Source organism: Lygodium microphyllum, chromosome 3 (assembly GCF_053477565.2).
Source record: "Lygodium microphyllum isolate KBCC chromosome 3, Lygodium_microphyllum_v1.1.10, whole genome shotgun sequence".
Classification (NCBI taxonomy): Eukaryota; Viridiplantae; Streptophyta; class Polypodiopsida; order Schizaeales; family Lygodiaceae; genus Lygodium; species Lygodium microphyllum.
Window position 1 is genome coordinate 139,173,897 of NC_141137.1, and position 144,179 is coordinate 139,318,075.

The 144,179-nt window shown below is 43.0% G+C and overlaps 1 protein-coding gene across 1 annotated transcript; it reads left to right on the forward strand.

The window, feature by feature from the left end:
- The first annotated feature begins 15,686 nt into the window (after window positions 1-15,686).
- On the forward strand, window positions 15,687-66,556 carry EYE (conserved oligomeric Golgi complex component-related / COG complex component-like protein). The gene is made up of 10 exons (XM_087674820.1): window positions 15,687-16,222; window positions 44,909-44,998; window positions 45,103-45,222; window positions 45,372-45,473; window positions 62,720-63,012; window positions 63,199-63,329; window positions 63,426-63,606; window positions 64,120-64,795; window positions 64,976-65,311; window positions 65,800-66,556. The coding sequence occupies exons 1-10, from the start codon at window positions 15,935-15,937 to the stop codon at window positions 66,076-66,078; spliced, it is 2,496 nt and encodes an 831-aa protein (XP_087530946.1). The 5' UTR covers window positions 15,687-15,934; the 3' UTR covers window positions 66,079-66,556.
- The last annotated feature ends 77,623 nt before the right edge of the window (window positions 66,557-144,179 follow it).

Consider the following 144,179-nt stretch of genomic DNA (forward strand, 5'->3'; position numbering starts at 1 on the left):
AAAAGGAGTATTTTAGATCAAACATTTTTCCCTATTTAGTACACATTTTTAATCTCAAAGCCAATATTTATTTCGATATGCATTGTGTATCTCTAGTCTTCATAGCCATTTTTTATGTTCAAACAAGGTATTATTTATTGTTTATTGAACTAAGTCCTGCTAATATTTCTCAAACACACAAGGATTTATTGCAAGCCACACTTTTTGATAAAGAAAAATGGTGTTATGGAAGCACTAGACTATGCTTGAGAGACTGAATTGGATGCAAGATTTGTTACGGGAATTCTAATTACAAGATAATCCCACGTAGGGGCACAAGGTACAATCATTAGTTAATGAGATACGAAAAATTTGTTAACCCGGGACCATAAGTATAGACAACAGGACTCGATAGGATATGAAGGGTCCCACAACTTGGGACCGTAGGTATGGATACAAGATATCAGAATTACAAGATCTCCCTCAAGACAAGGATGATGAACAAGATACAAGACACTACTAGAAAAGATCTCGTACTATGATACAAGGTGACGAGACAACATGAGTATAATGGAAGACAAGACGAGACAACATGAGTATAATGGAAGACAAGACAAGACAAGATACCATGGCTAGACAAGAACTAGAACTAGAAGTCAAAGTTACTTACTTAGAGATCTCAACTCCTTGAGCTTCCAAGACTGTCATTGGAAAGATTGAGGAGCTCTATGGTGAGCCCCTCCTTTCATAGGTGTTGGAGGGCAGCTGAAAATGTTCTAGAATATTCCATGATGACATCATCAATTATGCACGTGATGACATGGCATATCTTCTGTAAGGTTCTATGATGACATAGCAAGGGTGGCTTCACATGGTTGGCTTGAGGATGTCTTGTTAAGGGTGCATTCGCATGGGGTGTGGATTCATATGGCATGAGCAATAATTAATCAGTACACTTGATCATGGCATGTCTATGACATCACCCCCCTCTAACGACTAGTTCCACAAGGAGTAGCTCAGCGGTTTGGTCCAAGTTTCGTTGGATTACTCTAATGAAATTCTTTAACTTTGAGTGGTGCTCTTTGGAGATATTCTACAGGTTTCCAAGTGTGATCATTGATGTCATATCCTTTCCTGTGAATAATGTATTCCAATCGACCCTCAAGAGATCCTCGAGTCTAAGACATGCTCGACCTAAAATTATTCATGATCTTCAATTTGGACAGATGATGGAGAATTAGATTTCTCCCCCCTTAATGGTGAGCTATGGTATGGCTTGAGCAAGGAAACATGGAGAATTGGGTGGATCCTCATGGTGTTGGGGAGTTGGAGTTGGTAAGCAACTAGGTTAATCTAGGCTAGGATAGTGAAGGGTCCAAATCTTTGGTGGTCTAGCTTGATGGAGGGCCTTGTTGACTACAGGTTATGCCTGAGTAACCATACTTTATCACCGATTTTGTATGCTGAATGTTGGAGACGATACTGGTCCGCATCGTACTTGTACTGATTCTAAGCCATTTGGATTTGTTGCTTGAGTTTTTGGTATACTAGGTGTTGAGCTTTATCTTAGGCGGTAGGGTTCTTTACTTGATTGGAGAGATGTACATCCATCCTTGGATGCTGGGCATAGTTTGCAAAGAAAGGAGTTTTCTTGGTAGATGCATGGATTCTATTATTATATGCAAACTCTTCAAAGACCAAGAGCTCAAACCAATCATTCTGATGGTAGTTGATGGTGCAATGGAGATTTTGTTTTAAGACTTGATTTACTTGTTCTATTTGACTATCATTCTATGGATGATTGGCTATGGATAACTTAACTTGGACTCCAAGAAGGTTACAAAGGCTCTTCCAAAAACTAGATATGATTTGGGGACCCTGATCGCTAATGACGTTGTTTGGGAGTCCATGTAATCTGAAAATGTATGTGAGGAAGAGTCTAGTGGTAGTGCCTGTGATGGTCTTGGTGGTAGGAATGAAATGTGCCATTTCTGTGAACCTATCTATCAGAACAAGAATAGAGTCATATTTGTGTGATTTGGGAAGATCTGTTATAAAATATAGAGAAGACTAAGGTCACACTGGAATGGGCAAGGGTTGCAAGAGGCCATATGGTTTATGAAAAGGTACTTTGATCCTATTATATGTTGAAATGCATGGATTTGAGCAAGGCTATGGTGGCTCGAAGGTATAGAGTGAACTCATGAAGACATGGAGTTGAAGGTAGAATGTCACACAAGTGAATTAGGTTCCAAGATTGAGACTTGGACTCATAAACACAGTCTTGTGTCATTGTTGGACAATGACTCATCAAGCACTTAACTAAAAGGACAAAAGTACCATCATATTACTTGTAAATGAGAGGCAAGTACAATGCTTTATAGCTTGACGATAGGTGCATATGGGATTCTGGATGGCCTACACATCCTTTACCTAGACTGCTTCTCAAAGAGGCTATACTAGGTGTGATTGCCTAAATCTCAATATCAATCACAACCAGAAAGGCAAAAAGTGTGTAGAGGCTTTAGTGACTCACCACGTGTAAAGTTTGGGCACACCACAAACATGGTAAACACTAGAGGCTGTCGGTAGAAAAAGCTAAGTGTGGGTATCAAACACATGGTGGACATCCAGAGGCTATAACACGGGCCTCACAAAGTGTATAGAGGCTGTAATGTCAGATTACATGAGGAGTTTACAAATCTTATGACAAAAGCATTAGGGTAAGGTTATACATGGCTTTTAAAAAAGTCTATCAGAAAATTGGGAATAGAAGGACAGGTGAGGCTTGTCCTTCTGCTCATGATGGTCTTATTCTTCCTCTTCTTCTTCCTTTGCTCCATGATCTTCTTCTTCTTTTACATTTGCAAGGTAGTCCTTTTGAGACCTCTTTTGGCATGGCAAAACTTATGAGTGTGTCCGGTCCTTTTGCAAAAGTCACAAAATAGCTGGTCCTTTCTTTCTTTGTTCCTATTGATGCTGGCATACAACATTTGTTCATCTTTAGAAGGACTTGATTCTTCTTTATTTTTTATCTTCTTTTATTCCTCCAATAGAGAGGCCTTAGTGTCAATCAATTTAGGATTTGGCATGTTGATTAAGGTGGTTGAAACATTATCATAATCAAAAGGTAAACTTTTAAGCAAAACTCCAATACAAATATCTGTTAGATATGATCAATGCACCACCCTCATTAGGTGCTACCAATGATCCATGGTGCTCAAAGTTGTAAGGCCCCCATTATGAGGAGAAGCCAAATGTGAGATCGGACATTGGTTGAGTCCTGACTTGAGGTCTATGTGACCAGATGGCAAAAAGGTGACCATTGTGGGTCTAATCTTTGGGTTAGACAAAGTGGTTAAGCTGGTAGCAACTCGACGCGCATTGCATCGAGTTGCGGGGTAAGGGAGTTAAAAGGGGTAAAGGGAATATTCCCTGGAATATTCCCTGGCCGACTAGTGGAGGCTTATATGGTAGGTCGGTCAGGCCAACCTCACGGCCTTCGCAGGCTATAAAAGCTAAACCCCTTCACAGCCATCGATCACTCATCTTTCACCCAGTCAGAGTTGTTGTTCTAGCTTGCCTTAAGCTCTTCACCTATCTTCTGTCTAGATCGCCATCTAAGCTTCACACAGTGGAAGCGCACGAGTGGACAAAGCCATCTTTGTATCAGTTGTTTGGAGTTAAAGAATTTGCTGATTCTCCTCTTTTCTGTTGTGTACTCTCTATCTCTTTCTTAGATTCTGTTCGCTGCGCCGTGTAATATTTTACATGGTATCAGAGCCCAAGGGGCTCTAGAGATCGAAGAGTGTGCAAGAGGCAAAGGCTTCAACATCAAAGAGAAACTATGTCGACTTCTTGAAGCGGTTCTGGCGCATCAGGAAGCGATGCAGGAGGTGGTGTTGCTGTACCAGCTATTCAAACACTGAGGATTCATCCACCAACCTTCAGCGAAGCAAGTTAGATGGTACAAACTACACCTTGTGGAAGTTCAAAATTACAACTATCCTTGATTCTTATGAGCTTCTGGAGATTGTGCTGGGGACTGACGCAGAACCACAGCCTACCCCCGATCCATCAAATCCTAGTGTGATGATTCCTCCGAATGCAGATCTTCTACAAGCTTGGAAACGAAGGAATGAAGATGCATTGTGTGCCTTAGTTACAAGCTGTTCTGACAGTGTTTTGACTTTGATTCAGCACCATACAACCAAAGCATCAGAGGCTTGGAATGTACTAAGGAGTCAGTATGAAACACGAAACCAAACAAGGATTCAAAACTTGGAGAATCAACTAGCAGCGGAGAAGTTTGCTGAAGGAGAGACGGTTGAAGCATTCATTACTTGGATTAAGAATCTGCGCTACCAGATGGCTGGCGCTGGGATACAAAAGACTAGCGAAGAGCTAGTTCAGAGGTGTCTTCGGATTTGTCCACAAAATTTTTATGGACTAGTAACTGCCCTTAATACTCAGCTGAGACCTCAAGCTTTGACTTTTGTGGAGGGAGGGGGATAAAATGAGAGAACGAGAGAGAGAGTGTGTGTATTCTCTCTCTTATTTATTTAATTTTTGTATAATTTCTATACAATGTGAGAGGGAGAAGAAATGAGGGAAAGGGAGAGGGAGAAAGAGAGTGAAATTAAAGAGAGGGAGAGGGAGGAAATGGGAGAGGGAGGGGGAGGAAATGAGAGAGAAAGAGAGGAAGAGAGAGAGGGAGAGTGCATTCTCTCTCTTTTTTATTTATTTTTTGTATAATTTGTATGTAATGAGAAAGGGAGAAGAAATGAGGGAGAGGAAGAGGCAAAAAGAGAGGGAAATTAAAGAGAGGGAGAGGGAGGGGGAGGAAGAGAGAGAAAATGAGAGAGGGAGAGGGAGAGGGAGAGGGAGAGGGGGGAGAGACGAAAACATAATAGGGAAATGAGAGAGGGAGACGGAGGGAGAAGAAATGAGAGAAGGAGAGGAAGAGAGCAAAAGGAAATGAGAGAGGGAGAGGAGAGAGAAAAAAGAGAGAATGAGAGGAGAGAGAAAAAGAGATAATATGTTAAACATAATAGGCAAATAGAGCAAGAGAGGGTATGGGTGAGGGTGAGGGCAAGGGAGGGAGAGGACATGAGAGAGGGAGAGGAAGAGAGAAAAAAATGAGAGAGGGAGAGGAGAGAGAAAAAGAGAAAAAAATATTAAAAATAATAGAGAAAGAGAAAAAGAGAGGGTCAGGGTGAAGAAGGGACATGAAATGAGAGAGGGAGAGAAAGAGAGAAAGGTAAATGAGAGAGGGAGAGGAGAGAGAAGAAAAAATGAGAGAGAGAGAGAGGAGAGAGAAAAAGAGAGAGGAAGGGAGAGGAATGAGAGGGAGAGGAGAGAGAAAAGGAAATGAGAGAGGGAGAGGAAAAGGAATGACAGAGAGAGGAGAGAAAAAAAGAGAGAGGGAGGGAGAGGAATGAGAGGGAGAGGAGAGAGAAAAGGAAATGAGGGAGGGAGAGAAAAGGAATGAGAGAGAGAGAGGAGAGAGAAAAAGGAATGAGAGAGGGCAAGGGAGGGAGAGGAATGAGAGAGAGAGGAGAGAGAAAAAGAGAGAGGGAGGGAGAGGAATGAGAGGGAGAGGAGAGAGAAAAAGAAATGAGAGAGAGAGAGGAGAGAGAAAAAGAGAAATATCATTAAACCTAATAGGGAAAGAGAGAAAGAGAGGGTGAGGGCAAGGGAGGGAGAGGAAATGAGAGAGGGAGAGGAGAGAGAAAAAGGAAATGAGAGAGAGAGAGAGGAGAGATAAAAAGAGAAATATCATTAAACCTAATAGGGAAAGAGAGAAAGAGAGGGTGAGGACGAGGGAGGGAGAGGAAGAGAGAAAACGAAATATTATGTGCTAGAGAGAAAACGAAATATTATGTGCTAGATACTGAGTAGTAGGTACTAAATACTAGTGTTCTATGATACTATATGCTAGGTCATAGAAAAAGAGAGAGATGGAAGGAGAGGATAATAATCTAAGAAAAGAAAAGAATGATAACAAAAACAAATTGTTTGTTGTAACGTAGACAAAATGGAAAATGAAGAAGGTCCTGTTGTTCAAGATCGCGAGGCGTATCTTAATCAGCATGTCCCATGTCCTTGATCTCAATGCAAGTTGGCAATTAGACAAAAACGCCGATTGTCTATAGAACACATACGACGATTTGGCGAGTTTCAATCTGAGATCATTGATCAGGCGATTGCGGATTTTTAGCAAATGGTAATTTGAAGTTAATATCAATCATGCATTGTAGTCGCAAGCTAATTGAATACCATATACAATAAGATTGGGTCTTGCTGGCAAATTTTCTATCTACGGAGGTGATGTCTCGTCCCAAGGGGGACCCTTTGCAGCCAATTAGAAGAGTACGTGGGCATGCAATGGATGGAGTGCAAGAGCCAATCCACCACTCGCAAGGCCAATCTATACCGTCAATTCCAGAGGAGACAGGCAACCTTCCAGACCTACCTACAATCTTAGAGCCTGAGATAGAGGCAATGATCGATGCATTGATTTCCATGGATGTCGAGACTTCTAATCCGCTTAGAGAGGAAGCATCCATACTATTATATGATGGGTGCCGAGTATCTCGGCTGAAGACACTACTTGCACTCTTAAGTGTGCAAGCAAAATACGGGTGGAGCGATACGAGTGTGACCGAGTTATTCAGGTACCTTGTACATACGCTTCATTGATTTTTTATTTCGGCACTATTATTACAAACATTTGTGCTTTTTCAAGGTGTTTTATGATTTTTTTTCAGGTTATTGAAATATCATATATTACCACCTGTAAATACCATGCCTGATTCTCGTGATGATGCACGACATGTTTTACAGAAGCTTGGCATGGACTATAATAACATCCATGCATGTATCAACGATTGCATACTGTTTCGAGGAGAATACGAGACTATGGAGACATGTCCAAAGTGTGGTGCTCACAGGTATCGACAGGACTTGCAAGGGCAAACCATCCCTCTAAAGTTCTCAGACACTTTCCGCTCATCCCCTGCATAAACCACATGTTTCGTACGTCCGGCGTGGCAAGGTTGACAACGTTGCATGCACAAAATAGGTCCACGGATGGAGTTCAACGAATATCAACGGATTCGTGCACATGGAGCCACATTGACTCAACCTTCCCAGGCTTTGCCCGAGAGCCAAGGAATCTTCGGCTCGGTCTTGCAATGGATGGCGTGAACCCATTCGGTCTACACTCAACTTCTTATAGTGTGTGGCCTATAGTCCTTGTCAACTACAATATCCCTCCATGGCTTTCTACGAAGAAAGGATATCTCATCCTTAGCTTGCTCGTCCCAAGCCGCTACAAAGTAAAAAATATGGACGTGTATCTTCGTCTATTAGTCAATGAGCTTAAGATTTTGTGGGAGGAGGGGGTCACCGTGCAAGATATGAGCAGGCGCGATGGTCGGCGGTCAGCCAATATTCGAGCCATTCTCATGTGGACGATGCATGACTTTCCGAGATTGGGAGAGTGCTCAGGTGAGCAGGCCTCCGTTCTCGCTGGTAATATCTATATTTTATCTCGTTTAACCAAGTATTCACTAGGTCATGGTGTTGGAACAAGTCCGGTTACCTTAGGTTATCATGCATGTCCATTGTGCGGGCCATAGTTAGACTCCCGAATGTCACGAACCATGAAGAAGATGGTATATCAAGGACACACTGATGCATGGAGGCATATTTCACGGTGGATTCCGTGCCACGGTGGATTCCATGAGGTTTTACGGTGGATTCCGTAAACTTTGATGACTGGGGCTCATAACACAAAGTGGATTCTTTGTGCGAGAAGTTGATGGGGACGCCTGTCCTTTTCGGGCGTTTCATTAATTTAGTGTGTACATGCGTGATTCCATAGCGGGTGATTCCGCAAAATGCATATTAAATTAATAAACGTTTATGAGTTTAGAGTGCGCACTCGTAATAAATTAAGGTTAGGATTTATTTCTAACCAGTTGATTTATTTATGTAGCTGAAGACTGCTAGGTATTCACTTTTGTCGGTTTAATTGTATTATTTTACTAACGATTGTGAATGCTTCAGTTGATGTGTAGAGATAGCAGCAGTGGTGGCGGAGGAAAGCATTGGAGGATAGCGAGTATTCGATTTATGGATTATATTTTGATAGGCGCCACGCCTATATTTTGTCACGCCTATTTATTGAGGCGTCGGATATTTATTATTATTTTGTATGCGCATGGGCGCACGATTATGTTATTTCTATTTGGACATTGTATTGGGCGTGCCAGACTCTTTGGGCACCGTCCATTAGCTTTATTCCTATTTTTATGTTAAAGCAAACTCAAAAGCTAAAATCTTGCTATTTTGTAATTTGGGCTATTATTTGAGCTTGAAGATGAATAATACATAAAATACATGCTTTGTGGAGCACTCCACAAGGCATGGGGGGAGATTGCACCCAATTGGTCTCTTGCTCTTGTCGTTCATGCTTTTTACCTTGTAATTTGTGCAAAAAGTAGAGTTTTATTGTTCTTGGGGACCTTCGGGCATTCACTACGCGAGCGTACAACATCCGATCTGCGCACCAGAAAAGGACAGGCGTCCCCATTAACTTCTCGCACAAAGAATCCACTTTGTGTATGAGCCCCAGTCATCAAAGTTTACGGAATCCACCGTAAAACCTCACGGAATCCACCGTGGCACGGAATCCACCGTGAAATATGCCTCCAGGCATCACACACTGCTTTCTTGCTGGAATATCATGAACTCAGGGAAGGTTTCCTTGGACGACCTCCAACACGTATGAACGCTGCAAGCTGGTATGAGCTGAAAATGGTCCATGCGGAATCACATCCAAATGGAATGCATCGGTTCTCAGTTTTCTACGAGTTGCCTTATTGGACCCACTTAGGTCAACCACTTGTTGGATCCCATACATATTTTCAAGAATGTGAACAGCTTGTTATGGGACCACATCACAGGAAAGAGAGACACTATAGGGGCACGAATGGATTTGAATGAGGTAGGTAAGATGGAGGCGCTTTGGCCGTAATCGAGTGCTGATGGTCGTGTGCAGCTTCCTCGCGCTCCTTGGGTTTTGTCCACTAAAGAAGAGCGCATTGTGAAGCAAGTAATCAAGTATATCCGCACTCCGATGGGTATGATGCGTTCTCTCAGGTCCGCATTTTTTAAAGACGACCAATTATCAGGGCTAAAATCCCATGACTGGCAAAAGATATGTCAGGTTTGTACTACGAATGGATTGTAATTAACGTGGGCATTTTGCTATTTGGAATCTAGCCATTATTCATAATGCTTTCTCATTTGTGGCAGTTTGTACTACTGATCACAATCATAGGATATCTTACTCCAGAAATACGCGGGGCCATTTACAGGCTGTCGTCTTTGGTACAATGGATCTCACAGAAGGAGATTAAGATGTCCTCTGTTGAATCCGCGAGGTGGGGAGCAGTGGAGACGGTCTGTCTCTTTGAGAAATACCTGCCCACCAGCATGCTCACGATACAAATCCACCTTCTTGTGCATCTTGTGGATGAAGTGGAGATTGCTGGATCTGTCCATACGCGATGGATGTTCTTCTTGGAGCACTTCATGAAAATCTTGAAAGGCTTTGTGCAACAACGAGCTCGGCCAGAAGGTAGCATGGCCGAAGGTTGGTTGGTGTCTGAGGCGCTAATGCATATTTTACAATGGCTACCAACGATGGAACTAGATAATGAGATGCTATGGTCGCTGAAGGACGATGATAGACTGACTGGAGATGTGGTGGCTAGAAATGGGGTAGAAAAAAGAGTGGATGCCTCAATGGAAGAGAAGGTGAATCGCTTTTGTATGTTGCATCATGCCTCTATGGAGACGTGGCTCGCCAAGTACCAGATCGAGAGGAAGCGCGAGCTGAATTCCGACGTAGTACGCATCATCGACCAATTCGATATCCCGAAGGGATGGAGGAGATGCCGCGGTTTATGTTAATGCAATGGTTGCATGGAGCCTTGACCGCAGCGTCTCGCGAAGGGACAGAGGTCTCAATGGAGGAGTGGGAATTCTCAAGGGGATGTAGTCCAAAGGTGATGAGGGGTTTAGAATCTGTCGTATCTAAATTTTATATAAGACATCTAATTTGAGTGTTTCAATGTACAGTACAAAATATATAGTGCAGCGTGGTCGTGCGGATGGCATTTTCGCGCGGAGCGTATTGACAAAATGCGTTCCACAATGGACTGTGGTGTCATGGCAAGGTTCGAGCAAGAGAGCCGGTGACGAGCAATGGATCCAAACACGGTTGTGGATGAGATGGAGTATTTTGGAAACTTGCAAAGTATTGTTACGGTGGATTACGGTAGCTTCTCCATGATATTATTCAATGTGCAGTGGTTCAAAGTGGTACTTGGAGAAGCTGGAGTAATAGTTCGACGAGGTCCATCTGGATTTCTCGAAATAGATTCCGAAAAAAATGGACGGATTTGTGCGACACCTTTGTATTGCCGGCCCATTGTGAACAGGTGCATGGACTCATTTGCTTACTAATTGTATTACGACATGGTTTATGTCACAATGGTTTGAACTCTCTTATATGTGTTTGTGAACAGGTAATCTTCTATCCAAACCCCGACAACCTCGATGGTGGTATGTTATACCTTCAACTCCCCGACGTGCGAGAGTATATGATCAAAGTGATGTTCCGAGCATAGATGAAGATAATATGCAAATAGACGGGTCGATATTGCAAGGGGTACTGGCCGTTGAAAGCTTGGAGCTAGCATTGGCTAACAATGATGGAAATACAGGAGTCCAAGAATTCTTTGCGAATGAGGCAGACTCATTCTTTTGTGGTGAGATGTCTATCAACCTTCCAGTGTATGCGGAGTCGTGTCAGGAGATTAACATGGGACCATAGGATACTTCATACTTGGAGCATCCACTTACTCAATTCGTTGACCAATCGCTTATAAGGGTACATAAGATATGCATTTTAAGTGTGATTTTTTTAATGATTTATATTATTGTGCTTTGTATGATTTAAATTAATTATTCTAACATCATTTTTTGTCTGTGCAGGTGACATTTTCAGGATGAGTCGAGGGATGAGCGATGAGGAGTTACAGGACATCTTCGCACGCATGTCTCCAGACTAGATCGCCAGATTTAGAGAGATGGCAGACCAGGAGCTGTCTCGGTCTTTGTCAGGGCGCTCTGCTAGATCTGCTTCAATGCGATCGGATGCTTCGGCTTTGAGCAGACGAGCTCGACGCTCACGATTTGGGCCAGAGGGAGGGAGTGCATTGGGATCAGGGGGATGCTGCAGAAATACAGAGGCAGTGAGCCCGCGGTCGACTCCTCGCTCTCGTGGCTCTTCCAGGGAGCATCCTTTAGGCTCAGGTGGATACTGTGGAGACATGGACGCAGTGTCTTCGTCTCGTCATTCAGCTGGAGCTACATCACCTCTAGGATTTGTCACACCTGTGGGAACGTCTACTCCAGTTACTCTGGCTTTTGTGCAGCCGTCAGCAAGTGGCACCCCCTGTGGGTGCCACTCCGAGAGATATTACCCCCGTCGGTACACCGGATGCATAGGGGTCTCCTGGATATGCCGAGGAGTGTGGACGCAGATGGGAGAGGACCCATCTTAGGCAGACTCCAGGGGGTTATGGATATCTAGTCGATAGTAGGTCAAGAGCCATAATCATGAATGATGAGGGGAGGAGGGTGATTGCTCGCATGAGAGAGTTGTGCCAACAAGTTTTTCGACATAATATCTTGGATCATTGGAAGAACATATCGGAGGGGAGCAAGGACTACATAGTAGCATCCTTGCACGAGGAGTTTCCGGTGCCAACCACAGTAGATAGATTCTCTACGGGCTAGATGAGGGATTGCATGCATGCATACATGTCACATAGATGATCCGACGCACGCAAGGCAATCAAGAGTGGGGCTGCAAAGCCCGAGTGGTTAGATGCAGATGAGTGGCACCGACTGAGGGAGGAGACTACAGATTCTCCAGGACATTGGAGTCAGCAGCGCGAGGCGGCGAGGGCATGACTCGACGCCAGAGTGATCCATCATCTTGGGAGTGGCGGCCACAGGACATATTTGGAGGACTTTGTAAGTTTTTCTTTTGTTTTGCTTGTTTATTTTTTTTAAATATTCTTTGTACTGACAATCATGTTTCTAACAGTTAGCATTTTGTTTTCTTTGCAGCACTCCATTACAAATCGCGATCTGACTGGCCTTGAGACTCGATATGCAGAGAGGCACGGTCTCACTACATTGATCGATCGATTGTATAGACGCGGTGGCCCTGTAAGTCACTCATCTTTCTTGTCCATAGTTACCATGAGATATTTGAATGCATTATTGTATGGTGGACTGATGTGTTGTTTCTTTTTCTACAGAGTTCGTTCGATGCTCCTTTGCGGCGGGACGAGCTTTCGGGGGACGAGGATTTGTAGCTCGCCCTTAGATCCCTGGAGCTCACACACCTTTATTTTTGAGTCACCTGATCTATGTAGACATTTTCTATGTATTAGTGATATCCTGTCATGATTGTACCAATCGCTTTTTATGCGATCATGTATTTATTTCATGTATCAGTTTTATGATTTCAGTATACATTGTTTTTGTTTGCAAGCGCATTGTACACAGTAGTGCAGAAACTATTTTGTATGGCTCTCATAAAGCACACAGTGGTAGACAAATTTTTTTTTTCCTGTTATCGTCGCTATTAGCGTCGTAAATTTTACTGCTTGCGTCGTTATTGGCGTCGCAAACCATCGCCTATCAGCGTCGGTATTGGTATCAGCGACGCCGATACCGACGCTGATAGCAATGGTAATACCGACTATTCTATGGCGTCGCCAATAACGACACTTTTTGCGATGACGGGAGAAAATTTTGTTATTTGCATTTTTGTCGCTTTAAACGTCGGTATAAGGCCTATATCTTGTAGTGATCCTCATGCAGTGTGAGGGTCTTACTGGATGAGGATGAAAGCATTGTGAATGTCACGACGAACATTGTGTACAAGGATGTACTTTAGAAGATGTAATAAGGTACATTGCTTTTTTATAGAGATGCATATAGAGATGTATTTTTTGGAGGGTGGAATGATATGATTGTATTTGTACAGAGATATATTTGTTGAATTTTGATGGCTTTGTAGTCCCTGCTTGGCATATATGTGAAATGGCCTTTGTGCTATATTCGGTTGGCATATACTCAGTGGTAATTGAGTATATATTTCCTACGCTATATATAAGTGTTTGCTTGACTTTTGCAGATGCCTACTCCAAGCTGGGGCTATTATCTAGCTTTTGAGTATCAGAAGGAATTGCAGTGTATATTGCGTGCAGTGACAACGCATGATATTATAAGAAGAACGCATTTGCAAGGGTCATTGAGCGTTTATATGATGATGTCAATATAGAGACTTTACTTTCAGTTTTTATTGAGATGGTGCGTTGTGGGTATACTCAGTGTTTTCGAGTGCATATGGGTGAAGCTGAGCGGGAAAAGAGGTTTCGACGATCTCACATTGATAGAATACCGAGGGGGTGACCGACGTATGAATTTAAGGACCTTGGTTGTTTTGTGACGCTACATCAAGCTGTGACAATGCCTACCGAGTAGTTTGCAAATGTTAAGCCAAGTATTGTTATTCTAATGTTAAGTAATCTTTGTCGATTGTTAGATGTGTTCAAGTTTACGTTGTGGGCTTTTAAAAATTTAGGTGAAAGAAAGAGAGAAAAGTCTATCATGTTCCCTGTACTATCACCAGGACGAACATATGTGGATTGTTAATATTGCTGAGAGTCTATATTTGATGCTTGGATATGCTTAGACTTTGTGGTTCATTTCAGCGTAGCAATGTTATTTTTGATCGTAACATCCACATCCAAGGATCATGTAGAGCTACTTCTAACTGTTGCGCAGAGCAAGTATGGATACATCTACAATATTGGTGCATGGTCATTGCATGTATATATAAGTTTATGTACTCATAGATGCATGTTTGGCCTTTTGTACATGCGTGTAAGAGAGAGAGAGAGAGAGAGAGAGAGAGAGAGAGAGAGAGAGAGAGAGAGAGAGAGAGAGAGAGTGAGTGTGTGTGAATAGAGAGGGGAGAGGTGTAAAAGGGGTGAGAGATAGAGTAGAGGAGAGGGATAAAAGAGGGGAGGGAGGAAGTGATAGAGGCTGTGGAGGGAGAAGAAAGATAACAAGGGAGGAGGGAGGGAATGAGGATTATAGATGTGAGAAAGAGAGATGGGTAACAAATATACGAGAGAAGAGTCGCAAATGAAGGGGGTGGGGGTGAAGACGGGTAGAGAGAGGGAGGAAGAGGCAAAAAATAGAGAGAGAGATTCGGGATAGAGAGAATATAGTAAGTAAGCATATGGTTTCTTGTACTCAAGGATACAAAATATGCATTTTGCATATCTTTTGTTTATGGTTTGGTGCAATGTTATTTCCAATTGCAACATCCAAGGATCATATAGAGCTACTTCTAGATATCATGCAAAGTACACATGGGTAAAGTTTACAAGTTTGGTGCATAAAAGGCATTGCATACATATGCAAGTCTCTATACACCTAGATGCAAATGCATATCTATCCTTTTATGCATGTGTACACGAGAGAGAGAGAGAGAGAGAGAGAGAGAGAGAGAGAGAGAGAGAGAGAGAGAGAGAGAGAGTGTGTGTGTGTGTGAAGCTGAATAGGATAAGAGGTTTTGATGATTTCACACACTGATAGAGTACCAAGAGGGTGGGTGATGTATGAATCTAAAGACCTCGATTGTTTTGTTACGCTGCATCAAGCTATGACAATGCTTGCTGAGTGGTTTGTGGATGTTAGGCTAGGTATTGTTGTTTTAGTGTTAAGTAGTCTTTGTTGGTTGTTAGATGTGCTTACATTTACGTTGTGGGCTTCTAAATTTTTAGGTGCAAGAAAGAGAGGAAAGACTATCATATCCCCTGTACCATCAACAAGACGAAGAGTGGCGATGAGGCTTGCTTCACCTAGCCATGCTATATTGGAGAGTGGAAAATTTCTCAGTTATTTCTCAAAGAAAAGAAAGCTTCATTTTGGTTAGACCCTATGGGAAGCTTAAAAAAAATTGTAACATTTGGATGTAGATGCATAGGCACAATCAAGGAGTGACACTTTGTGGTTTGTTAATACTTGAATTTGTGGTGCAAGGTTATTGGCGCAGTCTCTAGAACAAACTTTGATTTCAGGCTTTGCTTCACCTATGTGGGTTATTAATATTGAGAGTTTGCATATAATGCTTGGATAAACTTAAACTTTGTGCTGTGGTTCATAAATCTTTCATTTGTGGTTCGTTTCACCGTAGTAATGTTATTTCTCATTGTAGCATCCAAAGATCATCTAGAGCTACTTCTAATTGTTGTGCAGAGCAAGTATGGATACAAGTTTACAAGTTTGGTGCATGGTCATTGCATGTATATATGAGTCTATGTACTCCTGGATGCAAATGCATGTCTGGCCTTTTATACATGTATGTAAGAGAGAGAGAGAGAGAGAGAGAGAGAGAGAGAGAGAGAGAGAGAGAGCGATTGAGTGAGTCACTGTGGATACAGAGGGGGAAGGTGTAAAAGAGGTGAGAGATAGAGGGGTTGTGAGTAGAGGAGAGTAAAGCATGTGATGCTTTTGTGATAACATTACCCACTGTGTGATAGGGAAGTGAAAGGCAACACTGCCCTTGCTCCCTGTCGCGAAGCGGGATAGCGTTCCTTGCGTGGGAATGCTAGTTTTACATTAAAGCTGGGTTATTTCATGAATTCTCCTCTTTCATTTTGTTATTGCGATGACATCACCCTATTCACCTTCTGTTGCCATTGCTTAGTTCAGGATTAAGGCCTCTCTCTCTCTCTCTTTGTGCCTGTCTGTGTCTGCGCCTGTTTACCTGAGGAAGAGAGATAGGATGATGGTGGTGGATCTTGCCTCATTTGCGGGGGAGCAATTCGATCCCAAGGCATGGGTAAACGAAGCTGGCAGATCTCGCCACCCGGACGACCCAGTCGACAAGCACTTGAATGACCTTGAGATGAAGCTCCAGCTTCTCTCAGAGAACATCACCTCCGCATTGGAAGAGCAGAGCTCCGCTTCGCTCCTCAAAGTGCCCAGAGCTTCTCGGGAGGTCATCCGATTGCGAGACGATGCATCTTCCTTGCGATCCACCGTCTCGACCATCTTACATAGACTGAAAAAGGTCTTTTTCTCCACTTACCTCTGCATGTTTTCTCTACGACGGTTCTTGGTTAATTTCCATTTGTTTGCTAGTATCTGTCAGTTATTGCGGACTGATATGAAAAATCGCTCATAATCTGGAGTTCGCTAGCTAGAGAGCCAAATCTAGTGCACTACATTGCCAATAGATGAGACTGGTTGAGTGACATCGGCTGGGGATGGAATTGCATGTGTTTATGGATTGAACAAAGCTTCAGCTGGAGAAATGGTAGAATTTTCCAGCAGTGTTAAAGGAATGGCTTTGAATTCTGAAAATGAAAGTCGTGCCAATGTTTTCCATATGCTGCAGCTATATCTCATGCTGTGATTCTTGGTTATATCCCATTTTTGCGAGTGTCTGCTTACATCAAAGACTATGGTCGATGGAGATGAAAATTGCCCAGTCACGAGTGTGCTTGTTAGAGAGCCATATCTGGATGTATCATGCAACTGTTTGTGAGCCAGAAATAACTCCTGTCCCTTCATTTCTTTACTGTCTCCTGATGTGATCAACATGTACTATGTATAGAGCAAATCCCATTGATCATCCTGCAAACTTTTGAAAAGCACTCTGGTCAGGCCAATTACAAACTTCACTGCCTCCTATTTGAGTACCATTGCAACTGGCAATTATTCGTGTATATAGAAGACCTGCCACTCTGTATCTCTAGATGATATATGTGCGCAACATTCTACTGGTCAACATTATCCATGCAGTGGTCAAATAATCCATTGGAGGGATGGGCATAAATGTTAAGCTACCTCAGATTTTAGTGTAAAGTCAATCTAAAATTATGTTCTAGTTTCTTTGGCTCTTGTACAGCCCTAGAACAAAACTGTAGATAAATCATTAGAAAGACAAAACTCCAATGTTTTGGATATGGGTTGGCTGGCCTTTGAATCTCCTTGGGATTCTTTAATTTCAGCCGCCAGAATTCAAGTACTAGGCCCTCAATTCTGAGCACACATCCTAAGGTGGTTGTCAAACCCTATAGAGATTCATGTGTAATAATTGGTGACGAAGTAGAGGACGGCTTAGATGTTTTAGCTACATGCTTCACTCCGAATGAAGTTGAGGGTATTTCTTTCAACATTTTTTCTCAAGGTGAGGGCCCTTCCCACAATATGGGCATTTAGGCTTCTTTGAAACTGTGCTAGAGCCCGATGAAGACTTTGAATGTTGAACTTGCTTCTTTTTCTTGTTCTTGGTTTTCTTGTCATTCTTGTTGCCCGCTACTATAAGACTGGATCCACTAGTACCAATCTCCTTGAGTTGTTCTTTGTGCTCTAAAACAAGTGGAGCTAGCTTTTTCGATAGAAGAGTCTCCCGAACCTTGGAGATAAGCAAGGTGGTGTAGAAGACATCATACTTGGGAGATTGTAACTGAGTGATGAGAGTCATCGTCATGTTCTTCGATGAAATTGTCCTACCAAGGGATGCAAGCTCATCTTGCATCCCTCTATCTTGTTGATGTGATCTTGTATAGAAGGGGAATCATCAACAGAAAGTATATGGTGTTTCTTCCCTATGGTGATACGATGGGCAAAGGTCTTTTGATGGTAGAGCTTTCTCCACAACTCCACTGTGATTTGAAGTCTGTGCACATGCACAAGGACAAAATCCTGTAGACTCATAAAGAGAAGATCACAATCTAGATCTAGAATTGAGCCGATCCCAAAGGGTTGCTTGTATGGGAGTGTGCAATGGAAGAAGGAACATGAACATAGTGAGAAGGGAAGAGAGAGACAGCAAGAAGAAAAAGGAAGAAATTTGCATTAATTGAAAATGAATGCTGGATACAAAGGGAGGATTGATTAGTCCCTATACGTAGCCCACAGTGTCAGTGAGGGCACTAGATCAAGCTGACGAAGATGGCAACACCAAAGATGGAGAGTGTCGGAGCTAGTGAGTGTACAACTTGCAAAAGAGAATGAATGCTACCCCAACCAAAGTCTACTATAAATAGCAAATTTTTTTGCTAAAATGGTCGACTCGTCCACATGGCCAAACCAACTGCATTTAATGCAGTCTTACTGTGTTTAATGCAGTCGCAGGCATATTGACATGGCAAAAAATCCCATAAAAATGCCGGATGTTTAGACAATATCTGGTAGATAGTGATAGTCTAGGAAATGCAAAAAATGCACCAGAATTGCACACTAAATTGTGCACAAGGTGAAGAAATGTGGAGAAATACATACTAAAACTGCTAGAGCTTCCATGTCTCCATCAAACTTTGATAGGAGCTCACAACCAAGAGATGATAGACCGACATGACTAAAATAGGCAAACTAACATCCCCTCTCAGATCGTGGGAGTGTTTGTAGACCCAACCACCTCATGTGATGAAGCATAGAAGCCTTGGGCAAAGGCTTCGTGGTGAAAAGATCCATTGCATTGTCCTCTGTGGGATAGTAGGCCATGGTCAACTTGGAATCCATGATCCGCTCTCAAACATAGTGGTACTGAACCTCGATGTGCTTCGTGCGAGCACGAAACATTGGGTTCTTTGCCAAAGTGAGAGTAACTTGGTTATCCACACGTAGCTCTATAGGTTCTGTCTGTGGAAAGACAATCTCTGCCAACATATGATGGACCGAAGCTGACTCCATAGTCGTAGAACAAAGCACACGATATGCAACTTTTGTATAAGAAAGGGCCATAGTAGGCTACTTCTTATTGCTTCAAGAGATAGCTCCTGATCCAAGGGAGAAGGCATAATCTATAGTGGAATGTCTCGAATCCACATCACCTGCCCAATTAGAGTCTCCATCTAGAAAGAGTGTCTTGTTAGAGCTGGATAGCTGGACATTCCTTGGACAGGTAGGAGCAGATGACACGTGGTAGGCGTAGCAAAAGCAGGTGACACGTGGCAAGCGACAACAGTTTTATCAGGTTGGATAGGCTAGTCAGACAATAGTGCTGTTGGTAGGCTGCATTTCATGTAGTTGGCCTGGTATTCTCCATATTTTCTTGTTGGCCTATTTATTGGCTCTAATTCTAGCAGTCCTCTATAGTTGTGCTCCTAGATTTCAGCCTGCAGACCATGGAGACTGCCCTCGGGGCTGATGGAGACTGAGATCTTCGAGGTGGAGACACAGACATTCTCTTTGCACCTGTGTATATTTTTGCATCCTTACATATCATTCTTCACTGCAGATTTTTTGCGTTTCATTGTCTCTCTCTCTCTCTCTCTCTCTCTTTCTCTCTCTCCTCTCTCTGTTCACTCTGTCTTGGTCATTCGTTTTTACATTGCTTCACTTTGACATGGTATCAGATTATTGAAGGATTGATCTAGGGTAGACTCATCTGAAGAGGAGATTTCAGCACGACACAAGATTGTGTTTTCAGCGTTCAAGTGTGAGGAGGAGGGCTGCCCATCAGGACAAGATTGAGGCGAGCATGGGCGTGCGAGAAAGGAGAAGATTTGCTGAAGCTATTGTTGGTTTTTGCTATTAGAGAAGGAAGAAGGCTGCGTTTTGGGCCTTCAAGTGCAGATTTTACCTTTTTATCGCCTACGGCGAGTGGAGGAGCGGTCAAGAGCCCTAGAGGTTGTATTCTCACAGTTAGAGGGGATTGCTTTTTGTGTTTTGTGCAGGCATTGTAGGTGAAGATGTTTTCTGAGGTTGAGACAGAGTTTTAGGTGATCATGGACTGGAACGTGCCCGTCTTATCAGCTCTTTCATCAGATCAAAAGCTCGATGGCGAGAATTGCCGCATCTGGCAGGTTATGATGCTTGCCATTTTGGAGTCCTATGATTTGGCAGAGCTTCTTACAGAGGCTATTCATTGTCCTTCGCGAGACGAATCCGGACTCTCTTCTAGTGATAAGGTAGAGTTGGCAAAGGCTCAGGCACATTGGGATAAACTCAATGCTCACATTCACTTGTTTTTATTTCTCTCATGTACCAGCTGTTATCTCTCATATTGAGCATTTGACGGTGGCTTGGGAGGTATGGTTGGAGCTTGATCAGATGTACAATTGGATGACTCTCATGAAGCGAGTTTCTTTGGAATTGCAGATGTGGACTATGAGTGTCAACAAGTTTTCTATGTGGGAGCATATTAACAAGTTGAGGCAGCTTCAGATGTAGGTCCAAAACGCAGGGAAGGTGATCACTTTTGAAGACATGGTGATAACTCTTCTTTCACAGTTATCACCCCATTTCAGTGGTTTTTATTCCACCTTGATTGCTTCAGGGTGGTTTGAGACTCTTTGGTGGGAAGAGTTGGTTCCTATGGTCTTGGACCGAGAGGAGCAATTGAAAGGGACCAATGCTTCTAAATTTGAGGCCTTGGTTGGTCAGTCCAATCAGAAAAAGAGGAAGGACTAAAAGAAGGAGGACAAATCCAAGAAGGACAAATGAAAAGGAGTCTACTTGTCACATCTGTGGCAAAATAGGTCATTGGAAGAAGGATTGCTCCAACAAGGAGAAGAAGGAGAAGGAGAAGAAGGAGAAATCTTCAAAGGATTCCGGAGCGGTAGTTGCTCCCTCATCAGTTGCTTTCCTTCCCTTGGAGGTGGTTGAGGATTCGACCCTGACAGCTTCAAATGTTGCGTTGCCGGCCCCATGTACTTGGGAATGGATTGCTGACAGTGGTGCCTCATGGCACATGACTCCTTCTTTAGCAGGTGTTGCTCATTGGCGGCCTTCGCATGGCCATATTCTTATTGGTAAGAGTTCGTCTATTCCTATACAAGGACGGGAAGACATGCATCTTATTTCAGATGGACGAGGTGATGCTCATTCATCCAAGGTGCTTTATGTATTGGCCTTGGGGTACCATCTCCTTTCAGTGCACAAGATTTCTGCCCTCGGTCTTTTGGCCGAATTTGATGTGGATTCTTTTTGGATTCTTGATTGTGGATCGAGATAGCTTCTTTCGTTAGGTTTTGAGGAGAATGGAGTCTTCAAGTTGCGGTCTTTTTCTGCCTTGACTTCTCTTTTTCTTATCTCTCACAAACTTAGTTCGAGCTTTGGCATGCTCGGTTTGGCCACCTCAATTATGATTACCTTCGGATAGTGTCCAAGGGATAGTTCTTGTCGGATATTATGGTAAGCCAGCAGCCTTGTGTATCCTGCATCCGTGGGAAGCAAACTCGTGATGTTGTTCCCAGCAAGGCTCTGAGGAGGTCTTCAACACCCTTGGAGCTTGTTTCTACTGATCTTTGTGGACCGATGAGGAGAGAGTCCCTTAGAGGGAGCTTGTATTTCATGCTAATTGTGGCTGATTACAGTAGGATGACATGGGCTTATTTCTTGAAACTAAAGTTGGAGCTTTCTCCAACTTTAAGGATTGGTTGCTCTTTGAGGAGAATCGATCAGGTCGGAAGCTAAAGACCTCACGATCAGATAAGGGCGGAGAATTTGTTTTAATGAGCTTGCTGGTTTTTGTGCAGATGGTAGTATTCACCAAGAGTTTGCTAATACAAACACCCCTCAGGAGAATGCCATCTTGGAGCGGAAGAATCATAATGTGATCGAGATGGCCCATACCATGATGGAGCACCGTCAGACATCTTAGTGTCTATGGGTTGAAGCTGTGGCTACCGCAATTCACATCCTTAATCGTTTCCCTACTTTTGCTGTTGTTGGTATGGTTTCATATGAGGCGTAATTTGGGTCTAAGCTAGATGTTTCTTATTTCAAGGTTTTTGGGTGTGATGCCTATGTTCACATCCCGAAGACACAGCGTGACAAATTTGAAGCGTCTTCCAAAAGATAGATGTTTGTGGGCTATAACTTGCAATCTCAAGGCTCGATTATATGACCTTGTTTAGTGGGATGTCTACACGAGCCGAGATGTTCGATTCGTGGAAGTTCTAGCCTCAGAGAGGGGTGAGCAACACCCTGTTCTTGGAGGTCTTGGTGATAATTGGGCCGCCAATGATTGTTCCTCTGGAGCTTGTGCCTCTTGAGGATTCCTCTTCGGATGAGGAGCTTAGTTCTTAGCCACTAGATTCGCCGATTGCTCCCTCACCGTTGGTGGACCTTTCAGAAACTTCAGTAGATGGAGAGCGACGAGGTGAGATCCGGCCTCCTCCTCGTTGGGCTCGTGATACTCTTTGTGATGCAAGGATTGAGGGGGTCCTTGAGGAGTGAGCTCGCAGGATGGCCCGTGGCGTTCTCGGAGGAACCAAGCACACCACACCGAGCTTGTTTACACTAATTATTGTTTGATGACTCGTGTCATGTAGGATCGGGATTCCACCTCCATGAAGGAGGCTTTATAGCATGATTATTGGCGGAAAGCGACGGAGCAAGAGCTGGAGTCGATTGAGAGAAATGACACTTGGTATCTTGTGCCGAAGCCTCCTCATAAGAAGATCATTGGAGTCAAGTGGGTCTTCAAGACCAAGTACTGCAGCGATGGCATGTTGGATAAGCACAAGTTGCTAGAGGTTTTGCATAGCGCCTATGCATTGCTTTTCATGATACTTTTGCCCCTATAGCTCGGACGGCTACTATTTCTATAGCTCTTGCCTTGACTAGCCATAGGAGATGGCCAATCTATCAGCTAGATGTGAAGTTTGCCTTCTTGAATGGGGAGTTGAAGAAGGAGATCTATATTGAGCAGCCTCCAGGCTTCGGTTCTTCTGATGGTAAGGTGTACATGTTGAGGAAGGTTGTCTATGGCCTTAAGCAGGCTCCCCATGCTTGGAATGAGAAGATTGACTCGTTCCTCCAAGAGAAATTGGGGTATCGGCATTCCAAAGCCGACCCCTAGGTGTATGTGCACACCTCAGGTGGAGGTCGTGTGTTGTTTGTCCTTTATGTGGATGACTTGATTGTGATAGTGTATTATACTTAGATGATCGGCAGATGAAGGCAGCACTTCATGAGATGTTTTAGATGACGGATATGGGACTTCTTCACTTCTCTCTAGGTCATGAGATCTATCAGACCCCAGAGGGGGATCTTTCTTTCCCAACAGCAGTATGTACAGGAGCTCTTGACTGTGTGAGATGGAGGGCTACAAGTCTCTTACGACTCCTATGGATCTGAATCGGAAGGCTACAACTCATTCCGATTCTCCTTTGGCAGATGCTATCTGTTCTAGGCAGTTGGTTGGCTCCTTGATCTGGCTTCTTAATACTCGTGTTGACTTATGGTATGCTGTAGATGTGTTGCTCGGGTTTATGAGTGAACCCAAGATGGTGGATTGGCAAGCTGCTCAACAGCTTTTGCGGTTCCTACGGGCGACTCCTGGTCTTGGGATCTATTATTCCTCTGGTATAGGTGCTACGGACTTGGTACTTATAGGATGAAGTGATTCAGATTGGGCTGGTGATGTGGATTATGGAAGGTCCACGACAGGTTATTGCTTTACCTTGGGTGCTGGTGCTGTTTCATGGATCAACAAGAAGCAACCCACGGTTGTCTTATCTTCGATTGAGGCGGAGTATCGGGTGGCGTCTTCTACTACATGTGAGATAGTGTGGCTTCGCAGGCTCTTGGAGAAGCTTGGCTGCTCGCAAATAGGTCCTACTGTTCTTTAGTGCGACAATGAGAGTTGCATTGCCTTGGCTAGGAATCTTGTGTTTCATGCTCGGACGAAGCATATTGAGATCCAGTACTATTTCATTCGGGATAAGATCTTGGACGAGACCATTTCCCTGGTCTATTGCGAGAGAGAGGACAATCTTGCAGACTTGTTTACCAAGGCGCTTCCCTAGGCTCTACTTTGACAACACTCCAGATCCCTTAGCCTTCTGCCATGTCGAGGAATCGAGAGGGGGAGTTAGAACTGGACAGTTGGACATTCCGTTGACAGGCTGGAGCGATTGGAGCAGATGACATGTGGCAGGCGCAGCAAGAGTAGGTGACATGTGGCAAGTGGCAGCAGTTGTACCAGGTCGGATAGGCTGGTCGGACAGCACCACTGTCAGTAGGCTGCATTTAATGCAAACGACCTGGTAGTTTCCATCATTTCTTGCTGGCCTATTTATTGGCCTTGATTTCAGCAATCCTCTACAGTTTTGCTCCCAGATTTCAGGCTGTAGATGTGAGAGTGTGCAGCGAAAGAAGAACACGAACACAGAGGAGAGGAGAGAGGAAGCAGAGAATGAAGGAAGAAAGTCTGCACTGACTGAGATGAATGCTGAATACACTGGAATGGACAGAACAGTCCCTGCACGCAGCCCGGAGCGTCAGTGAGGGAACCAGGACAGACTGGAAGCAGAGGCAGCACCAATGCCGGAGACGGAGACGGAGGAAGCAGTGCTGTACCTGCAGAGAGTGAATGCTGGACTGACTGGGGGGGCTGCTATAAATAGCCCCCAGCCAGCAAACTGGCCGACCAGCCAAACTGGCCGACCTGGCCAGATTTGGCCGACCAGCCAGATCTGGCCGACTATGGCCAGATCTGGTCCGACTGACCAGAACTGGTCCGACTGCCCAGAACAATGGGCAGTCAGGGCAAAAAACAGCCCAGTTTGGGCTGGAACAAACCCAGGACTGCATGCTGCCTAGAGCAGCCACAAAACTGTCCTGACAGAGCTCCTCTGTCTCCTGTCAGACTCTGACAGGAGCTCACAACCAGGAGATGACAGACTGAGACTGAAGAAGAGCAGGCTAACACCCCCTCTCAACTCCTGGGAGAGTCTGAAGACCCAAGAACCGCATGTGATGAAGCAAAGAAGCCTGAGGCAACGGCTTCGTAAAGAGATCAGCTGCATTGGCCGCCGTAGGACAATATACCACTACCAGCTCCGAATCCACGATCCGCTCTCGAACATAGTGATACTGAACCTCAATGTGCTTCGTACGAGCATGAAACACCGGGTTCTTGGCCAGAGCAAGAGCACTCTGGTTATCCACGCGCAGCTCCGTAGGTCCGGTTTGGGAAAAGCCAATCTCTGCGAGTAAGCGACGGAGCCAAACTGCCTCCATAGCGGTCGAACATAGAGCCCGATACTCAGCCTCTGTAGAAGAAAGTGCCACAGTAGGCTGCTTCTTGCTGCTCCAAGAGACAGCACCAGATCCAAGGGTGAAAGCATAACCTGTAGTGGATTGTCGCGAATCCACATCACCTGCCCAATCAGAATCACTCCAACCAGAAAGGGTAATTCCATCTCCATACATGATCCCAAAGGATCGAGTCCCCTGCAAATAGCGAAGAACCCGCAAGGCTGCCTGCCAGTGTTCCTGGGTAGGAGTCTGCATAAAGGAAGACAATAAAGCCACCACAAAAGAGATATCCGGCCGAGTGTGAAGCAGCCAGATAAGAGAGCCGACAAGGCACCTGTAACGGGTGGGATCGGTAAGAGGAACTCCAGCTGTCAAAAGCTTGGACTCAGGGTCCATAGGGCATGAGATAGGCCGACACTCAGCCATATCAAACTTCGAAAGAAGCTCGGAGATGTACCGGTGCTGCGAGATAAAAATGCCCTGTGCCATCTGATAGATCTCCAGACCTAGAAAGAAGTGAAGGATCCCTAGATCCGTCATGTCAAACTCCTGCTGTAGAATAGACCGTGTATGCTCCACCTGCTGAGTGTCGCTCCCTGTAATGATAAGATCATCCACATACAAGATGAGGAACACCGAAAGAGAATCCTCAACCCGTAAGTAGAGGTTGGGATCATAAGCGGAGCGCGCAAAGCCACTCTGTAGAAAGAAGCGGTCAATCCGCTGGTACCAAGCACGAGGAGCCTGCTTTAGGCCATAAAGAGCCTTCCGCAGCCTGTAGACATGATCCTCCTTCCCCTGCACAAGAAAACCAGGAGGCTGTGAAACATAAATCTCCTCCTCAAGAACGCCATTCAGAAAAGCAGACTTGACGTCCATTTGGTAGACAGGCCAACGGTGGTGAGCAGCAAGAGCCAAAAGCACGCGGATGGTGGACATCCTAGCTGTAGGAGCAAAAGTCTCAAAGTAATCCAACCCTGCCCGCTGGGCAAAACCCTTGGCAACAAGCCTAGCTTTATGCTTGTCCAAGGAGCCATCTGCAAGATATTTGGTCTTAAAGACCCATTTCACACCAATCACCTTCCGTTTCGTGGGACGCGGAACAAGCTCCCACGTATGGTTTCGCTCGATGGAATCGAGCTCGGCCTACATAGCCTGTCTCCAAATATCCTGTGCAAGAGCCTCCTCCACAGTGGAAGGCTCGGAATCCTGAAGAATCTGTGACATAAGAGCATAGTTCACACATAGTGAACTGTCCCGCTGGGCCTGTAAACGGGCTGATCGACGTGGACCTGTAGAAGAAGCAGGAAAGTGAATAACACCTGAATCCTGCATGAGCCGGCGATACCATAAAGGAATCCTGAAAGACTCCTGCTGCTGTGAGGGAGACCGGGGGGTCTCCGGAACCTGTAAAGCACCCAAATCGGAGAGGGACTCCCCCTCACCGAGTGAAGGTAGATCCTCCGTATCTGAAGAAGGCTGTATATCCCGTGAAGATCCCGAAGTGGCGGTAGAAGAGCTCGTAGAAGACGAAGGCACATCCACCAAAGGGGAAAGGGAAGCCGAAGGAGGAGGAATAGGAGGGGTGCTAAGAGGCATCCTGGAAGGAAGTGAAGGGAGAGAAGGTGGGGGGGGGGGGTCCATCGATGATGAAGAAACATCTGAAATAGAACCATCAATCGGATCCTCAGAGGCCGAAGCCTCATCAAAGATCACATCCCTGCTCACCTCAACCTGCCGCGTCGTCGGGTCGTAGAGCCGATATCCCTTCGTGGTCGTACTATAACCAACGAAGATAAGCTTTCTCGACTTAGAGTCGAACTTCGTCTTCCTCTTCTTCTTGTCCACATGGACAAAAGCATCGCACCCAAAGATGCGAAAATGGGACACGGAAGGCTTCTTCCCAAAGAAAGCCTCATACGGAGTCATGTCCTGTAACGCCGAAGTCGGAGAGCGGTTGCGGATATGCACCGCTGTAGCCACCGCCTCACCCCAAAGGAAATGAGGAAGACTCCTATGCTCCAGCATAGATCGGGCCATCTCAATCATGGTCCGATTCGCACGCTCCACCACACCATTCTCTGATGGTGTGTTCGGATGAGAATACTCCACCCGAATACCATGATCCCTGCAAAACTGAGAGAAAAGGTGAGAAGTGAACTCTCCATCGTGATCAGCTCGAACACCACGAACCCTGGAAGTTGTTTGGGTCTCCACAAACACCTGCCACTCACAAAAACGGGAGTACGCCTCGCTCTTGTACTCCAAGAAATAAGGCCACACATAACGACTAAAGTCGTCCACAATCAACATCAAATACTTGGCCTTCCCAAGGGAGGCCGTGCCCATGGGTCCGCAAAGGTCGGTATGAACCAACTCAAGCGGAGAAGTAGCCCGCCTAGAAGCAACCTGCGGGTGAGGCTGCCGGTGCTGCTTGCCCCTCAAGCAGCTAGGGCACAAAGTGTGAAGAGGAGGGAAATCAGGAAGTCCCTCCACCATCTTCCTCCTAGAAGCCCGGCGAAGAGAATCGAGGTTCAAATGACCATACCGAGCATGCCAGAGCAAGCCCACCCTCCTGTGTACCTGTCCAAAGAGCATCACCAGTAGAAGCATCCTCCACGGTGACTACATCCTGTGTAAAAATGACTCGGGTACCTAACTGAGTAAGACCATGCACAGATAAGAGGTTAAACCCAAGTCAGGCACATAGAGAACTTTGGCGGAGGAAGACCGCCTGTCAGAAAACATAGGTAAAGTCCCCACTCCTCGAACAGGAACTGTAGAATTGTCACCAATGGTGACTGTACCCCCTCTGGAACAAAGATCCTGAAGCCAATCCTGACGGAAGGTCATGTGTGAAGATGCTCCACTGTCGACAAGCCAAGGCTTCTCCTGTGTGGTAGAAGCTAGGGCAGTGTCTTCCTCAACAAAGAGATGTACAAACGCAGATTCTGTTGTGGCTGGGGCCGCCTTCGAGTCCTTCTCCTTAGGCTTCAAATGGGGATATTTCTGCCAACACTTCTCCTCGGGATGAGTGCCCTTTCCACAATGGGGACACTTGGGCTTCTTCTCCTTCGCATCCTTCTTGTCCTCCTCCTCCTTGTCCTTGGCCTTCTCCTTCTTTTGTTTCTTCTTCTTGACAACACCTGTGCCAGCCGTAAATGCCTTGGTGGAGCCACTGGCTCCCACCTCTTTGAGTCGCTCGTCATGCTCCAAGACAAGCGGGGAAAGCTCCTCCCATAGGAGAGTCTCAAGGGTCCTCGAAGTGATGAGGCTGGTGTAGAAGACATCATAACGGGGTGATGGCAGCTGAGTCAACAGAATCATCGCCATATCCTCAGACGATATCAGACGACCAAGAGAGGCTAGCTCGCCTCGCATATCCTCCATCTTCGTGATGTGCTCCTTCATGGAAGAAGAACCATCAAGACTGAGCATCCGCAACTTCTTCTCCAGGGAAATCTTGTGGGCAAATATCTTGTGCTGATACAAAGACGCAAGCTTTGTCCATACTTCCGCCGCGGTCTTTAACCTGTGAACATGTACAAGAACAGAATCATGGAGACTCATAAAAAGAAAGGAACGGGCTCGAGAGTTGAGCCTATCCCATAAGGCTGCACGGTCCATAGAGGTGCCATCGGACGAATCCACGGGGGGTCGGTCGATGGGCGAAGAAACAAGCTCCCAAAGATCAAAGGTATCAAGGATGCAAGCCACCTTGCATGACCATAGGGAGTAGTTGGAACCATCCAACTTGTCTTCCTTCGGAAAGGAAGGGAGAATCGGCACCTGGATAGAGGGAATCAAGGAAGGCATCCGCACATCTGATGCAGTCTTCATTGATGAAACCTTCGCAGTAGATGGAACCCTCTGAGATGCATGGACTGAAGAAGGACGAGTGCGAGGAGGGTCTTCCCGATGTCGAACTTCACGATAGTCCCGCCTCCGCTCAGAGGAATGATGAGAAAGAAGCTCATCCTCTGAGTCTTCAAAGCCTGAAAACTGGTAAGACATCTTCCAATCTGCAAAATACCAAAGAAAGTTGTGCCGCTGACGAAATAGGACCAGCAATGTGGTCACCAACCACCAAGACACAGGCAGAGAGTGCCGACAAACACCTGGATCTGCAAAACGCAAAGAGATCTGATGTCGAACACCAGAAAAGAGACCACCAGCACCAGGAAACAGCCCGGACAGAGGTCGCCAGCAGGAAAGGAGCAGCCTGGGGTGGAAGCGACCTGCAGAGCAGCAAAACGCAGCCTGTAGGAAGGTCGCCCAGCAGCAGGAGAGGTCGCCTGGCAGCAAACGCAGGGTTGCTGCGTCACTGGATGACGGAGCAGCCCCTGTGTACAGCAAACGCAGGCTGTACAGCCTCTTGATGCAGTCGCCTGGCTGGGATGGACCTGTTGGCAGCCGCCTGAAGCAATCGCCTGGCTGTTGTGGATCTGTTGGCAGCAGCAGTAAGGTATTTCTCTCCTGAAGGTCGTCCTCCGTGCTCTCAATCAGGCTCTGATACCATGTGAGAGTGCGCAGCGAAAGAAGAACACGAACACAGAGGAGAGGAGAGAGGAAGCAAAGAATGAAGGAAGAAAGTCTGCACTGACTGAGATGAATGCTGAATACACTGGAATGGACAGAACAGTCCCTGCACGCAGCCCGGAGCGTCAGTGAGGGAACCAGGACAGACTGGAAGCAGAGGCAGCACCAATGCCGGAGACGGAGACGGAGGAAGCAGTGCTGTACCTGCAGAGAGTGAATGCTGGACTGACTGGGGGGGCTGCTATAAATAGCCCCCAGCCAGCAAACTGGCCGACCAGCCAAACTGGCCGACCTGGCCAGATTTGGCCGACCAGCCAGATCTGGCCGACTATGGCCAGATCTGGTCCGACTGACCAGAACTGGTCCGACTGACCAGAACTGGTCCGACTGCCCAGAACAATGGGCAGTCAGGGCAAAAAACAGCCCAGTTTGGGCTGGAACAAACCCAGGACTGCATGCTGCCTAGAGCAGCCACAAAACTGTCCTGACAGAGCTCCTTTGTCTCCTGTCAGACTCTGACAGGAGCTCACAACCAGGAGATGACAGACTGAGACTGAAGAAGAGCAGGCTAACAGTAGACCATGTGGAGACTGCCCTCAGGGTTGACGGAGACTGGGATCTTCGAGGTGGAGACATACGCAGACACTCTCTCTCTACCCATGTATATTTTTGCATCCTTATACAGCATTCTTCACTGCAGATTTTCTGCGTTTCACTGTCTCTCTCTCTTTTTTTTCGTAAAAGGTAATTGTATTAATTACGAAAAAAAGGTACAAGATTACATGATTACATGATTACAAGAGACACGAGGGCCCTAGGCCAACGTGTGGGGAATCCCCGTACTAATGCACTAAAAAGGGTTACACCAATCATGGCAACGACCCAGAGGCAATTGCCATATGCCAAGGAACCAAATCCTCCCGAGGGAGCAAGTCGGAGTGCCGGATGAGATCTAGCTGCCAATGCAAGAGCCCTTTAAGCCTGGCAATATGTCTCGGTACATTAGAGGCCGAATCAAAGAGAAAAGCATTGCGTGTGATCCAAATGTGCCAGCATCCCCAGTATCTAAAAAAGTGAAATAAGATCTTCATATGTAACTGTGGCGGTGTGGGGTACTTTGGGCGCACAAAGACCCAATCGAAAGGAGTTAGTGAGGACCCCACCACTGCGCGCCAGATTTGCGACAAGAGTGACCAGATATTCTTGGCGAGCGGGCAAGAAAGAAAACGATGTCGGGCCGATTCTGCAGTAGTGGTACAGAAGAAACAATTGCCATTCGAGATTCTACGCTTGGAAAGGGCCGAGGCAAGAGGAAGACCACCAATCATTACCCGGCAAAGAAAGACCTTGCATTTGAAAGGTGCCTTATTCAGCCAGCCCTCCATCAGCGTTGCCTGCCACCATGACTGCGATTTCCGCAGTCCCCAAACAGTATTAGCTTTCACACCTAGCCATTGGTGATCTTGAATGAGAAGATGATACACCTGATTAGTAGAGGTCTTTTCCAGCCTCAACCGGCCTGCAAGGTCCCAGTCCTGCCAAGGACGATCCACAGCCAGGGCAGGAAAGGGTTGCCTACCCTGAAGCTCCGACAAAAGCTGTTTCCATAAACCACGGTATCCGTGCGGGATCCTGAAAAGTCTCCTAGCAGTCCAAAACGATGCAAGAACATTGCGAGTGGCAAGGGTAGCATCCGCAATCGAGGTCACACCTAAACGGGCCATGCGGCTAAATCTCGGTCTGAGCTGATGTTTGTCTTCCCATGAAAGTAATCTCGATACTGCCAACAATTCCAGCTGAAAGGAGTTAGTCTGCAAGCGGTCCCCCACTGGATGCCAACGGGCCTGTTGGAGCACCACTTTCCAAGAGCCGACGAAGTGCAGTAACAGAGAGGAAGAGGGACTGGAAGATCGAGCGTCAGCATTAAGGACATGCCACTAGGAGGCCCGAAGTCGTGTATTACCATGGCGTAGCCCGCTGTCCTCAAGAAAATAACGGGCTATGATGGTCCATGGGTGATGATCCACACACATGGCACGAAAAAGAGACCAACGAAGAGCCAGCATATGAGTTTCTGCATCCAAAATAGCTCCACCACCCATGCGTTTAGGGGTACATGTATGTGACCATGAAATCCACGAAATACCTGCCTGCAGTGAATCCTTCTTTCATAGCATGAAACGAATGGGATGAGTGAGGGCCTTCAAAGTAGTAGGCGTCCACGGCAACAATGGCAGGAAATACGTCAGCATTGGTAGCATAATTGTCTGAGCCACTTTGAGGCGGACATGGAATGGCCACGCTTGCGACTTCCAATACATAAACTTCGCCGCCAGTTTTTGTGAAATCCACTCCAGTAGGTCTTTTGGCCGTACATCCACCCCCAATGGGTATCCAAGATGCTTGACAATGGAGCCACGGGAAACCACCTGGCCCTGCCAGCCTAATGATTGTAAATCAGGCTCCGTGCAACTGAGTATGGTTGATTTAAAGGCATTGATGCGAAGACCAGAGGCCTGACCAAAGAGCGTCCAAACATCTAATGCCTTGCGAATGTTGTCCCTGTCCGCCCGCAAAATCATAAAGGTGTCATCAGCCAAAGATTGGCTCTCTCTCTCTCTCTCTCTTTCTCTCTCTCTCTCTTCTTTCTCTGTTCACTCTTTTTCTTGGTCATTCGCTTCCACATGGCTTCACTCTGACATGTCTCTCTCTCCATATATGATCTTGTAGGATTGTGTCCCTAGTAGATAGCATAGAATGTGCAAAGGGGCTCTCCAATGAGCTTGAATAGGAGTCTTCATAAAAGAAGACAACAAAGCCACTACAAAAGAGATGTCTGAGGCTAGATTAAAGAGCCAACAAGGCACCTGTAGTGGGTAGTATCAAGAAGGGAATCACTTATTGCCAATTACTTGGACTTGGGGTCCATGGGGCATGAAATAGGCCGGCACTCAGCCATACCAAACTTCGAAAGTAACTTGGAGATGTATTTGTGCTAGGAAATAAAGATGCCTTGTGCCATCTAATAAATCTCCCAACCAAGGAAGAAGTATAGGACCCAAAGATGCGAAAGTGGGAAATTGAAGGCTTCTTCCCAAAGAAATCTTGGTAGGGAGTCATATCTTGCAATGCCGAAGTAGGTGACCTATTGCGGATATGTACCCCAGTAGCCATTGCCTCACCCCATAAGAAATCGGGAAGACTCTTGTGCTTTAACATTGATCAGGCCATCTCAAGCATGGTTTGATTGGCACTATTGTTAGTAGGAATGTTAGCTCATATGTGAGTTTGTGTATGCTTGATGGGTTGGGCACTTTTGTATGTATTTTAGGCATTTTATGCTAGTCGGCCAGCATTGAATGGTGGCCGCTGCTGCTTATGGCCTATTTATTGGGCTCCTCCTCCTCTATCATACAGTCATCATCATTCTTCAGGTGGACTTTTGTTGAGAGAGGAGTTAGTGCGAGTGCCCACACAGCTAGTGACTCATTGTTGTATGCGACTGTCTCGTGTTTGGTATATGGATTCCATTTCCCGAGCACATCTCTGAGTTCTCTTCTTTGCAGTGGTCTTTTGTTTTCTTTCTCATATGTCTTGTGTTTAGTAGTTTATTTCAGCACTTATCTATGCTTCCATTGCTGCATTGGTTTTGACATGGTATCAGATTGCAGGATCTAGGCTCCTACTACGTGTTTCTCTACTGATTATAGGCCGTCTACACCCTTGCTAATCAGGCGTGAGTTTGTTGTTGCAAATTGACTTGTTTCTTGCCAGCTATACTTGCATTTTCTGCATTTATTGCAGCAACAACATCCATACACCCCTCTTGGATTTGCGTTTTTAGGCTGCGCTACAATCAAAAGCGGAATGTCGACTCCTCTGACAAGTCTTTCTCTTTCTCAGACTCCAACTTTGTTCCTTCGGCCAAGGAGAAGTCCAAGGCGTGGAAGGGATCTGCTTCTTTAGATCGAGGGATGTTAGTAGATATGTCAGCTCATGTGTGAGTCTATGCATGTAGGGGTTGGGCACATTATTTAGGATATTTTAGGCATTTTTTATGGTCTTCATATTGGTCGTATTCAACATTTATGGCTGCCCGACCAACATTAACCTGATCATATTGAGGACATATTTTTGTCCTATATATTCAGGTTCCTCCTCCTCACTCAGCAACTCATCTGCCATCACACGTGTGGAGACTCTGTGGAGAGAGGAGCCAGTGCCAGTGCCCCTGCAGCTAGTGACTCACTGTTGTATGCAATTGTCTCATGTTGGATATATGGATTCCATTTCCCGAGCATACATCTGAGTTCTCATTTGTATTGTGTCCTTCAGTGTTCTTTCTTTCCCTTTCTCTTTTGTCTTGTGTTTCAGCAGTTTATTACAGCATATGTTTACGCTTCCATTGTTACTCCACTTCTGACATGGCATCAAATTTTAGGTTCTATGCTCCTGCTGCGTTCTTTCTTTGCTGATTTCATGATTGTTTTGACCATTGCTGATCAAGCGACTGCTCCTCCAACTAGGTGACCTGTTTTTCCTGCGTTTTTTTGCTAACGTCAGCATCCGCATAGCCTGCGTCAGCACCCTCTTGTGCCTATGTGTTTGTTCCAGCCTACGTTTTGGTGTTTCTGCATCTCCTCTTGACTGTGCGATTACATTATCAGGCCGTTTTTGCTGTTTCAGGCAGTTTCTGGCTGATTTTTTGACTTTTCGCAACAAAATTTTTCTTGTTTTGGTCAAAATTTGGTGAATATTGCATGTGAACTCTCATTTTTTGGAGCAGGTGTGCTTGTGGTTTGGTTGTGTTGCCTCTCCCAATACCTTCTTTTCTCTGCTTCTCTTTTAAATCCTCAATGATAAGTTCCATGGAGATTCTAGTGAGGCTCTTGTAGCTTCAGAGAGGGGTTCGAAGCACAAGAAGTCGAAGACCTAGTGTTATCACTGTGGGAAGAAAGGTCATTTACGGAAAGATTGTAAAGAATTAGTGGCTTCCGGAAGAAGAAGGAGAAGAAGACGAAGCGGGATGTGGACTCCTCTGACAAGTCATCATCTGCCTCCGCTCTGACTTTGATTCTCTGGCCAAGCAGAAGTCCAAGGCGTGGAAAGGATCAGCTTCTTCAGCTCGGGGGAAGGGATTGATGGTCCCTTCCTTAGCTGCTTTCTAGTGGTGGTGATGACATCCCTTAGGACTCTCCAGTGCCAGAGAGGGAGTGTGAGAGGGTGGTGAGATGGAGCAGCCACGCCTCATCTATACATCTATATAGATGCACAGGATCCAGAGAGAGCCTTCCTTGACGCATCGATTGAAGTCTGACAGGTTCAAATCCTGGAGCTAGGATTGACATCTAGGTTCATGATGGGTTGTTTCTTTGACAAAGAGCGGGATTGGTTCCTAGTCATGAGCTCACATGAGGGGACACTTTGGCAGTCTAACCAAAGGCAAGGAATCCATGGTCACATATGTTCCAGAGGCATTTTTGACAGGTTGGTCATGTATGCTATTGAGAGACATTGGGACAAACATAGAGATATGCTATGATCTTCTCTATTTTCAAGAGCTAGTATGCTTGACATCGACATCAGGTTCTCTCCAAGGCAGCTTGGTGGTGGCTTGATCACCCACTACTTGGGTATCTGTGGTTCTACTTGGTTCTATGTTGTATGGTTTATGATTCATTCTCATTGTACCATTATATTGTATTAAATCACCCAGGATCTGAGAGAGGGTGTTAGCAGATTGAAGTGAGCGATGTGCAGTGGCGATGCAATGTCCTGCGATGAAAATGCCAGGTAGAGAGCAAAACGCGAGTAAGAGTAGAGAGTGAGAGTCAGAGAGAGAGATGTATGTGTGTACCTCTTTAGGTTTTAGATAGATATATATGAAAGTACAAATGTGCTAAGGGTGTGTTCACACTCGTGCACGTATAAAAGGCATAATGACCTTTTATTCCCAACAACCTCCCACCTAAAGGCAATGTGCCTTAAGAGAAGAAAAGAATCAGCTAAGTCTAGGTATGTACAAAGTTGAAATACATATACCTATTCAACTCCCATCATCTGTCGACAATGAGCAAACCGCTATACTGGAAGACCCTTCGTGAGAAGATTTGCAGGATTATCATCTATATGTACTTTGACAAGCTCAATGCTCTTGCTATCAAGTACATGTCTAATGAAGTGATACTTCACCTGTATGTGCTTCGTCTTTGCATGAAAGACGGGATTCCGTGCTAGCATGATAGGACTCTGACTATCGCAATGGAGAACAAGTAACTCTATAATGCCAAGCTCTCCCACCAGACGTGAAAGCCATAAAGCCTCCTTGCATGCCTCAGTGGCAGCCACATACTTTGCCTCTGTAGTAGACAATGCAATATACTTTTGTAGCTTGGAGATCCAAGAGACTGCTCCTCCTGTGAATGTAAACTCATACCCAAAAGTGGACTTTCTGTAGTCCGCATGACCAGCATTGTTTGCATCCTTAAAGTCAACGATAGATGCCTTCTGCTTTCCAAAGCAGATGCACAAATCCTTTGTGCCTTTGAGGTATCTCATAATACCTTTCACTGCTTCTCAATGCTTTTTACCAGAGTTTGCCATGTATTTGCTAACTGCTCCCGCTGCAAAGGCAATTCAGGACGTGTAGCAACCATAGCATACATCAAACTGCCAATAGCTGAAGTATATGGTATCTTGGCCATTTTATCCTTCTCATCATCAGATGTAGGTCTGTCCTCTGCACTGAGTTTCACATATGGAGGCAATGGAACCCCAATTGTTTTCCCACCCTCCATATTGAAACGCTGCAAAACCTTGGAGATATACTCTTGCTGAGATAGATAGAGTAATCCTTTTGACCTTTCTTTGAGTATTCGCATGCCAAGAATGTGATTTGTGTCACTAAGTTCCTTCATGTCAAAGCTGCCATGAAGAATTTGCTTCAGTGAGTCCAAGGCATGAGTATCCTTGCCAACAATCAGTATGCCATCAACATACAGAACCAAGATAATCAAGCTACCATGTGCTGTCTTCTTGGTGTATAAGCAGTGATCCACTTGACTTCTATGAAAACCTTGAGACTGCATAAATGTATCAAACTTATGATACCATTCTCTTGGTGCTTGTTTCAGCCCCATACAAACTCCTTTTGAGTTTACATACCATCTTCTCTTTCCCTTTTGCTACAAACCCTTTAGGCTGCTACATATATATGTCTTCATGCAGATCACCATGTAAGAATACAGTCTTTACATCCATTTGTATGAGCTTCATAGCTTCAGCTGCAACCAAGCCCAAAATGGTTCTCAATGTAGTCATCTTGACTACAGGAGAGAAGATCTCATCAAAGTCAACTCCATGTTCTTGCTTGTACCCCTTCGCAACCAATCTTGCTTCGTACTTTGGCGAGGAACTAGAAGTGACCTTCATCTTGTAAACCCATTTGCATGGAAGGGTTTTCTGTCCTTTAGGCAACTGCACTAAGTCCCAAGTGCCATTTTTCTCAAGAGATTCCATCTTTGACAACATGGCTTTATACCATTTCTTGCTGTCTTGTCTGTCCATTGCTTCCTTGAAGCAAGACGGTTCACCACAGTTTATCAACATGACATAATTAGCCACATTGTTTGCATCATGAACGAATCTATCAGGTTGTCTAGTAGCTGTAGATGATCTCCTAACCCAATGATCATTGTTTGCTGGCTGTTGAGCCTGCAAATTTTCATTTTCAGCTTGCTGTCCTGGCATTTCAGCTTGCAAATCAGCATTAATAGCTTGTTGTCTTGGCTGTTCGTGCACATCCAGCGGCTCATCATTATGGGCAATGGTTAGCTGATCATTTCCAGCATTATTTTTTGCATTTGCAGGCTCATATACAGCAGGTATTTGCTGCTATATAACGGGCACATTTTGCTGTCAAAACGGTATTGCTTCCTGGAATACAACCCTACGGACCTTCTCAATCTTTTTGGGCTGTTTATACATGTGATCTTCCTAGAAGATAACATCATTGCTGTGTACTATTTTCCTTTTCTTGGAATCCCATAATCTATACCCCATTTCACTCTCGTCACCAAATCCTAGGAAAATGCATTTACAGGACTTTGGCTCAAGTTTGCTGCGTTTTTCTTTACGAATGTGCACAAAAGCCTTGTAGCCAAATACTTTCAGGTGAGCATATGAAGGTGGCTTACCGGACCACACTTCCTGAGGGATTTCCTCCCACAAAGACCTGTTCGGTGACGAATTAATCAAGTGAACAGCTGTCATAACAGCCTCTACCCAAAAGTCAGGGGGTAATGTAGTATGAGACATCATAGTACGGATTTTATCTTGTATGGTCCGATTCGTACGCTCTGCAACTCCATTTTGGGGTGGATTATGAGGGGCAGTGAGCTCCGTCTTTATCCCTTTGGTGTTACAAAATGCCTGAAAGGCCTTGGACACATATTTCCCACCATTGTCAGAGCGAAGACGCTTAAGTGTCTTATCAGTCTGATTTTCAACCGATGCCAAGAATTTTTGAAACTTGTCAAGCACTTCATTCTTGATACGAATAGGGCAAACCCATACCTTCCATGTAGCATCAGCGACAAAGGTGACAAAGTATTTCTTTCCCCCTAAAGATAACCCTGGCATCTGACATACATCGGAATATACTAACTCTAGAGGGGAAGATTTAAACGAAAGAGACTTCTTATGAGACGTTTGTGTATGTTTACCATAAACACAATGATCACAATGCTCAAAATCAGCATAACGAAGACAAGGTAAGTAACCCAAAACGAGAAAGCACTTTCATTTCAGTTTGACTCATGTGTCCCAACTGGCCATGCCACAAAGAAACACTTGGTTGCTCGGTTACGGCAACAACATGGTCACACACACTAGATACATGGAGAGGATACAAGGTATCACTTTTACAACCTCTAGCAATCACTCTAGATCCCTTACATATCTTCCATTTCCCATCACCAAATGTGGTATGAAATCCATCGTCATCTAGCTGCCTTGTGCTAATCAAGCTCTTCTTGAGTTGAGGTACATGCCGTACATGTTGAAGTGTGAAGACAGAACCATGCTGAAACTGCAATTGCACATTGCCAATACCTGCAATGTCACATGCATAGTTGTCCCCAAGATGGACAACACTATGTCGACCCCCTGTATAGTCAAAAAACCACTCACGATGAGGGGTGACATGAAAGGAAGCACTTGAATCTAGAATCCAAGTGTGCATGTCATCATCCGTATCTGCAAGTAAAGTATGTATACTAAAGTGTGAAGAGATAAATAGTACGTCATTCCCACTATCACTGTCATGAATGACTACATTCACCTCTTCAATTTTGACACTGCTCTTCTTAGGCTGACTCTCTTTCTTCTCTTCCTTGCTATCATATGTTGCCCTTTCCTCTTTCTTCCATTTGTAGCAGTCTCGTTTAAAGTGACCCTTCTTGCCACAATGATGGCATTCAACATCCTTACCATGTGATTTACTGCGTTCCTTGCTATCAGATTTACCTTTCTGCTGTGATTTGCTCCTAGTATGCAAAGTACTGGAAGACTTACTGGATGCATTGTTTTGCCGATTCATTTCTTCCATGAGTAAAGCTCTCTCTACATTAGCATACAAAAGCATCGCATTAGAATTGCTCATAGCAGACCTGAATGTATCCCAACTCTCTGGCAGAGTGCAAAGCAAGAACATAGCCTTAAATTATTCTTCAATCTTGAACTTCAAGGCAACCAGCCGGCTGAAAATGGAGTTAAACTCACTCAAGTGAGTAGACATTGCTGTACCCTCTTTTCATACGCAAATCCATAAGCTTTTTCAGCCAATAAGTTTTGCTTGCGACACTCTTATAGGCATATAGTTCTTCCAGCCGAGTCCAAATAGCATAGGCAGAATCCAAACCTTCAATGTTAAACAGCAAGGCATCAGAAATCGATTGCTCGATGGTTGAGCGTGCAAGCTCATTTAACTCATCCCAGTCTTCGTGTTCCATATCTGCGGGCTTTGCCCCTTTGGTTTTAATCGGCCTTGCCTGCCTCTTCTGCAACAAGATATTATAGCAGTGTTTTTGCCAGATTGCGAAGTTATGTGCTCCTTCAAGCTTCTTAATATGCATGAGATGACTGCTATCACTACTGCCAGCCATGATTTTCAGCCCAAATGTGACCAAAAAATTCAGCAAATGTAGGTCCAAACTGTCACACGAGTGATCAAGGTATAAACAAGTACCAACCAGCAATAAATAACCACGTAAAAGCATAAATTTCAAATCTGCAAATAAATTTTCAGAAGCACTAAACCTTGTGTTACAACACTCCACAACTGATTATAGCTGTTCCAAGGACAAATACATCACATTACATGAGAAGTCCCAAATTTTAGCTGCAATTTCTGTTGTACATGCACCCACGGGCACAAAATTTGACACAAACGGTCAAAAGCCCCAAAATTTTTGTGCTCAAAGCATCAACCATACATTTGCACTGTCTCTAACATGCATAGAATAGGTCAATTTTGCCAAAATAGAGCAATTTCAGCAAAACCCCCAAATTTTTTCAAGTGCTAGATGTCCAGATTGCATGGAATTAAACTTGCATGTACATAAAATGACCAAATGGTGCACAAATTTCGCCCAAACAGCAAAAGCCCCAAATTGCACGGGGTCCAATGTGCATCAATGTCGAGAAATTGGGTAAATTTCAGCCCAATTCTTGCCCATATATGAAAAGCCCCAAATGTCAAAGGCAAAATGTCAAATTCCTGCAATTTCTGAGACAAATATCAATGTTGTGTCTTGCTTGCATCAAATTTGGACAGATCCCCAAATTTTTGGCACAAATCTGCCCAAAATTCTGAACTGTGCTTACACGTATGAACGCCCATTAGTGAGCAAAGGGCTTGCAGGGAACCTTTGAAAAAATAAAAAAATTTTACAAAAGAAAAGTGACGAATCTGCCCCGTTTACAGCCGCCAGCCCATCGCTTGCTCGCGTGACCTGCTCGTGACCTGAAAAACGATGATTTGACGTGTGCCTGAAGTGCGTGACCTGCGCGTGATTGCGTGTGACGAGGAAATGACGATTTTGACCCGCATGCAACTTGGAATTGTTGCTTGTCTGTCCAGTGAAAGAACAATGACGAGGTGACTTGAGTGGACTCCGAGAAGTGCGAACACTTTAGCTGCAGCTCTGATACCAGTTTGAAGTGAGCAATGCGCAGTGGTGATGCAATGTCTTGTGATGAAAATGTCAGGTAGAGAGCAAAACGTGAGCAAGAGTAGAGAGCGAGAGTCAGAGAGAGAGATGCACGATGTTCTCGGGTACAATTTTTTGTGTGTACCTCTTTAGGTTTTAGATAGATATATATGAAAGTATAAATGTGCTAAGGGTGTGTTCGCACCCGTGCACATATAAAAGGCACGATGGCCCTTTATTCCCAACACAGATATGTCAGCTCATATGTGAGTCTATGCATGTAGGGGTTGGGCACATTATTTAGGATATTTAGGCATTTTTAATGGTCTTTATATTGGTCATATTCAACATTTATTGCTGCCCGACCAGCATTAAATGCTTGCCAACCTGATCATATTGAGGACATATTTTTGTCCTATATATTCAGGCTCCTCCTCACTCAGCAACTCATCTGCCATCACACATGTGGAGCCTTCGTGGAGAGAGGAGCCAATGCCAGTGCCCACGCAGCCAGTGACTCACTGTTGTATACAACTGTCTCGTGTTGGATATATGAATTCCATTTCTTGAGCATACATGTGAGTTCTCATCTGTATTGTGTTCTTCAGTGTTCTTTCTTTCCCTTTCTCTTTTGTCTTGTGTTTCTACAGTTTATTATAGCATATATTAACGCTTCCATTGCTGCTCCACTTCTGACAAGGAAAGGGCTTGGTAGCTCCTTCCTCTGCTACTTTGTAGTCCATGTGATGCAGTCATCCCTCACAAGTCTCTAGTGCCAGAGAGAGAGTGTGAGGGTGGTGAGATGAGGCAACCACAAGTTCCAGAGAGGGACATGTGAGAGTGTGCAGCGAAAGAAGGAACTCAAACATATAGGAAGAGAGAGAGACAATTTGCAAGAGAAGAATAAAAGAAGCCTGCACAGAACAAGGAACAAATGCTGAATACAAAAGGAGGACTGATCACTTAGTGCATGCAGCCCACAACGTCAATGAGGACACTGGATCAGGTTAATGATGATGATAGCACCAAACACGAAGGAAGAGGACGGAGTTGGAGTGTGCACCTGTCGGAGAGGAAGAAAACTGAATGAGATAACTGACTGCCAAGTGGGAAATGGCTATAAATAGGCACATATCTCAAAAATGGCCGACCTGAAATTTGGGCCTAAAAATATGGCCAACTAGCATTTAATGCTGGTAAAGTGCCAGAAATGCTCAGAAAAATCCGAAAAGGGTGGACAATGTCCAGCAGGTGAGGTAGGTTGAAGAATATAGAAACTGCATTGGGAAATGCACATAAAATCGCGATTGGAGGAGAAAATACACTAAAATGCAATAAACTGAGTGCTCTAGAATGAGCTATCTCCTCTGTCAAAACAAGTGATAGACATGTTAGAGCTCCTAAAGTCCTTGTCTGACTCAGACTTAGGTTTACAGGTAGAAGATGACAAAGCATGACAAACATGATTGCCAACACCCCCTCTCAGATCCTAGATGTGTTGGAAGGCCAAGGAAGAAAAAGATCCTAGGGTGGCAAGAGCAATGACAATGTCGATGAAGTCCGTCGATGAAGATTGCCGATGAAGAAGCTCCTCACGATCCTGGGAAACCCCATCTGAAACACTAGGGTCTAGGAAATCCATAGCCACATCACCGAGATCGTCCTCCTCTGAAAGGGATGGGGGGTATGAGGGAACCATTGAAGGAGAGGGTGGGGGATGGGAAGGAACTTGTGGAAAAGAGGGTGCACAAGTGGGAAACCGGTGTAACAATAGGCAACTGCCTCAGAGGACCTTGCATAAGAGAAGGGGAATGGAGCGTGTAAAGCTCGCTCTCCTTCCAACTTGTTGCGACAACATCCCATGTAGAAGAATCCTCAATACAAATGGCCTGCTCGGTGAAGACAATCCGGGTACCAAGCTTAGTAAGACCATAAACTGAGACTCGAGAGGAGTGGAAAACCCAAATTTGGAACATAAAAGGCCTGTGAAAGGGAGCTCAATACGTGGTTGGGAAATAAAGGCAAAGTGCCAACACCACAAATAGGCACTGATACAATGTCACCAATAGTGATTGAACCCTTAGAAGGATATAGATCCTCCAACAGGATCATGGGCCTTCTGTGAAACATGGAGAGAACAGGGAGAAGAGAGCCATACAAATGGTCTAGGTGACCTCCGGTCGTTGTGTGAACTAGCACAAAAATCTTTCTGTCTCTTAGAGGAAGAAACAGAGACCTCATCCTCTGAGTCAGCAAAGAACAAGTGATAAGACATCTTCGATATCCTACAAGACACCCACAAGAAATGTGTATTGGCAGTAGACAGCCCTGAAACAGGAGGAAACAATTATAGGATCACAAGGAAGTTGATATAGAGGGTTCACTTTGGGGAGATAGGCTGCCGCTTGCACAAGGACTATGTGCGTTTGCTAAGGAGAGTTGTCGCCTGACCAAGGAACACTGCGTTTGCAGCAGAAGATTGTCACCTGCTTGAGGAAGCCTATCGCCTGCAATAGGAGAGGGAGTGGGCAGCAAAATGGGTATGTGGCACAAGAAAAGCAGACACCTCCAAGCAGAAAGCTGCGTTTTCAGCAAAACACTGATGTGGCAAGGCCGCTTGGCAGTCTAGGGTGGTCTCCTTCGCAAGAAGTCAACTTTGTGTCTCTTAGACAATGATACCATGCTCTGATACCATGTGAGAGTATGCAATGAAAGAAGGAACTCTAATGCAGAGGAAGAGAGAGAGAATTTGCAAGAGAAGAAAAGAAACCTGCACTGAACAAGGAACAAATTCTAAATATAGGACTGATCAGTCTGGCAGCACCAAAGACGGAAGAAGATGATGAAGTCGGAGTGTGCATGTGCCGAAGAGGAAGAAAATTGAATGAGATAACTAACTACCAAGTGGGAAATGGCTATAAATAGCCAAATATCCCAAAAAATGGCTGACCTAAAATCTGGGGCTAAAAATATGGCTAACCAGCATTTAATGCTGGTAAAAATGCTAGAAATGCTTAGAAAAATCCCGGAAATGATGGACAATGTCCAACAGGTGAGGTAGGTTGAAGAATGTAGAAACTGCCCTAGGAAATGCACATAAAATCCCGACTGGAGGAGAAAATGCACTAAAATGCAATAAATTCAGTGCTCTAAAATGAGCTACCTCCTCCATCAAAACAAGTGATAGACAAGTCAGAGCTCCTAAAGTCCTTGTCTGACTCAGACTAAGGCTCACAGAGGCGGGAGATGACAAAGCATGACAAACATGACCGCTAACAAGACATCCTTGATGCGTTGACCGAAGTTTGGTTGATTCAAACCCTGGAGTTGGGATTGACATCTAGGTTCATGGTGAGCTAGTTATTTGATAGAGAGCGGGCTTGGCTCCTAATTTGGTGCTTACATGAGGGGACACTTTGGCGGTTTGGCCAAAGGCGGGGAATTCATGGACACAGATATTTAGAGGCATTTTTGATAGGATGGCCTTGTATGCTACTGCCAGACATTGATGATGGACACAGAGATATGCTATGGTTCTTCTCTATTTTCAGGAGCTCTATGATCGACATTGACATCAAGTTCTCTTTGAGGCACCTTGGTGGTGGCTTGATCACCCAGTGCTTGGGTATCCATGGTTCTACTTTGGTGGTTCTATGTTGCATGGACTATGATGAGCCATTATCATTGTATCATTGTATTGTATCAGATCACCCATGATCTGAGAGAGGGTGCTAGCAGGGTGGCTAGGTCATGTTTGAGTTTGTGCATGCTTGGTGGGCTGGGCACTTTTGTATGTATTTTAGGTATTTTACTGGCTTGGCATTTTATGCCAGTCGGCCAGCATTTAATGCCGGCCAACCAGCTGCTGGTTATGGCCTATCTTGTGCCTATTTATTGGGCTCCTCCTCCTCCTCCTCCTCAGTCATACAATTAAATAGCCAAATAACCCAAAAACTGACCGACCTGATCAGTGAGGTGCCATAAATGCTGGTTTTTGTGTTGTCCAGGCAGAAGGATCTTGTAAAGAATCAGTAGCTGCACTGGCTCATGTAGATGCAGTGAAGCAACGAATGGAAGCTGCTTATGGTACTTTGCAGGTCTGGTGATCCTTGACAATAATATTTGCCATGTATTTCCTTTTTAATGTTAACATGTAGGCTCAGGCTAATTCAATACTATCTTGGTGGTCTTTCCAATACAGGATGCTGCTGGTTTGGCTCAGTTGAGTGCAAGTGTTGAGAATGTCTTTGCAAGTGGGGACCTATCACGGGCTGCAGAGACTCTTGCTAATATGAGACGTTGTTTGGCTGTTATTGGGGAGGTGAGGTTGACTCATCTTAAACTTTTTGTAGTGACATAGATAAGATAAGACTCTCTCTGTTTGTTGATTGAAGGCTTTGGAATTTGTATGGTAGGGACTGTGAGCTGTTAATATGCTCCTCAAAATCCAAGAGACTCTTGCATGTTCAGGTTCCAGAATTCGCAAATGTGAGAAGACAGTTGGAAGCTTTAGAGGATCGTCTTGAAGGGATGGTTCAGCCTCAACTTTCTGATGCCTTGACTCAAAGAAAGGTTTGCAACCTCTTGAGAGTTCTCTTTCAGAAAACTGCAGTTGTTAAAATTTCTCATAAATCATCTAATATGAACAAATACAGCAATGGTTATAGTGGCTTTGGCACTTACAATATAGTGATTGTAAGCACTTGAAAGCTTCCTTTTTGTTTAACATCAATATATGTATCTTCTGCAACTTCTAGCCTCTCCCTTAGTTAGGAGCTTGGAGAACCATGTAGAGCTTTTGTAACTATGCTTTACAAGTTTAGCAAGTTCTGAAAATACATACAACATTGCTTGTGTGGATAGTGAGAGAAAAAACAAGAAATAAAAAAAATAAAGCTATGATAATGTCTACTAAAGGCCAAGTGACCTATGAGACCAAATGGTATGGAGTAGAACCTATGGTATGACTTATCATGGATAGACTAAGAAACAAAATAGTAGTAAACAGAGAAGCTATTTGAGGGCATAAAGAGCTCATGGATTTCCTTCTGTCCTAGATATCCGGCATTGGATTATATTAGTAATAATAGCTGTCCTTGGCTCTGGGAACTGTAAAAGTTTTGCTTTGCTTTGTGGGAATCTTCGACAGATACCAACAGATCAGGGTTCCATCAACATAGTGTTTGAAATAAAGAAGCAAATTTGGTCCAGAGAAGGTGATCCTGAGGTAGAGATGAGGATACCTGCTCCACCATATTGTCCTAGTAGATTTAACATGGTATGCTGAAGTGGCAACTCAACTAGCAGAGGTATTAAAGATCGTGACCTTGGTCTTCTCTATGAGAGTGCCCAACGGAATAGAATCCTGAGTTCAAAGTGGACTGATCAGTCCTTGCTTGTGGCCTGAAGTGGCGTTGGATCAGGATGAGGACAGAGAGTGTCGATTAGATGGTGGAGAGTGTGCAGCACCTGCAAACGGGGAGAAAGAAGAACAACCAGCTAAGTGTGGGAGGCTGCCTTAAATAGGCAGTTGGCTCCTAAACTCGCTGACCTGCTGCATGAATATGCAGTCAACCTGTCTGGCTGTGGTCTGCTTGCTACTGGTCGGTGCATTTAATGCAACATAACCTGATCACCAACTTGACAGTGTGAATGCAGGTGGAGGCAGCATAAAGTCATAATACACCTTGTTGGAATTAATGAACAGCCAATGTGAACACACTTCTAGACAGTCTAAAACAGAAATGCACTCAAATACAAGGCTGGAGACAATTAGAGCTCCTCCATCTCTATCAAACTTTGATAGAGCTCACAACTAGGAGATGGCATGAGATAAAATAGGATAATACCCCCTATCAGATCATGGGGAGTGGCTGAAGGCCCAACAACCTATATGATGAAGCATGGAAGCTTGAGACAAGGGCTTTGTGAAGAGATCTGCTGCATTGTCCTCCGTGGGATAGTAGATTGCTAGCTAGGAATCCACGTTCTGCTCCCGTACATAATGATACTGAACTTGTATGTGTTTTGTGTAGCCATTAAACACATGGTTCTTTGCTTGAGCTAGGGCACTATGATATCCATGTGTAGCTCTATGGGTTGTTGGAAAATGGTAGCCAGCTATGGAGAGAGAGAGGAGAGACAATGACAGCAAGAGAGTGAGCTGAAGCAAAAAGAGAAGAGTGTACTTGCTAGAATGAAAGATAGAGTGAAAGTACAACTTATGTTTAGGTCAAGGGTTGACTTAACCAGCCTTCCACCAACTAACTAGAGTTAGGTTTATTTTACTCTAGAGGCTAGTGTCACTACTTTAAGTTTCTAAGACACTAGGTGCACACACCTTACATTGACACTTTAATAAGTGTCCACACCACACAAATTACATTGGGCGCTGTAACCGGTCTGTTCACTGGAAAGGGCGGTAGTGTACAACCAAAATATATAAATGCTTTCACCCAATTCACAGTCGCCCACTTTACCTGAACTTAAAGACACAGAATCAAGAAGAAATACAGGAAGCTAGAATGCTCTTGTTGCAATACAGACACCCTGTTGGCCCCTAAGTCATGCGCCCCTTGCGGTATTTCTTTATGTTTAAAAAAGAAGAGAAAGTACAATGGGCTGTCTTTCACCTATTCTGGGTGAAATTTGGCAGTATAACAGTACAATTACTGACCCAAAACAAGTTGACCAGGAGGGGGAAACTCTACCCAAGTCTGAAACTTTTGGATGGAGTGCAGAATTGACCATTTCAGCCTGCTGTAATTACTGGTTCAGACCTGTTTTGAAACCTGTTTTTAGCTCATATTGTTCCCTGCATTGTTCCCCAACATCTGAGCCAAGTGCCCCTTGATTCTAACATCAATTGGGCTTTGAAATAACCTCTGAACAGTCCAGAAAAAGTACTGATTTAGTGCTGTTTCAGACACTTGCTTGGTGAGGTTACCACCCTCACTTGTTCCTGCTTGTGGGCAGCAAACAACTGCTCGTGTTCCTGGAGAAAGTAGGCTCTTGCCTCATGCAAAAACAACATATTCCCACACAATTGTATACGAATCAGCAGAAAGGCCCTTGATTCTGAAGCATAACCATACTGTCAGGGAGAGAGAGAGAGAGTAGGGAGCAAGCTCAGCCCTTTGTGCATCATAGACAAGATAGGCAAGCTCTCCAATCTTCTCCATTAGCCATTGTCCATCCTCTCCTTCACAAATGAGCCCCTTCAGCCCAAAAACTGCACGCCAGCCCCTCTTTAAAGAGGAAAGTGCACAAATTTGTGCCAAATGGCAGCACTGGAAGGTGTTTCCCGTTCTAGCCTTCCGGTCTAAAATTCTCCATCCTCTGTTCGGAATTTGACCTCGGCACAGACCAGAGGATTAATCCTCGTGCAAAAACGAAGATAATGACGCGAACAGATTCTGAGGTCCAAAAATAGTAACTCCCTAAATTTTAGGAGTTGCTTCCATTTCATCCCACTAGTCTTCTGACCATCTTTGCAGACTATGGCTACATCCAAATTTGTAATGTAGCTCAACCGAAAGTGAATTTCCACTGATGACCCCCACGTGGACTAATCTCTTGGAGATTTGTCCATCTTCACTTTGAACTAGTCTCTTCCAGGCTAGTTCTTCAACACACTTGTCCATATACACTTTCACAAGTCTCTTCCAGGCTTGTCAATCTACAATGCCATTAGTCTCTTCCAGACTTGTACTGGACCTTAACCGTCTAGTCTTGACTCACTGGACATTCCTGTCCGTTTCACATACTGGCCATGCAACTCAGGCGTTTAGATTTCAAGAGGGATCCTTCCAAAAAGAAAAACCAAATAAAGTAGTAATAAAGAAATCAGCAAAAAGATAATAGTTGTCATAGTCTTGTGACAGGCGCTGCCCATAGAATCGGCAAATTCTAACACCCCCTTGCAGTGCCAATGTGATGAAGTACAAGGATGATCAATCACCAAAGGGTAACAAGTTTAAGGACTTTTGAAAAGCCTCAAACTTCTCGCATGGTAGTGCCTTGGTGAAAATGTCTGCAACATTTTTCTGTGTGGGTACATACATCAGGTTGATCTCTCATGCATAGCATCTCTCTCTAATATAATGGTAATGCACCTCTATGTGTTTCGTGCGAGCATGAAACACAGGATTTCGTGCTACTGCAATAGCACTCTGACTATCAGAAAGAATGGGTGTAGGACTCTCCAATGGTAAATGTAGATCAGCCAACAATCTGCGCAACCATACACATTTCACTGTTGCCATGAAGGCTGCCCTGTACTCACCCTCACAAGACGAGGTAACCATTGTAGGTTGTTTCTTGCTTAGCCATGAAATGCATGAACGGCCTAGAAAGAAACAATGTCCACTAGTAGATTGCCTAGTGTCTGCATCACCAGCCCGATTTGAATCACTGTAAGCTTGCAAGTGCAAGTCTCTCCCCTTAGGAAATAATAATGCATGTGATTGAGTACCTTGCAAATGTCTGAAGATCCGCTTAACAGCTTGCCAATGTATGGTTTGTGGGCTATGCATATACCTGCTCACCTGAGATACTGCATACTGAATGTTAGGGCGTGTGTTGCAAAGATAAATAAGATAGCCAACAGCCTGGCTGTAAATTGCAACATCAGACATCTCTTCACCATCATGCATAGACAGCTTTAAGCTTGGCTCCATAGGAGTGCACATAGGTTTGCAATCTTGCACACTAAACCTATGTACTAGCTTATCTACATATTGTGACTGTGACATGATGATACCATGCTGATTTTGGGTGAATTGAATCCCCAAATAACAGTGTAGGAAGCCCATATCTGACATAGCAAATGCATGTTTTAATTCAGCCTTAAAATCTGCAAATTTTTCTTCTGTAGGTCCAGTGAGCAGCATGTCATCTACATAAAGAATGATTGGTTGCATTTACAGCAGCCCTTTCATGCTGTACTGCTTCTTCCATTGCATCTTTATCTTCATAAACTTGGACAGTGGACAACTTGTTGGCCCCAAAACTGGCGCCCCTTTCGGTATTTCTTTAAATTTCAATTGCTGATGGATAAATTACAAGCCGAGATTTCACAATCTCCTTGGCTGATTCAAAAGCCCCTTGCTGTTCCAATAATCAGCAAAGCATTCGGGCAAATTGCCCCTTGATTTTCACCCAGGACTTGCTCTAATGGAATCCCAACTAGTCAAATGCTGCCCCAAATTCACAATAGATGGACTGGCATCTGAAATCCTCACAATTCCACTAATTTCCGGTGCTGATTTCAATGTACAATGCCTTTGACTGATGGCACTGGTCCCAAGGTGGCTGCTAAACCCTAATTACTGCTGTAATTTAGGGTTTACAACAGTAAACTCTCTGGTGTCCACTAAATTTGGTTGTACTCTGCTATCAATGGCTGAGAATTACTGAGAATGCTTAAGCATAGACTGGAGGAGATGAGAGAATGCTGTAGAGAGAGAGAAAATCAGCTGAAATGTATCTTTTGATTCGTAGCTCTGATGACAAATCTGATAGTACCAATAGCTTCAAAAGGGGGGTAAAACACTAGCCTGGCTGGCGAGCCCTCCTCTTCTACCGCCGCCTCTCTTGAGGCGGAAGAGAGAAAACCTGCTGTCCCCTGTCCTGTCGCGGCGCGCGATCAGTCGTCGTCACCTCTCAGAGCCAAATCTGATCACCTCCTCTCCCTCCACCAAGCTCAAAATGGCTGCAATTCAGCTTCCACCACCCTCCAACAGCCTTCTCCCTAGTTGCATGGGAAAGTTTTGCCAAGTGGTAGCCTTCCTAATGCATTTTCAGCCATTAAATTAATTTTTCAGAATTAATTAATTTTGAAAATTAATTTCAGCCCTTTTGACCCTGCCCAAAATTAAACATGCCCATCTGTAATGAAATTGGCTAGGCCATTTGCAACTTGGAGTGGTTCCCAACCTCTGTTGACCCTTAGACTAATTAATTAATGCTAGTCCCTAGTGTCACCACTGACACTTAATGGCCAAACAATTGTCCTAGGGTCCAATTTGGCACCAATTGACCACCAAAACCAAGTTGGCATAACTTAACACAACTTTTGCCTTTAATACCCACTGCATCCTCGGGGAAATAACTGCCATGTGCATCACATGCGCTAAACAACCTTGCACATTTGATTAATAACTTAAATGTTACTAGCAAGATTAAAGCATCTCAAAATTTCACGTCCCCGTGATAGACCTCCCCCTTGAAAACCTTGCAATCGTCCTCGATTGCATTGCATTGGGCCAAACCAAAAGTATATTACACTGGAATTTCAATTTGGCATGACACTCACCACAACATTGGCCACTGTTGTCGAACCGTTGCATATGCGAAAAACTTATTGAAAATTTCCGGGATTTCACGATCTCCTTGGCTGATTCAAAAGCCCCTTGCTGTTCCAATAATCAGCAAAGCATTCGGGCAAATTGCCCCTTGATTTTCACCCAAGACTTGCTCTAATGGAACCCCAACTGGTCAAATGCTGCCCCAAATTCACAATAGATGGGCTGACATCTGAAATCCTCACAATTCCACGAATTTCCGGTGCTGATTTTAGTGTACAATGCCTTTGACTGATGGCACGGGTCCCAAGGTGGCTGTTAAACCCTAATTACTGCTGTAATTTAGGGTTTACAGTAGTAAACTCTCTGGTGTCTACCAAATTTGGCTGTACTCTGCTACCAATGGCTGAGAATTACTGAGAATGCTTGAGCATAGACTGGAGGAGATGAGATAATGCTGTAGAGAGAGAGAAAATCAGCTGAAATGTATCTTTTGATTCGTAGCTCTGATGACAAATCTGATAGCACCAACAGCTTCAAAAGGGGGGTAAAACATCAGCCTGGCTGGTGAGCCCTCCTCTTCTACCGCCGCCTCTCTTGAGGCAGAAGAGAGAAAACCTGCTGTCTCCTATCCTGTTGCGGCGGGTGATCAGTCGTCGTCGCCTCTCAGAGCCAAATCTGATCACCTCATCTCCCTCCACCAAGTTCAAAATGGCTGCAATTCAGCTTCCACCACCCTCCAACAGCCTTCTCCCTAGTTGCATGGGAAAGTTTTGCCAAGTGGCAGCCTTCCTAATGCATTTTCAGCCATTAAATTAATTTTTCAGAATTAATTAATTTTGAAAATTAATTTCAGCCCTTTTGACCCTGCCCAAAATTAAACATGCCCATCTGTAATGAAATTGGCTAGGCCACTTGCAACTTGGAGTGGTTCCCAACCTCTGTTGACCCTTAGACTAGCATTAATTAATTAATTAATGCTAGTCCCTAGTGTCACCATTGATACTTAATGGCCAAACAATTGTCCTAGGGTCCAACTTGGCACCAACTGATCACCAAAACCCTGTTGGCATAACTTAACACAACTTTTCCTTTAACACCCACTGCATCTTCAGGGTCCTTGGCCTGTTCCCATGAAATAACTGCCATTTGCATCACATGTGCTAAACAACCTTGCACATTTGATTAATAACTTAATCAAATGTTACTAGCAAGATTAAAGCATCTCAAAATTTCACATCCCCGTGACAAATACCATTTTGCTAAGGAGTCATTCTAACAGTGACTTCATGCATAATGCCATGATTAAGCAAATATGTCTCAAAAGCACAAGACATGTACTCCCTCCCTCTATCTGTGCGAAGTGTTTGCACTTTTAAGTCAGTTTTAGCTTCAAGCTTTACAACAAGATGTTTGAAATGCATGAACACATCGGATTTTGCCTTTAGCCCATACACCCATGTATACCGAGAGTAGTCATCAATAAATGTAACAATGTACTGATGACCTCTAAGTGCAGTGTCCTCATGGAACCACAAACATCAGAGTGAATAAGCTGCATTTTTTGGACAGCACGCACTGCACCATCCTTTTTGAAGGCAAACCTATGCATCTTGCCCAAAATACATCCCTCACATGCATGAGGAGGTGGAGTCTCCATTGGAGGTAATGCATCTACCATATGACACCTCTGAAGGGTCATGAAACTCCCAAAGCTCATATGTTCATAGCGGGCATGCCATAGCTCTGCATTTTGCATAGCGGGCGAAAGAGTAGTGACTGCTAAAGCATCATGAGGCTATCTGTTATATGTATCCAACAAAAATAGACCCTTATGCAGGGTGCCGGATAGCCTAAGTGCATAATCCATCTCTTTGTCTCTAACAATGCATTTGTCATCCTCAAAGATGACCTGAAAGCCATGCTTATTAAAAGTAGAGATAGACAACAAGTTCTTTGTAATGCCAGGTACAAACAAGACATCTAGAAGCATGAAATCACAACCATCTGTAGCAGTAATAGTGATTGTCCCAATGCCACATGCATCATAATTGCTGCTGTTCGCACATGTAATACGCTTCCCAGCAGGGGCTGAATGCAAAGAGGTAAACAAACACTTCTTAGAAGTGATGTGCTTTGATGCCCCACTGTCAAAATACCATGTTTGCTGCATTTCAGCAGCATTAAATGCTGAATCAGCCATTGAAGAATCATAACTGCATGTGAGAAATGCATAGTCCTCCTCTAAAAGTTGGTTGAAGTATCATCATCAGTAGATTTGCTGGCTGATGTTTCTTGGACAGCCAAACTAGAGTTCTTTTTCTTCTCTTTGGCCAGTCTCTTTCTGCATTCATTGATATAGTGACCGGGCTTCTTGCAATAATGGCATTTCCCCTTCTTTTTAGTCTTTTCTTTGTCTTGGACAATCTTATTTGATGGTTGTTCTGTATCACCCTTTTGCTGATTTTTTACATTTTACTTGACTTTTCCTTTGCCTTTGAACTTGGAAAGCATAGCCACATCACCTCAACATAATGCCAGCAGCAAAAGGCCTTCAATTCCACATATGTAAGGGGTTGTTACCGCCCCCCCCCCCCCCCCCCCCCCCCCCCCCCCCAAAAGACAACATCAAAGAGGTGTGGAAACCAAGATATGAGTTTGGAAGAGAGTTCAGTGTGATGTTTACCAATTCAGCATCTCATCAACATTGAGTAGTTGCTCACGCAAATCCAGTATGTGAGTAAGGAGCTTTGTCATGCTATAGCCTATCACCTTCATCCATGGTCACATTGGCCAACTCTCTGCAGAGATAGGATATCCTGGCCTCATTGCATGTTGCAAACATACGCTCAAGTACATCCCATGCTGATTTTGAGGTCTTACAAGACCAAATGTGTGGAATAATTGCCCTTTTTACTGACAAGGCAATCAAAGAAAGTGCCTGTGCATCTTTTGAGTCCCATTTCCTTTGATCCTCGGTAGGAGGGAGAGGAGGGGCAGCAGCAGTAGCAGCACCAATACCACCACCAACAGCACCAACAACCTGTCCTCGAGCGTTACGTTGAGGTGTCTGAGGTGCAAGACCTCTTGGTCGTTGCAAATTACCTGTAACATAGTCCCACAAGTCCTTCGCCACAAGAAGGTTACTGACCATAAAAGTCCACAGTGGGTAGTTTGAGACATCAAGTTTGTCCTCCTGAGTGAGGACACCAAGGATGTTGCTTTGATCATTATTCCCCTGACATGCCATGTTGTCAATGATAGACAAAAATCTGCAGCCAAATACTTCAGTGCTGAAGTATAGAGTTTACTCCTCAGAGTACCAAAATCCCCCACGGGATTAAGAAACAAGTACCAAACTGTCACACAAATGCCAAAGTGTGCACAAGGCCACCCAAATCAGCACTCAGCCAGTAAATTACAGCACTATACTGCTGTATCACACCCGCCTCGAAATGTATGCCCACAAAAGTAAAAAATATAGTAACTTAATGCTGATTCTTACCAAAATTTACTGAAATTTTCCAAAATTCTTTGCCCAATCTGACTGTAATAGCAATTAAATGTTGTTGTATTACTTGTTGCTTGCCTTGGAGTGCGTGCCAGGCAAAAGACCCAAATATCTTTCTAAAATTTAAAAGAAATTGAAGAAATTTGTACCTTATAGTTGGAATTTCTGCAGAAATGTCACCTTGGGATGCGTGTCAGCAGTGAACAGCAGCTGAAATTTGCCTTTGATGCGTGCTGGATAAAAAAAACTGAAAAGTCCGAAATCGAATTGTTGTCAATTCGAACTCCGGGAGCAAAAATTAGCAAAAGCCCCAAATTTTTGGGCAGCACGAGCTGAGATTCAAGAAGATATGGCTGAAATAGACTGGAAATTCTAGAAATTTTGAGAAAACCCCAAATCTGAAAATTAGGGTTTTTGCACTTTTTAGGGTTTTCAGAAGTTGGCGGGCAGGACTGAGAAAATGGCAGGTAGAGCTGAGAAAATGGCGGGCAGAGTTGAAAACAACAGCAGCTCTTCCAAAATAGCAGCTCCTCAGGCTGTGTGTGGGACTGCACGTTGGACTGCGTGCAGGGCTGCATGCAGGCTGAAAATAGTAGATCTGGAGCAGATGACTGAGCTGGACAGATCTGGAGCAAATGGACAGATATGGAGCTGATGGCTGAACTGGACAGATTTGGAGCAGATGGACAGATCTGGAGTAGATGGATAGATCTGGAGTAAATAAGAGATGGCTCAGCTACAGCTCCTCCTCCACTTCAGCAGCACCTCACAGCAACTTAAAACTCTTCCTCGAGCTAAGAACCAAGCTGACAACAGTAGGACCTTGGGTGGGATGGCACCGTCTGATAGCGGCTGAACAGAATCTGCGCGTACGAGCTGCTCTGATACCAAATGTTGGAAAATGGCAGCCAGCTATGGAGAGAGAGAGGAGAGACAATGACAACAAGAGAGTGAGCTGAAGCAAAAAGAGAAGAGTGTACTTGCTAGAATGAAAGATAGAGTGAAAGTACAACTTATGCTTAGGTCAAGGGTTGACCTAACTAGCCTTCCACCAACTAACTAGAGTTAGGTTTATTTTACTCTAGAGCCTAGTGTCACTACTTTAAGTTTCTAAGACACTAGGTGTACACACCTTACATTGACACTTTAATAAGTGTCCACACCATACAAATTACATTGGGCGCTACCCATAGAATCGGCAAATTCTAACATGGGTTTTGTCTATGAAAGGCCAATCTTTGTCAATGTGGTATGGTCCCCCTTTGAAAGGGATGGGGGAAGTATGAGGGAACCACAAAGGAGATGGTGGGGGATGGGATGGAACTTGTGACATGGGTGGTGTACAACTAGGAAAGGGTGTGGCAATGGAAGACTTGTTGGGGAAAGGACTATGAATAACTGAGAAAGTGCTATTGTACGGGTCTTTTGTCATTTGATCAATAAAACTTGGTGAGTGAGCCCTACACAAAGGAAGGAAAATGGAGCATGTATAGCGGTCACGCAATAGTGGCGAAGTGCCAACACCACTAATAGGCACTAAAGAAACGTTGCTAACAATGACTCTACTCTTTGATGGACAGAAATCCTATAGCAAATTATTGAGCTAAACATTCATTACCCATTGATTAGCTCTTTAAAACAGCCCTGAAATAGTAAATTACCAAAAGTTTCATTCAATGAGGAGCAGTTCTAGAGAGTTTTTGTGTCCCACATGCAAAACCCTAATTTGGGATAATCCTTCCATGTCTATAAATAGATAGGCTGCCCACCATTCAGCCCCATCCTTGTGTGCAGGTTTCTTGTGTCTATGTGCAGATTTCAGCCATCAGCTCTCATCTACTGGCTACCGAGTCCTTGCTGAATGCAGCCCTTCCTCCTCTAGCTCTTGACGACCTGTCTACAACTGCTGTCTTGCCGCTTGGAGCCTTCAGCCTGCTGTGTTTGCTGTCTACCTGCAGCCGCTAGTAGTCCACGTCATTGTTCCAGTTGCTTGTCGTGCGTCTTCAACCCTTGGAGCCAAGCGACAAGTTGCTGTCAAAATTGGAGCAGCAATGGAAGGGTAAACATATGCTATAATAAACTGTTGAAATACAAGACAAAAGAGAAAGGGAAAGAAATAACGCTGAAGAACACAATATGGATGAGAACTCAGATGTATGCTTAGGAAATGGAATCAATATATCCAACATGAGACAATTGCACACAATAGTGAGTCTCTGGTTGCGTGGGCACCGGCACTGGCACCGGGTCCTCTCCCCAGCAAAAGATCCATAAGTGATGATGAGTGTTTGATTGATTGAGGAGGAAGAGCCTGAATAAATAGGACAAAAATATGTCCTCAAAATAATCAGGTTGGCCAGCATTTAATGCCGATCAGCCAGCAATAATTGCCCAATATGACCATAAAATGATAAATAAAAATGCCTAAATATCCTAAATAATGTGCCCAGCCTCTGCATGCAGAGACTCACACATGAGTTGACATATCTGCTAACACCCTCTCTCAAATCATGGGTGATCTGATACCATACAATGGTACAATGAGAATGAATCATAAACCATATAACATAGAACCACCAAGTAGAACCATGGATACCCAAGTAGTGGGTGATCAAGTCACTACCAAGGTGCCTGTAAAAGAGGCAATTCTCACAGCAAACAAAATAATTGAAAAATACAAGAATACACCAAATATGCCAAAGAAACCATAGCTAAGGTGGCTAGGCATGAAAATGTATTGCCATGAATGGCTGAGAATCAAAGATGAATGCTGCAACAAGATACTCACCTCTTGCTATGGTGGACATAGGTACATACCCCTATGATAGGTGGGAGGAAGGATCCCTCAATCTTGTATTCTTGAAATGGCAAAAAGATCCTTCACATGTTACATCTCCACCTTTTATACCAAACCCTAGCATATCCTAGACTAAGGTATTTTATGCTTTATTACAAGCCATCTCGGCCTAGAAGAGCTTTGTCCTCAAAGCTGAATTGGGAACAAATTATAAGGACGATTACAAGGATAGCTTGAAGTATATGGAATCATACGGAAGTAGAGCTTTTATGTTGATGAAGAATCATACTGAAGCAAGTGGCTGAACAATTTATGGAATATATCTTCAAGCTTCATGAAATGCCAATGAAGATTGTGTCGGATCGAGACACTAAGTTTATGGGCAGCTTTTGGAGGAGTTTATTCTCTTTAATGGGGACTCTATTGACTCCTAGTACAACATACCATCCGCAAACTGATGGGCAAACAAAAAGAGTTAACAAATGGTTAGAGGTATACTTGCGACACTTTTGCCATGACACACAAAATGCTTGGGACCATTGGCTTCACCTTGCAGAGTTTTGCTGTAACAATACTTATCATATGAGTATTGGAATGTCTCCTTTTGAAGCTCTATATGGTTACAAAGTACAAGTATCCTCCGTCTTATTCCATGAAGATGTTCATACACAAGCTCGTGAGGAGTTAGAAAAGATGGAGGCTCTTATGAATGCAAGGTCAACATTTGGAAAGCTCAAGAGACCATGAAAGCCTATGCGGATGAGAAAAGAAGACATGTGGAGTTTGAGGAAGATGATTGGGTATTCTTGAAGTTTCCCAAGTCACGATATGCTTCTCTCAAAGGAGGGCACAATAAACTTGCTCATAGATTTTATGGTCCTTACCGCATTTAGGGATCTTGCTTATCAGCTCGATTTACCTTCAAGCACAAGAATTCATAATGTTTTTCATGTGTCTCAGCTTAAAAAGTATGTTGGTCCTCAAATCCAAGTTCTTGAAGAACTCCCTCCCTTGGATGATGATGGTTTGATCATCTATGAGCCTGAAAAGATTATTGGTAAGAGGGAGAAGGTTCTAAGGAACCGAAATCTTGTGGAATACCTTATCAAATGGAAAGGTTTTCCTATCGAAGAATCTTCTTGGCAACAACCATCATACTTGGAGCAATTTCCATGGCTTTTACAAGAGAACAGTTCATGAATAGAACAATAAACAGCTTGCTGTAATAATTTCATGTCGGAAAGTTAATTGCCTTATCTTCATTAAAATTTGATTTTGAAGGCATGGCTGGATACTACATGTTGTCCTCTACATTTCTATATATAGCACATGGAAATCAGACATTTCTAGCTCAAGATATGGCCAATTTTGTATACAGCTTGTTTTGGACAGCTTACAACAGTGTGTTCCGTTTACATGGTCATTTCTTCTTCAACTTATTGATTCTTCATCAACATAAGAGCTCTACTTCAGCATGATTCCATATGCTTCAATCTATTCTTGTAATCGTCCTTATAATTTGTTCCCAATTCAGCTTTGAGGACAAAGCTCTTCTAGGCCGGGATGGCTTGTAATAAAGCATAAAATACCTTAGTCTAGGATATACTAGGGTTTGGTATAAAAGGTGGAGATGTAACATGTGAAGGATCTTTTTGCCATTTCAAGAATACAAGATTGAGGGATCCTTCCTCCCACTATTATAGGGGTGTGTACCTATGTCCACCATAGCAAGAGGTGAGTATCTTGTTGCAGCATTCATCTTTGATTCTCAGCCATTCATGGCAATACATTTTCATGCCTAGCCACCTTGGCTATGGTTTCTTTGGCATGTTTGGTGTATTCTTTTATTTTCCAGAGTAAAAGAGGCAATTTTCACAGCAAACAAAAGGCAATTCTCATAGCAAACAAAATAACTTAAAAATACAAGAATACACTAAATATGCCAGAGAAACCATAGCCAAGGTGGCTAGGCATGAAAATGTATTGCCATGAATGGCTGAGAATCAAAGATGAATGCTGCAACAAGATACTCACCTCTTAGGTACACACCCCTATGATAGGTGGGAGGAAGGATCCCGTAATCTTGTATTCTTGAAATGGCAAAAAGATCCTTCACATGTTACATCTCCACCTTTTATACCAAACCCTAGCATATCCTAGACTAAGGTATTTTATGCTTTATTACAGTGCCTGATGTCGAGGTTGATCATATCAGCTTCAGAAAATAGAGAAGATCATAGCATATCTCTGTGTTTGTCCCAATGTCTCTTAGTAGCATACATGACCATCCTGTCAAAAATGCCTATGGAACATACTTGACCATGGATTCCCCGACCACTAAAGTGTTCCCTCATGTGAGCTCATGACTAGGAACCAAACCCGCTCTGTGTCAAAGAAACAACCCATCATGAACTTGGATGGCAATCCTAGCTCCAGGATTTAAACCTGCCAGACTTCAATCAATGTATCAAGGAAGTCCCTCTTTGGATCTTGTGCATCTGTATAGATGTATAGATGAGGCATGACTGCCCCATCTCACCACCCTCTCATGCTCCCTCTTTGGCACTGGAGAGTCATGAGGGATGTCATCATCCCCACCACTAGAAAGCAATTGAGGAAGGAGCCATCAATCCTTTCCTACGTTTCGAAGAAGCTGATCCTTTCCGTGCCTTGGACTTCTCCTTGGCCAGAGGATCGGAGTTTAAGTCTGAGGCAAATGATGACTCATCAAAGGAGTCCACATCCTACTTCGTTTTCTTCTCCTTCTTCCTAGAAGCGGCTAACTCTTTGCAGTCCTTTCGTAAACGACCTTTCTTTCCACAGTGGTAACATTGGGTCTTCGACTTCTTCTTCTTCAAACCCCTCTTTGAAGGTGCAAGAGCCTCACTAGAATCTCCATGGAACTTATCATTAGTGGATGTGCACGGAGGAGCCATCTCTAGAGGATTTAGAAGAGAAGTAGAGAAAAGAAGGTATTTGGAGAGGGAACACAACCAAACTAGTATTCACCAAAATCTGACCAAAACAAGAAGAAACTTGTTGTGAAAAGGCAAAAAATCAGCCAGAAATAGCAAAAACGGCCTAAGAATGCAGTCACTCAGTTAGGAGGAGATTCAGAGACACCAAAACGCAGGTTGGAACTGACATGTAGGCAGTAGAGGGGCTGACGCAGGCTGTACCGATGCTGACGTCAGCATAAACGCTGGAAAAACAGGTCACCTGGTTGGAGCAGCAGTCGCTTGATCAGCAATGGTCAAAACAGTCCTGAAATCAGCAAAGAAAACATAGCAGGAGTATAGAACCTAAAATCTGATACCGTGTTAGAAGTGGAGTAGCAATGGAAGCGTAAACATATGCTGTGATAAACTGCTGAAATACAAGACAACAGAGAAAGGGAAAGAAAGAACATTGAAGAATAGAATAGAGATGAGAACTTAGATGCATGCTCGGGAAATAGAATCCATATATCCAACATGAGATAGTTGCATACAACAGTGAGTCACTGGCTATGTGGGCACCGGCATTGGCTCCTCTCCCCAGCAGAAGATCCACAAGTGATGATGAGTGTTTGACTGATTGAGGAGGAAGAGCTTGAATAAATAGGACAAAAATATGTCCTCAAAATGATCGGGTCGGCCAACAATAAATGCCCAATATGACCATAAAATGACACAAATAAAAATGCCTAAATATCCTAAATAATGTGCCCAGCCTCCGCATGCACAGACTCACACATGAGCTGACATTCGGCTAACAGTTGTTGCCCCTTTTGGTGACTGCTGCAGCCTTGCATTTTGCTATCTACCAATCTGCCTGCATCATCCTCCACCTCCTCTACTATTTCCTGGCTGTTTATCAGTCTCTAGTGATTAGCATTCATCACTTTTCAACATTTTGACATCTCCAACGACTGGTGGTTACGACATTTCGGATGTCTTTGGTGGATGTCACACTCTTGACACTTAGTACTGTGCCCTTGAGAATTCTGTACACTTTCATTCACTGTAGAGTTATCTTCTTTCTCTATTTGTGTTTGTGTTTTTGCATTTTGAGTTTTGAGTTGTGTTTTGTGTTTAGGGTTTGAGTTTTGCACATCATTGACTGAGTGTTAGAGCTCCTAATGGCCCCGTCTGACTCAGTTTGAGGCTCATAGGTAGGAGATGACTGTACAAGACATATATGACTGCTCAGACCCCCCTCTCAGTTCTTGGATGTGGCTGAAGTCTTTTCAGGAAATGGCCAATGATAGAAAATCGGTGGGAACTGTGGGATTTAGGGGATTACTGCACATGCATACTAGGAATTTCTCAAGCCATAATGCGTTTCTCCTTTCTTAGATGTGACCTGCCTCTTCCACCTCGCCGCCCCTGCTTCATCACTTACTGTACTGCACCATGGTGACATGAGAGTCACCATGATGACCCATGATGACAATCTGTGGTCAGCAAGAATTTTTCAAACAATCTACCAATGTCTTCCTTCTTATAATGAGTGAGTATTGAATCGTGTGCTTCCGCTCTTCAAGATTTTCTTGGGCCACTCTGATTTTACATTTACCTGCCACAATTCATTCATAATTCATTAATTGAATTGAAATGCCATGTACTGGTTTTATGAGCTACTAAAGGAGTAGAACTTGTGCAGGAGAGCTTGAGTGTGCACTGTGCATGTGCAATCCAGGTCAAGTTGGTGCAGTTAGTTGGGGAAGCTTTTTCCTTGGTAGCAATATGGATTTTTTTGGGCCACTTTTATTTTACATTGACTTTCTGCAATTCATTGATTAGATTGAGGACACCATGTTAATTATGTGACCTGCTACAGGAGTAAACTTCTGCAGGAGAGCATGAGAGACCATGTGCAATTGAGGTCAAATTAGTGCTGTTGGTTTGAGAAGCTTTTTTCCTGGTAGCATTAGGGATTTTGTAAACATAATGAATTCAATTCTCTCTTCTAGTTGAAAATATTCTAAGATGATTATATCATCCAAAAAGACTGCATAACTTGAAAAGCTGCTGAAGTCTTCAGATGGTTGTAGAATTGAAGATTTGCTGAATTTTCTTACGATGTTAGTCTGTGTGAAAACAGGACTTCTTGTTCTCAAAAATTAATGAAGCATATGTCAATGACTATATCGTTTCTTTCTTGATATTCATTCTGAGTTTGTTGTTAAAGATAGATAAGCTTTGGTGATTTGTTCCTTCCTTAGGTGGAGGCCACACAAGGTTTACGTGACATACTTGCAACCATTGGGCGTTACAAGTCTTTAGAACAACAGTACACACGAATACGGCTTAAGCCACTGCGGCGAGTGTGGGAAGAATACGAGGCTGGGAAAGCAAGCCTTGGTGCAGCAGGAAAGCCTTCTTTGAATGATAAATCAGTTGAGAGAAGAGCTGCTACTTTGAGTCTTGCAACCGACAATTCTCCAACCAGTTTTGCTGACTGGCTTCCAAAATTCTATGATGAAGTTCTCCTTTATCTAGAGCAAGAATGGAAGTGGTAGGAGGATTATGTAGCTTATTATAAACTCTGTTGTTGGAATGGAACTCAAGATGTGCAATTATTCACAGTGAAGAATGGTGTCTAAATATAAATCCTAGACACAACTCATTTGAGCGCATTGTTTTTGATATTTACCTATTTTTTCTGCAATGGACAGCTAAGATAGAAACACTAATGGTGCAGGTGCTCTATAACCTTTCCGGAAACTTATAAATCTCTGGTGCCAAAGCTACTTGTTGAAACCATGTCATCTATATCAACTTCATTTGCCATGCGTATAGAGTCTTCTTCTGTTGAGATCTCAGCCCAAGCAGGTACTTCATCTGTGGTACTTTTGGTTAGTATCTTGTACAAAATAATCTCTTTGGTGATGTTCTGAGATTAACGTGTGCATCTTGAATGACTGGCAGATGGTGATAGTAAAAAGGGTGAAAAATTACAAGGTACACAACTTGGATTTCTAATCTTACTCCATAATATGACTGGTACATTTGCAAGAAATGTCCAACATCTGTTTGGCGCTATAGAACCAGAAGATATGGTTAGTGGTCTAAAAGCAGTTTATTCACCTTATGAAGGCTACAAGGAGAGGTAAGACCTAAACACAATATTCTAGCAAGCTTACCTTTTCTACATTTGGTTAGATTAAAGACTGGATAATGTTAGTGAGAAATAAATGTGGGTATGATTGCCTCATTTTTCAAAAAGAAATTCTATCAAAAAACAATCAACCAGACTACAAAAACGCCTGTGTGAAAAGCCAATCACAAGCTCTATAATTCTAGAGCATGGTCATAATTTTCTTTATCTTGCATTGTGAAAAGATGAGAGTTCAGATCCAGGTTCAGTTTCTAACTTATATTCAAGCATTCTTTCACACCCAAGCACATGTAATCGCAGTATTTAGTAATCATAGGAGGCATTCACAGGCTTTCTCTAAATGGTTACTTCTAGTTTCTCTGTTATATAAAAGTAGCGAGATGAGTGCCAACTTGTCTTCGTTCTATGTACATGTGTATCTCAGAACAAACAAAGCAGTTTTGAGCATTTTTAAATTCTTATGTCTGAATTTGGAAGATTGCATTTCAAAATGACCACATTTAGGTATGGAGATCTGGAGCGTTCAGTGTTAATGTCTGAAGTCAATTTATTGGATTTACGTGGAGCTGTTCCACGAAGCATTGGTGCTCGTGGTGTAGAAGTCAGTGAAACTGTTGGTCGGATGGAGGCCTCAATTCCAGCAGTCTCTCTCATGCTTGAAGGAGCTGTTGAGCGTTGCTTATCCTTTACAGGAGGATCTGAAGCAGAAGCCCTGCTTCAAACTCTAGATGAAGTCTTGCATCATTATCTAGGAAAACTGCAGGACATTTTGAAGTCTTTGCGTGCTCTTTGTGGTGTCGATCGTGCAAGCAAGAAGGAAACTAGTATGGAAGGAGTAAGTGCCAAAAAAGAAGCTACTGTACTCGACATGGTTTCGGATGAAGAAGAATGGGCCATAGTACAGGGTATTTTACAAATTATCAATGTTGGTGACAATCTGAATAACCGGTCAGCTGTTTTTGAAGCCACACTGCGTGCTGCACTTGCAAGGTTGGGGAATCAGCTGGGACTGTCTAAGCTGCTGTCAAGCATAAGCCAAGTTGCAATGCTGAATAATAAGAATATTTTTGCGAATGATTGGAGTGCTGGAGGTCCAGGTTCCTTATCATTGGATATGGCAGTGTTGAGGCTAATGGATGCACCTGATAAGGCACGACGGCTTAACAATGTCTTAGAACAGGTAGCCATTTGAATAATACACTTTTTATATTCAGAATATGGTACACATTATAACATGCATATTTTATTGCTGTAGGCTTGCTTTGAATATGTACTAGTGAAGAAATTACATTGGCTGTTGTCCTGTGAGGAGTCTGGTCACTGAATGATGCTAAGTTTATTTGAACTGTTATCATTGCAGGCAAATGACACTGGCTTTCATGCCCTTGCTCATACCTCAACAAGAGTGGCATCTTTTGTTGAGGCAGTGAATGAGCTGGTGTATGATGTGCTCATTGCCAAGGTTCATTCCAGACTAGCTGACATCACTCAGATGAAAGTCTGGAGTGCGGAGGAAGAGGAGAATGCATTTGATTTACCAAGTTTTAGTGCTTATGCTTCTTCTCATATCACAAGTATTGGAGAGTATCTCCTGACTTTACCACAACAGCTGGAGCCTGTCATGATGGGAAGTGGAGATGCTATGGACGAAAACAACGATGATGGCCAGTTCTTTGCAACAGAGTGGATGTTCAAGGTTTGTCTTCTTGAAGTCAATGATCAGATTTTGTATGTGTATAACACTTTGATTTTGGTGGTTGATGGTACTTGAGACCACTGCTCCTTACATTCATGAAAAGCTACTGAACACTTGGTAAATAATGCAAATGCTCTTTCTAGTGAGCATGTTTCTTGGTCTGACACGTAGTTCCACATCTTTCCAGTAAATTGTGAATCATTAACAGGTATGTATGACCAGCTTCCAGTGAATACTGTGCATAGTAACAGTAATGCTAGTGGATGGATCCTTCAAACTTATTTGCTTGATCTTAAGTTGATGTCTGCTGCAAATGTGAATACATTGTGGTGGGCCTTCTCTCACTGTCCGTCGTCAAGGGTTGCACCCCAGATTGACGTTACTTTAAAGCAAAGAAAGGGAGAGAATCAAGAAAGAATCAGTCATCTCTGGATTAAACTGCATCCACTGTTAGATCTCATGCCAGCTTTCATGTTTTGTCTTTCCAGATTGCTGAGGGTACAATATCATTATACGTGGATCAGCTAAGAGGCATTCAGTTTCTTAGTGATCGGGGAGCCCTGCAGTTGACAGCTGATATCGATTATCTTTGCAAGGTATTGTCTGCTTTATCAATGCAGGTGCCCCCTGCATTGGCCACCTTTCAGGCCTGCCTTTCCACATCTAAAGACAGACTACCAGAGATGATACGGTCTGATATGGGCAAACATCTAGACATGCCGACTGCTAGACTGATATGCAAAATGCGGAGAGTGTCCTTTGATTGATCGATTCAACATGTAGAAAAGGTTAGTTGTCTGAATGGTCAGACAATTCATACAGCCATCCTACATGTAAACACAGTGGTTAGCTGTTATGCATACTAATGTACTGAATGGCTGTGAATCAATGAGGGTGCCTGCCATTTTAATGTTCCACAGGTCGAGTGATACTATTTTTGCAGCTTAATTTGGGTTCATGGATTGAATCAGATTAGAGGTGGATCAGTTTTTGGAAGTATAGGTGACAATGTCCCTGCAACCATTTTTCTTACAGGAGACAGATATAAGAAGACTGAAATGAGCCGAATATCAAGTCTTTTGTTTAAGTTGCGCAATATTTGTTAATAATCCTGTAATAGTGTCTTGGTAGAATCTATGCCCTATTTGTTGGACTTATTTACCTCTGTATTTTATTATATGAAGGCACATGTATTTAGGACTGATTAATCGGCCTTAATTCTGTGAATTTTGTTTGAAAATAGCATATAATGGGTTCTCTTTCTACTACTGATAATCATATCTAGTTCTTGCTGTCACTTTTGAGTGGAAGATTGCATGCTTTCCATATTACTAATGTAGAAAAGAATCTATGAACCTATGGTTTACCTCTGAATGTTCTTGCAATGATCATATCTTTAGAGCTTTTGTAGAGCTTTCATTATCTTGATTGTTTGTTAATCCTTGATCTTTGGCTTTCATAGCCCTTCATTACCATGGCACTCGACCTTCCATCAGCATGATTCCTTATTACTTTCCTTTCAAAGAATAAGAACATAAAATGTTTACCTACATGTGTGATCCGAACATATTATAAATGAATAAATGATTTAGATTTCTTCTCACTAAAGGCTATGCTTATCTTGATTTTGCTTTGTATTGATGTTATTTAAATTGTGTTAAGTGTCCTCAATAAACTGAAGTGGCACATTAAAGATGTGTAAATACTTCAATTAAGAAGGCTATTCCAAGTAATATCTAGAATATTTTGTTTGTTTATGTAGAATTTGTGAGGGCATTAGGTGGTTGGTGAGTATGAGATTCAGTGAACATTAGGTGATGTAGATATGGGTCAAATATGGGGTGGGGTAATAATTTCGAGAATTTGTTGGATGCTATCATCAAAAGGTGGCCTAAAAGTGGTCTCACAAAGTTTTTTGAACAAAAACTATTATTGTCAAGGCTTTTTTGTTGAGGTTGGTGAGTACCTCTAGTGTTGTAACTACACAAGAACTTTAGACAAACAAGCTTGAGAGATTCATATAGTCAAAAGCACCTCAAAAAGTACTAGGGAAATTTTCAACCCTATTCTATAACAAGAAATTTAACAAATATAACAAGCTTAGCTATTGTTCAAGAAATTCATACCAAAGTGACACTACCTATAAAGAAGATAATGCGAAGATAATCTCAAAAAGAGAACCAACAAATTGAAAAAGTTATTGAAGAAATGACCCAAAAGGATACCATCATCCCTTCAACAAGCCATTGGGCACCCCAACCTCACCTAGTTAAGAAGGAAGATGGAACCTATAGTTTTTTCGTAGATCTTAGGCCACTAAACAAGGTCACTCATCAACACGATGTGTACCTAATACGTTGATTAGATGACCTCTTAAACAATACTAGAAAATCCACATACTTCACATCCTTGGACTTGGCTTTATGGTACTCATAGATCCCACCAAAGAAATAGGATGCATACAAGATAACATTCAAAAAAACAAATGGATTATATGTTCACTAATCGTATTGTATCATGCATGATATTGGCGATGGAAGCTTTTTGTTGGAGGGGACTTGCAAGTTCCTTTGAAGACAACAATAAATGGGTTTAGGGTAAAGAAAGGTGCTAGCAAGTTCATAGGTGATAGCTAGTTTGGTCATGGTGTTACCTAGGAGAGATCAAGTGATTGTCAACATGCATCAAGTGCATCATGGAAGCAATGAAGCAAATGTGGCATGAAAAGTCTTTTTGAAGGCCTATACATGGTGGAGAGTATCTCTCCTTTTCACTTTTCTCCTCACTCAAAAGGCTTAACCATCTCGGGTAACTTGCAATTGCCATAACCAAAACATGCAGCACTACTCTAAAGCTAGCTATAAGAAGGTGCTTGATGGAGTTGAGTGACTCGTAGATGAAGGTGGAGTTTGATTCATTGTCGGTGGATGAGCAAGGTATGCCAATGGATGCGTCGGTCATTGCGTCTTCTTCCAATAAAGGTTCATCCTTCTAGGATTCACATCTTGTCTTGGATTTAGAGGATATTGAAGTAAAGGCATGGATGTAGAAGATAGGTCTTTTGAAATTTGCATGCTTACCTTTGCAAATTAGAGCAATCTATATGTAGGCATGTAGTTGGATCAGTTGTGCGAACTAGGTGGAAAGTTTGGAGGCATGGATGAAATGTTGATCACATTGATGGTGGAGGTATTTCAGGTTGCAATCAACGACAAGTCTAAAGCTTGGAAATGCAAGTGTGATGAGATGGTAGAAGAATTTGAGGATCCAAGTGGGCCAATGAATGTATATATATTGTGTAATCTCAACCTTAGTAGGAAGAATCGGTCACGATAGTTTATGGAGAGGTTAACGTTGCTTATTAAAACACATTCTTTTAGAAGGGGGATATTTGGTATGTTGTGGCTTGTTGATAACATTAACATTCCAAATTGGGTTGGGGTCTTATGCGATTAGCTTATGGCAAGGATTTTTGTCACTAGTCAACATAAGTATCAGACACCATGTGAGTGGCCTTAAATTAGTAAATAAATGCCATGCCTTTTGAAATACTAGCCAATGTCTTGACTCCATAGTCCAAGAAGAGGAGTGAACAATAGGGCAAGAAGAAGTGGAAATTGGATGATATACAGGACGATGAGAAATAAGAGGAAGTTGATGTTTTTGAGGAGGATATATTTGCACTATTTGTCTACGGGCTTTGGTCATCCACAAGCAATGTCCAAGAAGAGGAGTGAACAAGAGGGGGAGAAGTGGTGAAAATTGGATGATATATAGGTTAATGAGAAAGAAGAGGAAGTTGATGTTTTTGAGGAGGATATAGGTAAAAGAGAGATCTATTTGCACTATTTGTCTATGGGCTTTGGTAATGTGCAGGCAATGTAGGCTGCCAATGTGTCAACACATTGCCAAGATGTGCTTATTGTTTCTTTCCAAAAGATACAAAAAAAGGAGAGGTAGGCAATTGAAGTTAAGCAGCCCAAAAAAATTAAAATAAGAAACCACACAACTCTTGGCAATGTTATGAATAAGAAAAGATTTTTTTAGTTTTTGATCTCATTAGGATAATTTTATTTAGATTCTAAAACCATTGAATAACATGAGATAGCATCAGTGTTGTAGTCTCATAGCATTGCATAATATTAGAATTGTATATGTGAAATGACAAAGGGATGCTTGTGCATGAAAGTATTGTTATACTAATGATTCTATATATGGACAAATTCACTTACATGTAATAATAAAAACACATAAAAACTTGATGATAGGCAACTTTTGTATTTGGCTAATATAGATGTCTTTACAGAGGAAAAACACTACTCACATACTTGCAATGGAGGTCTTCAATAGGAAAGATAGTAGTGGTAATTGGATTTGTGATAAATACTAAAAGTTGGATTAGATTTTGATGTATCCAAGTACTCGAGGAAGTGTCAAGGTCAAGCATAAGGATATTGTAGACCCCAATAAACAATGGAAAGGTAGAATTTTAGAGTTCAAAAAAGTGTTTAATGGGACAAGTACAGTAAACAGAATTGTTGATTTAACATGTTTATACGCATAAACAAATTTGTGTGTATGATGAAAACTACATTGCAAAATATAAATAAAATAGAAAGTTTCTAAAGTTTGTCATTGTTTATTATTTTGCATCAATGCTGTTTTTAAAAATATTTGAAGTGTTCTAATTCAAATGCATTTTATTGACAGCTCTATATCCATCAACTCTTCATGAATGGTGGAATGTTTGAGTGGCAAGATACATGTTTGGCATGAAGACATAGGTTCTTTGCTTTATGATAATAAAATTGCAAGTCAACTTGCAACTCAAAATATCTTTTTTTATAATTCATTGTATGTTGTAGAAAGTCAGAGATTGCAGCATGTCCCATTGTTGCCATTATCTAGTTGTGAATGGTTGATTGGTAGCTTGGAGTTGTCAGAAGCATGCAAGTCAAAGATAAAATCTGGCATCAATAGTGCTATGAAACCTACAAAAGGCTCCAAAAATATGTATCTTAGTTGGTTTATTCTATTTTCATTGTTTGCACATTTGTTTGGTTCATGTGAGATTCTGAAGAAAACGAAGATTACTTATCAATGCAAGTGTTTGTTGTCCTAGGAATGGGTAAGTCAACTATTGGGCGAGTCATGGAAGGTCAAAGAAATACATTTTGATGAGACGATCGAGTGCAGGGTCAACCAATTAAATCTTACATTTAGGTAAATATTTTTTACTAAATTGTATGCCTTAATTTAATTGATATAATAGGTATTGCTTAGATGAATTGTTATGTAAGTCACTTTGAAGGTCTTTTAGAAAATTTTCTTAAAAAAATCCTATATTTTCTCTAATTAGACTTGAACATACTCAATGATCCAAACATATTTGAGGATACAATGAAGTGTAAGAAATCACTCTCAATCCAAGTGAGAAGGTAACACATAACTTAACTATTGTACACCCACCTTCCTGCCCTACTGAGATGCTGAATAATGAGCCACCACTTACTTCTCTCCATGCTGTCAACCATCAAGGGGGTTGAATACCTATTCATGAAAAATGTGTTGGAGATTTTGGAGACAAGAGAAGAAGAACTAAATGTATCATGGTGTGTGATACACTAGATGATTTTATAGAATTTGATGTACAAGATACCCCACCACATGTAGATGAGGTAGCTCAATATGATGGCACAAGTGTCGATGACATCTTTGCCATTGTGAGCATCCAAAAGCAAATTAAGAATGTGGCGTCATGGTACGACATCTCCGATGAGGACTTTGAGCACTTGTTGCATGAAATCTCTTTTAGTCCTCAATCTGACTACACGGTACCTTCCCAGGAGAGAGATGAGGGTGGCTCGATCGCAGGAGCACATCTGGATGCTCCATTATAGTGGCAGATAGATGATGAAAAAAAGGTAATGTTTTCAGGTTTTAGCGTAACTTCACGCATAGGGCGTCCAGGGAATGTGGACCCACAACATGAAATTTGATCGGATTGGACCTCTCTGTAGAAGCCTGCGAATAAGGCTCCTGTCCTGTAGGGGTCTGTTGATCTCGATCAAATTTCATGTTGTGAGTCCATATGCTCTAGAGGCCCTATGGGTGAAGTTGCACACATAACTAAAGTATATATCTTTAACACTCCATGAATAGTGAGTCAGATATTGAACTTATATGATACATGACATTATCTATATAGATGAGTTTTCATCTAGGCAAGGTGGCCAATCTGGTGGCCAAGGAAGGGTACAAGAATTTGCATTGAAAGAGTACAAAGCTAGCTTGTTAGTGACATAGTAGTATTTCATAGGACATGTTCTCTTGATTTCGTTGAGAACTTCCTAAAGCTGAGAGTATTGGGATGAAGAGGTTGGTCCCTTCAAGACCATCTAGACCAACTCCAGTATGGAGAAAGTAGTATTGATTTGATGTTCAAAGCTACTCTACTTGTTCACAAGTACTAGGTTTAGCCCACTTTTCTTCATGGTGTCCCGTGGTATGGTTGCTGGAGTTGAAGATCTCATTGTCATTAATTAGGCAAGAACTTTTGGGGCAAAATATTTTATTGCCTATGATAAAGAGCAGCTCTAACCATGGAGAGCCTAGCTCCAAGAAGCCTAGGATAGATTAGATGTATTTACTACCTAATGATGTCTCTTTTGTAATGTAATGCAATTTATAATATTCTCTTGCGTATGAACAAAAATTGATGTTGTTGAATTTATGTGCAATGTAGTTTGTGATGCATGTCATTTATCATTGTTTGTATTTGAATGTAATGCTTATTTGTTGGATTCATATGGAATATGATTTGTTATTTAAATTTAATACACAACGCTTTATCGAATTTGTGCGTAACATTTATTTATCCAAAGGCATGGAAGGATAACTTAAATAAATAAAAAAAACAAATAACATGTAACTAAACAAAAATAAGATGTGCAAAAAAATTTGTATTCCTATTCAGAACAATTTATAGAGGATCCAATATAAGCAGGGTTTTACAAAATCGTTTTAGAAGCTAGATTCCATAGATGTTTCACTAGTAGACCTTCTATTATTGCTACTCTCTGCAAAAGGATTGTCTCTCCATCGCCCAAAGAATCTCACTATCCATAGATCCCTATCAGTGAATGATGACCCTCTTTGCATGCACTGTTGCATAGACCAAGTCTTCGAACAAGTCAATGAGGAAGGCTTCAACATCTTCCTATAGTGCAAGAAGGATTTGGGCAGTCCACCGATTAGGTTGATCCACACTTGAACTATTGATGCCTCCTACTATTTCTAATCAGTATGTTCTGCATTATCTCCTGCACCATCTTTTGGAATGTAGCCTTTGGTATTAAGAGGTGCGTGGTCTTCTGATAATGACAGATCTCTTAGAGAGCCACTGTGCCTGGCTTCCATTGACGCTTGAAATGGTGGTGGTGGTGGAGCAGAGGGAGGTTTCCCCTATGATGCGGGAGTTCTTGGGGGGAATCTTCGAGCCGCTTACTTGGTGCATGCCATGTCTTCCAGGAGTGAGAACTTGAAGCATAGAACTCAAATGGGTAAAATGAGTTGAAACTTTCAACTTATAGCCAAAATTTTTAAAAATCCATAAACGTGAATTAATGTATCTAGATAAAAAAAATATGACCAGTACTTGAAACTTTACATGTGGACTCTTCTAAGACACATCAACCACCCAATTTTTTTAAAGCCCCATCGGAAGACTTTGGGACACCTGGCCGAAGGCTCGCGTGTGGGGCCCAAAATCTGGGAAATCAGGGGTCCATATGTGAATCTTTGGCCAAGTGTTTGAGAGGCTTCTGATATGGGGCCAATTTTTTAGTTTTCATGAGTTCTTATGATGCCCAATACATGGGTGAAGTTTCACCACATTTGGATTGATAAAATTGACAATTGATTTTTTTTTGGAAAAATGCATTATTTGGATTATACTTCAGTAAGAACACAAAAAAATCATTGAGTGTGTGTACTTGTGTATTAAATGTATTCTAGACCAAACTACATGTGATATTAGAAACTTAAAAATTTACGAAATACAAATCATCGACAAAATTGAATATCATATATCGGATATAGTATTGCCAAACCATAAAATACAATAAATATATATAAGTGCATTGGCCCAAGTACAAATGTTCATTGACATGTGCATGATTGCATATACAATTTATCCTCAATGAAACTACTTGCAAAATTGAGAACTTAAAAATTCATACAATGCAAGTCATGCACAAAATAGGATATCACATATCGGATATAGCATTACGAAGCCATAAAATACATGATAGATGGTACATCACACCAAGTACAACTTGAGCTAGATAAAATTTAGCTCCATTTTGAAGGCCACTGCTATTAAATACTTGAAGGTCTGCTAGAAGGATAACCAAAAACTAAGCTCCATAAAATCTACAACCAAACCTAAGCTAAACATAGATCCATTTACAAGGTAGCTTCTCAAAGCATGCTGTTAACATTAAGATTAAATGAATCCTTGTTATTGTGAATCCTACAAACAAGAATAAAATCTATGGGCTTAATAGTAATACGTTGGGCATGAATGGCTAGAGGTTGACCATCACCATGAGAACAATCAAGTAGCTTTCAATTGCCTCTTGGAGAGCAAGCAAGGCTTGGCTTGACCATTGCCCCACATTCCTTGCGTGGTTCCTGAAAAGAACTTGTGATGATGCCCTAACTACAGATCTTGTAGTATTTCTCGCACCAACCTAGAGAATGGTGCCTTAGGAACAATTAAGTTGGCGGTCTTTTAGAATTTCCTTATCTCGTGTAGAGTAGCTATGCTTGGTCTCCATATTTCACTTCTTATGTGTTGGAGGACATCTATTAGCAGCTAGAGCAGTAGTGGGAGCTGGAGTAACTGGAGCACGTGGACCACCATTTCTGGACAATGGTGGACCATTATTATCGATAGAAGGGCCATCATTATTGACCACACTAGGGCCACCATTGTTGGCCATAGTAGCACTACCATGATTAGCTATAGTAGGGCCACCATTATCCACCATGAGGGGGCTATTATCACTCACAATATGCTCACTAGATTCAGAAGAGTGTTGAGCTCTTGCTCCTGCATGCACCTTCTTGATAGAAGCTTGGAATGTGCCATGGTTGTGATGACGTAGGATAGAAAAGTGTAGGGTAGAGTGAAGAGTAATGGGAAAAAATGAAAGGAGAGAGTTTACTTAAATACAAAACTTTTAAAATTGTTGTACTATAAATGAACTTTTAAACTTATTGTAGCATAAATGAACTTCTCTCTCTCTCTCTCTCTCCACCCCATCCCTCCCTCTCTTTGTCTCTTGCCACACCCCCTCATTCCCCCCCTCTCTCTTTAGGCGCTAGTGAATGTTCCAAGGTTTGGAAATTTCAAATCATTGTCTTAGGATTTCAAAATCAACTTTTCATAATTTAAATTTATTTTTTTGAAATTTCCAACAATATATTGTATCTATAGTCAAATAAAGGACCCAAGTAGAGATAACCTTAAACTACACTCTCTAAGATAGGTATTGTTACATTGTCCCTTCTCCCAAGAAGTGTGCTTTAAAATTAATAGACCCAAAAGATAGAGCAATCGATATCAAAACTTTGAAAAACATAGTTTGAACCTTTGAAATTTAAAATTCAAATAGACAAACTATCTAAAACTTAAGATAGGAGTATTAAAGACAACTCATGTTTAAGATAGGGATATTAATGAGTCATATACTTAGTACACATGTACTCTCTCTTGGACTCTAAATGCATCAAAATTGTACTCTTTATCTATGTCTCCATTTCTTGCCATCTCTCTCTTGGGTTGCCAACCATTCTACATGGTGTTGTGTAGCTGTACTATTTTCATATCTTACTTTCCTCATTTCATATATTTCCCTACTTATAGAATCTACTTGAGAGTTTTTGGACTTCTTTTTGTCCCCCTTGTATCATATCTCTAATCTCCTATACCACCATTGGAATAATTGCCTCATAGAATTTGAATAATTGATGCCACCCCCATAATTAGTTGCCTTTTGAAAACCACAATTAGTTTGCAGTGAGATTGTTCCATGCCTTGAGTTGACCATACTGCTAAATTCCCTTGATATGCAAAGTATGGACCATGTGCCTCAAGTATATGTTGCATAAGAAAGAGAGATTAGAAACACAAACTAATTCGCAATGATGATATATTTTTGTAATGGTGACAATACTGACCATGTGGTGTGTTATGCTGTTTGAAGTCCATGCCTCCACCATAGAGTTGTGAAATTTAGCAACTTTCTCTTTAAATGCATTGGCATCACCATCCCTAAACCTTAACTTTTGTAAGAGAGTTGCTAATCTATCTAGGTGTATCCACACTTCTGCCTTTGTAATCCTTGTTCTTCCCCCCTTGCTCCAATCTGGAAGAGCAAGGTGCAGCTTTTTCATGATTCATACTTCTTTGGTTGTTTAACAAGTATATTACCTTCCTCATCTAGAGGTGGAGATACAAAATGCATTGGGTCCGCCAAAACATGGTTTGCAAGGGATGTTTCCACTCTTGCCTGATTTTTTATTGTCCTTTTTTATTTCTACTTGGCCCCTGTGCAATCCGACTTCAGAGAGGACTTGTTCTATCTTCTTGCATGTAGCATCAACTTTTGATATATAGGTTGCATCTTGTATGCGAAGCATACATATTCATATACCAGCTTCTCAATTATTCTAACCAAACAACGAAATGTGCAAAAGTGAACCCTTGTTAATGGGATTTTCAAAATAGGGTGTTCGTTTGGATCCACTGGGACTAGCACTCCATTTCTCATGACTTTTTGATCACGTATTGGAGTACCTTGTTGTCCTATCTTGGGAAGCCATTCTTTGTTTCCATCTTTCCTTTTCTTTCTAGTTTGCATACAATATATGCATGCAAACTTTTCATTTGCTACATTCGCTAAACCAAACATATACTTCATTGTTTTTAAATCATATGCAAGATACCATTCAACTTGATAGTCCCCAAATCCTTCAACATGTAAAGTTGCTCCATTATTTTGCTGTTGAATAACATTGGGTATATTAGTGAGGTTTAAAAAAACTTTAAGTACTTAATGGTCCTCCTTTGGTACTTTAAATACTGCAGGCCACCATATTTCATTCTTTGATTGCACACTGAAGTATAAAGGATGGTTTTCATTGATGTCGAGATGTAATGCTTAATTCATAAGTGTTATACTCACATGTTTAAGTTTTTTCCCCTTGATAATCTCACTCTTGTCAAGTTTGAGGACAATAATCTTGCCTCTACATTCTTCCAAAGACATATTATAGAACTTGACCATAGCCACTTGCACCCAATGAGATGTCAAGTGGATGATGCGGCCTCCGAAGTGGATGGTTTGTTACATTTTGTAGTATTTGAAAGGAGAATGTGCGGTGCTCTACCTAAGGGGAGTGTCTGCCTTACTGTGTGGTGCATTGTTCTCGTGCTGGTGGAACAGGGAGCTGGGTCTAACCACAGGTAGGCTTGAGGATGTCCCACAGTGGAGGGCCCCGTTCATGCGGTAGGGAGGTGCGGTGAGTGTAGTGTAGGGTGACAAGTCTAACCATAGGCGAGTGTTACCTCCCTAGGTGTGTCCTGCCCTTGGGGTTCCCTAACCATGAAGTGGGGGCAAAAAAGGGCTAGGGGGTTAGTAGGAACAGGCCCGACCGACCGAGGTTATCGGACGTGCCTAACTTAAGGATCCCTAGGTGTAGGGATTGTGAGCCATGTGCTATGCCCTGTGTGGGATACGTTTTTCTTTCTTTCTTTCGTTCTTCTTTCTTCTTCTTCTTTTTCTCTTTTTTTTTTTGGGTTGGGTTTAGTAGTAGGGAATTGTTAGTCATTGTCCTCAGGAGGGGGTGGCGAAGGAGATTCAATGGAATGGCTCAAAAATCTCCAGCTCTGCATGAAATTCTTGAGGTTCAAGTGAACCTAGAGGGGAGTGGTGGAGAGGAATGGATGGCTGCAGTGAGTGAACCGGCTGTCGCTCATGTCTTCAAGAACAACGAGGTAGAAAGAAGGGAGGAGGCTCGTTCGCATCATCAAGCAGGTCATTGCGCAGCTATCGATTGCATTAGGATAAAAAAAGAGCGGGGAAAGGCCACATTCAGCCAGGGTAGATTCTTGCCTAAGTAGGATTTTTAGGAGCCTAAGATAGTTGCAAGTGGTGATGAAGGCGAGATCCGGGCAAGAGGAGAAATCATCGATAAAGCATGTGATGGTGGTATCTAAGCTGTCAGAGGTGAAGGTAAGGGCTTGGGCTAAAGTGGTGGTGTAGGGGTTATATATGACAGGGAAATTGTAACAGCCATGGGCGTTTGCATTGAAGTCTACTCCTATTCGTCGAGGGTACGCCATGTAGGTAGGGTCGTTCCTCTCCGAAGGGAGAATGTTATAGAAGGCCATCCATGCGAATATGTAATGTCGCAGATGTGCCTTCGCCATAGTGGTTGGCACTCGTATCTAGGCACGGATCGATGCACTTCAAAAACTTTATTCTACCAGTATTCCGCACCCTCGGTGCCCCAGAGGGTGGGATTCTTCTCTCTTTCCTTCAATAGCTATTGGCTTAGTTGGCTTTCAACGTTGATCAACTCGTCCACTATTTTAGTGGGAAGGACTCTGCACAAGGCATTGGGGATGAGGAAGTTGAAGGTGAAGGGCTGCTTCTCCTTTTCTTGTCTCTGCCAGAGTATGAGCTCCGCATGAAAACTGGGAGACATGTCATTTGGGCATGGCGGGAGGGGTATAAATGGTTGGGCCATAGGGTAAGCCCTTAATCCTTGTCTGGCTTCTTCCACCAGTTTTCTCCTCTTCTCGTTTAGGGTGGTTTTCCTCTCCGTAGATGCGTCTACTAGCTGCCCTTGCCCTTCAAGATGGGGTGAAGGGGGTTGTGGAACCACTTCTTCTTTGAATCTACCTAGGTCGATGTGCAGTTTTGTCTCAGTCCCTGGGCGCTCTTGCTGTTGCATCTCTTCTACGAACCCCAAAGCATCAATCTCTTGGGGGTTTAGGTTTTCTGATAGCAGATACATACGTTGTTCCTTCGGGCTTAGCCCCACTGTAATGGGTTGGGAGGGCATGTGTAGCCCTACTCGTAGGGATTTGCATGCTATGCTCAGCTTTTATGGCTATGGCCTCCCCGCTCCTTCCTTGTGCTAGTTCCTTATTGATAAAGTATTACATCCACGCCACAAAACTGTTCACATCGGTGCTGGCCAGGAAGCTTGGGGTGGCATTGGTGGCTTCGCTGGCGGGCACCAATGGGGTCGGAATGTGATGGATGGGGGCCTTACCCTTGCCTTTGATGACCATGGATGGCATTGCTTCGGGTACTTGAGTGCTTGAGTTGGGGCTATCTTCCCTAGGCGGACTTAAAGTCCCTAGGCCATCGAGTCGGCTCTATTGTTCAATGGACTGGCGAATTGCTTCGGCCATGTCTTCCTCCTCTTGTCTCCTCAACTCTGCCTCCTCTTCCATAACTCTTCTTTCTCTCTCTTCTTCTATTTTCCTTGCTTCCTCGGTCAACTTTTCAGCTTCTTCCTTCTCCTTCTTTTTCCACTCCATCGCCTCTCTCAGGGATTCCTTTTTTGCTCTTTCCAAATCTTCTTCTTTCTTTTTCCTATTCGCCTTCTGTTTCTTCTTCTGAGTTGCCTTCCCAGTGAACTCCTTTGTTTTTCTTCATCCGGATTGAGCCTCTCGCTCCTCCTTCTCTGTCTCAATTTCTTTCCAGTCGCTTGATTGCTCATCCTTTTAATGGGTCAATGACATGTTTGGGGTGTCATCTTCTCCTTTGTTTCCTTGTTGGGCCTCTTTCAGAGCCTCCTCGATGATGGCCCTTAGTATGCTTCCATACCCGATGAAGGAGGCTTTCGATGAAGGTTTCTTCCTCTCCATATTCTTAGATGTGGGGGATTCTCCGCCTACCTGTTTGTTGCCCATGGCTAGTGCTTTGGCCACTTGGTCTATTGTTTTGCGCATGTAGCCATTCCAATCCACCTCATCCAAGGTGCAGCCTGCCACATTCTCTAGCATAGGTACACTGATCCAGTGCATGAGGGAATTGTAGCATTGGCTGGAGAAAAGGGCGTGCACCAACTTTGCCTGCATGTGGATCTCAGTATCAGGGATGTCTTGTATGCTGATGCCGTCATTTGTCAAAACTTCTTTCCTCTTGATCTTCAGCAGAGCATACATATCCATCTTACATTTTTTCTCCACCTTAGGTTCCAGCCCTAGTGCTTTCTCCACCAAGGCCTAGTTTAGTGGTACCTGCACTTGTTGGGCATTGTCCCCCCTTCCCACTGTCACCATTCTGCATTCTCGATTGGGGTTGTATGTTTTCAAGAACTCTACAAACTTTGTGTAGTCAGATTCCTGTGCAAACTTCTCTAGGTATTTGTGGAGGTTGCACTATTCCACTATTCTCCTTGCAGGCTTGGAATTAAGATCCAATACAAATCCTTCCCTTCAGACTTTCTATTTTTTTAAAAAAAATTTCAAAGTTTTTGTGACATTTCTCCTACATCACCAGTTTCTTATGTGTTTATTGCATTTTCTTGATATTGGTTTTAATTTGATTCACCTTCACCTTACCCTCTCCCCTTCCAGATTGAGAAGAATCCTTCCTAGGATCGAAGGTTAGGAGATCAAGGGCATTCAACATTCATATATAAGGGTTACTTGCACATAAGCCGAGTATAGAATTCTGGGTTATATTCCAAGTGAGCCTTGTGGTCCAAAGCGAAGGGTCGGGTGCTTACGTGTGACATAAGTGAGGACATCCGTTAGGAAATCGTTGGAACCGCCGACACAACTAGTGATGTGAAGCTCTTCTTCGGTCAGGAGATGATCAAGATATGAGTGTCCTTTGATGTGCTCTTCCATGGGTTGGTCACAAAGAGTGGTTAACACTCTATACGAGGTGGGTGCGACATAGTTTGGGTCATACTCCAATGTCTTGATTGCGCAGCGCTGCTCAGCATTGGTCATGATTTGTGAGTTTCCACTGCAATCGCAGAGTGTACCCGTTTCGTAAAATGGGGAGTCAGTGTCAGCTAACTCTTTCAACTCCTCAACTTCTTTGTCAGTGATGGAAGAAGTCACATGCTTATCGTAAGACGTAATGAGGCGTTATCTGATGGCTTTTTCTCTTGATATCTCAGTGCGTAGCAACTCGGCAGCACAGCTGACTTCCATCACTAAAGGCTCTTGCAATAGGCCTAAGTCCAAGCGATCATAACTTAGAGCTAGTGACATGAACATGACATCTAAGCATCTAAGACAAGCAATAACGTCATCCCCTGTGTCTTCGGCTAGGCCTGCTGCTAGAGTTAAGAATGATTTCCGCTTGTAAGATGGTTTAAGGCCTGCAGGTGGCTGGGGTTTGATGGGGCTAGAAGGCTCGGCGGCGGCAGATGGTGGCAGTTGCCCATGAAGCAGTGGTTGAGCCTCGTGGATAAGCGTCAGAGTAATAGCTGCTACGGATGGGTTGCTACAATCGGATTAGGTTTGGCAAGTCTTATAGACATTAGCAGGGGGGTTGAAGGGGGTAATGTTGTTTGGGGTTTGGGCCGATAGGCTTACTTAACTCTTCTGAGCTTATGCGCGGGTGAGCTGGTAAGAGGCGGGTTCAAGAAGTGCTGCGGCTTTTGATTTTGAAGTTCTATAGGGCTCGGGGTGATCAAGCTTGAGGGTGGCATGTGAGTGATTCCATGGGCCATTCGGGCCTTAGGGATCCATAGCCAGGCATTTTCCTCATAGTAGCCTTGCATGTGCAAGACAGCTTTAGTAACCCATCTTGGCCTGATCATGCTTTGATTTTTGTAACTGCATCTTAGCCTCATGGGTTTAGATTTTCTTGTGTTACGAGGACATGGGCGTCTACTCCTAGGCGCGGTTGCGGTTGTTTAGGCCTCCGTTGAAACTCAGGCTATGGGGCCTTAGCTTTTGCTGCTGTGAGTGGTGACTCGTGAGGCTTGGTGGATGGTGGTTGAGCACTATCCCCCTCCGTAGACTTGGCTGCAAGTATTTCTACCGGTGGCCTTGCAGACTTTAATGAGATCGCGTAGCCCTTGCTGAAGGCTGTAACAACACGGATATTGCCTATGGCGAGGTGGATGCGTTGCGACTCATAATTGACATTGCAGTGAGTTTGCTTCTTGAAGATTTTCCCTAGCAACAACTCTGTGCTTGCGTCTTTAGTGTTTGGCAACATGTAAAAGATCACTGGTACAGTCTCAGACTCGATAGCAACAGTGGCCCTGCACTTGCCAAGAAGTGCGTATGAGCAGCCTCCATATGGGCTTAATTTGGCATTAGTGGGCTGTAGTGGTGGTTCACCAAGTTGGGTCCAATGATTGTGAGTTAAGACATTGAAGTTTGCTCCCTCATCGATCAAGGCATTGAAAGTGCATGTTTGCTTGGCAGTGACCATGATGTGGAGGTATGCGGGTTCTACGGCTTCCTCGTCCTCATCATCAATTTGCGTGATCATGGCAACTCGTACCTTGACAGGGGGTTCTAACATTGGTGGCTCATGTAGCGGATGTGTGTGAGGGTAGTACTTCTTAATGCGACTACCATTAAAGAAGCCTATGCCCTCGCCATCTAGAATCTCGAGCTCAACATTGCCAATTCAGCTGATTGCACGATCTTTGAAAGGCCCAAGACCTTTAAAATTCATTTTTTGCTTGTGTCCTTTAACTGAGTACAGGAGCACTAAGTCGTTTTGTTCAAATTCGCGCTGTTTGACATGCTTGTCAAACTAGCTCTTGCGTTGTGACTTCTTACATATGAGCGCATGAGTGGCTAGAAGGCGTGTTTTCGAGAGACGTTCAAGTTCAACCAGGTGTTGCGTCCATGCCTCCTAGCCCTTTCAAATACAATGTTTCATGTGATGATAAGCCAATCGCTACATTCAGTTTGGGGAGAACAACATTGTATTGCATTTATCTACAGGAATTCCCTTCCCATCATTTTTGAAGTGCTATTCTCAAGCTAGAATGAAGAAATCTACTGGTAGAATTGCCTCAATCCCATAGGTTAACCTAAAGGGAGTCTGACCGACAGCCATTTTATAAGCGTACGGTAAGCCCACAAGGCTACCATCAGCTTGTTATCCCAGTGGCTGTGCGAAGCAGAGACTACTTTGGTCAGGACATTTACAAGGATCGTATTTGTGGATTCTGCCTATCCGTTTGCCTGAGGGTAGTATGGAGAGAATTTTCAATAGATGATTAGAAAGGTGGATAGAAGATGTGCTATCACTTCATTGATGAAGTGCGTGCCCTAGTCACTGACTAGTTCGATGGGGCAGCCAAATCATGAGATCACCTGCTCCCATAAGAACTTGGCAGTCATTCTAGCATCATTCTTTCATGTTGCTCTCGCTTCCACCCATTTTGTTAAGTAGTCCGTGGCCACAATGATATATTTGGCCTGTCGCAGGACTAATGGGTCCTATGAAGTCAATCCCCCATTTTTTGAAGGGTTGTCGTGCAATGATTGGGGTCAACTCCATTTGATCCACAATGCTTGACGAATCGTGTTGCATCGCGAAAAAATGTGGGCCACCATAGTTGAGACTGCAACACCTTGTGGGCTGTCATGTCCCTATTAAAGTGTCCTCCAGTAATTCTGCTATGTGCCTCTATGAGCACATCGTGCATCTCATGCTCGCATACGCATCTACGCAACATCCCATCTTGCCCTAACCTATATAGTTGGCTTGCTATCAACTGATAGGGGTGGATTTTGAGGATAAGCCGTCTAAGTTAGGCCTTTTCTATCAGTCACTCAAGCAGCCCGTGCTCCAACACGTGGACGATGTCATCTGCCCAGCATGGTGTTAGATCATCCTTGAATAAATCTCTCTTGCTGGAAAGGTTAAATAGATGGGCATCTGGCAGTTCATTGGCAATGCCTTGTTCAGCGGTCTCTCCCGTGGGGATGCGTGACATGTGGTCAGCCATGTAGTGTTGTTTTCCCTTCCGTACAACCATGGAGAAGTAGAATTCTAAAAGCAGAAGGAGCCATTGAGCTATGCATCCTGCAGCGCAGGGTTATTCACTAGATACAGCAAGGCTTGATGGTCCACAAAGAAAGTAAAAGGCATAGCCAAAAGATAATGCAGAAACTTCTTTACTTCAAATACCATGGCTAAACCCTCTCTCTCAGTCATTGAGTAGTTCATTTTGGTCTCAGTGAGTTGTCTGTTAGGAAAGGTCACTGGATAGTCGAGGTTGTGTTCACTAGGTTGGCACAACATTGCCCCCACGGCGAATTTCGAAGCATCAATATGCATGTGGAAGGTAATGGTCCACTCTGGGGCTCGTAGGATCGATGCGGTAGTCAAAGCCTTTTCAATTCCTCGTACGCTCATTGACATGCTTCAATCCATTCGAAGACAATCAATAGCTTCTCTGTGCCTCAGGTGGATAGGTAGGTCCCCCTTGGTGCGTCTGGTCTTGGATGGTCTAGGTATTTCTGGGTCACTATCTGAGCTCACTTTCGACTCAGAATGGAACTCACCGTTTTGCTAGAAGAGGTGGTTTCTCCTGGCGGTCGCAGCTCAGCGGCAGGTGACTCTATTCTAAGCACTGATGTCGTACCTAGTTGGGTTAGGCCTGCTTGTTCGAAATCTATGGCTCCTATGTGTTCCAACCATGTGCGGTCACAATCCATGCACATGATGCCTCACTCTATCTTAAAGACACCCTTTTTCTGTGGCTTGGAGTCCACTCGTATCTATTCTATTTCTCATCCCTTAGTGTTGTATTCCACCATGTCTATCTCAACCTTACTTTCACTGAAAGAATGACAGTCTTCGTACTCGTCATTGGAGTCATCTTCATTCGACTGCTCATCGTCTCCTAGGTTTTGGTATATCTCTTGTCTCTAATTAGAGACTAGGGCCCAATTGTACATGAGGTTTAAGTCATGCACCCTAGTCCATTGCCACCTTGGTTTGTCTAACAGATCTTGGAGTGGCTTGAAGTCTTGGAGCTCCTTCTTGTTATTTGGCACTTGGAATGTGACATGTTTAGGTCGCCCACAAAGGGTTCCTGCCATCATGTAGACTTGTATGGAGGGTGTGTCTTTTGACCTGCCAACTGTCTTGATGGCTTGCTCGTATGCCTCATGATATGAGAATGGCAAGTTGATCGTAGCAAGGACATGAATCCATTCTTGCTCATCCTCTGGGCATGGGATATACTTGGTCAAGGGCCCATAGGACTTTTTGACCTGAGCGTTACCTTTAAGCATTGCGGAGACGGCATCCAAGTTGACTGGTGAGGTATTCCATGTGTCCATCTCTACCCTCACAGCTTTCATTTTATTGCCAAGGAAGATTAAGCCGTTACCCCAATCTTCGATGACTTTGGCATTGCGTATCCAGGGTCGGCCTAATAGGATATCATAGTACACTCCCTTCATTACTATCAAGTCAACTAAGAATTGGACGACTATCATTTTCACTGACCAAATTTTAAGCATCTCGGATGGTTTCACTCTCATACCATTTGCTAGTGTGACATTAAACCTGGTGGTCTCGATAGGTGGGTTTTCCCAAGTCTAAAGCACTGCGTAGCTTAGCACACTAACCCCCGCTCTTGTGTCTACGATCCCCTTCCTCGTTGTGTTGCCTAGGGCTAAGATAGGTAAGACTGCATGCATCTCGGTACCTTCCCATAAAGCATTAACGTGGAAGGACTTAGGCACAGAGTGCAGCGTCAAACTCGGTATTTGTGTCTCTACATAATGGTCATGTAGGTCTACAACAGCTTGCTCTCGTGATCCTTCAACCCACTGCTTCAAGTCTAGCCATAGGGTGGAATCGTGCCTAAGCAGGTCTCCCAGGCTCAGTGTCACAAGGGTGGTCATTAGCGTGGTCGTTGGCAGCTTCGTCTGTGCTTGGGTCATGACACGCAATGGGATAGGTGTGGCCTCCCCATCGAGGTTCTCGACGCTGAACAGCCCCAATGGGACAGATGACATGTTGGCTGAATTTGAAGATGGGTTTCGCTTGGGACATTCAATGAAGAGATGAATGATTCCGCACTTAGGGCACCTTAGATTTGCCTTGTCTCTATTTGGTTGCTCCCTTTTAGGACAACGCAATGAGATGTGCCCTGGATGACCACAAGTCCAGACCACAAGTCCAGACCACAAGTCCAACATGTAACTGGATCCTGCGTCTGCCCTCCTAGGCCTCTACCTCAATCTCTTTCTAACGCCATCACCAGTACTGGTCGATAGTCCATAAGGACTGTGTTGCCCTCGTCGTTGTGCGAGACGTATGGGTATATGTAAGTCTCTTCCTCGTTTGGCTCCTCCACATAGTGGACTGGAGCGTCACTCGGTGGATGAGTCACGTAGGGACCAGGCAGTCTAGGTATGCCTGTAGGGTTTATGTCCATTCTAGGAACAGCCGGTTTAAACATCGTTAGGCACAGGAAGGGCTAATGGGGCTCCCCTTTTGAAGAATTGTTGGGGTTTGCTCGCTAGATATGGCTGGCCATATGGTTGTGAGTACGGGAGTCTTCTCGATAATCTGCAATGCGCGACATTGTGACCGAATCTACTGCAATTAGCGCAAGGTCGCGACCTAGGGTCTTGACACTCGGCCGACAAGTGGTTTCCACCACAATACATGCATTGGACGTGTGGGCGCATTGGTCGTCTCAACAAATCCTATAGTTTGACTATCTCCATTTTTACCTCAGCCAAGTCTTGTTTGTCTCAATGGCTTTCCCGTTGCCCTGGGCTGTTGGACCTGATCGTTCACTAGAGGTTGATGCTCTCTCTAAACTCCGTGAGTTGGTCTCTTCTGAATTTGAGCTCTTGGAGCTCCGCTCCTTTAGTTGATCATATACTCGAATGGCCTCTTCAAACACCCTAGCTATCAAGTCTCACTGCAAGCTCGAGTTGCCTGCCAAGGCCTTATACATCTCCTCACTCTGTATTCCACTGATAAATATGGTGGACACCGCTCTTTCGGTAGGTCATTTGCCCATGGGGATTCTCTTGAAGAGGCTCCTCACGTGAGTGACATAGTTGTGGATGTCCTCTTTCTCTTTCTGCTTGACATTCATCAGTCTTACTAGTAGATTGTCAGAGTATCCAACTCGGAGAATATCTTGATGAAGAGGTTTTTGAGGCCATTAAAATCTAGACTCGTGTACCAAGTCCTACCCTTGTTGCGTAAGCAAAGCTCGAATGCTTGAGAGCGTTGAGTCAAGTCGGTGAGGCCGTTGGCCTCGCAGATTTGCTCGAATTGCTCCACAATGTTGTATGGGTTGTTGTGGGGTTGGTACTTGTCGAGTTGCTTTCCAACAATTGGGATTTAAGACTGGACCTTAGAGCCTTGGTTTGCTCCTAATCCTGCTAGTAATGATGTCACCAGTGTTGCAGCACTCTACTCCATTGGTGTGTTGTCGAGCAGTTGCTTCTTGAGAAGCTCAGTCAATGTTAAGTCTCCTTCCAGGGCTCTCTCATGATCAGTCCGATTCCCACCTGCCAAGTTCAACATCCGCTGTACCTTATGCAATTCTGTGTTTTTCCTTAAGCTCCTAGCACACTAGTCTTGGTTGTTTTTCACTATGCCTTGTAGTGCCTTGTGGGCTAGCTTCCATTCATCTTCCAAGTTTGTTATGATGGCTTTTGCCATTCTGCTGTGGTACTCATACCGAGCATGTGCATCGTAGCTGATCACTAGCTACTGAATTGCCTCTCGAAAAACTTCTAAGTCAAGTTTCTCGTTCGGCTTACGGTTTGAGCTTTCCTCTGACATGATCGCGTTCTCGTGCTCCACCAAGTTGTCAATCAGGTTGAGCAAGTTGGTCAGATCCACTTCTCTAGTGCCGCTTGCTTTGTTCTACTCTGTGCTTTGGTTATCTGTCTATGCCTTGGGATCTTCTACCACTGGTGGGTTCCTTGAGTGTTTATTTGAGTGAGTTCCTTGACTTATTGCATCTAATCCTCAATTTATCTCTGCTCAGTATGTGTATGTTCTTTCCCGTGCACTTGTGCTCAATCAGGCTTTCAGCTATCCTTAGGTGTACTTCAAGTGTGGAAACTCAGGGTGAGTGTGGAAAACAAGTATCTAAGCAGCTTACGCACTCTCTCGCTTTGTTTTAGGCCTAATAGGCTTGTTGACTTGCATCTCGTTGTCTTGCCCATTTTAGGGTTGTTCAAGGTCTTTGGCTCAGCTGGCTGTCGCTAGGACTTTGGATCTAGCAATAGCCTACTCGAGCTGCTAAGTGACAATGTCCTCTCAACGCATGGAACTTGATTCTGGCGCAGGGAATAGGCAAATTTGGAGGACTTATGAAGGTTCACACGGCCGGGAGATTTGGAAAAATCCTAACTCGGCCCAACTCATCCAAATTGCAGGGGCCGAGTGTATCACTCGGACGTGCCGAGGGCCGAATGGAATTATGGGCCGAGGAGATTCACTCGGACAGCTCGAGAGCCTAATAGTAACTAATCTAAGTGGGGTTGGGCCGAGTGGGCCGAGGGTAGTCCAAATGGTAACTAGGCCGATTGGGCCGAGGGCCGAGGGCCAAGTCAAGTGGGCTAAGTGTCTAGTGGTCCGAGTGCTTAAATCGGACGGGGGCCGAATGAAAGGCGTCCGAGTGTAGTTGGCCGAGTGGACCGAATGGGAAAGGGCCGAGTGGGCTGAATTGCAAGTTGTGGGCCGAGGGGCCGAATAGTAACTAGGCTAAGTGGGATTGGGCCAAGTGGTCCGATTCTGGGACTCGGCCCAAAATTGTCATCACTCACACGGGCGGAGTTGTGCGCAACGATGGCTGCATCGGGGATGATTTTGTTGAATCTAATGATCTGCACAACCACCAAATCGCCGCCTTCCAGATCACAACAAATACATAGCACGAAGGTCCTGATGTACCTGAATCGCGCAAAAAACTCCCCAATGGCAAGATCGAATCAAATCAATGCTAGAAACACACTCTCGCTCTCTCTTACTCTCTCTCAATGTTAGGGTATGAAATGAGCTCTTCCTTGACCTTTTGGCTCTGAAATCCCTTCTCGGATAAGGTTTTGATGTCCCTAATCACTCACTTGCCAACATTAAACATCTTAAGCATTTTTTTTTCCATTTTTGCATGACTTGTGCCCTGTTTTTCCCTGTTTTATAGCAGCAAACCCTACGCTTTTCCTACCCGGTTTCCTAATCCTAACCTACTCTAAATGCAACAAAGGTCAAAGGCAAAAAATTAAAATGATTTCTCCATCTTTTCCAATCATCAAATCAGCAAAATAACCCAAAATACTTACTTGTTTCGAAGATAAAAAAAAACCAAACTTCCTACCTACCTCAAGCTCCGGTTCGGGGATGAATCCCTTACTTCGATGCTTGATATGCGGCGCATGAGTTCTCAAGCTTGAATCCGTTGGTCCCAGCAACGGAACCAAAATGTGGAAGCTCACGCTTACCCGCTAAGACCCACGGACCACTTATTTCTTCAAGCGTTCCAAGCGAGCTCTCATGCATATCTCTCACCTAGCCAATGAACCGTCGATCCTCTTAGGGTGTAGGGAGCTTACCTTGATGCCGAAATGAGTTGCCCCCTCCTTCACAAAAGCCGGTAGCTCCATGATCCTAGATGCTAGCTCAAGCATCCTCAAGCCTCCTCCATCTCCAAGCTCCATCCACCATAGCTGCATGTGAGACAAGAGAAGAGAAGAGAAGAGAGGAGAAGAGAGAATAGGAGATGGTGAAGGGATTCACCCTCTTGATCCCTCACTCCCACACACTCACTCACTTCCTCACACTCTCACACTCCCTCCCTCAAGAGCACACACAGAAGCAAGATGAAGAGAAGAAGAGAGGACTCTTATTAGCCACACACCAAAGAATGAGCTTCCATTCACTTTTTGAACTTTATATATACAAACCCTAAAACCCCATGGGCACCCATCCCTTTTTACATGACCGGCCATTGTGGTAAGGTCCCTTTTTCTAATTCCCTCTTCTTGATTCATGCCTAAGCCTATACCCATCTATTCTTTTACAAGTGGCATAGGAGGGAGTCTGGCGCTCTTTTACAAGAGTTTTTAGAGTTTTTGAGGTGCCTTTCCTTTAAAATTGCTCTTTTTGCCTCAGTTTAGCTTTAGAGCCCGCCTCTACATATTTGCTCTTTTTCCATTCTCTTTCCACTTTTTTCTTCATTTTTCCACCATCTCGATTTGAGGTTAACAACTAACTTCTACATGATATTTATCAAGGATTACTCAAAGATAGTCACACCACTCACTAGACTCATAGGAAACTCTTCCATTTCCTCCCTCTCACTCTCCCTTCCTCCCCCTCTCCCTCCCTCCCCCATTTCCTCCCTCTCCCTCTCTTTCTCTCTCATTTCCTCTCCCTCTCTCAATATATATACACAAATTATAAAAGCAAAAGGGAGAGGGAGAGAGAGAATGCACTCTCCCTCCCTCTCCCTCTCTCATTTCCTCCCTCTCCCTCTATTTCTCTTTCTCTCCCTCTCTCGTTTCCTCCCCCTCCCCCTCCCTCTCTTTCTCTTTCTCCCTCTCTCTCATTCTCTCATTTCATCCCCCTCCCTTTTCCATTTCCTCCCTCTCCCTCTCCCTCTCCCTCTCCCTCTCTTTCTCTTTCTCTCTCATTTCCTCTTCCTCTCTCAATATATATACATAAATTATAAAAGCAAAAGGGAGAGGGAGAGAGAGAATGCACTCTCCCTCTCTCATTTCCTCCCCCTCCCTCCCCCTCCCTCTCTTTCTCTTTCTCTTTCTCTTTCTCTCCCTCCCTTTCCCTCTCCCTCTCTTTCTCTCTCATTTCCTCTCCTAAACAAGCAAAAGGGAAAGAGAATTAAACCCTAAACAAGCAAAAGAAGGAGAGAATGGACTCACTGATGAGATATGGCGAGGGTTTGGCAGCTCCTCTTTGCGATGAAGGCTCCTCCTCTCCTTCGCGAACGGCAGCGGCGGAAGCGGCAGCGGCGGCAAGCCTTCTTCCTCTCCCTCTCTCACGACGGTCGCTCTCTCTGTCTCTTGCTCTCCCTCTCAAAACGATCGACGAAAATGCGCGAAATGAACCTGCGCTCGGTTTCGACCTGTTTTTTTTCCCTGTGGGGCGTCGCTACGACGCAGATAGCAACCCAAATAGCGACGCCGCTACCTGCGTCGCTACCCGCCGTCGCTATAGGTTTAAATCCTTGTAGTGGATTTCACCCTTGAAAATGCAACATACAACTGTCCATGTATAAATACTAGTGTCTTTAAGTAAAGACCAATAACAAACAAGGTATGGCCTTGTGATTTATTGATCATCATAGCAAACGCCAGTCGAACAGGAAATTGTCTCCGCCTCATAATAAATGGAAATTGTAAGGTGCTAGTAATAAAAGTGATCCTAGGAATGAAAACTCATTCCCCTACATTTGTCCCTGTAATTATCTCAGCATCTATCACCTTTTTATTGAATGCCTTACATATCAACCGTGTACCATTATACAAACCGTTTGCTAGATTTAAGTTCCTAAGCAGAAAATAGGTGCATTCATCTTTAGCAGCAATAGATGGGGAGGAAATCCACCTCCAAGGCCTATTGTATTTAAACACTCTACAGAGTATAAAAATGAGCTATCACCCATCTCTGCAATGGAATCTGCACTATAGTACTGTATAACTTCTCCTGGCATCGATTGCAATGCATAATGATTCAAAGAAGCCACCTCTGTATTCCGCGCTGCAAGTATAGCACACTCGCTAAAATATGCTCCAAAGTCTCTCACTGTGGATACTTCATTGTACACACTATTAATCAAGGTTTCGATAGAGTACCCTTTCAATACCATGCTAGATGGAATATGTAATCACAATTCTCCGTAATACCCACTCCATCCCCTATCCCTTGAATCCAACTAATAAATCCATTATTCATTATACCACCAACGGTTGACATCCTCATATTCCCAGACAACCTTAGCACCTTAACATACTACCATAAATGAGAGTAACATAGTGCCACATTAACAATATCTTCACGGGAGCCCTTCATCACAACAGGCATGATCTGCCTAAAATCACCTCCAAGCAAAGTGACCTTTCCACCAAATGGTTTATCACAGTCATAACATCTCTTAAAGTTCTATCAACAGCTTCAAATGCAAACCTGTGCATCATGGGAGCCTCATTCCGCAAAATAAGGCTCGATTGTCTGAACAATTGAGCAAGATTACTCTGAACATGAATATTACAGGTGGATCGATTACATAGATCCAATTGAATTTTAAACCTCGAGTGAGTAGTACAACCACCCTGTAGAAGCAAAGCAACAATGCCAAATGATGTTGTTGCTAATGCTATATGACGATCATTGCGCAACCTAGCAAGCAAACACTTGTAAAGAAATGTCTTTCTAGACCCCACTGGGACCATCCAAAAAAAAAAACATCCCCAGAGTTTCCACCAATAGCACCTATAATTGCATTATATGCAACTCTCTGTTCGTCATTCAACATTGCCTCCATAGAAACACAAACTCTACGTTGCTCTAGTATATCATATGCATATTCATCTTCTAAAAGAGGGTTAACAAACAACTAAGAATTTGTTCGACGAGGTTCTGGCAATCCATCAAAGTCAGACAATCTTCGCCCATGCTGTCGTAAAAGATCCTAAAGATGCAATAAAGCCCTATTTGATACCTCTTGTTGTAGAACTGCAGAAGATATATGCACATGCTCTAGCTGTAACTTATACAAAATATCCTCTGCCATTGGTGACATAAACCTATCCCAAAGCTGACCATGCATATAGAAGACCAAAATTGCAGCAAAGAAAGCACGCAATTGGGCACCAATTTGTATAGATGCAGCTTCTTCCAAGCACACAGCACACTCATCATCACCCTCTAACATGCCCTTTGCAATGCAAGCTTCCTTAAAGATATTGTATACCACGTTGCCAATAGTACGCAAATAATCAAAAGGCACACATCCTCGAGACACTATCAAGAGCATTCGCAAGTAATAACGCTCACCAGATGTGGATGACACAAAGTATGTTTGACCACACGTATTTCCACGCTTTCTCTTCGTCCATACATTTCGTTGTGCATTCCACACCCAATACAATGGGAAGCCTTGATATCGAATAGCTTGAGCCTTTGGATCAATACGTTTGCACACAAACCATTTCGTAAGAGTAGTTTTTCTGACATCTTCATTCTGCATAACATTTGATATATTGTCTGTATCTTGAAACACCACATAATTCTCATCAGGCAAGTGCACTTGCAACCACTGTATATCAGGCTTCTCATTGTGCAATGCATGGTCATATATTTGCCAATACGCTTCTGAAGCAGAAACATACTGTGCATCTAAATAACTCTCGATCTCATCCACTTCATGAAAGGTCGTACCATTTAACCCTAAGTTTCCAACAGAAAATTTAATAGTTGCACGATCATGTCCCTTGTATATATACTTATATAAATACTTAACAGCTGTCACCATTGAGCATATCTCAACATTTATATGTGCATTGCATTTTTTACTCAAGTAAGGATTGTATGGAACAATCCATCAATTATCAATAGCATTACCCTTTATTGTGACCATATTTCCATCATCTCGTCTTCTATAAATAGGATAGCCAAAGCTATCAATAGTTGTTACATTCACAAACCTCCGAGGGAATTTTTTAGTGCATCTACCGTTGCACATGTAAGGGCTCTTGAGGTTCATTGCACCGCAAGGACCATGGACATTGCATTTTGAGATAGTTTCAAACAAAGCTGAAAACTTTGCTTTATCAGGAAACTCAACACAAACAAATCTATCATAATGGCATGCTTCAAAGGGTTTAAAAGGGTGCTCCAAAACTAGCAAAGTATGACCGCTTTTGAAACTCAATCATACTAACATAGCCTGCAACATTCCCAAACAGATTCCTTTTCAACAATGTATGCATCATATCAGCATGTTTTTTATGAAAGACTCGAGTAGTCAAATCGGGACGATCATAAGCAGTTTGTCTTGGCAACAAAGAATTAGTTATCTCTAACCACTTTGGATTACATGTCATCATTATAAAGAGATCATGTTTTCCCTTACTCCGCACTATAGCCATGGCATCTTGATACAACTGATACATGTGTCTTGGACCACCAGTAAAAGAAGATGGCAAAACCACCCTTTTACCAACGAGAGGCACCAATAATTCCCACTAGCCCATCATCCATTACTCCCATCATATCTGCTAAGCCCTTATAAACATCAGAGCATAAAACTGATGGATTCTGATCACACCAAGCCAACCTACATTGCTCTATACTATAGTAAGTATCAATAATAAATTGTTGCAACAATCGACCACCCTGCAATATGCACACCTCAGTGTCCTCACGCACTTGTAGTTGAAATGCATAAAATTGCATCTCAGTAATACAGTCCTTATTAGACAATCCATGCATATTAATTGGAACATTAACACCACTATAAGGTACCTTTACATGCTAACCATAATCACCCATAGGAAAAAGAAGAACATATAGCATTGGCATATATACCCTATGCAAGTTTGAAATAGCAATACATTGTCCATCTCAACTATAAACATGTATGTCTCGATGATCAAGAATATTCTCATCGTCTGGTCCTGGCATGATAGCCACAACCTTAGTTGCCACTAGAGATGAGTATTGTCTATTAGCATGTTGAACCCCAAAAATAGTCATTCTCAAATCATGCAAGGGATTGTTTTGCAATTGCATACCCACGAATCTAAAATCTTGTGCATATGCATTGTGTTGATGCATCATAGATTGAAGCTCCCCAAGCAAAATTGGCAAGAAATTAGGCATAATATCCAACCGATTAGATAACTCATGCTTAATATCATAAACATAAAGTTGTGTAAATCTTGGCCTTTCATGTTGTTGCACCTTAGGAATCAAAGGGCCTATACGATGATAAATAGAGCCATGCACTTTAAAGGTATAAGAATTTTCCACAACAGACAAAAGCTCATCAACATTGGCACCAAGTTGTTCACAATGGACTGACAACACAAACGTGTCGCGCAAATCCGTCCATCTTTTTTCGGAATCTATTCGAGAAGTCCAGATGGACCTCGTCGAACTGTTGCTCCAGCTTCTTCAAGTACCACTTTGAACCACTGCACATCAAATAGGATCATGGAGAAGCTATGGTAATCCACCGTGACAATACTTTGCAAGTTTCCAAAATACTCCATCTCATTTATAACTGTGTTTGGATCCGTTGCTCGTCATCGGCTCTCTTGCTCGAACTTTTTCATGATGCCACAATCTGTTGTGGAGCGCATTTTGTCAATACGCTCCACGCGGAAATGTCGTCCGCGCGACCGTGCCACACTATATATTTTGTAATGTACATTGAAATACTCAATTAGTTGTCGCATATAAAATATAGATACGACAAACCCTAAACATGTCATCACCTTTGGATTACATCCCCTTAAGAATTCCCACTCCTCGGTTGAGACCCTCACCCCTTCGCGAGACGCTGCGGTCAAAGCTCCATGCAACCATTGCGTTGATATAAACCACGGCATCTCCTCTATGCCCTCGGGATATCGAATTGGTCAATGGCGCGTACTACGTCAAAATTCAGATCGTGCTTCTCCCGATCTTTCCTAGCTTGCTTGCACCTAGCGAGCCACGTCTCCATGGAGGCATGGTGCAACATACACAAGTGATTCACCTTCTCCTCCATTGCAGCATCCATTCTTTTTTCTACCCCATTTCCAACCACCACATCTCCGGTCAGTCAATCATTGTCCTTCAGCGACCATAGCATTCTGTTGTATGAATCCACCATTGGTAGCCATTGCAAAATATGCACTAACGCCTCAGACACCAACCAAACTTCAGCCATGCTACCTTCTGGCTGAGCTCGTTGTTGCACAAAGCCTTTCAGGGTTTTCATGAAGCACTCCAAGAAGAACATCCATCGCATATGTACAGGTCCAACAATCTCCACTTCATCTACAAGATGCACAAGAAGGTTGATTTGTATTGTGAGCATGCTAGTAGGCAGGTATTTCTCAAAGAGACAGACCGTCTCCACAGCTCCCCGCCTTGCGGATTCAATAGAGGACATCTTAATCTCCTTCTGTGAGATCCACTGCATTAAAGTTGACAACCTGTAAATCCCCCCCGCGTATTTTTGGAGTAAGGCATCTTGTGATCACGATCGGTAGTACAAATTGCCACAAACGAGGAAGCATTATGAACAACGACTACACTTCAAATAGCAAAATATGCAGGCCACTTACAATCCATTTGTAGTATAAACCTAACATATCTTATGCTAATCATGGGATTTTAGCCCTGATAATTGGTCGTCTTTAGAAAGAGCAGACATGAGAGAACGCATCATACTCATCGGAGTGCGGATAGACTTGACTATTTGCTTCACAATGCACTCTTCTTTAGTGGATAAAACCCAAGGAGCCGAGGTAGCTGCAAGCGACCATCAGTACTTGACTGCAACCGAAGCGCCTCCATCTCACCTACCTCCTTCAGATCCATTCGTGCCCATACAATGTTTCTCTTTCTTGTGATGTGGTCCCATAGTAAGCTACCCTCATTCTTGAAAATATGCATGGGATCCAACAAGTGGTTGATCTGTAAGTGGGTCCAATATGACAACTCGTAGAAAACTAAGAACTGTGGCATTCCATTTGGATGTGGCTCTGTGGACCATTTTAAGCTCGTATCAGCTTTAGGCATTCATACGTGCTGAGGTCATCCAAGAAAACCTTCCTTGAGTTCATGACTCTCTGGCAAGAAAGTGAGAGTCTAATTGTGGCCCACACAATGGACATGCATGATAATATGATGTAACCGGACCTGTCCCAATACCTCTATCCAGTGAATACAAACTTGAACGATCTATGATAGATATTACCAATGAGAACGGAAGCCTACTTACCTGAGCACTCTCCGAATCCCGAAAAGTCATGCATGGTCCACATGAGAATGGCTCAAATATTGGCAGACGGTCGACCATCGCGCTTGCTCATATCTTCCACAATGACCCTCTCCTCCCAAAAATCTTAAGCTCATCAATTAATGGACAAAGATACACGTTTATATTTTTGACTTTGTAGCAGTAAAAAATGAGCAAGCTAAGGATGAGATGTCCTTTCTTCGTAGAAAGCCATGGAGGGATATTGTAGCTGATAAGGACTATAGACCACACACTGTAAGAAGTTGAGCGCAGATCGAATGGGTTTACGCCATCCATAGCAAGACCGAGCCAAAGATTCCTTGGCTCTCGGGCAAAGCCTAGAAAGGTAGAGTCAATGTGGCTCTATGTGCGTGAATCCGCTGATATTCGTTGAACTCCATCTGTGGATCTATTCTGTACATGCCATGTTGTCAAGCTCGCCATGCTGGACGTATGAAACATGTGGTTTATGTGAGGGATAAGCGAAAAGTATCTAAGAACTTTTTGAGGGATGGTTTGCTCTTGCAAGTCCTATCGATACCTGTGAGCACCACACTTTGGACATGTCTCCATAGTCTCGTATTCTCCTCGAAATAGTATGCAATCGTTGATACATGCATGGATGCTGTTATAGTCCATGCCAAGCTTTCGTAAAACATACCGTGCATCATCACTAGACTCAGGCATGGTATTTGCAAGTGGTAATTTATGATACTTCAGTAACCTGAAAAAAAATCATAAAACACCTTGAAAAAGCACAAATGTTTTTTATGATAGTGCTGAAAAGAAATCAACAAAGCGTACGTACAAGGTACCTGAATAACTCGATCACACTTGCATCACTCCACCCTGTATTTTGCTTGCACACTTAGGAGTGTAAGCAGTATCTTTAGTTGAGATACTCAGCATCCATCATATAATGGTATGGATGCTTCCTCTCTAAGCGGATCAAATGTCTCGACATCCATGGGCATCAATGCATCGATCGTTGCCTCCATCTCATGCTCCAATATTGTAGGAAAGTCTGAAAGGCTGCTTGTCTCCTATGGTATTGACGATATAGATTGGGTAGTATCTTCCAAGTGGTGGATTGCCTCAGGCACTCCATCCATTGCACGCCCACGAATCCTTCTAACTGGCTGCAAAGGGTGCACTCCTCGTTGGGACGAGACGTCACCTTCCTCGATAGAAAATTTGCCAGCTATACTCAATGTTTTTGTATATGATATTCAATTAGCTTGCAAATACAATGCATGATTGATATACACTTTTCTTACTGTTTGCTCAAAATCTGAGATCGCTTGATCAATGATCTTTGATTGAAAATCGCCGAAGCGTCATAGATGTTCTATAGACAATCGACATTTTCATCTAATTGCCAGCTTACATTGAGAGCAAGAATATGGGACATGTTGATTAAGATACACCTTGTGATCTTGAACATCTTGACCTTCATCGTTTTCCATTTGGTCTACGTTATGACAAACAATTTGTTTTTGTTATCATTCTTTTTTTCTTTCTTAAATTGTTTGAGAAGGGATTTCTTATCTTGTAACTCAATAAAATTAACGTATGTAAAGTCTCCACCCACCCACAAATTAACATCTGTCGGAGTGTTTTCCGTCTCGTGGTATTGCACCAGATCTCGCCACCACCACTATTGCTACTGATGCTACTACTACTACTATTACTACTACTATTACTACTACAAACAAGAAAATAAGAAGTTAAAGAACAAGATCTTACCCTCTCTTTGTTTTTTATCCATTCATTCTCTTCTTTCCTTCTATCTCTCTCTCTTTTTCTCTTTCTTTATTATGTTGTATGTTTATTCCCTCTCTCTCGTTCCTTCTTTCTTTTTCTCTTCCTCTCCCTCTCTCATTTCCTTTAACAAAACATCTCTCCCTCTCTACTACCAATTTCCTTTAACAAAACATCTCTCTCTCTCTCTCTACTACCACTACCACTATCACTACCACTATCACTAACACTACAATAAATAAGAAAATAAGAAAGAAAGGAAAAAAACAACAACTACTATTACAACAACAAAAACACCAAGAAACAAGAAAAGAAGAAAAAACTACTACTATTACTACTTCTACAACAACAACAACAAACAAGAAAACTAAACAACAATAAATATGAAAAGAAAAAAAACTAATATTGCAACAACAACAACAACAAACAAGAAAACTACTACTACTACTACTACTACTACTACTACTACTACTACTACTACTACTACTACTACTACTACCAGGACCAGGACCAGGACCACGACTATGACTACGACTACCACAACAATAACAAACAAGAAAAAAAGAAATTAAACAACGACTACCATAACAACAACAAACAAGAAAAGAAGAATTTAAACAACAACAACAACAACCACTACCACTACCACTACCACTACCACTACCACTACCACTACCACTACCACGACTACCACAATAACAACAAACAAGAAAATAAGAAATTAAACAACTACCACTACCACTCTCACTACTACTACTACTACTACTACTACTACTACTACTACTACTACTACTACTACTACTACTACTACTACTACTACTACTACTACTACTACTACTACTACTACTACTACTACTACTACTACTACTACTACTACTACTACTACTACTACTACTACTACTACTACTACTACTACTACTACTACTACTACTACTACTACTACTACTACTACTACTACTACTACTACTACCACCACCACCACAACAATAATGAAAAAAAAAAGAAATAAAAAAACAAAAACAACAACAACAACCACTACTACTACAAAAAACAAGAAAAAAATAAATTAAAGAACTACTACTACTACCACTACAAACAAGAAAAGAAGAAATTAAAGAACTACTACTACTACTACTACTATTACTACTACTACAAACAAGAAAAGAAAAAATTAAAGAACATGATCTTACCCTCTCTTTGTTTTTTATTCATTCATTCTCCTCTCTTTCTCTCTTTCTCTATTATATTTAATGTTTTTTCACACACTCTCGTTCCTTCTTTCTTTTTCTCTCTTCCTCTCCCTCTCTCATTTCCTTTCTTTCTCTCTCAATACACATGATTTTTAACAAAAACAAGCAAAAGAAAAGGAGAAAAAACAAAAACAAAGCAAGAGGGAACAATGCACTCACCACAAAGGCCCGAGGATGGATTCGGCGGCTCCTCTTCACGACGGCGGCTCCTCGGTCATCGCTCTCCGTACTCTTCCTCCTCTTCTTCGCAAATGGCAGTGGCGGCGGTGAGAAGCTTTCCTTCTCCCTCTTTCTCTCTCTCTCCCTCTCCCTCTCAAATGCAAGATGCAGTTCGCTCTCCCTTTCGCTCTCTCTTTCATTCGTTCGTGCAAAATGACGTGCTCGGGTTTCGGCCCGCTTTTTTCGCCTGAGTACTGTCGCCATTTGCGATGCAAATAGCAACGCCGATAATTTACATCAGAAATTGCCGTCACTATACGCATGTATCCTTGTGTATATATACGCATGTATCCTTGTGTGTATATATATATATATATATATATATATATATATATATATATATATATATATATATAGAGAGAGAGAGAGAGAGAGAGAGAGAGAGAGAGAGAGAGAGAGAGAGAGAGAGAGAGAGAGAGAGAGAGAGAGAGAGAGAGAGAGAGAGAGATGAATATTCAAACATTATAATTGGACCATACAATGAGTGGAATATTACTCACATGCATTACACCGCAAAAATAAATAAAGTTATATCCACATTGTTTGACATGATAATGATAATTCTTTGTACAAATCAAACGTCAAGAAAGAGACATCACACCACATTGTAGGTACCCAATATATTTTACTCAATTTAGTCTCGTTACAAAAAAAGAAAGCACACATTATCACAAAAAAAGTAGTGGCCCAAGCACTTCAAAATAGCATAAGCGAGACAACAATAGATCATAAGCTTCATCCAAATGTTATAGAGAGAGAGAGAGAGAGAGAGAGAGAGAGAGAGAGAGAGAGAGAGAGAGAGAGAGAGAGAGAGAGAGAGAGAGAGAGAGAGAAGTGAATATTCAAACATTACAATTAGACCATATAGTTAGAGAATATTACTCTTGCATGCATTACACTGCAAAATTCAATAAAGTTGTATCCACATTGCAAGACATGATAATTATTTATATAGATCAAATCTCAAGAAAGAGGTATCACATCACATTGTAAGTACCCAGTACATTTTACTCAGCTTAACCTTGTTACATTAAAACCAATATAAGCTTCACAAAAAGGAAGCACACATCATCACAAAAAAGCATTGGCCCAAGCACTTTAAAATAAGATATAAGCGAGACAAATATAGATCATAAGCCTCATCCGAGTAAATCCTCCTCAATTGTGACCGTTCATTTGACAACTCAATTGTTGTAGCAAGGCATTAAACCCATTAACATTCATTTGAAACTGGAAGAATGGTAGTCAACAACCCCTCTGGCAAATCACAGGCTTGTGGTCATCTCCAAGCCCCCAAAATGATGCCCACATATCATTTAGCAAAAATTCATCAACCTGCTTGTCTCAGAGACAATTGCTGAAAGTTCCCTCACTTCACCACCCAAACCACTTGAGACTTGTTGGAGAACACTCTGTCTTGCACACAACACTATACAAACCTTTAGCTTGTTCATGTAACTCTGTAGAGTAAATGGCAAGTGCATGATCGACACATGTGGATAAACTCATATGCAATTCCATCAACTCATTCCTCTTGGTCTTGAGGCGTTAACTCCAAAGAACCTGAAGTAGCCTCTGTGTTTCTTCAAATCGTTGCTGTTCTTGTGGATTTAGTAACATGCCCTCCCTCTCTATTGCCTTGCCACTTCTTTTAACTTTCACACATTAACTTTATTCATTCTATTAAACTCCACATTTTGGTTACAACAAAATACACAAATGACTATCTCCCCAAAAAGTACACAATAGCTTCACACAAATATAATTAGAATAACTATCTCCCATACCCACGCGAACGGCTCCAAGCAGGCAAGTGTCGAAGAGATGATGTTGTGGCTATTTTCTTTAATTCAACCGAATCAATTGCATTCAATGAAGTCGAATGCACTATGTCTCGAACATCGTCCATAGCTTTGCTTTGTTCCATGATGACTACATGAAACTTTCAATAGAGTATAAGAGTCCTAATAGAGAAATCTCAAAGCCATTGAAGACACAATTGATAAACACATTTGCAACTAAAAACCCTAAATCAAAAGTGTGTTGGACTCAAAGATAAAAGAATAGTCATGCATGAACACATGCGTAAACAACCATGCATGAGTACATACATACACAGTGCTCGCCAAAAGCCAATTAATGATTCCCCTCTCTAATGGATGTCCATTCATCCACATGTGCACATGACACTTACTAAAGGCCTAGCAAGCATCACTCAAACTTGAAGATATACTAGTCTCGAGGGTATCCTAGACTCAAAAGTGAAATAATACACACTTATTAGGCCCAACACGCATAATCAAATGCATATATGGCCATGCCTTAGCACATGTACACATTGCTCAACAAAGGTCGGCTAAGTATTGTCTAACCTCCCTCCTCTCCCCCCACACCCTCTCTCTCTCACACACACACACACACTCTCTCTCTCCAGGCCCTATTAATGGATGTTCGTTTGTCTAGATCCATACATAGGTCTTGCCAAAGGCTCGAATGTGTTGAAGATCCAAAGGTGTTTGATGCTCAAAGATGAATGAATACCAAGGTGAAAATATAAAAAAATAAACTATTAAAATGAGTTCAAAATTTTTTAATAATTTGGAAGAGATAGACAATGTTTTTCAAAATGGAGATTTTCATCAATTGATAATATATACCAAGTATGTGGCGATTTTCAATTTGGAAGAGATAGACAATGTTTTTCAAAATGGATATTTTCAAGGATGTGCTTATGTGGCGACTCATCCAAGTTAACATTGCCAAAAACCTATCTAGATAAACTTTGAAAGAAAGAAGTTGCACATTAAGGGCAATGTTCTCGAGTATAAGGGGATGACCCCACATGGTAATTCGTCTGGGTTAACATTGCCGAAAACCTATTAAGACAAAATTTCAAAGAAATAGGTTGCACATCAAGGAAAATCTTCTCATTCTTGTGAGTAATTAACTCACATACGCCATCCTCTATACGACTAGCACTGTCAATAAGATCTTTCATCTTCTCATCATGATCATCCAAGGATCTAATATGTGGCCAATATTTTCGGACATGGTCATATATCTCCCCTATGTAACCCTTGATTACTTCTAACTCATCCTGTATTCTCACCCCGTCACAAAGGTTCCCTTCGTATTTCTCCTCGAAAATTCTCTCAATCCTCTGTAGATGACTACCAATGCTCTCACCAAGAGAAATTGAAGCCCTTTGATGTTGAAATAGTGCCTTCACTTACTTCTCAAGCCCATCCAAGCAATGGATGACTCTCAAAAAACTAACATAACTTTCATATCCTGCAACATGCCTGAGTGCACGACAAACTGCATCCGCAGACACATTTTTGTCCTCCATGCTGCGCAAAACACATGCATCAACATTGAGGTGCATATCAACTATTCTTATCTTGTCTTAAAATTTAGTGAAACATCCTAGATGGCATTAGATTAACTTCCAAAGCATTAAATTTAAAACACATGTGCATTAGACCATATGATTGATTACAATAGGATTTGCTATAGTAAGTAGCATCTGGAGTGAGGTTTCAATTTGTTTATCCCACACACAGGACTCAAGTGGGTCTTCAAGGTGCATTTGGATTATTTCAAGCAAATTCCCATGGCTCCCTAGGTGAGAGATTAGAGTTTTTGTCACAATGGATGTATCCATTTCATGATGCAAAACCCCCTTCGCGTGAACAAATTCAAAGATCCTTATAGTTATACCCACTCATGAATTGCAATGAGCAAAGTCAAGGATAGAACCCAATGTCATAATGATGACTAGTGAGTTGGCTTTTTAATTGGTGTACCTAACATTGCATGGTGCACACCATACAATATCCTTTCTTAGAAAATCATGCCCTAGGATGATGCAACATTCCTCACTCATGCCAATAAAACTATAGCTCACACACTAAACAACCTCCTAAATTTAAAAATGTCAATAATAGATTTTTAATGCCATGAAGTGTTATTATATCCATGCCAACCCCATGAATCGCAATGAGCGAGGCAAAGGATAGTTGTACCTCTCAATAATAAAAGTCATGATCATGAATAAATGAATAGTAATATAATATAATAAAATATAATTTAGCTTCACTTTGGTACCTTTAGGGGTTGACAATATAATACATATATCTTATAAAGTTACTATAGAACCTTCCACACCATAAAATACACGTGCATTTAGACCAGTGAGTTGGCTTTTTAATTGGTGTACCTAAGTTTGTATGATGCACACCATACAATATCCTTTCTTAGAAAATCATGCCCTAGGACGATGCAACACTCCCCACTCCTGCCAATAAAATTATAGCTCACACACTGAACAACTTCCTAAGTTTAAAAGCGTCAATATAGGCTTTTAATAATGCCCCATGAATTGCAATCAGTGAGGCAAAGAATACTAGTTCTCTCTCTCAATAATGAAAGTCATGAGTAATAGTATTATAATTTAGCTCCACTTTGGTACCTTTAAGGATTAACAATATAATACATATCTTAAAGTTACTACAGAATCTTCCACTCCATGTTTAAAAATCAACGTAAAAGATACCTTCCATTCCATGTCTTAAAACACATATCCTAAAACGTTTATTAGTAAATTAAACATAGTTATAATAACAATAATCTGAATAACAAAATAATAACAATAACAATAATAAAATAAAAATAACAATAAACTAATATCTATATCTATATCTATCTAATCTTCTAATCTAAATATAATAAAAATAATAATAATAATAATAACAACAATAAAATAAAATAAAATAATAAAACATATATCTTATCTATACTAATAACTAATAAAATAATAAGAAATAACTAATAACTAATACATACAACTAACAATATCTAAATAAAATAACATCATAATAAAATAACAACTAATAATAAACTAAATAACAATTAAACTAATTAACTAATAAAAAACTATATAACTATAACTATAACTAACTATTAACTATTAATAACTATATAACTAATTATTGTTATTATTAATATTATATTAATTAATAACTATATTAACTATTAAACTATTATTAAGTATATAACTAATAATATAATAACTATATTAATGTTAATGTAACTAATAGTAAATAATAATAAATAACTAAATAAATAAATAAATTAACTATAATTATAACTAATAACTATATAACTAATTAACTAATAAAATATAATTATAATTATAACTAAGTATTAATTAACTATAACAATTAATAACTATATTAATTAGCTATAACTATTTAACTATTAACTATATTACTAATATAATTATATAATAATATAATATAACAATAATAACGATATAACTAATTAAATTACTGGGGGTTGGGCCAAACCCATGGACCGGCGTTGTTTTTGGGGGGGAGGGGTGCGAGCAGGGTTTTTTGGGGGGGGGGGGGGGGTGGTGGGGGTAACTAATTAAAATAAAAATAACATCATATTATCTTTATATATATGTACAAATAAAACAATAACAAATAAATATTTGTACTAATAAAATAATAACAAATAATTATATTTATATTATCTTTTGTATATATCTATACTAATATAATAATAATAATAATAAATTGAATAATAACTAAAGTAATTAACTAAATAACAATAAAAATAAAAATAACAACTAAAGTAAATAAATTAAAAACTAAACTAATTAAAATAACAAAACAACAATAAACTAATAATAAACTGAATAACAACAAAACTAATAACAATAACAACTAAACTAATTAAAATTAAAATAATAATAACAAATATAATATAACTAATAAGAATAATACATAAAACTAATAATATCTAAATAAAATAATACCATAATAAAATAATAATAAGATAAATAACATGTAAACTAATAAAATAATAATAATAACCAACTAATGATACATACAACTAACAATATCTAAATAAAATAATGTCATAATAAAATAATAACTAATAATAAACTGAATAAGGACTAAACTAATTAACCAATAAAAAAACTATATAACTATAACTATAACTATAACTAATTATTAATTAGCTATCACTATTAATAACTATATTAATTAGCTATAACTAATATAACTATATAATATAATATAACAATAATAACTATTTATATTTATATAACTAATTAACTAACCGGGGGTGGGCCAAACCCATGGGCGAGCGGGGTTTTGGGAGGGGGGACCAAACCCATGGGCGGGGGGTCGCCGCGCCGGCTGGGGAGCGGGGTAATCGACGGGTGGGGGTGGGGCCAAACAAGGACCGCCCGGAGGGGGCAACGACTTGCGAAGGGGGGTGGGGGCCAAACGAACGGCCGATTGAGAGGGGGGCAATGACCTGTAAGGGGCAACGATTAGGAGGCCTGCTGGCCTTGCGACCACCTACGGAGGGGGGGGTCAATCGTGTGGTAGTGGCGCCTGGCGACTCGACGCGCCTGCTGCGCCCGACTCCGACGACTCTGACGCTTGCTTGATGACTGTAACGCACACTCCCACGACCCTGACGACCTGAGAGAGAGAGAGAGAGACCTAGCTACACAATCTCCTTGGTGGCAGACCGTCGAGCTCTCCCTTAGTGAACGTAGGACGGTTGCGAATGCAGGACCAGCAAGATGGCGAACACAGGATGACGAACGTAGCCCTCCAAGCAATGCAATCTCCCTTAACGTGACGCAGCACAATTGCAAGCAAGAGCAGGAGTAATGTGGAGGGAGTGAAGACCACCCTAGTCATTATGGCGCGTCCTTTTCCATGCAAGACGTGGAAGTTTGAAAGTAGGCTTGGTTTGAAAAGTAGGCTCGACAACATTTTCGTGGTTTAGGCATCACCTAAGGTACATGCACAATAACAATGTAGTATAGATATAATAATATAATATAATATAACAATAATAAGTATTTATATTTATATAACTAATTAACTAAGCGGGGGGGACCAAACCCATGGGCGGGTTGGGGGCCAAACCCATGGGCGGGCACGGGCCGAGGGTCGTCGCGTGGGCTGAAGAGGGGGGAATCGGTGGGGCAGGCGGGTGGGTGGGGGTGGGGGGGGGCGGGTCCAGGCCGCTATGCGGGTTGGGGAGGTGGGGAATTGGCGGGTGGGTGGGCGGTGCGGGTGGGGCCAAACCGGCAAGGAAGGGGGCAACGACTTGCGGAGGGGAACAAACGGCCGACTGGAAGGGGGGCAACAACCTGCTGGGAGGGGGAGCGGGGGGCGACGATCGGGAGGCCTGCTAGCTTTGCGACCACCTGCGCAGTAGGGGGGCGAATCGTGTGGTAGTCGTGGCCTGACAACCCGACGCGCCTACTGTGCCTGATGCTTGACGACTCAGACTCCGACAACTCTGACGCTTGCCTGACGACTATAATGCTCACCCCCCATGACCCTCACGACCCGGAGAGAGAGAGAGAGAGAGAGAGAGAGAGAGAGATGGCTACACAATCTCCTTAGTGATGGACCCAGCTCTCCCTTGGCGAATGTAGGACGGTCGTGAATGCAGGACCGACAAGACGACGAATGCAGGACCAGCTCTCCCAGTAATGCAATCTCCCTTAACGTGACGTAGCACAATTGCAGGTAGGAGTGGGAGTAATGTGGAGGGGTGAAGACCACACCTAGTCATTATGGTACGTCCTTTTCCATGCAAGACATGCACATTTGAAAGTAGGCTCGGTTTGAAAAGTAGGCTTGGCAACATTTTGGTGGATTAGGCATGACCTAAGGTACAGGCACAATAACAGTGTAGTATAGATGACATGCCAAAATTTGCAACAAAAAAACTTCAAAATATAAGGAAGAAAACACCATACATTTTACCAAACTTGTAGTTTTTATAAAAATTGGTATAATTGTGTAAGTTAAATTCCCAAATGGCTCCAAAATTTTCAGGTAGGATAAGGGGACGAATAGATTGAGAAGAAAGTGCAGCCCCCTCAATCATGTTGTCTCTACCTTTTGTAAGTCAAATCTGATCGCAAGCTTCATTGAGGGTTGTTACAACTTTCATTTGGATAGTTGTGATGGAGGGAAGACACGGTTCAAAGCATCAAGTTGCTAAGTGACAAACAAGGACCAAAAGAAGAGCTAAGAGTGTGTTGTGCCTAACTAATCGAAAGGCATCGTTTCTTTGCAAGCTAATCACAAGCAAAGGAATTTGCCACTTTATTGGGGTTCACCCGTCACTCTTCTACCTTATTGGCACCCTTACCCGAAAGTCTTTGTATCTATCACTAAAGGTGTTTGTTGCAAACACTTGGAGAATGTTTGCATGTAGAGCAATAACACATACATGTAGTTCGCAAGTCCATATTGTCCAAGTATGGGTAGGTGCATCTCATTTTGTTGACTTGTATATCTAAACTTGGATTACTAAGGCAAGTACCACAAACATGGAGTTGTTCAAATTCAAGTTATCATTAGTGTGGGAGAGTGCCATGAGAGACCTGGCTACACAATCTCCTTAGTGATGGACCTAGCTCTCCCTTGGTCAATGTAGGACGGTCGTGAATGCAGGACTGACAAGACGATGAATGCAGGACCAGCTCTCCCAGTAATGCAATCTCCCTTAACGTGACGTAGCACAATTGCAGGTAGGAGTGGGAGTAATGTGGAGGGGGTGAAGACCACACCTAGTCATTATGGTACGTCCTTTTCCATGCAAGACATGCACATTTGAAAGTAGGCTCGGTTTGAAAAGTAGGCTTGGCAACATTTTGGTGGATTGGGCATGACCTAAGGTACAGGCACAATAACAGTGTAGTATAGATGACATGCCAAAATTTGCAAATAAAAAACTTCAAAATATAAGGAAGAAAACACCATACGTTTTACGAAACTTGTAGTTCTTATAAAAATTGGTATAATTGTGTAAGTTAAATTCCCAAATGGCTCCAAAATTTTCAGGTAGGATAAGGGGACGAATAGATTGAGAAGAAAGTGCAGCCCCCTCAATCATGTTGTCTCTACCTTTTGTAAGTCAAATCTGATCGCAAGCTTCATTGAGGGTTGTTGCAACTTTCATTTGGGTAGTTGTGATGGAGGGAAGACACGGTTCAAAGCATCAAGTTGCTAAGTCACAAACAAGGACCAAAAGAAGAGCTAAGAGTGTGTTGTGCCTAACTAATCGAAAGGCATCGTTTCTTTGCAAGCTAATCACAAGCAAAGGAATTTGCCACTTTATTGGGGTTCACCCGTCACTCTTCTACCTTATTGGCACCCTTACCCGAAAGTCTTTGTATCTATCACTAAAGGTGTTTGTTGCAAACACTTGGAGAATGTTTGCATGTAGAGCAATAACACATACATGTAGTTCGCAAGTCCATATTGTCCAAGTATGGGTACGTGCATCTCATTTTGTTGACTTGTATATCTAAACTTGGTTTACTAAGGCAAGTACCACAAACATGGAGTTGTTCAAATTCAAGTTCTCATTAGTGTGGGAGAGTGCCATGAGAGACCTGGCTACACAATCTCCTTAGTGATGGACCCAGCTCTCCCTTGGCGAATGTAGGACAGTCGTGAATGCAGGACCGACAAGACGACGAATGCAGGACCCGCTCTCCTAGTAATGCAATCTCCCTTAACGTGACGTAGCACAATTGCAGGTAGGAGTGGGAGTAATGTGGAGGGGGTGAAGACCACACCTAGTCATTATGGTACGTCCTTTTCCATGCAAGACATGCACATTTGAAAGTAGGCTCGGTTTGAAAAGTAGGCTTGGCAACATTTTGGTGGATTGGGCATGACCTAAGGTACAGGCACAATAACAGTGTAGTATAGATGACATGCCAAAATTTGCAAGAAAAAAACTTCAAAATATAAGGAAGAAAACACCATACGTTTTACGAAACTTGTAGTTCTTATAAAAATTGGTATAATTGTGTAAGTTAAATTCCCAAATGGCTCCAAAATTTTCAGGTAGGATAAGGGGACGAATAGATTGACAAGAAAGTGCAGCCCCCTCAATCATGTTGTCTCTACCTTTTGTAAGTCAAATCTGATCGCAAGCTTCATTGAGGGTTGTTGCAACTTTCATTTGGGTAGTTGTGATGGAGGGAAGACACGGTTCAAAGCATCAAGTTGCTAAGTGACAAACAAGGACCAAAAGAAGAGCTAAGAGTGTGTTGTGCCTAACTAATCGAAAGGCATGGTTTCTTTGCAAGCTAATCACAAGCAAAGGAATTTGCCACTTTATTGGGGTTCACCCGTCACTCTTCTACCTTATTGGCACCCTTACCCGAAAGTCTTTGTATCTATCACTAAAGGTGTTTGTTGCAAACACTTGGATAATGTTTGCATGTAGAGCAATAACACATCCATGTAGTTCGCAAGTCCATATTGTCCAAGTATGGGTAGGTGCATCTCATTTTGTTGACTTGTATATCTAAACTTGGTTTACTAAGGCAAGTACCACAAACATGGAGTTGTTCAAATTCAAGTTATCATTAGTGTGGGAGAGTGCCATGAGAGACCTGGCTACACAATCTCCTTAGTGATGGACCCAGCTCTCCCTTGGCGAATGTAGGACGGTCGTGAATGCAGGACCGACAAGACGACGAATGCAGGACCAGCTCTCCCAGTAATGCAATCTCCCTTAACGTGACGTAGCACAATTGCAGGTAGGAGTGGGAGTAATGTGGAGGGGGTGAAGACCACACCTAGTCATTATGGTACGTCCTTTTCCATGCAAGACATGCACATTTGAAAGTAGGCTCGGTTTGAAAAGTAGGCTTGGCAACATTTTGGTGGATTGGGCATGACCTAAGGTACAGGCACAATAACAGTGTAGTATAGATGACATGCCAAATTTTGCAACAAAAAAACTTCAAAATATAAGGAAGAAAACACCATACGTTTTACGAAACTTGTAGTTCTTATAAAAATTGGTATAATTGTGTAAGTTAAATTCCCAAATGGCTCCAAAATTTTCAGGTAGGATAAGGGGACGAATAGATTGAGAAGAAAGTGCAGCCCCCTCAATCATGTTGTCTCTACCTTTTGTAAGTCAAATCTGATCGCAAGCTTCATTGAGGGTTGTTGCAACTTTCATTTGGGTAGTTGTGATGGAGGGAAGACACGGTTCAAAGCATCAAGTTGCTAAGTGACAAACAAGGACCAAAAGAAGAGCTAAGAGTGTGTTGTGCCTAACTAATCGAAAGGCATCGTTTCGTTGCAAGCTAATCACAAGCAAAGGAATTTGCCACTTTATTGGGGTTCACCGGTCACTCTTCTACCTTATTGGCACCCTTACCCGAAAGTCTTTGTATCTATCACTAAAGGTGTTTGTTGCAAACACTTGGAGAATGTTTGCATGTAGAGCAATAACACATACATGTAGTTCGCAAGTCCATATTGTCCAACTATGGGTAGGTGCATCTCATTTTGTTGACTTGTATATCTAAACTTGGTTTACTAAGGCAAGTACCACAAACATGGAGTTGTTCAAATTCAAGTTCTCATTAGTGTGGGAGAGTGCCATGAGAGACCTGGCTACACAATACCCTTAGTGATGGACCCAGCTCTCCCTTGGCGAATGTAGGACGGTCGTGAATGCAGGACCGACAAGACGACGAATGCAGGACCAGCTCTCCCAGTAATGCAATCTCCCTTAACGTGACGTAGCACAATTGCAGGTAGGAGTGGGAGTAATGTGGAGGGGGTGAAGACCACACCTAGTCATTATGGTACGTCCTTTTCCATGCAAGACATGCACATTTGAAAGTAGGCTCGGTTTGAAAAGTAGGCTTGGCAACATTTTGGTGGATTGGGCATGACCTAAGGTACAGGCACAATAACAGTGTAGTATAGATGACATGCCAAAATTTGCAACAAAAAAACTTCAAAATATAAGGAAGAAAACACCATACGTTTTACGAAACTTGTAGTTCTTATAAAAATTGGTATAATTGTGTAAGTTAAATTCCCAAATGGCCTCAAAATTTTCAGGTAGGATAAGGGGATGAATAGATTGACAAGAAAGTGCAGCCCCCTCAATCATGTTGTCTCTACCTTTTGTAAGTCAAATCTGATCGCAAGCTTCATTGAGGGTTGTTGCAACTTTCATTTGGGTAGTTGTGATGGAGGGAAGACACGGTTCAAAGCATCAAGTTGCTAAGTGACAAACAAGGACCAAAAGAAGAGCTAAGAGTGTGTTGTGCCTAACTAATCGAAAGGCATGGTTTCTTTGCAAGCTAATCACAAGCAAAGGAATTTGCCACTTTATTGGGGTTCACCCGTCACTCTTCTACCTTATTGGCACCCTTACCCGAAAGTCTTTGTATCTATCACTAAAGGTGTTTGTTGCAAACACTTGGAGAATGTTTGCATGTAGAGCAATAACACATACATGTAGTTCGCAAGTCCATATTGTCCAAGTATGGGTAGGTGCATCTCATTTTGTTGACTTGTATATCTAAACTTGGTTTACTAAGGCAAGTACCACAAACATGGAGTTGTTCAAATTCAAGTTATCATTAGTGTGGGAGAGTGCCATGAGAGACCTGGCTACACAATCTCCTTAGTGATGGACCCAGCTCTCCCTTGGCGAATGTAGGACGGTCGTGAATGCAGGACCGACAAGACGACGAATGCAGGACCAGCTCTCCCAGTAATGCAATCTCCCTTAACGTGACGTAGCACAATTGCAGGTAGGAGTGGGAGTAATGTGGAGGGGGTGAAGACCACACCTAGTCATTATGGTACGTCCTTCTCCATGCAAGACATGGACATTTGAAAGTAGGCTCGGTTTGAAAAGTAGGCTTGGCAACATTTTGGTGGATTGGGCATGACCTAAGGTACAGGCACAATAACAGTGTAGTATAGATGACATGCCAAAATTTGCAACAAAAAAACTTCAAAATATAAGGAAGAAAACACCATACGTTTTACGAAACTTGTAGTTCTTATAAAAATTGGTATAATTGTGTAAGTTAAATTCCCAAATGGCTCCAAAATTTTCAGGTAGGATAAGGGGACGAATAGATTGAGAAGAAAGTGCAGCCCCCTCAATCATGTTGTCTCTACCTTTTGTAAGTCAAATCTGATCGCAAGCTTCATTGAGGGTTGTTGCAACTTTCATTTGGGTAGTTGTGATGGAGGGAAGACACGGTTCAAAGCATCAATTTGCTAAGTGACAAACAAGGACCAAAAGAAGAGCTAAGAGTGTGTTGTGCCTAACTAATCGAAAGGCATGGTTTCTTTGCAAGCTAATCACAAGCAAAGGAATTTGCCACTTTATTGGGGTTCACCCGTCACTCTTCTACCTTATTGGCACCCTTACCCGAAAGTCTTTGTATCTATCACTAAAGGTGTTTGTTGCAAACACTTGGAGAATGTTTGCATGTAGAGCAATAACACATACATGTAGTTCGCAAGTCCATATTGTCCAAGTATGGGTAGGTGCATCTCATTTTGTTGACTTGTATATCTAAACTTGGTTTACTAAGGCAAGTACCACAAACATGGAGTTGTTCAAATTCAAGTTATCATTAGTGTGGGAGAGTGCCATGAGAGACCTGGCTACACAATCTCCTTAGTGATGGACCCAGCTCTCCCTTGGCGAATGTAGGACGGTCGTGAATGCAGGACCGACAAGACGACGAATGCAGGACCAGCTCTCCCAGTAATGCAATCTCCCTTAACGTGACGTAGCACAATTGCAGATAGGAGTGGGAGTAATGTGGAGGGGGTGAAGACCACACCTAGTCATTATGGTACGTCCTTTTCCATGCAAGACATGCACATTTGAAAGTAGGCTCGGTTTGAAAAGTAGGCTTGGCAACATTTTGGTGGATTGGGCATGACCTAAGGTACATGCACAATAACAGTGTAGTATAGATGACATGCCAAAATTTGCAACAAAAAAACTTGAAAATATAAGGAAGAAAACACCATACGTTTTACGAAACTTGTAGTTCTTATAAAAATTAGTATAATTGTGTAACTTAAATTCCCAAATGGCTCCAAAATTTTCAGGTAGGATAAAGGGACGAATAGATTGACAAGAAAGTGCAGCCCCCTCAATCATGTTCTCTCTACCTTTTGTAAGTCAAATCTGATCGCAAGCTTCATTGAGGGTTGTTGCAAATTTCATTTGGGTAGTTGTGATGGAGGGAAGACACGGTTCAAAGCATCAAGTTGCTAAGTGACAAACAAGGACCAAAAGAAGAGCTAAGAGTGTGTTGTGCCTAACTAATCGAAAGGCATCGTTTCTTTGCAAGCTAATCACAAGCAAAGGAATTTGCCACTTTATTGGGGTTCACCCGTCACTCTTCTACCTTATTGGCACCCTTACCCGAAAGTCTTTGTATCTATCACTAAAGGTGTTTGTTGCAAACACTTGGAGAATGTTTGCATGTAGAGCAATAACACATACATGTAGTTCGCAAGTCCATATTGTCCAAGTATGGGTAGGTGCATCTCATTTTGTTGACTTGTATATCTAAACTTGGTTTACTAAGGCAAGTACCACAAACATGGAGTTGTTCAAATTCAAATTATCATTAGTTTGGGAGAGTGCCATGAGAGACCTGGCTACACAATCTTCTTAGTGATGGACCCAGCTCTCCCTTGGGGAATGTAGGACGGTCGTGAATGCAGGACCGACAAGACGACGAATGCAGGACCAGCTCTCCGAGTAATGCAATCTCCCTTAACGTGACGTAGCACAATTGCAGGTAGGAGTGGGAGTAATGTGGAGGAGGTGAAGACCACACCTAGTCATTATGGTACGTCCTTTTCCATGCAAGACATGCACATTTGAAAGTAGGCTCGGTTTGAAAAGTAGGCTTGGCAACATTTTGGTGGATTGGGCATGACCTAAGGTACAGGCACAATAACAGTGTAGTATAGATGACATGCCAAAATTTGCAACAAAAAAACTTCAAAATATAAGGAAGAAAACACCATACGTTTTACGAAACTTGTAGTTCTTATAAAAATTGGTATAATTGTGTAAGTTAAATTCCCAAATGGCTCCAAAATTTTCAGGTAGGATAAGGGGACGAATAGATTGAGAAGAAAGTGCAGCCCCCTCAATCATGTTGTCTCTACCTTTTGTAAGTCAAATCTGATCGCAAGCTTCATTGAGGGTTGTTGCAACTTTCATTTGGGTAGTTGTGATGGAGGGAAGACACGGTTCAAAGCATCAAGTTGCTAAGTGACAAACAAGGACCAAAAGAAGAGCTAAGAGTGTGTTGTGCCTAACTAATCGAAAGGCATCGTTTCTTTGCAAGCTAATCACAAGCAAAGGAATTTGCCACTTTATTGGGGTTCACCCGTCACTCTTCTGCCTTATTGGCACCCTTACCCGAAAGTCTTTGTATCTATCACTAAAGGTGTTTGTTGCAAACACTTGGAGAATGTTTGCATGTAGAGCAATAACACATACATGTAGTTCGCAAGTCCATATTGTCCAAGTATGGGTAGGTGCATCTCATTTTGTTGACTTGTATATCTAAACTTGGTTTACTAAGGCAAGTACCACAAACATGGAGTTGTTCAAATTCAAGTTATCATTAGTGTGGGAGAGTGCCATGAGAGACCTGGCTACACAATCTCCTTAGTGATGGACCCAGCTCTCCCTTGGGGAATGTAGGACGGTCGTGAATGCAGGACCGACAAGACGACGAATGCAGGACCAGCTCTCCCAGTAATGCAATCTCCCTTAACGTGACGTAGCACAATTGCAGGTAGGAGTGGGAGTAATGTGGAGGGGGTGAAGACCACACCTAGTCATTATGGTACGTCCTTTTCCATGCAAGACATGCACATTTGAAAGTAGGCTCGGTTTGAAAAGTAGGCTTGGCAACATTTTGGTGGATTGGGCATGACCTAAGGTACAGGCACAATAACAGTGTAGTATAGATGACATGCCAAAATTTGCAACAAAAAAACTTCAAAATATAAGGAAGAAAACACCATACGTTTTACGAAACTTGTAGTTCTTATAAAAATTGGTATAATTGTGTAAGTTAAATTCCCAAATGGCTCCAAAATTTTCAGGTAGGATAAGGGGACGAATAGATTGACAAGAAAGTGCAGCCCCCTCAATCATGTTGTCTCTACATTTTGTAAGTGAAATCTGATCGCAAGCTTCATTGAGGGTTGTTGCAACTTTCATTTGGGTAGTTGTGATGGAGGGAAGACACGGTTCAAAGCATGAAGTTGCTAAGTGACAAACAAGGACCAAAAGAAGAGCTAAGAGTGTGTTGTGCCTAACTAATCGAAAGGCATGGTTTCTTTGCAAGCTAATCACAAGCAAAGGAATTTGCCACTTTATTGGGGTTCACCCGTCACTCTTCTACCTTATTGGCACCCTTACCCGAAAGTCTTTGTATCTATCACTAAAGGTGTTTGTTGCAAACACTTGGAGAATGTTTGCATGTAGAGCAATAACACATACATGTAGTTCGCAAGTCCATATTGTCCAAGTATGGGTAGGTGCATCTCATTTTGTTGACTTGTATATCTAAACTTGGTTTACTAAGGCAAGTACCACAAACATGGAGTTGTTCAAATTCAAGTTATCATTAGTGTGGGAGAGTGCCATGAGAGACCTGGCTACACAATCTCCTTAGTGATGGACCCAGCTCTCCCTTGGGGAATGTAGGAAGGTCGTGAATGCAGGACCGACAAGACGACGAATGCAGGACCAGCTCTCCCAGTAATGCAATCTCCCTTAACGTGACGTAGCACAATTGCAGGTAGGAGTGGGAGTAATGTGGAGGGGGTGAAGACCACACCTAGTCATTATGGTACGTCCTTTTCCATGCAAGACATGCACATTTGAAAGTAGGCTCGGTTTGAAAAGTAGGCTTGGCAACATTTTGGTGGATTGGGCATGACCTAAGGTACAGGCACAATAACAGTGTAGTATAGATGACATGCCAAAATTTGCAACAAAAAAACTTCAAAATATAAGGAAGAAAACACCATACGTTTTACGAAACTTGTAGTTCTTATAAAAATTGGTATAATTGTGTAAGTTAAATTCCCAAATGGCTCCAAAATTTTCAGGTAGGATAAGGGGATGAATAGATTGACAAGAAAGTGTAGCCCCCTCAATCATGTTGTCTCTACCTTTTGTAAGTCAAATCTGATCGCAAGGTTCATTGAGGGTTGTTGCAACTTTCATTTGGGTAGTTGTGATGGAGGGAAGACACGGTTCAAAGCATCAAGTTGCTAAGTGACAAACAAGGACCAAAAGAAGAGCTAAGAGTGTGTTGTGCCTAACTAATCGAAAGGCATCGTTTCTTTGCAAGCTAATCACAAGCAAAGGAATTTGCCACTTTATTGGGGTTCACCCGTCACTCTTCTACCTTATTGGCACCCTTACCCGAAAGTCTTTGTATCTATCACTAAAGGTGTTTGTTGCAAACACTTGGAGAATGTTTGCATGTAGAGCAATAACACATACATGTAGTTCGCAAGTCCATATTGTCCAAGTATGGGTAGGTGCATCTCAGTTTGTTGACTTGTATATCTAAACTTGGTTTACTAAGGCAAGTACCACAAACATGGAGTTGTTCAAATTCAAGTTATCATTAGTGTGGGAGAGTGCCATGAGAGACCTGGCTACACAATCTCCTTAGTGATGGACCCAGGTCTCCCTTGGGGAATGTAGGACGGTCCTGAATGCAGGACCGACAATACGACGAATGTAAGACCAGCTCTCCTAGTAATGCAATCTCCCTTAACGTGACGTAGCACAATTGCAGGTAGGAGTGGGAGTAATGTGGAGGGGGTGAAGACCACACCTAGTCATTATGGTACGTCCTTTTCCATGCAAGACATGCACATTTGAAAGTAGGCTTGGTTTGAAAAGTGGGCTTGGCAACATTTTGGTGGATTGGGCATGACCTAAGGTACAGGCACAATAACAGTGTAGTATAGATGACATGCCAAAATTTGCAACAAAAAAACTTCAAAATATAAGGAAGAAAACACCATACGTTTTACGAAACTTGTAGTTCTTATAAAAATTGGTATAATTGTGTAAGTTAAATTCCCAAATGGCTCCAAAATTTTCAGGTAGGATAAGGGGACGAATAGATTGAGAAGAAAGTGCAGCCCCCTCAATCATGTTGTCTCTACCTTTTGTAAGTCAAATCTGATCGCAAGCTTCATTGAGGGTTGTTGCAACTTTCATTTGGGTAGTTGTGATGGAGGGAAGACACGGTTCAAAGCATCAAGTTGCTAAGTGACAAACAAGGACCAAAAGAAGAGCTAAGAGTGTGTTGTGCCTAACTAATCGAAAGGCATCGTTTCTTTGCAAGCTAATCACAAGCAAAGGAATTTGCCACTTTATTGGGGTTCACCCGTCACTCTTCTACCTTATTGGAACCGTTACCCGAAAGTCTTTGTATCTATCACTAAAGGTGTTTGTTGCAAACACTTGGAGAATGTTTGCATGTAGAGCAATAACACATACATGTAGTTCGCAAGTCCATATTGTCCAAGTATGGGTAGGTGCATCTCATTTTGTTGACTTGTATATCTAAACTTGGTTTACTAAGGCAAGTACCACAAACATGGAGTTGTTCAAATTCAAGTTTTCATTAGTGTGGGAAAGTGCCATGAGAGAGAGAGAGAGAGAGAGAGAGAGAGAGAGAGAGAGAGAGAGAGAGAGAGAGAGAGAGAGAGAGAGAGAGAGAGAGAGAGAGAGAGAGAGAGAGAGAGAGAGAGAGAGAGAGAGAGAGAGAGAGAGAGAGAGAGAGAGAGAGAGAGAGAGAGAATCAATACATGCACTTCATTCTATTGATGGGAACATTATCGGTTATGGTTGTCTTTAGGGCTGCAAAAGTCAACTATTCATGTTTAGACAAAAATTCTTAATAATTTACATAAGTTCTTATGCCATTGGCTTATCATACAACCGTGGTTTGTTCCTAAGGTTATCTTGGACCATTAATTGATCTAGCTAATCCTAAACTACACATACATTCTTAACACTAACCTCAACAGTAGGTTGTGTTGCATTGCATGATAAAACAATATCCTCCTCAATCTTACCTTAGTAGCTACAAGAATGAATTCATATTTGAATAGCTTTTATGGATTCCAATGGATGGTGGGTAAAGAGTGCCCTCATTGCTAGGAAGTTGGCCTCTTATTAAACATACAACATTCACAAATGATTGCAAGAGTTTTTGAAAGGGTATTTACTTCACCTGATGGTTGACATTCTTCTTGGAATTTGGAGTCTTGTTCTCTTAGCTTTTGATCTTTATGATCTTTAGTTTCTTTGTTTACTTCATGTTGGTGCTTGACTCTTAGTTCTTGTTATCTTATCCTTGTTGGCCTTGAACTTTGACTTTATCGTCTACTCCTAGCTCTAGCCTTTTGCCTTCGCTCTAGCTTTGGCTTCATATTTTATCTTCATGCAGTCATTCTTGGTGGACTTCATGTTAGTCTTGTTCTTGGTGGACTTCATGTTAGCCTTTTGCCTTCGCTCTAGCTTTGGCTTCATATTTGATCTTCATGCAGTCATTCTTGGTGGACTTCATGTTAGTCTTGTTCTTGAATTGGATCTTCTTGGTCTTCATCTACACCTTGGCTTGACTATGCATTTTGTACCTTGGTAGCAAACATGCATACTCTTTTTCCTTTGAAACAAAACAAAGAATTTTATGTAGAGACGATGCCTTGGCTCAATGGCTTTTTGGCATACAAGTGTTTTAGGGATAGTATATTGGTCCTTTGTAGGTTCTATGGCTTTGGCATATAATATGGGATTGGGGTATTCATTATTTGGCTCATGTGATTGGTGTTGGTTCTTTGCCATACAACAAGACTTTACTTTAGGCTTGATACAAGGTTTGACAATTGGCTTTTGACAAATCATTATTTTGATGAAACAGACTACAAAAGACTTTATTTGTAGTATCCATGTCTTGGTACCTTTTTCTTGAGGTGCATATTTGGCTTGGGAATACAATGCTTTTACTTTGTGTTGGCCCCATTATTAGTGCATTGAGTGCATAAGATGTTGCTTGCCTTTGATACATCAACACATCCCATAAATACACCATGACTCTTCAAGATATGATTATACTTTACACCCAAATGAGTCCTTGATTCTCAAAGTGAATACTTGAGAGTCGTACTAGATTATTGCAACAATTAAAGAAAGGCCTAACCATGATGGTTTTACACTCTTTCACTTGTAATGATAAATCCTAAGAATACTTAAACAAACCCCTATTTTTAAACAATGATAGTCATGGCTTCTTTTGTATCCCTTAGACAATGCCTCATTGGAGTCTTGATTCTAGCTTATGCAATCATGTTTGAGCATTGGGATTCCATATAGTACTTTTGGTGCAATATCATATACCACTTGGAGAGGTCCGTGGGTCTTGGCGGTTGAGCGAAAGCTCCCACATTTTGGTTCCGTTGCCGGGACCAACGGATTCAAGCTTGAGCACCTGCGCGCCTCATATCGAGCATCGAAGTAAGGGATTCATCCCCAAAATGAAGCTTGAGATAGGTAGGAAGTTTGGGTGTTTTTGATCTTCAAAACAAGTAAGTATTTTGGGATATTTTGTTTGTTTGATGATTGGGAAACATGGAGAAATTATTTTAGTTTTTTGCTTTTGATTCTTGTTGCATTTAGCATAGGTTAGGATTATGAAATCGCACCGGAGAAGGGTAGGGTTTATTGTTGCAAAGCAAGGAAAAATAGGGCAAAAATCGTGCAAAAAATGGTAAAAGGCTCACTTGTGATGCCTAAGATCGGCAAGTGAGTGATTGGGGACATCAACACCATACCCGGAAAGGGGCATAAGAGACAAGAGACCAAGGGAGAGCTCATTTGTGACCATTTGAGAGAGAGAGAGAGAGAGAGAGAGAGAGAGAGAGAGAGAGAGAGAGAGAGAGAGAGAGCCATCGCACGATTCACTCCGATCTCGCCATCGACGAGCCTACTGCTCTATTCAGGTATATGAATCTCTTCCCCTATCCCCCTAGATAGGATCTGGAGGTTTATGCTTGCTATGATTGGGTAAATTGCACAAATCGAGCAAGATCGACATCTCCTGTTGTCATTGTGCCAGGTTCGGCCCGTCCAAGCGGCTGCTTCTGGGCCAAGTCCCAGAATCGGCCCTCGACCCTCTTTCGCTTGGCCCACTCGGCACGAGACCCTAAGCGGCCCTTGGCCCATACCTACTCGTTCGGTCTGAGTCAACCGTTCGGACCATCGATTCGGCCCTCGGCCCAAGTGCCTCGGCCCGTCCGAGTGACCTCATTCAAATTGACCACTCGGCCCGTCCGAGCCAAGTTGTCTGAGCGACCTCGTCCAAATTGACCACTCGGCCCGTCCGAGCTAACTTGTCTGAGCGACTTCGTCCGAGTTTGCGCCTCGGCCCGTTCGAGTCTACCCTGTCCAAGTCCCGAATTCGGCTCTCGGCCCATGTACCTCGGCCCGTCCAAGTGATCCACTCGGACCCTACAATTCGGACCAGCTAGGCCGAGTGAAATTTTTTTAAACCAGCTGGAGCTCAGTAGCGCAAACTGTCGAAAGTCCTTCTAACGCCCAGAACTTGATTCTGGCACATGGAATAGACGGAATCGTAGGGAGCAGCCGCTTGGCAGCTTGAAGTAGGCAGCAGCGAGACCCAGAGACCTAGACGCAAAGCGCTGAGTAGTTAAAACCTGATTGGCCAAGAACAAATGAGGCAACATACTAGAAAGACCCTGAACTTTGTCAAGGTGGCCAGAAAATTGACCAACAAGCCTATCAGGCCCGAAACAAAGCGAGAGTGCATAAGATGCTTCAAGATTATTTGCTGCACTCACCTTGAATTTCCGCACTTGAATGCACTTAAAGAAATTGAAAGCTTGATTGAGCACAAGTGCACGAGGAGCGACACGCACACTGAGTGACCATAAATTGAGGATTGTATTCAATAACTGAAGGAAATCACTCAGATAAATCACTCAAGGAACCCACCAGTAGGAGAGGACCCAAGATGTAGACAAACCATCAACGCGCGAAGTAGGACCAAGCAGGTGGCGTCAACGACATGGATTTGACAAATCTACTCAACCTGATCGATAGCTTGGCGGAGCACGACAACACGACTATGGCAGAAGAAGGCTCAGACCATAGGTCTAATGAGGAACTCAACTTGAACGTCTTCCCGGAGGCTATTCAACAGTTGGTCAGCAGCTACGATGCACACGCCCGGTACGAGCACCGTGGTAGGACGGCAGACGCTATCATCGCAGACCTAGAAGAAGAGAGGAAACTAGCTCGCAAGGCTTTGCAAAGCATAGTCGAGTACAATAGGGACTAGTAGGCTATGGCCAAAGGCAAAGCACGGAGTTGCGTGAGGTACAACGAGTGTTAAACTTAGCAGGAAGAAATCAAACAGATCACGAGAGAGCCCTAGAAGGAGACTTGACGTTGAGAGAGCTTCTCATGAAGTGACTGCTAGATAACACGGTAGCAGAGCAAAGTGCTGCGGCACTAGCGACATCGCTGCTCCTCGCAGGATTAGGAGCGAACCAAGGCTCAAAGAGCCAGTCTAAAATCCCTATCGTTACCAAGCAACTCAACAAATACCAACCCCATGACGATCCATACAGCTTTGTAGAGCAGTTTGAGCAAGTTTGCGAAGCCAACGGCCTCAACGACCTGACTCAACGCTCTCAAGCATTCGGGCTCTGCTTAGATGACAAGGGAAGGACTTGGTATACAAGCCTAGATGATGCAAAACGAGTCAACTTCAGTGGCCTCAAGGATCTCTTCATTAAGAGATTTGCCGAGCCTGGATATTCCGACAATCTGCTAGTACGCTTGATGAACGTCAAGCGGAAAGAGAAGGAGGACATTCACGACTACATAACCCACATGAGGGGTCTCTTCAAGAGAATCCCTATGGGTGAGTGACCAACTGAAAGAGCAGTTTCGACTGTATTCATTAGTGGAATTTGAGACGAGGAGTTATATAAGGTTTTGGCAGGCAATTCGAGCTTGCAATGAGACGCGCTAGCTAGAGTGTTTGAGGAAGCCATCAGAGTCGATGATCACCTGAAGGAGCGGAGCTCCAGGAGCTCGAACCTAGAAGAGACCAACTCGCGAAGCTCAGAGAGAGCGTCAACCACTAGTGAGCGATCAGTCCCATTATCCCAAGATAAGGGGAAGGCCACCGAGACGAACCAAGACTTGGCTGATGTAAAGATGGAGTTAGCTAGATTGCAAGACATGTTGAGGCGACCAACGTGCCCACACGTCCAATGCGTGTACTGTGGCGGAAACCACTTGCTAGCCGAGTGTCAAAACCCTAGGTCAAGACCTTGTACTAACTGCGGTAGGTTCGGTCATGATGTCACACATTATAGATTACCAAGAAGACTTCCATACTTGCAACCCTATGGCCAGCCTTACCTAGCGAACAAGCTATAGCCATTCTTCGGAAGGCGAACCCCATTGGCCCTCCCTGCGCTTAACGACATTAAGCCAGCTGTTCCTAGGATGGACATAAACCCTACTAGCATAAACAGAACACCTGGTCCTTACGTGACCCATCCACCGAGCGATACTCCAGTCCACTACGTGGAAGAACCAAATGAGGAAGAAACTTACATATGCCCTTACATCTCGCATGATGATGAGGGCAACACTATCCTCATGGATTATCGCCCCATGTTGGTGATGGAATTAGGAAGAGGACGAGGTAGAGGACTAGGAGGGCAGATGCAGGATCCAATCACCTGTTGGACTTGTGGTCACCCAGGTCATGTCTCATCACGCTGCCCTGAAAGGGAGCAGCAAAACAAAGACAAGACTGACCAAAGGTGTGCTGAGTGCGGAATCACTCATCTCTTCGTCAATTGCCCAAAGAGAAAGCCATCTTCTAGCTCAGCCAACGTACCATCTGTCCCATTGGGGCTGTTTGGAGTCGAGGAGAACCTCGATGGGGAGGCGACATCTATTCCATTATAGGTCATGACCCATGCCCAGACAAAGCAGGCTGGCATATCCCTGCCAAGACCTAGCAACCTTGACGTAGCTTCGATAGGGAAGAAAAGTCGGAGGCAGAAGAAGAAGAGGTCGGAAGCTAAAATTGCACTAAAAATGGAGAGTGCTATAACTCTGCCTGTTGGAAAGAAGGTCTCTGACGTAGAGGCAGAGACTTTAGCCCCTAAGACGGCCGAAAAGGGAAGTGCTAAGGTAGGGGAATACCTGCATCCAAAGCGACAATTAGAGGCCATAGAAAAAGTGAAGGAATGGGTGAAGGAGGCTCAAGAGCATCTAAAAGATGCTGAGCCCATCATAGAGGATGAAATCGATGACCTCTCCAGCATAAGCACGCCAACCTCACCTCCTCAACCACAGTCAGGGGAAGCAACTGCACCACAAGCAGTGCCGCTAGGGTCAAGCCTTGATACTACAGGGCCGCAGATCAGTCACGACCATTGGTCAGGACAATCTAGGTTAGGAGAAGGACGAGCACCCAACGATCTCCTGACCACATTGGTGACTACCCTTGTAACACTTAGCCTGGGAGATCTCCTTAGGCAGCATCCCACCCTATGGCAAGATCTTAAGCAATGGGTTGAAGGGTCACGAGAGTAGGTCATGGCAGACCCTCATGACCATGATACAGAGATGCAAATACTGAGTTTGAGGCTGCACTCTATGCCTAAATCGTTACATGTCAATGCCTTCTGGGAAGGTTCCGAGATGCATGCGGGCTTACCGGTTCTAGCCCTAGGCAATACGACGAGAAAGGGAATCGTGGACATGGGAGCTGGGGTTAGTGTGCTTAGCCACGCGGTGTTTCAGACTTGGGAAAACCCGCCTGTCGAAACTGCTAGGTTTAATGTCACATTAGCAAATGGTATGAGAGTCAAGCCATTCGGGGTACGTAAGAATTGGCCAGTGAAGATCGCAGGTGTCCAATTCTCTATGGACTTTATAGTCATGAAGGGAGTAGACTACAATATCCTATTAGGCCGACCTTGGATGCACAATGCTAGAGTCATCGAAGATTGGGGTAACGGCTTGATCTTCCTTGGCAATAGAACAGATGCCGTGAGAATAGAGATGGACACTTAGAAGACCTCACCAGTCGACTTAGATGCCATCTCTGCTATGCTTAAGGGTAACACCCAGGTCAAGAAGTCGTATGGGCCCTTGACCAAGTATATCCCATGCCCAGAGGACGAGCGGGATTGGATGCACATTCTTGCTACAATCGACCTGCCGTTCTCTGATCATGAGGCGTATGAGCAAGCCATCAAAACAATCGGCAAGTCTAACGACACACCCTCCGCACCAGTCTGCATGATGGCAGGAACCCTTCATGGGAAACCTAAACCTGTCAACTTCCAAGTCCCAACCAACAAAGGGGAACTCCAGGAGATACTGGAATACTTAACGGACAAGCTAGCTGGCAATCCAGCTGCAAATTTCAAACCACTCAGGGATCTCCTAGATAAATCCAAGTGGCAATGGACAAGAGTGCATGACTTAAACCTCATGTATAACTGGGCCCTAGTTCCTGACCAACGACAAGAGATATACCAAGCCCTAGGAGACGATGAGCAGTCTGACAAAGAGGACTCTAATGACGAATACAAAGATTGCCAATCCTTCAATGATGAAAGTGAGGGTGAGGTAGACACCGTGGAGTACGACACTGAAGGGCAAGAAATAGAGCAAATACGAGCAGACTCCAAGCCGCAAAAAAAGAGTATCTTTAGGATAGAGCGAGGAGTCATGCGTATGGAATGTGATCGTGCCTGGTTGGAACACGTAGGGGCCATAGATCTTGAGCAAGCAGGCCTAGCCCAACCAGGAACGACATCAGTGCTTAGGACAGAGTCGCCGTTCGAACTGCGCCCACCAGGGGAGACCACCTCTTCTAGCGATGGTGGGGAGTTCCACTCTGAGTCGGAGATTAGTTCGGATAGTGATCCAGAAATCCCTAGGCCGCCCACGGCCAGACGCACCAAGGGGGACCTACCTGTCCACCTGAAGCGTAGACGATTAAGGCAGAAAAAGGCAAAACAACCTAGGGATACACAAGCGGAAGAACAACGAAAACCGCAGGACCTCCCTAAATGATTTATGAAATTCAAAAAAGGGGATAGGGTAGTAGTTCTGTTAGGTGCCAAGCGTCAAGGGCAAACGAGCGAACCGATCGAGGGACCAGCCAAGGTCAAGGAGATGAACCTAGCCTAGGAAGGGGAAACACCTCGACCAGTCTTCATTGCCGATGACTTGATTGAGGAAGAAGAAACGAGTCTTGTCGCTCTCTTGCGAGAGTACATAGACATGCTCGCCTGGTCCTTAGAAGAACTTAAGGGAGTAGATCCGAGTGTCATGACTCACAACATACCCATGACGCCAGACGCAACGCCGGTCAAGCAGCGACCGTACCCTATGAATCCAAAACACGCTCATGCTGTCAAAGAGGAGATTGATAAGCTGATGAGAGCGGGATTCATTTACGAAATTGAACACACAGACTGGGTATCACCCATAGTCATCATGATGAAGAAGAATGAAAAAATCAAAGTATGCGTCAATTACAAGAAGGTGAACGCTGCTACTAAGAGAGACAACTATCCATTGCCGTACACCGAGTATATGCTTGAGAGAGTGGCACGCAAGGAAGCCTACAGTTTTCTGGACGGCTTCTCAGGGTACAACCAGGTGCAAGTGCATCCTGCTGACAGGCACAAGACTGCCTTCGCCACTGAGTGGGGCATCTTTACTTACATAGTCATGCCCTTCGGGTTGACTAATGCCCCTGCCACCTTCCAACGCCTCATGTGCACCATCTTTAAAGACATGCTTCACAAGGAGTTGGAAGTCTTTGTCGATGACCTCTGTGTCCACTCAACCTGGATCAAACACTTAGTCAAACTCCGCGCAGTCCTTGAGCGGTGTTGCTTATATCGTCTCTCCTTGAATCCCTTAAAGTGCCAGTTTTGGGTAAAGTATGGATGCATCTTAGGGCACGTGGTGTCGCAGAACGGCATTGCCACTGACTTTTCGAAAGTCAGGGTTATTGTTGACCTTCCACCCCTAATCAACTACAAGGGAGTTCAATGCTTCCTAGGCCATATGGGGTACTATCGGCGGTTCGTACTGAACTATGCATTGATCGCCAGACCTTTATACAAGCTGCTGATCATCTTCGAATGGACCGAGGCATACCAATGAGCATATGAAGAGTTGAAAAAGGCTCTAACCACAGCACCAATTCTACCAGCCCCAGATTGGACCGTTACTTTCCACGTGCATATCGATGCTTCTAAGTTTGCTGTGGGGGCAGTGTTGTGCCAACCTAGCGAACACAACTTAGACTATCTAGTGAGCTTTGCTAGTAGACAACTCACTGAGACAGAAATGAACTACTCGACGACAAAAAGAGAAGGATTAGCTATGGTGTTTGCTGTGAAGAAATTCCGGCACTATCTATTGGCCACACCTTTTACCTTTTTTGTGTACCATCAAGCCCTGCTCTATCTAGTAAACAAACCTTGCGCTACAGGACGCATAGCTCGGTGGCTCCTTCTGCTCTTGGAATTCGACTTCTCTGTGGTTGTACAAAGGAAAACAACACTACATGGTTGACCATATGTCACGCATTCCCACGGGAGAAGCCGCTGGGGACAAGGCATTGTTGACGAATTATCCGACGCCCATCTCTTTAACCTGTCCAGCGAGAGAGATTTATTCAAGGCTGATCTAATGCCATATTGGGTGGATGACATAGTCCAAGTGCTTGAACACGGACTGCCTGATTGACCGATAGAAAAATCCCGACTTAGGCGATTAATCCTTAAGATCCAGCCCTATCAACTGATCGTAGGCCAACTCTATAGGCTGGGGCAAGACGGATTGCTACGCAGATGCGTATGCGAACATGAGATGCAGGGTGTGCTTTTAGAGGCGCACAACGGCATTGTTGGAGGGCACTTTAGCAGAGACATGACAACACGAAAAGTGTTGCAATCTCAACTGTGGTGACCCACCCTTTTCCGCGATGCAGTGCGATTCGTCAAGCATTGTGACGAGTGCCAATGGACAAAAGTCCCGATTCGCAAGGATCAGATGGAGTTGATCCCAGTTATCGCACGACAACCCTTCAAAAAATGGGAAATTGACTTCATGGGACCCATCAGTCCTGCGGCCCATTATTCACAAGCCAAGTATATCATTGTGGCCACGGACTACCTCACGAAATGGGCAGAGGTAAGAGCGACACAAAAAAATGATGCTAGAACGACTGCCAAGTTCTTATGGGAGCAGGTGATCTCACGATTCGGCTGCCCCATCGAACTGGTCAGTGGACCAAGGCACACACTTCATCAATGAAGTGATAGCACATCTCCTGTCCACCTTTCTCATCATCCATCGCAAATCCTCGTCATACTACCCTCAGGAAATCCACGAATAAGATTCTTATCAATGTCCTGACCAAGGTGGTATCAACCTCATGCAGTGACTGGGACAACAAGCTGATGGCAGCTCTATGGGCTTACCGCACAGCTTATAAAACGGCTATCGGTCAAACCCCCTTCAGGCTGACCTATGGAACTGAAGTGGTTCTACCATTAGAATTCTTCCTTCCTAGCCTGAGAATAGCACTTCAAGAATGATGGGAAGGGAAGGAGGCATGGACGCAATGCCTGATCAAACTTGAGCGCCTCTCAGAGACTTGCCTTCTAGCCACCCATGCGCTTATATGTGAGAAGGCCCGACGCAAGAGTTGGTTTGACAAGCATGTCAAGCAGCGCGACTTTGAACAGGGCGACATGGTGCTTCTCTACTCACTTAAGGGGCATAAGCAGAAAATGAAATTTAGAGGTCTTGGACCTTTCAAAGTTCGTGCGATCAACCGCACATGCAATGTCGAGCTCGAGACCTTAGACGGTGAGGGCATAGGCTTCTTCAATGGTAGTCGTGTCAAGAAGTACTACCCTCCCACCCATCCTTTACACGAGCCCCCGATGTTAGAACCGCCTGTCAGGACATGAGTGGCCACAATCACTGAGATTGATGATGAGGATGAGGAAGCCGTAGAGCCCGCATACCTCCATATCACGGTCATTGCACAACAAACATGCACTTTTAATGCTTTGATTGACGAGGGAGCAGACTTCAATGTCTTAACTCACGATCATTGGAATCAACTGGGCAGACCGCCACTTCAACCCACTAATGCAAAATTAAGCCCATATGGGGCCCATTCCTATGCACTTCTCGGCAAGTGCAGAGCCGCCGTTTCAATCGAGTCTGAGACTGTCCCAATGGTTTTTTACGTGTTGCCAAATGCTAAAAACGCAGGCACGGAGTCACTGCTAGGGCGAACTTTCAAAAAGCAGACTCACTGCAATGTTGATTATGAGTCACAGCGCATCCACCTCGCAATAGGCAACGTTCGCATTGTCACAGCCTTCAACAAGGGCTGTGCGACCTCATCACTGTCCGCAACACCACCGTTAGAAATATCCGTAATCAACTCCAAGGAGGGGGTAGTGCGCGACTGCCACCTCCCAGATTTCATGAATCACAGCCCACAACAGCAAAACCTAAGGCCCAACAGCCTAGATTTCAATGGCAGCCTAAGCAGCCGCAACCGCCGCCTAGGAATCAACGCTCCTATCCTCATAAAACCAAAAACTCTAAATCTAGGAGGCCAAGATGTAGTCACAGCAAGCACCGCATGATCAAGCAAAGATGGGTCCCTAAAACCCTCTTGCATACGCAAGGCTACTACATGGCAACACCTGGCTGTGGATCCCTAAGGCCTACATGGCCAAAGGCACTACTCATACGCCGCCCTCAAGCTTGATCAACCCAAGTCCCATAAACCCTCCAGACCATTCACCGCAGTGCTTTCCAAAACCATAGCCATCCGACTCATCCACGCCAAAATCCAAGAAAGTCACACAAGCCTATCGGCCCAAACAACAGACTCCGTCACATGAGTCATCACCCAACCAAGTCAACCCGACTCCCCAAATCCACCCTCAATGCAGTAGTTCGTCTGTCGTAGCTACTCCTAATCCACCCATAATCCAAGGAGCCCAACCGCAGACTCAAGCACACTCCCAACTGCAACTCTTCGTTGTCATCGACTCTAGTTCTAGCAAACCTTGACCACCCGTCGGCCTTACGCCCTCCTATGAACGCAAATCCTTTTTTAGCGCTGGCCGCCGACCTCACTGAGAACACCGGGGATGACGTGGTGAAATGCATTAAACAACCAGACACCACCTTCATGTCGCTAGCACTAAGCTATGACCGCTTGGACTTAAGACTATTGAAGGAACCCTTTACAACTGAAGTTCAAACTATGCCATGCTCCTGGGAGACCTTTGAATTCGCATTCGCAAACGCTTCTCACTCCGCTGCTGGATTGCTCAACAGCGAGATCTCTAAGGAGCAAGCCATCAAACAGCACCTCATCACGTCATACGATCAGTGAACCACTTTTGCTATCACTGATCAAGAAATCACAGTGTTATCAAAGCTCGTTGATACTGACTCCCTGTTCTTGAGGCATTGGTATACTATTAGGTTGCAATGGGAAGTCGAAGGGTGCTGGATAATGACCAATGTTGAGCAGTGCCGCGCTATCAAAATAGCGGAATATGACCCCACATATGTCGTGCCAACCTCGTATAGAGTGTTAACCACTCTTCGGGGCCGACCCATGGAAGAACACATCAAAGGATACCCCTAACTTGACCGCTTGTTGACTGAGGAAGGGTTACACATTGCTAGCCATGTCAACTTTGGTGACTTCCTAACAGATGTTCTCACATACATCACGCAAGTGGGGATTCAACCCTCTGATCTGGACTGCGAAGCTCACTTAGAATACAACCCCTAGTTCTATGATTGGCTCCTTCACAAGTAACTCCTACGCCACCATGCCAAATGCCCTTGCCCTTCTGACCTAAATCCTAGGAAGGATTATTCTCAAGCTGGAAGGGAAGGAGGTGAGGTGAATCAAATCAGGCCAATCAAATCAAAATTAGTGAAACACATAAATATATCTTATGAAAAAATGGATGGGGTAGGAAAAAGGGCATGGAAACTTTGAAGTAAAGGGCAAAAAGTCAAAGGCTGAAAAGGAAAATCTACAGTGGTTCTTAATGAATTCATTCAAAAAGCATAGAGTTCCTCTTTTTCAGCAATCAACAAATTACCATGTGGAAAGCACTAATGAAAATTTCGGTTTATTACAGAAATAAAAAATGTCGCAACAAGACCGTGTCCACCGGCTTCCATTCACGGAAGAGGAGAGAGCGCAGTACAACATCACCCTAGAGAGCCGCGCCTACAACCAACTAAAATTCCAAACTATTCATAATATAGAAGGATTAGTGACCAAGGAAGAGGTGGCCAGGAGAGTCGTTGAAAACTGCAACTTCACCAAGTATATGGAAAGATTTGCACAAGAACCCGACCACACAAGCTGCGTGGAATTTCTCAGGTCTTACGACCCCGACAATGAATGCGGCACCGCCACAATAGGAAGGGGACATCATGCCAAGCAAGTGTTGGTTCTCTTAACCCCCGCCTTGGTGGAAAAGGTGATGGGACTAGAACCGAAAAGGGAAAAGAAGCAGAAGAGAGATATGTACGCCATGCTGGGGATGAGAAAGGAGGACATGTTGACAAACGACGACATCAGCATCCAAGATATCCCCGATGCAGAAACCAGATTGCAGGCAAAACTGATACACACTCTCTTTTCCAACCAGCGCTACAATACATTGATACACCGAATCAGTGTGCCAGTACTGGAGAATGTGGCGGCTCATACCCTGCATAAAGTCGATTGGAACGGCTATGTGCGCAAAACCATCGACCAGGCAGCTAAAGTGCTGACTTTAGGAAGCATGCCCATAGGAGGAGAGTCTCCAGCATCTAAGGCCACAGAAAGAAAAAAGGCCTCCTCCAAGGCCTCGTTCATCGCCTATGGAAGCATCTTAACAGCACTCATCTAGGAGGCCGTGAAAGAGACACAGGATGTAGAAGAGGGGGAAGGGGAAATGCCTGACAGGTCACCCCCTCATCAGTACCAGGAGAGGTCCAGTGAGGACTGAGACCAATAAGGAAGGACAGGGGCAAGAAGAGCAATCAAGCAAAAAGCAGGTCAAGGAAACCAAGAAGAAGGCAGCACAGAAGAAAAAGAAACCGGATGAAGGCTGCAGGAAGGAGAAGGAAGATTTGGAAAAAGCAAAAAGACAATCCCTCAAGGAGGCCAAGGAGAGAGAGAGGAAGAGGAAGCAGGAAGAAGAAGAAACAATAGAGGAAGTTAAGCGGGCTAACAAGGCGTCAAAGCAGGAGGCTGAAAGGAGAAGAAGAGAGGAGCAGGAAGAAAAAGAGAAACTAGAGGAAGAATACAAAAAGGCCGAAAAAGAAAGGCAAAGAAGAGCTACAGAGGAAGAAGAGGAATTAAGAAGAAAGGAAGAGGAGGACTTGGCCGAGGCCACACGCCGGTCCATTGAGCAACAATGCAGGATGGATGATCCAGGAGCCTAGAACCAGCTGAGGGAAGAAGGGCCTAGCTCTAGCGCGCAGGCACCAGAAGCTGCGCCGCCCGCAGTCTTGGAAGGCAAAGGCATAGCACCCCTCCATCCTATCCCCACCCTCATGGCACCCTCCACTGAACCCACTATGCTCACCCCTAGCATCCCCACTAGCATGGAAGTTTCCAACTTTGTGGCCTGGATGCAATACTTCATCAGTAAAGAAATGGCCCAAGGGAAGAGCACAGAAACCATGACTACGGGGCCAAAAAGGCCAACCGCGGATGCAAAATCGAGGTAGGACCAGAAGCGTCCACGTGTGGAGGCCTCAACCACCCCCACTCACACAACAATGACGCCACCAGCGAGTTACGATGAATACGTCACCGAGCTACTCTCCCAATTGGAGAGGGTGAAGGAGGAAAAGTGAATGGCAGTGGGCTGAGTTGGTGGCAGAGAAAGAGTCAGTGGCCGCCTTCCAACTGGAGAAAACCCGCATCATAACCATGCAACAACGTCAAATATTTGACCTCAAGCAAGAATTGAAAGCAAAAGAAGACACGGAAGAAAGCTACAAACAACGGCTTGAGGACGAAAATCAAGAAATTGTGCAAATGCAGCGGGAATACAAGCTCCTCCTGATGCAACATGGGGAACTGGAGGCAAAAACTGCCACCATTGAGCAAATGATGGAGGAACTAAACGCCAAAGAAGAGGAGAGAAGACAAGAGAGGGAGCAACAATGAAAAGAGATCGAGTCCATGACCGATCAACTACACCTCGGAAGGAAAGAGCATGAGAATATGAGCAAAGAACTCAGAGCCCAGGAGCAGAAGCTCATAACCCTAGCACAAAATCAGGGGGAGAGCATAGAAGGAATGAACAAAAGGGCCAAGGAATGGGCCACGTAGAATGAGAAATGGGTGAAGGCACTGGCATAGTGCCTCGCTTTGGTGGAAAAAGAAAAAATCTTGGCAGAAAGCAAAGCGGACGCCACCCAGATAGCCTTCACTACCCAGCAACAGGCCTTCCTCAACACATTACTGGACACAACCCGGTCGGAGGGAAAGGAGTCGTTGGAGGTGGTGCAGAAGAAACTGAGCATCTCATGTAGAGCCCTGCATGCGGGGCTACAGATGCCACCCCAACTTGAGGAGGTTAGGCTGGGCTTAGAAGAACAACGAAAGTACCTGCTATTGGCCGGCCTAACCCCCAAGGAGGTGGATGCACTCGGCTTTGAGGAAGGAGCGCAGCTAGACGATCGACAGGGGGAGGACACTGACATTGAATTTGTCATAAGAAGAACCAGCAAAGAAATAATCCCACAACCCCCCTTGCTGCACGATCAGGAACAACAACAACTTGACCCGCCCCCGGACAGACAATCCACACTCAAGGAGAGACGGAGAAAATTAGTGGAAGAAACCATAAGGCAGTTGCAAGCCAAACCAGTCGTGTGGCCATCCGCATCCCTCCCACCATGCCCCGATGACCTCCCAACGCAATTCCATGCGGAGCTGGTAATTTGGGAATAGCAGGAAAACGAAAAAGACCCTTTTACTTTCAGTTTCCTCAGGCATGGTCCCTAGGTCCTAAGTGCTAAGGATAAGTTTGCTTTTGATGAGGGGTAGAAACTCCTAGATAAAGGCATCATGGAACTGCCTAGGAAGGGGCAAGATATGGGAGATCCTCTAAGAAAGGATCAAAATGGCATCCTAAGAGCTATACTACTCCCTAGACCACTCTTGAGTTGGCAGAAAGGGATGGCAAGGATAATATTAACCTCCCTACACCAGTAAAGGTGGAAATGGAAGAGGTTGGAGACCCTAAGAGACTAGAGCTAGGTCATGAATATGATGATTTTAATAGCCCAGTGCTAATCCCAAAGGAGAGGACTAAATTCCCTCCTCCTTATAGGGATCTCCTAGTATTTCATGGGTTGGTAAATGAGGACCCAATGTTGCACTTAAAAGAATATGGCCTAACTTGCCTTGCAAGTGGGTTCAATGATATTCATCGGATGCTTGTATTTTCTAGCACCTTGAAGGGAGTAGCTAGAAAATGGTACTGGAGCCTCCCAAGGGGGTCTATTAAATCCTTTGAGGAGTTGAGTGATCATTTTTAAGATGAATATGAGAAGAAACTTCCTATGACCCAAGTTTTAGGGCAACTGATGCATATTAGGCATGATTCTTGTCCTTCTGTCAAAGAATACGCTAAAGCCTTTGATGATATTCTAAGGCTTTGGCCAAGAAGAGCTACTGCATTGCCAAGTGATGTACTATGTGAGCTCTTTCTGAGTGGCTTAGAGATTAACATGCAAATCCAAGTGGGAATGCGAAATCATAAGTCGTTTTACGGGAAGAAAAGATGCATGCCATTGATTATGAGAGATATATTCAAAGATGTTGGAAAAAATTTTGGTGTTTTCCCCGCTCAATACAAGTGCATCCCAGCTTCCAACCATTTCTACATGGAGACAACTCACTTGTTGATACCAAGGCGGTCTATAAGGGGAACCTTGGTAGCCAAAATCTCCAAGTAGAAAATGGCAATAGTAGGGATAATATACCCCCTGGGGATCAAAAGATTCCGTGCCCAATAAGTCCCATCAAGGCTTGCAATGCTTCCATGAGAGGTAGTTGTGACAGTAACATTGATAGAACCATTGGGCCTATGAGTGTGGATAAGTATCATATGGGAGGTTCTAGTTTTGTCAGTGGAAAGGCTCTAAAGAGACCTTTGCCATCTTTAAGTGAGTCATGCTTTGAAGTATATGTTATTCCTATTAGTAAGAGCATGGTTTCTATAAATAGGCAATTGCAGAGTGGACAAAGGTAAGTAAAGGCGTAGAGAAGATGTGGCATGCCAAAGGGCCACCTGTACTAAATAGAAGCCATAAGGCTGTGAGGCCATCTGGTAATAGTGATACATCCACAATGAGTCCATTGGACCAATGTCGGCAGTCAAGGCAACCTAAGAATGAAAGAGGGGATGTGAGATGGGGTTGGAAACCTAAGATCTCTCAAAATGTGGCTGGTGTGTTAGATACAAGGTCAATAACACCATGCGGATATATTGTGATCAATTCCCATGTAGGTGTGATAAAAGGCCATAATGATACATCTAACAATATGCACCATTCTAGGATATAGTCATGTGATGGGTCTCAGATTCAAACCCTACCTAGTTTGGGCTAGTGGATTTACAAGAGCCCAAGATCAAACCTTGACCTGCGTGGCATGAGTAGCATGGGGCTAGCCATCCTATTGTATGCTATCCTTCGTATCCTAGTTAGTTTGATAGGATGTGGTGTATATGCCAAAAAGACCATGTATTGCATGGATTAGAATAACCTATCCATTTTAAGCCAAGAGGGCCATTTGTTTGTTTAGTGCGAGTGCGGTTAATGTTTTTTGTTTTAATGTTGTGTTAGACATTACATGGAACCTTGGGGGGAGCCTTTGCTACGTCGGTGCTTCTCGTGGCCTAATCTAGGTGATATCTTTCCTTTATGAGTACCTTGTTTTTATATTACATATGTCTGGTTACTTGTGAGGGATTTATTTTCTTGTTGGGAACCGAGAATCAAGGCATGAAGTCCCAGGTTTAGGTTAGGTATGTCTGTGGGAGGTTTGAGCAGTTGTTGCCTCCTACAAAGGTATTGTCAGGCATTGAAAGACCTATTTTAGAAGACAATCCTAGTGAATAGATGAAGAATGAAAATATATAGCGATGCGTAAAAAGGGGTTTTAATCCCTATAAAAAAAGAAAAAAAAAGAGAGAAAAATCCTTGAGTATTTGTGCATCACCTTGCGAAGGCCTGGTAGGTTCCTGGGGATAAGACAAGACCCGTGGCCGATGCGTTGTCTTCCTAGGGATGGCAACTAGCTAAAAAGCAAAGCAAATAAAAGAAGGTTGGAGTGAAAATAAAAGTGAGCATTAGAAAAGGATTAAGTATCACCTCACGAGGGCTTGGTAGGCTCTTGGGTATCGAGACAGAACCTGAGGTCAATGCCTTGTTCTCCTTGGGTCACTACACTTAGCTTCCTCCTTTTTACACGCCCAAGTATGGAAACCTAAAGAAAAATGTGCCAAAAAATGATAATACTTTTTGATCAAGCTATAGGAGTCCTCGCCTCATAAGTGCTCCTAGTTGAGTTGTCCTTAGTTAGGTAGGTAGTTCAGACCACCACTTAGGATGACCTCTTTGATAGTTTTATTTAGCTTGGTCGTGTTGGAGTAGCAGGTTAGTGACTAGCTTTAGGCTTTCTGTCAGATTATACTAGGCCTACTTCTCATGGATTTCCTGCCTTGGTTTTGTTAAGGGGTAGGGTGAGAGATGTGATGTGTTTTGTTGTGTATCAATTTTGTATAAGCTTGATGCTCTTTGTGGTTGTGTTGATGTGCAGAACTGTTCGTTGGGTTCAACGGGCTGAGTTGCCCTATCCCATGGTCGCCAAAGAGAGTTGCATTTTCGGAGCTAACTTTAAGCTCATCTAGAAGTGGTTCAGCTCGTTTTAAAGCGGAAACATGGCCGAGACAAGTCAACAAGCCAATTTTCATGAAAAATCAAACGATGGCAGACAGATGGCCAAGCTGAGTTTTCCTACATGCATTTCGACATCAGGAATCCAATGTAAGTCTCGATTTGTCAATCAGAGGTCCTTTGACCCCCCATTTAATCCCTGCAAGGTTCGGCATTATAAAGCAACTACCAAATCAAAAAGTTGTAAAGTGTGTGGGAGATGCTAATTTGATGGAGTTTGACACCACGAAGCCGCCAATCCAGTCGGATTGCAAATCGGAGTTTGTTTGCCCCCTCAAAACCGAGATATCCACTTGCGAGACAATGTGAACACAAAAAGATGAACTGATTATTTTAATGTTTTGAACCTTAGGCTTAATAAAAGCCTTGAAACTAATGCAAAAACTGTCGAACAGAGGGAAGCATCAATGTGCCTCCTCATTTTTGCTCAATGCCTCTCCGATTCAAACCCATTTGGAGAGAGAGAGGGAGATTCTTGATCAGGGCAGAGAGAGGAATGAGATGGCTATAAGCTTTCTCGTTTTTATGGAGGATTTAAATTTTTTATTTTCTAGTCTTTCTCTCTTCTCCCTCTCTCTCCCCTCTATGGGCTATTCATGTGCATTATCTGAAAGGAAGAATCAAGAAGGAGATTGAAGCAAATGATGATGGAGATTAATGGAGATGCTGAAGCTTGATGTGCAACATGGATTGGGAGCAATGGAGGCTCCGTCCACTGGTCACGTAGTCATTCAATGCCTCTTGGGTTTCGTAGAAACATGTACTACTATTTTTTATGAAGGAAATGAAGTTTTTTTGACATTTGATGATGGAAACGATGTTCTTATGGGATGAAAAATTGTTTGAGTGCTGATTGTATCATGTTTAATTGTTGTCTATCAGAAAATTGTGATTTCATAATGATTTACATGCACTATTTAAATCCCATAAAACTTGAAGTGTGGTTTTTAATGGTAAAATGATGGTTTTGTCATTTAGGGTGGGTGAAATGTGTTCTTATGGAGAAAATTGAAAGATAAAATTGAATTTTAGTATGCTGAAATGATTGATATAAGGAAAATAAAAAAATAGTAGTGGTTATTGTCAAATAAATGCTTAAAAAATAAGAGAAAATAGGGAAAAAATAAAAATACGCTTTCAAAAAATAAGGAAAAATATCAAAAGCTTTTGTGAATGTATGGTAGTGGTGGAGCATGAGGTTTAGCCTCTGTTTTCCCTATCTTTTTGTCAAAGTTTGTGATTTATCACTTTTTCTACATCAAAACATGACAAAATGAACCCCTACACATATGCAATGGAAGCAATACCTAAAAGTAGGGAGTGGGGTGTTTGAATGACACGATTTGGGTGCTGACTATTGCTGATTTTGCTGATGCATATCATGACATAGAGTTTGTTGTATTTTAATTAAGAGGATAGTAGCATGAGCGTTGCCTCGGTGCTATCCTTACATCGTCACAACGAGTTAGTGAATAAGCCTGGTTGTGCACAACACATTTCTGATTGCAAATTATGTTTGAGCACATTAGGATCATCCACTTTTGCATGTGCATATCAACCATGGTATCGGGATATGAAGAACTGGATGCGTTGCACCTGTTTTCCGTTATGATGACCTACGCTTGAGAGTGTGAGGGACGACCTAATCCGTAGGCTAGTCGATCAATTTTTTTGGGAATTATTTGGTAAGGAAACATGGCATGTCTTGGAATACGTTCAAAATGAAAGAGTGGAGCTTGTCTTGTGTGTACTTTATGTTGAAGCGACGCATCTTGGGGCCAATCCCCGAGGTGTAGGAGAGTCGCAATGGAGTCGGGGCAATCAGTTGAGAGGTGCTTTCTTATGTTTGTGTTACGAGGCACTATGCCTATATGTTATGGGATCTCCTTTTGAGGAGAAGAGATGGTGAACGCTGGACTATGACTCAATACAAATGCAAAATTAATTAGTGTAGAGTGAGGCTTAGACGCTCCTGGCCCATGAGGTCGTGTGGTGGGATTGTTTGTTGTGTGCATGAGGTCCGGGCTAGTACCACAGCCAGTGCTGGTCCATTTTAGGTCCCATCACTCGATCCTAATCTACTCTAAATGTAATAAAAATCAAAAGCAAATTACTAAAATGATTTTTTCCACTCAATTAATCATCAAAAACCAAAAATACTTACTTGTAGCATGGATTAAAACTCAATATCTCCTATCTAACTCAAACTCTAGTTCGGGGATGAAACCCTTTCTTTGATGCTCGATTTGAGGTATGCAAGTGCTCAAGCGTGAATCCGTTGATCTCAACAGCAGAACCAAAATGTAGAGGCGAGCTCAAACTCAACTGCCAAGATGCACAATCTGCTTATTGTTTTAAGAGCTTCAAGTAAGCACTTATGGCTATCTCTCACCTAGCCAACACGCCTTCAATCCTAGCAGGGTGTAGTGAGCTTACCTTGATGCCCCAATGAGTAGCCTGCTCCCTCAAGCACTCCAATAGCTCCACAATTTGTGATGCAAGCTCAAGCATCCTCAAGCCTCTTCCTCTAAGCTCCATCCTCTATAGCTACGTACGAGATGAGAGAAGAGAAGAGAAGAAGAAGAGAAGAGAAGAGAAGAGATGATGGAGAGCTTTACCTCCATCCTCTATAGCTACATACGAGATGAGAGAAGAGAAGAGAAGAAGAGAAGAGATGATGAAGAGCTCCATCCTCTATAGCTACGTACAAGATGAGAGAAGAGAAGAGAAGAAGAAGAGAAGAGATGATGGAGAGCTTTACCTCCAAGATTCCTCACCCTTGCACACTCACTCCGTCACTCACTCTCACTCTGTTGAGACTTCAAGCTCTTGTGTGTGATTGATAGTGTCTTAGCTGTGTCCAACTGTTAGCATGTGTGGGACATTTAATAAGTCAGTAACTCTAGGCTATGTGTGAATGGTCTGATAGACCTTAGAGTGTTGTATTCACTTTAGATATATGTGTTATGGAATAATAGAAAAAAGAGAGAGTATACTGCTCATCTCTGTTGCTCCAACCCTTCTCTCTATCTCTCAACATGGTATTAGAGTAAGTTTTGTGGATGCCTTGCAGGGCTTCGTGGAGCTTGTATTAAGCTCATGACAGTGAACTTTCAACTTTGCTTATTGGGCATCTTCACCTCAATTTGCAATGGAGATTGGCAACCTGTTTTCTCTTGGTCTGTAATAATGGAGGCTTGCTCTAGACTTGGTCTAAACTTATCCTAGCCTCCTGTAGAGATCCTTGATTGAGGCTTATGATCCATTAGTTGCTAGTGCCCAGTCCCAGGAGAACAGCATGCACAAATTCATGCTAGCTTTCTAGATCTAGTTCTCCTTGTATCAGTCCTCTCCAGCTTCTGGCTCAGTGGCAATGTATCCTTCGTGACACCCTTGGATAGTGGTAATGAACCCCGACATTGACGATTGACACTTGATATTGAGATTGACAACCATATATTAAGTTCTAGATTGTGAAGAACAATCTATAGGTTGTGTAAAAAAGGAAAACTCCTTCTCTTGATGATTCAAGCTCCTTGGCTATGCTCATTTGATGCCCGAATGGCTATGATTGATGCTAGACACTTTGAGGATGTTATGCCTATGCTGTGACATGACTTTGAACTGATTCAAGTGATTCATTTTCTCAGTTTGGACAGAGATTTATGTGCTATAATACTCAAATCTGAAAGCATATGACAGGTGAAAACTGTCATAAAACCATGGATAGCAAGCACTCATTGGTCTTGAAGCATTACATAACATTGGTTAGCTTGTGTCAAATGTATGACATGGCATATGTATGCTGAATGTCTGGAGGACTGAGATGAGCATTGAATGCTTATGAAAGCTGAAGTTTGAAGCTTGAAAGTAATGCATTGATATTATCTTGGTTGGTTACAAAGAATGCATTCTATGACATTGTCTATTGAAGACAATGTATCTATGGTTGTTTGTATGGTCATGTATTGAACCCTACACTTGATAACACATGTATAAAGTACGTTGAGGAAATTTTGGAGCTAGAATAAACCTTGTTTGAAAGAGTATTGTCTAGTTGCAACCTGCAAGCAAGGTATTTAACACTTGTACTTGATGTATATGCATTTAACTATACCCGCATGATCATGTATGGACTTCTACATGTACTAGCAAATGTCTAAGAGTTTTTGGAGCATGTATGGCATGTATACATCTCATTTTTGGCCTTGAAAGAGCTGCTGCTCTCATTGACAATCTACAAATTTCAAACTGGATGTTTGGTTGACTACAATAAGCTTGCATGATACAGAGTTACAACAACTACATGGTCTATGTGTTGGCTGATGTATCTATAGGTTATGCCACATGGTTGTGGATGGTTTTCAAATGTTAATGGGCTGAAATACCCTGATTATAATAGACAATTTGTTGTAGAAAACTATCATAAATAGTCAAAGACTGTAGTTGGTTAGTTAGACTTGTTGGCTTGTAGAAAGTCAGCAGGCATTGTTTGCAACATGGCAAATGCAAACAAAACCAACAACCTAACCCAGATAGTGGGGGAAAAGCTTGACAGCAATATTTATGCCATATGGAAGTTCTGCATGGAGAACTTCTTGATAGGTAAAGGATATTGGGACTTGGTGATAAGTGTTGAAGCTAAACCTAAAATTCCAGAGAGGAATTCTACAGCTGATCATAGAGAAGCTCACCCAAGCTTGGTTGGAAAGAGTTTGCAGGGTGCTACACTAGTTATCTTTGTGTATCTCAAATGCTATGGTAATGCAGATCATGAACTGCAAGTCATCAGTAGATGCATGGAACATATTGATCATGTATTATGGCACAACTACTAGTGTCAGAAGATACAGTTAAAGCAAAAATTCAACAACATGGAGAGAAAAGGTAGATCTATACAGGATTATGTCACAGAGATTAAGACTATTGCGAATCAATTGGCATCCATTGGTACACAAGTTGAGGATGAACTGCAAGTCACCAGTAGATGCATGGAACATATTGATAATGTATTATGGCACAACTAGTAGTGTTAGAAGATACAGTTAAAGCAAAAATTCAACAACATGGAGAGAAAAGGCAGATCTATACAAGATTATGTCACAGAGATTAAGACTATTGCGAATCAATTGGCATCCATTGGTACACAAGTTGAGGATGAAGACATGACTGTAGTGACATTAAATGGTTTGGGATCTGAATATAAGTCATTTGATACTTTCATCTCTATGTGGGTTGAAATGCTAGATTTCAATGAGCTGGTTGCATTGCTTATTCATGAGGAAGTTAAACTAGGTTTGGCTACAGGCTCTAGTAGCTCCAAGAGCAAGAATGCTATCTTTTATTCACATCAACATGGCTGTGGTGGCAGCCATGGTAGAGGTTATGGTTCTAGCAGAGGAGGCCAAACAAATGTATCTTATGGAAATAATAACCAATAGGATTCAAATGCAAGAGGTGGAATTTTCAGAGGCAGGGGGAGATCTAGCCATAGAGGCAAAGGCTCCTAGCAACAACAACATCCATCTGACAATCCTAATAAAAGGATAAGGATTTTCACTACTGTGGAAAGTACGATCATATTGCCAAGGACTTCTAGAAGAAGCAAGGTAATCAAAAGGGCCAGCAGCATGGACATTATGCATCGTCCAGTCAAACAGATGATGCTTCTAGGGATAGACTATTTGCCATGACATATGTGAAAGATAGGGTTGCTGAGAAGTCTACTGAGGATGTTGTTTGGTATATTGATTCAAGGGCATCGAATCATATGACTCCTCATGGTGACTAGTTTATTGACATGGTTCTTGAGAGGAATGGCTATGTATGCACAAGGGATGACATGCATCACAACATTGAACATAAAGGCAAGGTGCCTTTGGTAATCCATGATGGCAAGAAGAACTTACATGATGTATTGCATGTCCCGTAAATTACTAAAAATCTATTATAGTGGGTTAGATGACTAAGCAAAATTTGTAAGTTAATTTTAATAAGCATGGTTGCTTCATTGAGGAGTTTGTTAATGGTTGCAAATTGATTGCTCGTGGTCATAGGAATGGCAGGACGTTTACTCTTGATGTCACTTTGCCACAACTGAAATCAGCTATGTTTACCCATGGCTCTGGCATGGTTAGAGATTTAGAAATATGGCATAAAAGATTGGGACATGTTAGTCTTCAGCACCTCTAAATGATGCAAAAAAATTAGCTTGTTACAGGTCTAGCTTACAGGTCTACCTCAGTTTGCTTACACGGATATTGATCATGTTTGTGATGCTTGTCAGTTTGGTAAACAGTCAAGGCTGCCATTTTTCAAGCATGTAAGAAATAGTAAGCGACCATTGTAGTTGGTTCAATCTGATGTGTGGAAGCTAGTCCATAATGCATCTATGGGAGGCTCTAGGTGTTATGTGACATTCATTGATAACTTTAGTTGCTATACTTGGGTTTATATACTAAAAACAAAGGATGAGGTGTTTGCTCTTTTTCAACAATTTAAGCAAAAGGTTGAAAAGGAATTTGATTGCTATATCTCTTGTTTGATATTTGATAGTGGTGGGGAGTATGTGTCGAATGCATTTGATAGTTTTTTGGTTGAAAATGGCATACATAGGTAGCTTACATGTAGCTACACTCCACACCAGAATGGGGTAGCTGAACGGAAGAACATAGTCTTAATGGAAGCTGCACGTGCAATGATGAATGAAAAGAAGATGCTGCTCTATTATTGGGTTGAGGATGTTATGATAGCCATGTATATCTTGAACACGACTCCCATCGCAAGTATTCATGATATGACACCGTTTGAGAAGCTGTATGGTTTCAAACGTGATATTAGTCAAATCAAAGTATTTGGGCGTCTTGCTTATGTGCACATCCTTGATGAGAAGAGGAAGAAGCTAGATCCGAAAGCACATAAGTGTGTCTTTATTGGTTATTTGCAGGAGAAGAAGGCATATAAATAATATGATCCCTCTAATCAGGAGACACTAGTTAGCATAGATGCTATCTTTGATGAGATGGCACCTTGGTATGCATTTACAGGCTGCAGTGCCATTAGATATCACTCAGCATAAGATCTTCTTCTAGACAGGGGTCTTAAACCCTTGTTGGGCACAACCTTAATCCTCCGAATCACCCCCCTTGCCACTCCAATACATCTAAGAACTCTTTTTTTCCATTTTTTCCCTCTTTGTAACCTATTTGGGCTTGTTTTTCAGTAGCAAACCCTAAGCTTTCCACTTCAATTTCTCAACCCTAATCTACTCTAAACATAACAAAAATCAAAAGCAAAGTACTAAAATGATTTCTTTCACTCAACTAATCATCAAAAACCAAAAATACTTACTTGTAGCACAGATTAAAACCCAATATCTCCTATCTAACTCAAGCTTCATTTTGGGGATAAAACCCTTACTTCGATGCTCCATTTGAGGTGCGAAGTGCTCAAGCTTGAATCGCTTGTCCTGACAATAGAACTATAATGTAGAGGTGAGCTCAAACTCAATCGCCAAGACTAATTGGCTGCTTATTGTTTCAAGC

Bases quoted from the DNA above. Each gene is read 5' to 3' on its own strand.
- EYE (XM_087674820.1), top strand. From the start codon at position 15,935: ATGATGGTGGTGGATCTTGCCTCATTTGCGGGGGAGCAATTCGATCCC. The intron at 45,474-62,719 runs GTTTGCAACCTC...TTCCTTCCTTAG, and splicing joins ATGCCTTGACTCAAAGAAAG to GTGGAGGCCACACAAGGTTT. The intron at 65,312-65,799 runs GTTTGTCTTCTT...TTGTCTTTCCAG, and splicing joins CAACAGAGTGGATGTTCAAG to ATTGCTGAGGGTACAATATC.